This window comes from Mastigoproctus giganteus, chromosome 6 (genome assembly GCF_048544385.1).
Source record: "Mastigoproctus giganteus isolate SK-2022 chromosome 6, ASM4854438v1, whole genome shotgun sequence".
Taxonomy (NCBI): domain Eukaryota; kingdom Metazoa; phylum Arthropoda; class Arachnida; order Uropygi; family Thelyphonidae; genus Mastigoproctus; species Mastigoproctus giganteus.
This window is the reverse complement of record NC_143580.1, coordinates 203,028,075-203,172,253: the sequence shown is the minus strand read 5'-3', so window position 1 is coordinate 203,172,253 and position 144,179 is coordinate 203,028,075. Positions and strand designations below refer to the sequence as shown.

Here is a 144,179-nt window from a genome sequence, read left to right as displayed (position 1 = left end):
CAATTTGCAGACACAGTACTCATGGGTACTGTGTCTGCAAATAAAAAACTGCAAATGTAATAGTGTGGATTATATCAAGTTTGTCACTAAGCTTTAATGCTGTTCTTCTTTTCTTCTCTGTATGAGGTTTATTAACTTCAGGAGCCATAGTGAGGATTTTTAATTTAAAATAAATGTAAAACAGTGGCAGAATCCATGATATTAGTACAGAATTCACTTTCAAAATGGCGAATGTAAACAATACAATAATCATGTGACTTGCTATATGTAAACATCTGATATCAATATGCCATTATTTCAACAATCTACTGTATTTTGTGTGTGCTGGTACTTGATTAATCATTCTCAATAAGTAGTCCTATTGCCAACTGTTAACTATTGAATTTAACTAAGAAATATGTATCCAGTAAAATATTATTTTTTAATTTCTAATTGTAGCAACAAGTTATATATAGTAGTATGTTCATAACAATTAACCATTATAAGCAGTTTTTCCTGGCAAGAACATATTCAACATTGAGACAGGAGGATAGATTTCTTTTTTGTCTGGTAAATCAGTTTAGAGGGAATTTGAACAAAACTGTTGATGCTTTCAGATTAAATAAACAATAAAGAACAGCTTTCGCATTGCCAGAATAGTAATTGATTAGACAATTATATCAGTTTTGACTAAGATTATATTGAAAGTTCAGGAAAAATATATCAAAAAAGATCTGCATAAACTTAACAGAAATTATAAACTTAGAAAAGTGTCACAGCTAGTGCATGTTAAGTGAATCATGCTGCATATATTTTTGTGTGTGATCATGTATTATTATTTTTTTCTTTTGTCTTAAACCAGTGTTGCTATCAGTATAAATCAAAAAATTAAACATAAACATATAGCTAGTTGTTACTAATAATACTGTTAATTAACCTTTATAACTTTGCTTAATAAAGCAAATATGTTGCTTTTATCGTTTTCCAAGGTTGCACTTGTGTGGGAATTCAAATCAAGTAAAAAGAATATTAGCTTCTTGCAGATAAGAATTGTTTGAGGTGTACTTTCAAGATCTGCACTTGCTGAATTACTGATGTTTAGCGTGTCAAACTTAATAGTTTTGCAGTATTAAGGTTCAATTAATGTTCATTTCATAACAAAAGAAATCTCAATTTCATTGGATATGTGCTAATGGAAAGGAAAGATGTGAAATGCTAAAAGAAATTAGAAAGTGATGTTTAAGATAACTTTCCTCTTATAGTACAATGTTAATGTGTTTTTAACAAAATAAGATAACTTCATTCTGATCGAACAGAGTGTGTTTTGAATGAATATACTTTGATACAGATAAAAACTTATCACAGTAAGATGCTTCTAGATGTTTTTAAACTGCTCAATGAGTTCATTATTTGATAGAGACAGAAAATGATCAAACTAAGTTTCTTATAGTTATTTAGAATTTTGTAAAATAAAATATGTAAAGCTGATTGTTACATAGGATTTAATGAAAATATGCAGGTCTGCCATTCCAATAAGTAAAAAGTTAACAGTATGAAAATGTTATATTCTTATAAATATTAACTATCCACAGCATACCTTCCCTACTGCTGAATTAATTGTTTTATGTTTCCATTATAACTCTTAACTCCCAGAACCATTAAGCAGTTTTTCATTTTCATTGTTTCTCATTCAGATCACAACAGCTTTTGCAAGTGATTGATGTACAAAAGAGCCATTATTATATTTCTAAACTGGTGCACTTCAGAAACAAAATTTTCATAATCCAGCCACCAGATTGGCATTCTATGGATATCCAGTATGTGTAAGTACCATACAATGCCAAAACACTTTTATTTTTAACTTTTACTATTTTTTGCATATTTACTACTTTTCTACTACTACTTCTCCTACTTTTATTTTTCTACTTTTTTTTCTATTTTTTGTATAATTCATTCTTCATAAAAAATAAGTTATTTTTAAATAGAGTAATTTTAACATATGGCATGTCATAAAAAGGTTTTTTTTTATATATACGTAATCTCAACATACCTCTCTCTCTCTCTATATATATGTATATATATATATATATATATAATATATATCTGATAATTAAAATAAATATGATATTTAAAATAAAAACATCAGCCAGTTTTGCCTAACTTTTACCTCACATAATATATATAATATATATATATATATATATACACACACACACACACACTGTGCTGCCACTTTATTAGGTATACCCCTGCTGTGCACACAAATGGTCTGTCCCACAATGTTGCAAGTCACATGACCACAGTTGTGGATATAACTGCAACAGAACAACCTTTCTGGTATCAGTTAAGCGTACAAACCGTAGCAAGAATGGGGAAAAGGAGTGATTTAATGGACTTCGAACATGGCATGGTAGTACGTGCAAGACATGCTAGACAAAGCATTTCTGAAATGGCAGTTCTCCTGAACTTTTCACGCACCACAGTTTTAAGGGTGTATCGAGAATGGTGCACCGAACAGAAAACATCCTCTCAACGGCACTCTTGTGCAAGAAAATTGCTTATTGATGAAAGGGGTCAGAGGAGGATGGCTAGAATTGTGTAAGCAAACAAACGGGCCACAATGTCGCACATCATGTCAGAATACAACCTTGGTGCGCAAAACAAAATATCGCAACAGACCACTAGTCACACTTTGTCACAAATGGGCTACAACAGCCAATGACCACATTGCATACCTTTGTTATCAATGAAGAACAAGAAAGCACACCTCCTGTGGGCACAGCAACACCAGCACTGGACTATCAAGGATTGGAAAACAGTTGCTTGGTCTGACGAGTCAAAGTTCCTGGTGCATCATGTTGATGGAAGGCTCAGAATTTGGTAAAAACAACATGAATCCCTGGACCTGTCATGTCTGATGACTACTATACAAGGTGGTGGGGGGCAGTGTTTTCTTGGCACACATTGGGTTCATTGATACCCATAGATTCACATCTGAATGCCACATTGTACCTAAACATCGTTGCTGACCAAGTGCATCCGTTCATGTTGACAGTTTATCCTCAGCTAGATGGTTACTTCCAGCAGGATAATGTGCCGGTGCACAAAGCCCAAATCACTATGGAATGGTTCCACGAACATGACAATGACTTTTCTTTGCTGCAGTGGCCCACTCAGTCCATGGATCTCAATCCTATTAAACATCTTTGGGATGAGCTGGAAAAGACTGTTCGCTGCAGCCTACACCTCAATCAAATCTCAAGGAACTGCGTGACACACTCATGTCTGCATGGTACCCCATTCCTGCACAATGTTTTCAGCATCTTGTTCAATCCATGCCTAGACGAATTCAGGCTATTTTGAAGGCTCAACACGCTACTAGGTAGGTGTACCTAATAAAGTGGCAGCACAGTGTATATTTATATATATATATAAATATAATTAATTAATGAACAATAGTTAATAAAGGAATAATTAATGAAAGAAAATAATAAAATGATAAAGCAAACATCAGAGCCAACAAAATTGCATATTCCTCTATATGATGCTTGTTGTATAAAACTGAAGTGAAACTAAATACTAATAAAATGAAAATTAAGCCAGTAGTATGGCAAACCAGAAGATCAAAAATAGGCGAAATTAAACATAAAAAATCAAACCAGAGGGAGGGGAAGAAAGGTAAGAAGACTAAAAAAATTGTAGAAGCAATGCTCCAAAATAACGCTTGCCGCCATTGTTATACGATACAACATTATATCCCGAACTAGATAGCGTTAGCTTAGTATAGTATATAATATTAAAAATTAATCAGTAAAATTTATTAATCTTGTTAAACTTCATTGTCAATTAAATTGTACTTTTTAACTAAATACATATAACAACTTAGATTTTACAAACAAAACATTATTAATTAATAACTTGATACGGAAGTTATATAACGAAACTCGAAGATAATACTCGATACGGAAAAAAAATATATATATAGATTATAGTGTTATAACTGCATTGGGATACAAGTTTAGGGTTATAATTTTGTACTGAAATTGAAATTTTATTGAAATTGAATCGAAATCATGACTCAGACTAGAGCAGGAAAGCAAAAGGCTAAAGCTAATGGAAGTGCTGTGGCTCAGGGGAGAACTGAGGGGGGCAGTTGCTCTCTGAATCACAGCCTTTTAAAATGCACTGCTTGCTTGATGTTTGTGGAGTAATAGGGTACGGGACATGATATTGCCAAGGGGAATGTCTTTGTGTGTGCATGATGTAAGGAGTGTGAGGAAATCAGGTGACAACTCAGTATTATGTGCCTATATAAGAGCTTGAAGGACAGGGTGGATGCCCTCGAAGGATCTAAATTAAGGGGCCCATCAAGCTCTCAGCTGCCCACATCAACACCAGAGCTTGCACTTGATCATCACGCAACACAATAGCAACCTCCAAGGTAGAATGCGCTGGTTCCACAGGAACTAGTAGTTGTTGGTGACTCTATTGTCAGGAAAACAGGGAACATGGTATTTAAAAGGATAGGTGGAACAGGACCAGGGTATGTCTGCCAGGGGCAAAGGTTGATGACGTTGTAGAGCGGATATCTTTTAAGGGCACAAAAGGTGATATTGTTGTACCCATTGGCACTAATGATATTAAGAGTAGGAAACCAGTGGAATTACTTAACAAGTACAGGTCACTGTTGAAAAAAAGCAGTGAATTAGGGTTGAATTTGGAAGTGTCTGCAATTCTGCCCAGACGTGATAGGAGGGAGTATATGATGAGTGCCTTGTCGATCAATTCGGCCCTGAAAATATTGTGCAGGGCTCAAGGGGTAGAATTTTTTTAGCCTGGTGTGTACTTGTTAACAGGAGAGACTGCTTCTACAGGGATGAGATACACTTAAATAGAAAGAGTGCAAGAATATTTGCTGATGCTATCGAGGCAGTGTTAGGTGAGTCAGAAAACTGCTAGCTTGGGGGGGGATACAAGGACTAACAGTGAATCACTTTCACCTCTGCCAGCGGCTAGAGGTGAAAGTGATTCCCTGTAACAGTAGACGCTGGCAGAGGTGAAAGTAATTCTTGCACTGCTTCTATTGGAATGAGCAGCAGCCTGGAAAACAAGATGCAGGATATTTCAGAGACTGCCGGGAGTCATTGTGGTACAAGTAAACACATGGGTTGTGTTAGGGTAGCTAAGAATAGGAACAGGCGCATGTATACTTGCATATACACCAATGCTAGGAGTTTGGTAAATAAATTTGATAAATTTGAGGTATTGCTCAGAACATCAAAGGCAGATATTGTTGGGATATCAGAGACGTGGTGTCACAAAGATATAAGGAATGCAGAATTTGGTGAGTACAATGTGTACAGGAAGGATAGACAGGATAGGAAGGGAGGAGGGGTTATGCTATTAGTTAAAAAACACATAAAATCCAAGTAAGTGAAGCCAGTCGACATCGCTGGACAGAGCAGTGTCAAGTCAATTTGGTGTGACATAAGCATTTGGAGATCAAAATTGAGAGTAGGAGTGTGTTATAGGCTTAATGACTCTGATGAGTATAATAAGAAACTGTACAGAGAAATAGTGGGCCAGAAAATCAGAGTCTTATATTGGGGATTTTAATTTCCCAGATATTGAATGGAATTTGTGGGTTTGTACTCACACACTAGCAAGGCTTTTGTGGATTTATTGGACGATTGTTTTCTACATCAGCATGTTTGGGAGGTAACTAGAGGGAGTAATACTCTTGATCTGATTATCAGTAGTAATTCTTCATGCATTAAGAATCTACAGAAGTACTGAAGTGGGATTTACTCAGAGGTAACTACCATCAGGGGTAAAGGGAAGGGTTTTTGCTTTTGTAAAGGTGACTACGGTAGTCTGAGACAGTATTTAAATTCTGTACAGTGGGACCAACTGATGATGTTACCAACAGCAAATTCAAAATAGGAAGCATTCAAAGAACTTATCTTGGAAGCTACTAGGCTTTACATACCAACTAAGAAATATTGTTCAAGGTTTAGGATGTCAGATGAACTAATGAGACATATGGCAGAGAAGAAAAATGCATGGGATACATATAAATTAATGGGTGACATGGACGCCTATGATAGATGTAAGCTGGTCTGTAAACAAGTCACAAAGGAGATTAGGCAGGCAAAGGCAGATTATGGGAAATCTTTGGCAAAGGATGCAAAGAAAAACAGCAAAGAGTTCTTTATCTATGTAAACTCTAGAAGAAAAGGGATGAATAAGTTTGGTTCACTGGATATTACTGGTTCAGCTGTTGATGATCCTGCTCATTTGGCTAAGAAACTAAATGAGTATTTTGAATCTACATTCACACATGAGTAGTTATTCAGGGAGGGAAATGCCAGAGGTGAATTAAACTCTGGCAGTGAGCTAGATGATTTTGTGATAACTGAGAAGAAAGTGGAGGAGACATTGTTGAAGATAAACATAAAAAGGCACCTGGGGTGGATGGTATCTATCCAATTATATTAAAGGAGGCAGCAAAGGAAGTTAGGAAACCCTTAGCCATAATTATGAGAGCTTCTTTGGACTCAGGAGAGGTATGCATGGACTGGAAATGTGCAAATGTGACCCCAATTAACAAAGGAGGATCAAAGGGCGACACAAGTAATTATAGACCTGTTAGTTTAACTTCTGTTCCAGGAAAATTAATGGAGATACTGGTTAAAGAAGCACTGCAGGACCATGCAGACAGGACTTCAGTTATAGCTCGGACACAGCATGGTTTTGTTAAGGAAAAGTCTTGCCTGACCAATTTGATTGGATATTATGATGTGGTCACAAAGGAACTGAATGCAGGGAATAACTTTGATATCATATCATATATTTGGATCTTAGAAAGGCTTTTGATACTGTTGCACATGGAAAATTACTGAACAAATTGGAGCAGTGTGGCATTGGAGGCAAATTGCTGCTATGGATGAAGGGATGGTTAAGTGGGAGAAGACAGAGTGGTAATCAATGGACACTGCTCGTCGTGGACTGATGTTATTAGTGGAGTCCCTCAAGGTTCAGTGTTGGGTCTTGTTGTTTTCTGTATTTATAAATAATATTGATGATGGTATATCAAGCTTAATGTCCAAGTTTGCAGATGATACAAAGGTTGGCAGGGTTGTTAAGGACACTACTGACGCTATGCTGCTGCAACAGGATCTAGAAAAGTTGAGCAGATGGGAGGTGACAATTGAAGTTTAACATTGACAAATGTAAAGTAATACATATGGGAAGCAGAGTAACGTCTCAATCGTGTGGGACTACACTGACAGTGGTAGAGAATGAAAAGGACCTGGGGGTAATTGTGCAGGCAGTGCAGACGGTCTGCAAGAGTAGCTCATGGTGTCTTGTCAATGATATAGAGAAAATGTTCTAGCAGGGATAAGGAGGTGATTATCCCCTTGTATAAGGCAGTGGTCAGGCCACACCTTGAGTACTGTATACAGGTCTGGAAGCCTCATTTTAGGAAGGATGTAGAGCTGCTGGAACGAGTACAGAGAAGGGCAACAAGATTAGTGAATGGAACAAAGGGTTGCTCTTACAAAGAAAGGCTTAAGTTTTGCAAATTACAGTGTCTGGAGACTAGGCACCTGCGAGGTGATCTGATTGAGGTGCATAAAGCCTTGAATGGTTTAAGCATGCTTAATGCTGATGGGATTCTTCCTCTTGTTCAGAATAATCACCTAAGAGGGCATAAATTCAAATTGAGGAAAGACAGTTGTAGGATAGATGTGCAGATGTTTGCCTTTAGCAAACAGGTAGTTTGTGGAACAGATTTCCATCCTTTGTTGTGGAAGTTGATAGCCTGAATAAATTCAAGGCTGAGTATTTGGAATGAACGGAGGGGTGAAATGGGAGCGGTTTTTTTTTTTTTTTTTTTTTTTGGCTGATGCTACATAAGCTTGCTTTCTTGCATCATGTTCTTCTACTAGTACTAATGCTAATAATTTAGAAAATCTAAATGAATAATAAGTTTGAATAACCAATTAAATGCTGAAAGCCAATTACATAAAAATTTAATGGCGCCCTCCTTGATGGGTACCAAGTCTAAATTGTGTCAAATATCTCAAATAATAGAGACAGAAGCTAACTACAATAAAAGTAAAACAAAATAAACAAAAATAGACTGACCATTATGTGTTGGGGCATAATGGTCAGTCTATTTTTTTGTTTTATTTTTATTGTAGTTAGCTTCTGTTTCTATTATTCATGATATTTTACGCAATTCAGTCTTGGTATCCATCAAGAAGAGCATTGTTAAATTCTTATGTAATTGGCTTTCAAAATTTAATTGGTTATTCAAACTTATTATTCATTTAGATTTTCTAAATTATTTTGGAGCATTGGTTATACAATATCTTTAGTCTTGTTACCTTTCTTCCCCTCCCTCTTGTTTGATTTTTTATGCATAATTTTGCCTATTTTCGCTCTTTTGCAAATTAATGACTATATGTGGAGGTATACCTGTATTATATCATTATTATATTTATATTGTATTATTATATGTTAGCTTTTCTTAGCCTGAAAAGTTACATAATGTTTAATATAAGTTTTGTAATTTTTTTTTTTTTTTTTCATTGTAACAGTGAGGTCATGTCACAGGAGGAAACAATGGAATTCATCTAAAGGAATTTTATGTGTATCAATTAAAAATAAAAATATTTAAATATGTATGTACGAATATTGCATACAAAATAACTGATCCATGTGTTTCTGTTAGCAACAGTAACTGTCCGGTACTGAAATGTAATTTTCATTCATTTTCCTAGTACTTAAATATTATTAATATCTAGATTTAGATTTGGTGTAATTGTGCATATATGTATTAAGGTATTTTGGGTGTATTATTGTATTCTTTTTCTCTGAATTCTCACAAAGCCCACACAACCTAAGTTTGTCTTTTAATCATAACAGGAATTAAACTATCATATCTATATATTATATAATCTTATAAAATTGTTATTGTAATATATATGTGTATTCTGTTATTCCTATCAAATCTTTAGCTTTAGCCAGAACAAGTCCTCTTTCTTGCTTGAAACCATCAATCTGTCTTCCTCAGGATGTGTCTCTGGACCTGTTACTATTTATTTTTCCTTCAGATATCTGTTTAGCTAGTCTCCTTCTCCCATCCTTTCTATATGCCAGTACCATCTTAAATTTGCATCTTCAGTTAATAATATCTACTCTTGGATTGGATATAGAGAATGAAAAAACCTGTGGTCCGGATGTGCAGCCAGGACAGCCCATGGGATTTTGTCAGTGATATACAGGAGTTAGGGTCTAACAGCACCAGGGGTTTCCCCCATCTCCACATAGTATACATTGTTGTGTATTACAGTATGTAAAGGCCAGAGATTTAAAAGTGTATGAATATTGTTAAGTGTAGTGTCATGTACCTTTGTTTTTCTGACCTTTTAGCCTTTGGGCCCCTATTGGGACCCACCGTTGCCCACACTTAGCTCCGTGGAGGCAAGTCAGGTACACCAGTATTTTTAAATAGTACTATGGCAGGTCCTGCTACCTAGTTTCCTGAGATTTCAGTGGTTAGGACCTAAAAAGGGGGGGGGGGCACTAGAGGTTGGGTCAAGCCAAAGGAGTTTTAAGTTAGTGTAGAATTAAGAATTTTGAGTGTAGAGCTAGGATAATTTTGACAAGGGTTGAATGCTAGTTGGAACGCTAGAGGGGAAAGAAGAGACTGAAGGCTGGGGAGGAGGTGAGAGACAGAAGTATAGAGTCGATAGAGTAGATAACCTCAAAATCAGTGAGGCAGGCCCATGCCCCACCAGGCGAAGAATGAGGGTGGCAGGGGTAGGCAGCAGACTGTCTCCTCCCTCCCCTTGGCAGGGGGTTAAAAGTGGGCAGGGCTAGAGTGCCCTGCTCAGATTGCCAGTATGGCGTTTGGCAGCAGGCTGCACATTAACAAATCTGGTGGTTGCAGTCCAGACCCGGGAAGATCGGATCCAGACACGATATCAGTGAAAACACAGCAGGATGCTGAGGAGCTACAGATCTCATTGAGTATTGTCCAATTGGTCAGGTCAGTCCAGAATTTCCATACATGGGACAGGATCCCATCCAGGGTATTCTTACTCAATGGGTGGTGTCAAGGTCAGCGGTGCAGTATTAAGTGGGACACTGGTCCCATCCAGGTTCAGTTTAACAGCTTCAAGCTTGATGACACAGACACACAAGAAGTGCAGGTTCTGTCCTAGGAAGGAGTCTAGTTCCAATGGCATCATCAGATGCCATTACTGAGTTCCAGAAGAATTTTCAGTTTAGTAGTTGCATGGGCTTCAGAGTTTGGCAATGTTATCCAGTTTGAATTATAGTCAGCATATTCTAGGATTGCTTGGGTCTCTGTCTGTTCATGTTGATGGGGTTGCCACTCGTAGGGCTAGGTTGAGGAAGAGTTCTTTACCAGGTGAAAAGTTCCTGGGCGAAGTGGAGAAGGCATTGTAATGCTCTTCATTCTCTAATAGGTGTCTTTCTTGCTCTTGCAGGAGATAATGGATCTGGGTAATTAAGATGTCTAAGGTCCTCTTAAGTGTGGGCACTGGTACATCAAATGATCCCATGTTTCTTGAGACCCATAATTGCAGAGTGGGTTATCCGTTATGTGAAAGGCAGCCAGTTTTGTTCTAATGGAGCCATGTCCCATCAGGAGAAATGTGGTTTGAAGGCCCGGAGAGAACCAGGTCGAGCATTTAGGATACTCTGTTTGGACATTCTGGATAAATTTGCATGTTATGGCACCCTTTGTGAACTCAGCCCATCTGTGTTGCCAAATTTCAGTTAGATGAATGATTAATCTCTTTTCCTCAGCCTTCCTGTTGTTAAGTGGATTCAGCGTGAGGTCTAGGATGGTGTCCATTTTTCCCTTGGAGAGTTGGTGGAGAAGGCCAGTACATACGATTTCCAAGTCTAAAGGATGCACACCAGCCAGGACCTGCAGGGCATGAGTTAAGACTGTACAGCATGCTCTGGTTATTGTTAGAAGGATAGAGCGCTGTATGGTTTCAATTTTATGCCTGTTAACAGCCATCTGCATTTTGGAGAACCATGCCCCAGAGGCATAGATGATGGCAGGGATGAAGACTGCCTTATAGAAGAGCACCATGGTATGCTTCTTGGGGCCCAGTCCCACCGGTCACCCTGGCCACAAGGGCAGTGCAGTTAGTAATCTTATGAATATAGATCAGATGTGGTAGGAAGGATAGACTTTTATCTAGGACTACTCCTAGGTATTTCAGTTGTGGCTGCAGTTTGATGGTAGTACCCTGTACCTTTATTTGTGATGGTCTCCTTTCTTGTAGCTTGCCTTTCAGCAGCACAGAACAGGTCTTGGCAGGTGAGATGCCTAGCTGTTGTCGGAGGCTCAATCCTGCAATTTTGCCAGACCATGGTTTGCATGGGTCTCCAGGAGTACCCTAGAGTCTGCCCCGAGCATAAGGATCAAATCGTCTGCATAAGCCTGCGACCGAACCTTGCTGAGGTCAATATTTAAGAAGTCATCCAACACGTGGCGCCTCCATAGCCAGGTGGGAAGGAGCAGCAGTGCGTAGCACACGATTTTTGATTAGACCGGGGTTCGAGCCCGTCACCACCAAATACGGAGGATGCGGAAAGGTCAGGGACTGACCACCGCATATCTCGGAGCAATATGGCCTTAGTTGCTAATGCTCCCAAAAAAACCAAACAACAACAACAACAACAACAACATCCAACACGTAATTCCACAGCAGGGGGCCTTAATACCAAGCCCTGCAGACATTCTCGGTGCAGTTGCCTTGTCACTTGACTGTATGAGGTTTTGACTATGATATACATGTTTGCTAGATAAGATTTGATACAGTTGTAGAGATTCTCCGGGATCTTTGCATGTCAGAGACGACCCAAAACACTCAGCCACCATAACGCATCGAATGCTCCGGCAAAGGCCACAGAGATGACCAGGAAATATTTAGATTTGCAGGTTCTGGCTGCTGTAATAATATTCTGCAGTGCATCAGCAGTGGATTTGCCTGTCTTAAAGCCATACTGTTTCGATGCCGCAAGCCCTGCGGACTCATAGTACACCTCCAGTCTTGATCGAAGGAGTTGTTGCGGCACATTACTGAGGACAGACAGTAGGGCAATAGGTCTGTATGACTCTGGGAGCTCCTGTGGTTTGCATGGATTTTTTAATATTAGGCGAACTCTTGCCATTTTCCAGTCCGTAGTATGGACTGGAATCCAGGCAGTGGTTGTATAAGTCCAGTATTAGTTTAGGTTCATATTCAATCTTTTTTGATGATTTCTGGTTCGAGAAGGTCATTTCCATGTGTCTTCTTGTTTCGTATCCTGCAAGCAGCAGCAGCAGCAAGCTCTTGTGCAGTGAAAAGCGGTTCTTTGTCCATGGTACTGTAATATGCATTTTCTATTTCCAGTTGTTGCTGCTCAGGGGTATGCCCCAGGTCCAGTCTCCTGAAGGTAGTTTCCAAGATGTTGCTTATAGAGTCCTGCCAAGTCATTGTCATCTGACCCTGCAGTGTTCTTGTAGAAGGGATGACCTCTCCCTGGGAAAGCTTGTTCTTGGTCACCCTATAGACCACTCTCCATGGTTCAGAGCTGCTGACAGTGGACACAGGGTGCTCCCAGGACAGCTTTTTACGCTGCCTGATCATCACAGTGTAAGCATCCTTGTCTCTCTGTATTGGTTCCTTAGGTATTCAAATTCATCTTTGGGCCAGGACCGCCCTGCTCTCTGAAAGCTGCACCTTCTCTGGTTGACCTCATTTCTTAGGACCTGCAATTCTTGGGACCACCAGGGCACAGCGCCCGGTATAGGATTTTTTCGCTTGATGGCAGTATTGGCAGCAGTGGCAACAGTGCCCGTGACTTTACATTGGTGGGAATCCAAGTTGATGTTGGCTATGGTGTCAGTTCGGAGAGCAGCAGCTGCTCTCAGCCAGAGTCCCCGAACAGTGGCCAGTTCACCTTTTATATGGAGAAATGTTGTAGCTGTGGTCTTAGTACAGTTGTGTGATTTAGAGTTTTATTCATCTCAAAGGTGATGGCCAGGTGGTCGGACGTGGTCCATCCTTCTCGAACCATCCAATTTGTGATGTCTCCTGCAAAGGCCCTAGTTGTAAAGGTGATATCAATCATTGCTTCCCAAAGCGTACTAGAAAAGGTAGGAAGATTATTGGGCATATTGAGGACTGCTATTAGCTAGAAATTCCTCCAGTCTATGTCCATTTCTAGCATCTCCACATTCTGGAGTTTTGTTGTGCCAGATGGGGGAGTGACAGTTGGCATCAGCACTGATCAGTATTTTTTCTCTTTGGAGGTGGAAGCAGAGATTTTGAAGGTATTGGATGGCTGGGGTAATATCTTCACCCAGCCAGCAGTAGAGGGATACAACATAAAATTTTCCCATACTTGATTATATCGGTACAGACCGCCCAGGCTGAGCAAAAGTGAGAAATTTTTGTTACTGTGAGGTTGAGATGCCTCACCACAACAGCAGCCCAGGGGGTTTCTCCGGAGATCTGCACAATTTTGTAATTCAGAGGGTAGCCCCACACCTCATTTGCGATGGCGTATGGTCCTTGGACGAGTAGGATGTTAAGGCTATCTTCATCCATTTTCTTTCTGATCTGTTTGGGAACAGCTTTGGCTCTTTGCACGTTTATCTATAAGAATTTAATTTTGTTGTAATTATACTGTTTGGCTTGTCTATCCATAGTTGATTCTTAGTTAATATATACTTCTGGCTTTCAGGTATGTTGGCATTTGCTGTCCTGTATTGAATGCACGTGCTCCATCCGCTGGCTTTTACAGTTTGCGCATTTGGGTTCGGCTGTTTTGTTGTGGCATGCACTGAAGCTGTATCCTTTCTCAGAGACGGGTCTTAGGAGATCTGATTGAGGTGTTTAGGGCTTTGAATGGACTGAGTAAGCTCAATGCTGATGGAACCTTTCCTCTTGCTCGGACTACACATACGAGGAAGCATAAATTTAAATTGAGAAAGGGTTGTTCTTATTAGGTTTTTAGGAGCATTAGCAACTAAGGCCATATTGCTCTGGGATATGCAGTGGTCATTTCCTGACCTTTCCATGTCCGGTAGTCACAGGCTCGAACCCTGGTCTAATCAAGAAGCGTGTGCTACGCACTGCTGCTCCTGCCCAACTGGCTACGGAGGCACTTGAGGAAGGGTAGTTCAGGGTAGATGTTGCAATAATGTAGATGTTCATTTTACAAGATGGTATTGGGTATGATATAGGATTTTTCTGGCACATTAGCAACAATAGCTATTATGCACCAAGGCAAGGCCATTTTGCAAGAAATTCAATACTAGTTCATAAGTAGTGCATAATAGTACAGTAGTATGTATTTAATTTTTAAGCCAATTTAATCGCTGAAATCACATCCCACAATTTATACCTTATATTAAAGATTAACATTTTGGTTTAATGTGGGCAACTATCAATCTGTGGAGATTATAGGGATCAGAGTTACTGCATGATCTAATAAAAATAAATTACTCCCGAATACTTAGGCTATATAAATAAAGTTAAAAAAAAAACAGAAATTTCAAAATCTGGTATGTGCTGCTGGGTTCACAGAATGCTGGTTTTATGAGGTTCTACCATACTTAGAAATCTGATTTTTTTGTTAAAAAAATACGGCATTAAGGAGAATAAAAAGATTATAGAAAAGTGGCAAATCTGTAGTGAGCATTAAAGGAAGCCCCGGAAAATTAATTTATGGTTAAACTTGGAGTAAGGTATGGCTACACATTATTTCCACTTCTTTATATAATTTTATGGAACATTTAATAAAACAATGCAAACTGCTGATAGAGTTTAGTGTGGGAGATGTAAAAACCTAGATCATTATTATATATGGATAATACTGTGCTATTAAATAGGAGTTTCAAGATCTTGAAGGATTTCTGAATAAATCAGATAAAAGTTGTAGACAATTTGACATGAAAATTAGCTATGCAAAAACAAAGCGTTATGAAAGTTAGGGTAACTTGGAAAATTTAGAATGCAGAATAAATAATCAAAAATTGGAACAAGTTAGTTCTTTTGTATAACTAGAAACAGTCTTGAGTGAAGACGGTAAATTAGACAAGGAGGTTAGAAACTAAAGCAATGAGTGTGGGAAGCCCATTAAACAAATTCATTTGGAGCAAAAGAGAAATTAGCCAGACAACAAAATTTGGTGATTTTAAACCTATGGAGTTGAGTAAGAAATAGAAGGACTGATAGAAGAAAGAGAAGGAATGAGTGAAATCTTCAGAAACTGAATTAACAGATGGAGGCAATGGCGAGACCAGATTACAAATGAGAAAATAAGAAAAAAATATTGGGGTAAATGATATTAGTATTAGTAGTGACAAACAATGAAAGAAAACAAGCTTATACAGCATCACAAAAAAAAAAAAAAAAAAACCCTTCCCATATTACCTCTCCATCTCCTCTAATAGTTTGTCTAGTTTTTTCTTGAATTTATTCAACCTACTCACTTCTACATCAAATGGAAGTTTGTTCCAACAATCACCTATCCACTGGCTGAAGGCAAACACATCTACCCTGTATCTTCAAACAGGCCTATGGGGCTGGGAAATTCCATACTGCAATAAACACACTCAAACACCAGCCAAGTGATTAAAAATTTTACTATAAAATAAAATAAAATACAAAAATATAAAATATAATAAAATACTATGATACAATATCGGGAGACTAAACTATTACAATAAAATAAAATAAATTACGATAAAACAATTAAAAACAATACTAAAATCGTTAAAATTTGCTAAAATACCGAAGCTTTCGGAGACTGCTGTCTCCTTCTTCAACAATGTACTATTACTGCAGTGACACATCCTTAAGTAGCAGGCCCATGGTACTCAAACACGTGATTCACCAGGCACATGGTCGGCATTCCCCACATGTGCATCGGAAACAGAAGTGGCTCGGGAGTGTGTCAAACGGAACTGGTCATCCCATCTGAGGACAACCGCCTCAAACAGGATGTGTAAACGCATACCCCTGTCCCTGTTAATAGTATTATGACTGGATGAACCGATTCGCAAGCTCTCGAGCCACTTGCATTCCATGGGCACGGTCAGTAATGACTGCATCCTCAGGGGAGATCCGATGTTGTTTCTCCCAGAAATGCTCTGCCACAGCAGACCTCGCATAGTTTGCAGTCTTAATAGCGGTCATGTGCTCCCCCAGATGGTCTTTTAAACACCGCCCCGTCACCCCCACATAACACTCCTCACAATCTGGGCACTTGATCTCATAGACCACACTACTAGTAAAATCTTGGGCTACGGGATCTTTGACTTGAGACACCACTGTGTGCAACCTCCGTCCCGGAAGTTGCACACAGTGGGTCTGACACTCCCGCAATGCCTGTACGACACGTTCTGAAAGGCCCGGATAGTAAGGAATGTATGCGGTAGCCACAGGGGCAGGCGACTCCCTACAATTGGACTCTACCCTATTAATATATTTGTCTAAGACCCTCTGGGGGTACTCACACTTGCTGAGGTCTGCCGTGACTCTACAAATTTCCATTTCTTTATCCTTGGGGGTACTACAGTGGGTCCACACCCTATTCAACAACGCCCTGGCTACACTATTCTTATGTTGATAAGCCTGTGCCGAGCTGTAATGAGCATACTGGCTACAGCACATTGGCTTTCTATAGATTGTTGTCTTTATTCTAGGCCCATCTCTGCTAACCAGGACATCCAGAAATGGGAGGGACCCAGCTGTTTCCACCTCTGAGGTAAATTGTATAAATGGGGAGAAGCTATTAAGTAAATTGAGCACTTCATCTTCCTTCCCCTTTTTTTATCATGGTGAATGTATCGTCCACATATCTCCTCCACTTGTGCATGGGGAAATCCAACTGATGGAACACCCTGGTTTCTGGTTCCTCCATGGCCAAATTGGCCACAATGGCACTGATAGGGGGGGAACCCATGGCCATGCCATGGACCTGCTTATACATAACATTTTGAAAAATCATGGTGCTAGCGAGGGAGAACTCTACGCCTTTACAGATATCATCGATACTTAATAAACATCTAGCACTTAAGGTATCATCCTGTTCCAAGGCCAATTTTACACAATGCACCCCCATGTCTAATGGGGATACACGTGAACAAAGATACCACATCAAAAGAGATCATAAGTTCATCTTCACCTATAAACTGGTTTCTTATAAAATTTACAAATTCCTTGCTATCTTTAACTACCAAACTGGAGCGTCCCAATATAGGAGAAATAATTCTAGCTAAAAATCCCGATAAGGCATAAGTGGGACTACCCACAAACGATACTATTAGTCTCAATGGAACACCCACCTTGTGCGTCTTTGGGAGGCCATAGAACCGGGGTATTCGAAATCCTGAGGCATGTAGAGTCCAATAAACTTCTTTAGATATTTTGCCTGCTTTATGCCAGCCCTGTATAATGCTATTAACTTGTCTCTCCAAACCAGCTAACGGATTTCAATGGGTAACTTTATATACGTTGGTATCCTGTAAAAGATCTAGAGCTTTTGCACAATAATCTTCTTTGTTCAGTATAACTGTAGATCTGCCTTTGTCAGCAGGTAACATTATAATATATCCTCATCCTGTCTAAGCTGTCTTAATGCTCTTTCATGGATTTTGGGAATGCAAGTGGCTCGAGAGCTTGCGAATCGGTTCATCCAGTCATAATACTATTAACAGGGACGGGGGTCTGCGTTTACACACCCTGTTTGAGGCGGTTGTCCTCAGATGGTATTATTACAAGTACATAGTAATAATGACATTCAGTCTAGGAAATATGCATGCAGCACAGAAAGAAATTGATGTTTGGAAATTATCATGGAAATATTGCATAAATTTGGTACCTGTTATGCTTTTTTTTTTTTTTTTTTTTTATGTCTGGCAAGCTTATTTTCCCTCTGCTGTTGTACAATCAAATACTCTTGGAAAAATATTCAAAAAAATTTGGATTTTTGAGGTTCATGTGCTTTTTTTCAAGATCAGTAACTCCTAACTACAGCCATGACTTGCTGATAATTTATCTTAGTGAGCCCTATAATTTCCACAGAATCATTTTGTTTTACATATTGCAAATGGATGGGTAAAATAAGGGTTTTTTTTTTTTTTTTTGGCTGATGCTATATAAGCTTGCTTTCTTGCATCATGTGCCTTTGCTAATGCTAATGTTAATTTAATTCTAGAATCCCCTGTTTAGCCTGTTCTTTTATACTTCTTCTCCAGGCTGCTTAGTTATATTTTATCTGGTACATTGACCCAGCAGCAGTGACACCAGGTCTGACAGCATCTTCAGCAAAATATCTATTGCATTATTACTAGTTCAAGAGTAGTAGTTGAAACTTTATATACCATCCTAATTATGAATGGAAAGTTTATTTGAGCAGTTTTGGTAGTAACATGTTATTATTTTCTTGTTTATACATGGAAAGGGTCTAATGGATCAGGCACCACCACCATCTGTTTTATAGGCATCAGCATATTTTTTTTCTTCAGCTTTGTGAAAAAAAAAAAAAAAAAAAAAAAAAAATGGTGAAATATCTAGTGAGCATTAGTCATTGTTTCAAGAATAATGGCCATAATACTGATTTTAGTTACTGAACTTGAGTTAGTAAGTTAGTAATCTTTAAAGTTCTCAGAAGCTTTGCATTATTGTGCTCTTGGAATTCGTGTGCAAATGTCAGACAACAGGCCATATTATTACTGTGCTTCTTAGATTTTCTTCAGTTATCTCCAGTACAATTTACTTTATATCTGTGGTTTAGTATTAGTAGTGGCAAGTGATGCAAGAAAGCAAGCTTATATTATATGCATTTAATTACTATTAATTTTATATTTGAATTATTATATAAAATAGTTTATTTAATTAATTACCTATTTATTAAAAAAAAAAAAAATTACAATAACATTTCCAGCCATGTATTCCAGTAACATTTCCAGCCATAGGCACAATATTGGAGAAAAGTAAGAAATAGGAAATGCATAATACATATTAAGATCGAAACAGGTATATAGCAATAATAATTATATAAATTATGGACTAGGACCACTGCAATTGTAGTTAAATCTGCAATTAAATCTTAATTATTAATAAGCATTGTTCTTAGAATTCTGCTTGATGCACTCCAAGCAGAAATCAAAGCCGTGAGAGGAAATGATATATATATATATATGCATAGTACTAAATTTTTGTGTACCTAATGTCTTTATAAACTTCAAAGGAAGAGACTAATAATCTCATGTGTATATTTTATGTATGTATTGTTTTTTTTTTTTTGTTTTTCAGCTGAATTAATGTAAGTTTGGCTTTACTGAAAATAACTTTACTGAAAGAATGTTAATAATTTAACAGTCTTAAATTTTTCAAATTTTTCTTGAGAAGCAGTCAGAGATACGTTCAATAAGCAATGCAATCCACTAGTCAAGAATTACTATACTCCAAGCGGAATTTAAAAATATAAAAAAATATATATATATATATATATATTTAGAAACTTTTTTCTTTCTTTTTTTTTTTTTTTTCACAAATAAAGAAGAAAATTTGGGATCTGTCAGAATAGGTGCCACCATTTTTATAACAAGTGATAGTGCCACTGCTGCCAGATTCAGAAATAAATTCCTTTGTAATTTCAACATTGAGCTTTATTTCCTTTTTTATATATTGATACAGTTAATGCCTTGCTCCAATTTTCTGGAACTTATCTTTCAGAAAATGATCTCTTACCACCATAACACTATTTTTCCTCCAACTTTCAGCATTTCAAGTCTGATTTTATTTGTCTGCTACATTTCTATACTTGATATTTTTTGACTTACTACTTTAATAATAAAGAGAGTAACCAAATTTCTTGGATTCCAATCTTTCTTCTTCTTCAGTAATATCTTCAGCTGTAGTTTACCAACTTAGTACAGTTGATAAAATAATAATAATAATAATAATAATAATCTCAATTTAGAAGTATGTGCGGTAAATACTGCACATGCTTATAAATTTTCTCAAACTGTGCTCTAAATTTTCTAAACTTTGCTCTTATCATTTTGATTACCTTACATATTTGATTATCCCCTCCCTCTCTCTCCTGTTCCTTGTGTCTACCTTTATTTATTTATTTTTAAATACGTGGTAAGGGAGTTGACTTTTGCATGTGGGATTTAAGCACTGCTACCTCAATCCGGGTTTCATCTGTGGTCATCAATTAGCTCAATCTGACAATCTTTAAAAATCATCTGTTGTTGACACGATCACAGGTCCTCCAGACCTGAGTTCATATTTGGTTGCTCTGTGGTTCCATTTTAATTTGGCAACCCCATTCTTGATGATACTGTATGATGGACAATCATGTAACATCTTAATCATATTCTCATGGATTTTCTTCTCAGACAATCTTTTCAAAAAAATATGTCATTACTGCACAGCTCTGTTCTTTGTTGAAATTATTGGTCTCAGTGAACAAAACATTTTTAAACCTAAAAAAAAGAAATAAATAAAAAAATAATAGTAATCTAAAAATTGGGTTATGTGCATATAAGTATTTGTAGTTTCATATTATCATGTTTATTTTATTTTCAAATAATGAAATATTTCATAGATCTGTATATTATTGTAAACTTTCAAATACCCCTCACATCTATATATATATGTGTGCAGTGCTTTTTTTGGGACGGTATGCAATGGTACGGCGTACTGGCACTTTTATTAACAGTGACATTTGGATGCAATGCACTTCGAAATTTGTAATATTCTGTAAATTTTTTTCACATGTTAACCCACTGTTCAAATAAGCTTAAAATGATTTAACTAAATTTGCATTTTTTACTGTCTATTGTTAAGGTTTTTTCTATATAAAACTGTATAACCATTTTTATAATTCTAAATTACTCAGTCGGACCTCTGTTTAATTATTTTGAATTCCCCTTGGAAGTTACATTTAAAATAGTTTCCGTTGAGTGAAGAAAATTTTCATATAGCGAATGGATTAGGAGAGAATTAACTTGGTACGCCCTGTTTGCTTTTCTGGCCTTCAGGCAATTTGTGCTGCTGCGCGAATTAAGAGAGCTAAAGGGATTAGCATTCTACAACTTAGTGGCACCTGGTAAAATCTATCCGACCACCTGTCCCACATACAGAGAAGTCACGCTGGCCAAGAGTGAGGAGATCAAGGTGTATTCCCAATGGGCTCTGGCCCACCTTCTACTGCAGTGGTGTCCAACCTTTCCCCGTACAGGGGCCATATTCAAAAAAATTCAAAGTCAGATTTCTTTAGTCTGTTACATTTTCGATATCTTGTTGCATGTAAAAGTAAAATTGAAAATATTCAAAATTTTATTAAGTACAATACACAATTACATTTACTGAAGAAAACATTTCATTAGAAAATGTTTTTGATAATTATCAAAATTTAAAATGCTGTTTTAGTTCACTTTCCTCGCAGGTCTTAGGTTGTACACTGCTGTACAGCTGTAAGCACCCCGTTTGAGAATTAGAAAAGTGATTATCTTTTACCGCGACAAATAATCATCTGTTATTTCACGAGAGTGCATTATCCACATTTTTTCCCGTAAATTTTCCTTATCTCTGTTTACATGGTCACAGCACCTGAATATCCGAATGACACCATATTTTGGACAGTTTCAAAAAAAAAAAAAAAGAAACAAACAAAAGAAAATAATTCTAATTTAAGAACTAGTGACAATACCGATGACAAGAAAAGGACAACGAGAACAACGAAGGTATCAATCCTTCTAAATATGAATTGTTGGCATTTGGTGAAAACGAAGTTAGAAAATTGTCAATTACAGTTAAATGCACAATTCGTGGATACCTAATTGGTAAGAAGAGGTTTTGGAAGAATTGAAGCATTTGATGAATGCTCTGAGTACAATACCAATTTCACCGAGTGGATGTGAGCTAGGATTTTCACAAATGAATCTGATCCTGATTGCCAGCCCAACTAGCGCTTTGTTGTTGACAAAAACAGTTTCTTCACTACTGTTTCTTAAAACTATAGGCCCACCGCTGACCCGCTTTGATCCAGCAAAATATGTTGATTCGTGGCTGCTTCAGAAACATCATTCAGCAACCGACACACGAAGAGGCGGAAAAGAAGTCGGATGACAACTTAATAAAAATTTGGAACGTTCTACAAAAAACTTTATTATGAAATTATTTTTACTTATTTTACTCACAGTTTACTTATTTTTTTTTATACTTGAATAATAAATTTATGCTTAATAAACTGTGTTAATATACTTAATTTGTTGTTCTTATTCTAAAAACATTACTACTAAAGTAACAATATCAGGGGGAAAAAAAATTTAGAGTACTTTTCACATCTTTTAAATTTTCAATTTTTCCTGATAGCAAAGAATCAGTACCAGCACTTAATTTTTTTACAAAAAAAGCACTGTATATATGTATATATTCGGTCAAAGTCCTGATTGATTTTTGTTTTGTAAGTGGTAGAGAAAATTTTTATTATTTTGAGCAGGAGGCATTACTGGTAATTAAGGCCTAATTAACTGGCTAGCCATCATTGTTCTAGCAGTTGTTGATTTGCCTATAGTTCTATGTTAACAATTAACATGAACTCAAGTTAAGAAATATATAATTGTAAAGTTTGAAAAGATTAGAGGTTTAAAGTTAGAGGAGAAAGGATATAAGGGAATTATTAATGATTGACTTAATCTTTAATAATTTCCTTTCTCCTCTAACTTTAAACCTCTAATCTTTTCAAACTTTACAATGATATACTTCTGAACTTGAGTTCATGTTCGCCTATAGAACTATAGGCGAATCAACAACTGCTAGAACAATGATGGCTAGCCAGTTAGTTAGGCCTTAATTACCGGTAATGCCTCCCGCCCAAAATAATAAAAATCTTTACTACCACTCGCAAAACAAAAATCTATCAGGACTTTGACCTAATATATCAATGCATGTATAATTGTTTAATCCTACAATAGCATTAACACTGCATAACTGCAGCATTATCACAACTGAAAATTTAATAAAAATAGAACATAGCCTTAAAAGTAGCGTTCAAGAATATATATGCATATATATATTAATCAGTATATGTGTATGTGTGTGTGTATATACAAGTTTTGATCAAAACATTTGGAGAATGTTGCAAAAAATTTATTTTATTCAGTGATAAATGTTTACATTGTTAATAGTCTTAAATATAATCTCCTTCTGCAACGGCACAATTGTTCCATTATGTTTGCCACCGATCAAAATATTTTTGGATGTCTTCTTTTGCAAATGCGTTTAGATGACCCATTGTATTTAATCGAATTTCTGAACGACTGGCATTTTTTTCATTTCCTGTCCTCTTTTAATTTTTCTTTTCTTTTCTTTCCTGTCCTCTTTTAATTTTTCTTTTCTTTTCTTTCCTGTACTCTTTTAATTTTTCTTTTCTTTTCTTTCCTGTCCTCTTAATTTTTGCAATAACCAATTTGGGTGAATAAGATGGGTACAGCACAATAGGAATGTTTTTGTCATTCAAAAGTTGCTGGATGATGAGTAACATGTTACACAATGCATTGTCATGGAAGGAGCCAACCACATTGCCATTTTTGGGCCATTTATGGTGGATTTCATACCTGAAAATTTAATAAAACCATTTTAAAACTTCATGGCAGACTGCATTAATGGCAACACTTCAGAAAACAAATTCTGATAAAACCATTCCCCCCATCAAAAAAAATGCAATCAGCATGATCATCATATCTGGTTTTGACCAGTTGAACCTTTAAAACCATTTTAAAACTTTTTTTACCTTCATTGCATCATTTTCATAAGCTGTAGTTAACATTTCCTGTACTTTCATAGCTGACTTTCCAAGTTTACAACAATATATATGATTAAAGAGGCCTGTGCACTCTGCATTCATTATTAATGTGGATTATTGTGTGACACAGAGTGAAACGGAAGACAGAATAAATAATGACAGGTTTAATAGTAATTGTAAAACACACCACATAGATTAAATATATACAGTACAAAAGCTTTCGGTTATTATGGTAACCTTCATCAGTCAAACTGACAGTTAAGAGTGTGGAACATGAGGGCATGTACTGCCAGTCATGTATATGAAACTGCATGATGCAATAGTTAATTGTTTGATGTTTGAAGCCTGTGGCTGTGACATATGTGAACGTTGCCAACGTTTGTGATTCATCAAAATGGTTGCTTCAATAATAGGGTGGACACGACATCCACTGCTTCTGTTGACTGAGGTATTAGAGCATGTGATGTTCAATGACTCCAACCAGGCGTATCGCCAGTAGTGGCAGAACCTATCTACAAAAATGTGTTTTCAAAGTTTTTTTCTAACCAAAATACCACATGGGCATGAATGCAGCACTTTTATGTGAAAAAACAGAAGGGTAGATGATAATCGTCTCTAATCATCATAATATGGATGATTTGTTCATAAGTAAATCATGATCAAGCACAATATGGCCCAGGAGGCATTAGTGCCAAAAACCCTCAAATTCAACAACTTGTATTATTATCTGGTTGGCACTACTTTTTCAACCCTTATAGAAAGACACAGTAGCCCTCAGTTTACTGAATTTATTTCAAAGGCTAATAACCTTTGCTATGTTAAATATTGGAAATTCTCTTCTTTACATACTTGGCATCTTACACACATCTCTCATTATTCACTAAGTTTCCACAGATATATTGGTTGAGACCACCTGCTATCTAATGAGAGATTAGTTAGTCTCAAATAAAAACAGGCTGTCATAGCAGAGTATCATATTTTTAACTAGATAGCTGATTACTCTTTCATGGATGCTATTTATTTAAAAGAAGTACATCCTGGAGCAAATTTATGGTTGCACAAAGTTTTACATGGTATCTTTACATGGTAATATATATCTTTACATGGTAATAGTTCATACTTGTGATATTGGTTTTGTCACACTTCCAAAAATTTATCTGACCAATAAGCAGAACTGACTCAAAAGGGATGTGATATTGTTAGCCAACTTTTCTTTGGCACTCATGCCCGTGTCCCATCATATAAGTTAAAAAGGTTTTTCAGTTCAAAAATAGAATATAAATTTTTTGTTAATTTTATTGTTTATTTAATTCAGTTCATTTTATTAAAATTTTAAAATAAAAAATATAATTTGTTAATTTAACATGTAGCATTAATTATTACATACTTGTTAAATTTTCTAGTTCAAAGATTAACTTTTTGGGTCTTAATGGCTACACATCTCTAGATAATTTCATCCAGATCTAAATTTGGCAATGGCACATTCAATTAATAAGGTTGCTGCTCCATCCAACTGACACTGTGTCATCATGGAACACAAGTAGGTTTTAACTTCACCTTCAAAAAAAGCTCCCTTCAGGACTGGCCACTGATACTGGCAACATTACAAGAATTCTCAACACAAAGAAAAATTTGCTAGTGATGCCATCAAATAGTTTGAACAACATGGATTGTGAGATTTTCAGCCTTTGAAATGGTTTTACAAATATTTTAATTCTTCATATAAATTGATAAGGGAAATGATTTTCTGATCACAGTCTGTATTCAAAATATCTAACTGCACATTACAATTAATTTTTATGCTTTATGATCAGCTTAAACCTGTCTTTCAATTATTGGATTACACAGTCTTAAAAGGTAAAATAAAAAAAAAAGAAAAAAAAGTAGATGGCAACATTTTCCTTCTCAGTCATTCCAACTTCATCTTTATGTTCATTTGTCAAACATTCTTTTTTGGCTGTAAATTCTTATTATCAAATTCAGATTGAATTTTCAATTCAATTGCCAACTTTTTTACATCGTCTATAAGTCATTTAAATTTATCATTTGTTCTGCATTTTTTAAGGTGTTTTATTGATTGTTGAAAGTGCCAATAAGGTCAAAAATTTGCTTATTGCCTATATAGAATTCCTTTTCTAAACTGTTTGTTTCTTGTTGATTGCGAGTGATATTCTTTTTCTGTCACCCTTTCAAATTTTAGCATCTTTCCTAAACTTTAGCATCCTAAGTCAATGCTACTTTGGCCCATCCCTTAAGCCTGACCTGCCAGTAAGGAATGTCATGATTTTTGAGATAACTTGCCATTTTTTTATAATATTCAGATAGATTTTATTATTCAAAATTTTATTTATGCCATTGGTAGAAACAGTTTATTTTACTTGGACTTTGTAACTTTGTTGTGCAAAAGAATTACATTCTGCATCTTTTGCCATTGCTGTTTCAAGGTTTAAAAATTAAATTTGGGTATATCTCAGTTTTTTTTGAAGTTGAAAATAGTTTTACTGCTTTAGTTGATAAAGCTTGCCTCTGAACAGAAAGTGATGCTTGTCTTGAAAAAATTAATTTTAATCAGTAATAATTTTCTAATTAATTTTAATCATGATCACTTTTAATGATGCACCAACTCTTTAAATATTAGGTCAGAAGGTAGCAACTATTAGCACTGGATTTAAAGAACTGAATTATATTGTATATATTTATATATATATATTTATATATATATATATATATATATATATATATATACACACACATACAAAATAAGTAGAAATTTATTAGTTCTGGTGCATGAAGTAAAATTAAAATCTATTACATATAATATTTATGAAAGCGTACAGGGACAAACAGATTTTAAGTCATATATATTTTGTTAATTTATTTATTGATCATTATAATGAACTAGTAGTGCAGGTTGAAGCAAAATTTAAAAGGGAATTGTTGATCATTGATAAATATTTGAATTTAATTTAAGCCTAATTTAATTTTGTTACTAATTCAATATTTTAAACCCACACACTACATTTTTCAAAAATGATAGAACCAAATATAATCCTCTAAAGGGTAGTAGTTTTGGAGAATTGTGACATTGTTTCACCCACAAAAATGTTTTATGTTGTGAGAAGAGCAGATCTGCTTATAACCATTCAATAATAGTACTGCATTCCAGAGGACCTTTGTATAGAACCTACAAAAGTTGTCCAGGTGGTTCAGAGTTTGGTCTAAAATGCAAGTTACTTATAGACAGCACTACAGCCAGATGAGGTTTTATTTTAACAGTGTCAAATGGGAGAAGGTAGGTAGGTGGTGGTTGACAGGGTCTTTAACTTTCCAAAGAAGTCCCACAGAGCAAAAAAAAAAAAAAGTTTAAGAAATACTGCTGAACTGGGAATGAGAAAGCATTCAGCTGCATCTCCCTCACTCCACCTAACTTTTCCTTTTTGTTGGAATATCTTTATAATAAAAAAAAACTCCCCAACAGGTTAGCTATGTTGGCCCCACTTTCCATGCTTCCAGGGAAATATTTTGTTGAACCTAGTGGAAATTTCCAATTATAGAAAAAAAATTAATTCCTTCAATTATAAAAATCTTCACTATTACTGACATGAACATTTGTCAGTGTAACAACAGTCTAAGAGGACTATAACCTATTTTATTTTATTATTTAAATTTATTACTGAGACAGGTAAGTGATATAAAATGTGGAGCTGGATGAAATGTTACTCTTAAATGAATCTGAAAGGGCCATAATTAATTTCATAAATTTTCTACTTAGAAATAATATGAAAAGTAGTGGCATATATATAGTCATGGACAAAACAACACTTAACAAAACTTAGAAAATGTTTAAAAGTCTTTACACCAGTAGTATAGCTAATATAGTATTTGGATGTCAGAAAATCAATAACACATTATAACATATTTTTTAAAAAATACATTATAACATTTTAATAAATATTTATTATTTATTTTTCTAAATTAATGCACTTGTTAAAGCTCTGTTCATTGAGTTAATTTCAAACTGAGATATTAACCTAAGTGATATTAAAAGTGCACATACATTTTAGAACAGAATATTAACATTAAAAGTGAACAGAAATTTTAGAGTATACAAATAGTAATAACATTGTATTCTGTTTTGCAATAAAAACATGCAATAGTACTTGATATGACCATATATTGAGGCCACAGTGTCTGTATGTCAGGTAAGTTGCATAAAACTGCACTCTAAAGATGCGCTGTTAGTTTTGTGGTTTTTATATATTCTGTATCAACTGCCTTCACATAAAGGTACATACATGTTCTTTCCTGAAAACCAGGATGCTATTCAGCTTGCTATTTGCTAGTTTTTCTGTCCAGGATTATTGAGGCTTACAGAACCATAGGAGTTCATATTTTTTATGCAGAAACTATCTACATATAAACATATTATTTACATAACTATTATCTACATATTAAAACTTAATTAATTAGGTAGCACACTGTATACTACTTAAGTTTTATGTTTATTGTGTTTTGTACATGTATGTAACCTTTGAAATTATACTAGGTAAATAAGAAAAGTAATAGACCCTTGGATGGCTTAACTGTAACTGTCTATTAACAGTGACTTACATTTCCATATACAAGCATTTCCCTGAGCAAAATGACTGTTAAAATATATGTAGGAATATCTGCTTTTGTGTTAGAAACTGATATAAATGTGAAGCTGCATTTACTTAAAATACCCACTGTTCTTTCCTGAGCTGCACTGTCTGAAAATTTAGCCATTTGCCTTGAGTATTATCCAGATCAAGAAAAGGATTCCTTACCTTCAGCAGTGACCAGTCTTCTAACTATTGCTAATAGAGTGCATCTAGGTTTACTTTACTTATTAATAATGTCCATTGAGATGTGATATGATATGGACAGTTTCTTCAGTCATGTTGCAATGCAACAAGAGTGAAACCCAGGCTCTTGCAAAGAATCACTGATAAAAGCAGTTCTTTATGATACCATAGACTGCATAAGATTCACTCAAACAGAAATTAGCTTATATATCTGGTTGAGTGAAATTTATTAATAATTAATTGATTTTAGTATATCCCTTCCTCATACTAAAATCATAAATAATGAGTTGTGATCAAAAAGTTTGTGGACTAAGGTTGCAAATAGCAGATGAAGGGTGCTTACAGGCTATTGCAGATTATCCCCTTCATAGTAGACCCTTGTACCTCAAATAGAAATTCAAGCAAATTTTCCATTTGTGGAAGCATTCCTGAAAGTCATCTTTTTTCATAGTCTGCAGAACGTTCAGCAAATTTTTTTTTTTTTTTATCATTTTGGTGCTAATTTATTTTTTCCATATGAACAGCAATCTAATTTTTGGAAATAAATAGAAATCACAAGGAAACATATTTGGAAAATAAAGGAAGCATGGGGACCTGACATTCAGCTAAAAATTTAGTCATAGACTGCTCATAGTTGACCAATGCATTATCTTTATGTAGAGTCCATCTCTTATCATGCCAAAATTCAGGCTATTTCCTCCTCACTTTTTCTTATAGTTTCTCCAGTACACATTTACAAAATTGCTGATTTACTGTCTGACCCAGAGGGGGTGAATTTATAGTAAATGATGCCTGATGATAAACAAAGTGATCAGAATTGCCAAATGAAAACAAGGATTTTTTTTTTTTTTGTACTAATAACTGGTACTTTTATTTTTCAAAAAGATTGCCATAGTTTAGGCACTTAATCCATCTATACACCAGATATTTTATATCCTGCTTTAAAATATTTTGGTTGCTGTTGCACAGTTGTTTTGATGGTTTCATTCACTCCATCATCCATGTGGAATCTGTGTTCTGTCGGATCATTTTTCAGAGTTTCAAAAAATGAAAATTGAAAAGCCACACACATAGATTGTAAAGAACCTCAGTTGCTCCCCAATGCAGTTTCTAGATGGCGATTGTGCATTATTATGTAACATAATGACACTGTCAGTGAAACATCTGGGTCTCTCATTTGGATGCAATGTTGCAGATTAACTTTCGAAGACTTGTATATAATTTTATGAGTTGGCTTTTTAATCCCTATACAAGAAATAGCACAGCAGCAATCCCTGCAAGTTGATAAACATAATCTCCCTGGTGCTTATGAAAGGTTTGAATTTCTTTGTCCATGGTAGTGATGACTGATGTTTTCACTACATGCTTACATTGTTTGCTCTCTCTCTCTCTGATTCAAAGTACTTGTACCACGTCCACAGTCACTGTTATCCAAGAAGTGAATTTTGGGTGGATAGATGCTCTCTGCTGCAAGAAACTGAATAACATTGTATTGCAGTAGTTTGAATATACCTATCAGTGTGGATTTCATATTGTCTTTGCTGCTGCATATAATGCTTCATGCATACAGGACAGCACCAGGCCCTATTTTTCAATAGAAGCAAATACCAATCCCTAATTTTCCATCCATGGTGGCGTTTAATTTAAATTTAGGTAATTGAACTTCTATTTTCATTTGGCATGCATTTCTAGCAACTCTCTCAAATTGAACATCACCATCTGGGAGCCACAAGTTGGACAGTGCTGTTCTGCTGTATTTTTATATGGTATTTTGTAAAACTGTTTTGTTGCATAGATAATCTGCAATTTTATAACCCCAATGTACCCCATGTTATAACAAGGTTAGTATGAAATGTATTTTTAATATATCTTCCCTCAATTTTGGTGTAATTGTGCAAAAACAAATTTCAAAAATTATCAAAAATGTTAGTCCAGTGTAGCATTGAGATCAACATATCTTTGTGAAATTGTTTTTAATATTGTCAGAATTATAGAAAAGCTTACATCAAATGCCATTTGACAATCACTTCATCTTTTATCTTTTTTTTTTAATTTACTTAACCAATGCCAAAATATTTTTATTAATTTTTTGTATGCTCTCTATTTGTATCCTTCAAAAGGGGCTCTTAATTCTATAAATAAAAATATCTGGTCTGCATAGATTTAAGTGGCTAGCCCTGAAATTAGTTACTGAAGCCTGTTTTCAAACTAGTCAATAGCATGAGACCAAAACTCCTTGCAAAAATGATTTTGCAGGTGTCTTTGTTAGTTTGTATTCATATGTTATAAAATAGAGGTTAACCCCCCCCCCACCTCAATTAAGGGTTCTTCATTTGTGGTTTCCACATCATGCAGCTTTTCGGTAGTTGCAATTCTCATTGAATCCATAAAGATAATGTCACCCATGGAAGCAATTACATGGCAGCATTCCATTTCGTTGTTTATATTGAAATTGTCCTGAAAGCTGTTCTGTCTGCTGATCTTGTTTGGTCTTTGTGAGTTTGATTTATCTGACAATATTTTTGTCATCATGGCCACTAAAAGTTAATATATTTGCATTTTATGTAAAGTTTTATTGTGAATTTTAAGTTGCTTTTAATTTTAATCTTCTTTAACTTAGTTATATTCTTATGAGGATAGTTCAAATGAAAACAGCCAATATTAAATCTATGTTAAGGAACTTCATTATTTTTTGACTACTTGCCAAACTGCTTTTACATAAGAGTTCTGTATTGCTGGCTTGGTATGAATTCGAAGGGAATGATTTCTTAGCTCATACAGTGTATCAATTGAGTGCAGTACTTTCTGCCTGAAAGTAAGAAAGTATAAAGTAATGGCATTTCTTTGCATTTGGTAAAGAAATTCCAAGCCTTGCCATCTACAAGGTAGGTGATGCTAACCACACTTTAAACTAAATTAGGGTTATTTGGAGAGCTACACAAAGAGTGTGGACAAACTTTTAGCAGCACTTCATACTTTGATGTATTTTTCTCCTAAAGCCAGCAATCTAAACCAAATCAAAAGTTGATCCCAAATGTGTTTACAGCATGGTAATGGAGTGTGTTTATACCATGGTATTGCCTGCATTACTGTTGACACCATTCAAGATCTGAATTTTGAAGTGCTGCTACACTCTCCTCCTTTCTCTGGCTTGGCTCTAAGTGATTATTATCATATTTTTGGCCACTTAAAAACTGTCAGAAGGAATGCCCCTTCACATGAAAAGTCATAAAAAGCAGCTCAAATGGTTCAACAAATGAATTCTTCTCCAGTGGTATTCAGACATTAGTTTCAGCATGGAAGACTATTATTGCAAGCAGGACTATGTTGAAAAATAATGTGATTCTTATTATCAAATTTGAATAAAGAATTGTTTATTTAACTTTATCTGTTTTCATTTGAGCCATCCTCATTGCTTTTTCCCCTCATTTTTTCATTTGCATTGTTTAGATCTATGTTAATTTAATTTATGGTTTTTCGGATTCTCTGAAAAGTGAGATGGCATTCCATTCTACTTTCAACAGTGAGCCTAGAGGGAGGATTTTATAAGTATGATGAACTGGATGTAGGTCTTTTGATATAGGTTTCTTTATTAAAAAATTAAAAATATGTAATTTTTATGTGTTCCTGTTATAGTGTGTTTAAAGTATAATAAGACACAACTCCCACATCTGCACTTCACTTTAATATAAATAAACCCTTTGTTTATATAAATATATAAATAAACCCACCTTTGTTTTATTACTGAAATAAGTGCCAGATAAAAATTGTCTCCCCTCTAATAAAGAATGCCCCAAATGCTGATTCTTTATTTTTTCCACTGAACATAACTTCAGTGACTAGGATTTTTTTTTTTTTTTTTAAAGGCCATATTGCTCCGGTCCGGGATATGCGGTGATCATTCCCTGACCTTTCCACATCCTCCGTATTTGATGGTCACGGGCTCGAACCCCGGTCTAATCAAGAAGCGTGTGCTACGCACTGCTGCTCCTTCCCACCTGGCTATGGAGGCGCCTCAGTGACTAGGAAGGACAACCTATATTTTAATTAGTGTTATTTGTAACTCAGGAGTTACTTTATGCATATGTCTTGTGGATATGATTGTTATTATTGTAAATTCATCTCTGCTTAATAAAGTACAGAACAATCAAATTGCTGAAAGTAGTAAGAAATGGATCAAACTATACTGGAAGTTTTGACAAGATGAAATATTTAATGAGTGGTTTAATTAAATCAGATAGCTCTGTATAAATTTTCATCGTGATTATAAAATGTTATCGTATAAATCAACATGATTATAAAATGGTAAATTATATTTATATTTAAATAATATCTATTTATTAACTTAATAACTTGATTCAAAGGATAATAGTAGAAATAAGTTTCTGGAGACTTATGCAACAGATATTTACAATGTGTTTATTATCAGTAACATATCTGGTTGGAGTGCCTATAATTCTAAGCCCTTACAGCCAATAGTGCAACTGGGGGTTTTGCTTTACAAGAAAGGTGGAATTCCCCTGCCATCTCCCATGAAATCTCCTATAATCCTTGTAATCTATATTTATCAATATAGATTACAAGGGAATACAATAATTTCCTTCTGCATGTGGACTTGTAAAATTCATGAGTCATGTATTGTATTATACTGATTTAATTATATTTAATCAGTATTATATTATACTGATTTAAAATATTTACTGTTTCAAACATATGATTACACATAATCAATTTAGAGAACTTGAAAATTTGATGCTTTTTATTAATTTCAATTGTTCATTGTGATTGGTAATAATCTGAAATATTAAGAAAATAAATGCATATCTATATGCATTATGATGTGCTCTTAGCTCATGTACTCATAAGCTAGTAGAGTAAATTCCTAACTTTAAAAAGAAAAATGAATCAGTTTCTTTACATTTATGACCTGCTGATCACCATTTACCTGCTGATCACCATTTAATCACCATTTATGACCTGCTGATCACCATTCCCACCTGGTATTTCCAAAATAAAATCTAGTTAGTATATTTTAACCTACAAGCATCATTGCAATGAGCCAGCTAGCAATCATTTTTAAGGGAAATTTCAAATTACTGACTTTTATATCCTGAATGTATTTATTCACTTGAAGCAGTATTGTAGGCTATGAAAAGTATTGTGAATATATTTGCAGCTGATTTGAAGGTTGCATTGTACAGATGTGCATTTAGATATATATATATATATAAATATATATGAAAAATTGTCTAATATATTGGTACCAAGTAAATATATTTTTCCACAACTTATTTTTTAGATTTCATTTTTACCCAAAAAGTTGACTGTTGACAAAAATGAAGATAGATATTCATATACAGTTGTTAAATTTATATTATATACTTTACTTACCTTTCTTTCTTCCTTGCTCCTCCAGCTAATTATTTAGCCAATAAAATTTTGATATTTGCAATCTGTCTTGTTTCAGTGAATTTCAAATGGCTTTTCATATCCACCAGATATTGGTTTTGCACAATGAAAAATTATGTTTTTGATAAAAATAATTTAATACAACTGACCATAATGCAAATATAACTCTTTATGATTATAAATGCAGTACTGTGTTATATAGATTATAAAGAATTACTATTATCAATAATGTATTAGTTTGAGCTTAAAAAAAAAAAAAAAAAAAAAAAAAAAAAAGACAGTACAGGAAGTCCTCATTGTTCATCTTCCTGTTTTTCATTGTTTCATTAATTTGTCATCACTTGTCTATCATGCACACTACAGTCTGAAGTGTGGAGTGAGGTTTCCCATTGTAGTACCATCTTCAAGCTTTCAAAGGTTAGAAAGTTTATGACATTTGATACTGTCATAAACTTCTTTAATTTGCCTTCAGACTTAGAAATGCAGTCTTATTACCATCATCTAAGGACTCTCGGGGAGTAGTTAATTTGAGAGAGAGAGCATGCATCAGAAACTGCCTGGCTAAAACTTGCAACTTTATCAATCTTATGGCCTTTATGAGATTCATATTAATAGAGTTCAGATAGTTATGTAGGATTTTCCTTAGTATCACCCTGCTATGCATGTTAGATATCAACAGTGTGTCATCTGAACCTTCAGAGAGGGTATTTAAGAGATCTTCAGATTTAGCTTAGCTTTAGTCAGTTACCACTATGCAACATGGCAAAATTTAAAGCTCTTCTACCATAGACAACTGGTAAATGCAGTAAAAGGTATTACAACCTTTTTAATGTTTTATTTCATAGTACAGTATCTTAAATAACATTCTAGTAACTTTTGCAATCACATGCATTTCTTTTTGAGTTTAATGGACAATCAGCATTATCAAACAGACCTTCTCCCTATGTCTTCTGTAAAATCAAGGTTTTAGAAGCAAATTGTTATAATCTTAGTAATTAATTGATAAGGAAATAACTATATTTACTTTTCACTAATCACAAAAAAAAAAAAAAAATCAAAAACAACAAGTTAGCTAATGTATGCAGTGCATACATTAGCTAACTTGTTCCAGTAAAAGAAAACTTCCTATAATATGGTCTAAACCTCTCTCCCCATAATTTGAATTTATGGCCCTAAGTTCTGGTACCATTTATAACTTTGAAAATTTCAGTTTCACCTAAGGTGCCTGATTGCCAAGCTCTGTAGCCCACATATTCAAAGGTTTTCCTCATATGGATGGTCTTTTGCAAATCTCACTAAGCAAGCTAAGTGGGTTGTTCATCTTTGGACCCTGTCAAAAAGCTCAATGTATTGTCTTTCTTTAAGTGTGGCCTCCATACTTTTTTTTTTATGAAAACCCCAAACACGAAAGGTATCAAAACCTATAGTACTTAGTACTGTGCATGGGTTGAAGGAGAAGTATGGGGCAAGGGGGATGCCGGAAACTTTGCTCTAGAGACTAAACATGGGTTTCACCACTTCAAGCCTCCAATAAGCAAATTGGTGGTATTTCACCGGTTGATGAAAGTCATCTACCACCACTTGGATATGGTATTCCAAGTGCAGTCTTGCAATTGCCTTATACAGTGGGATTATGACTTCCTTATCACTACAAGTAAATGTCTGATAAATCAACAGGCCACCATGGGCTTTCCTTGCCACCTGTCTACTTGGAGAACTTCATATCATTACAACCTGTATTACAACTCCTAAATCTCTTTCTGCCTCTGTTATTTTCAATTCAGCCACACTACATGTATAATTTATTTTGGGGCTGTTGTTCACAAAGAGTAAGACCTTGCATTTTGCCACTTTTCTGACTATCCTTGAAGCCTATCCAAGTCATCCTGAAGGAGGGCCTCAGGATGACTTGGATAGGCACTAAGCACTCTCCCAATCTTAACACCATGTTAAAATTTTAAATCACACCCTCTATCACTTTGTTGATTGTCATTTGTAAAAATCAGAAACAATAGTGATCCAGTACCGATATTTGGAGGACCCCACTTCTAACATCAGGCCAATCTAAAGTGTAATCATTAATCATAACCCTCAACCTCTTACCCTTCAGCTACTCTGATCCAACCTAGAATCTTGTGATCTCAATACGTTCCAACCTATACAGAAACTTCTCATGAAGAATGATCTCAGACAAGATTGCCCCCTTAACAAGTCCATGCTGTAAGCACAGTATGACTTCATCCTTATCTAGATTTTCCTGCATTACTTCTTTAACCAACGACTCAATTATTTAAATAAAATGTTGTGCTAAAATCCAAACAATGTCAAAATTATTTCATACATCCAGCTTGTGTAATTGTGCCAAAATAGTGAATCAGGTTAGTTAAACAGGATTTCCCCTAACAAAACCATATTGTGTATGTCTGTGAAAAATAAAGAGCTTTTGTGTCAAAAGAAAGGTACTGTCATAATAAAGAGCTGCTGCTTAATTCTGAAGCTTTAATTTATTAATTCAAATGATGAAGCATAATTTCATGTCTTCAGTGTAGGTTCCAGACTGGTAACCAGTTATTCATCCTTACTGTGATCACTGAAATATGGGGAGAAAAATCAGCCCTGCAGCATTTGGGCTCTTGGAGCACTTATGGACTAAGTGTCTTATTTCTTGAAGCTAACCTTGTTTTTCCATTCTAGAAAGAAAAAAAAAGGTAAAAAACCACATTAGTTATCATACTGAAACAAGAAAAAAATATCAGGTTGGTCCAGAGGTGATCTGGACTTTATTTTCAAAAATAATCACATGTATACCACAAAAGACCATGTAATTACCACACTATTACTCATTTCCAAGGTATTCTGCCTGACATATTTATTTTCATCATAACATAGCACTGTAGAAAGATGAAGACCAATCACATAGTACTTCAACAACTATCTTCCTTCTACTCAACCTTTAATCCATGCACAATATTAAGTACTATAGGTTCTAATACCTTTTATGCTTGTGATTTACTGCACTTTAGTTCTTCATCCATTTGAAATTTCAAACATTCCCAGTTCTGTTTCAGACTCTGAGAGAGTTTGATATATTGTGTTTAGTATTAATGTTAGTAATAATAAATGATGCAAGAAAGCAAGCTTATACAGCCTCAGCAAAAAAAAAAAAAAGAGTGAACGCTTCCTGTATCACCTGTCCATAATTCTAATAGTTTGTCTTGTTTTTCCTTGAATTTATTCAAACTACCACCTTTGCAATACCAGTTAGTTTATTCCAACAATTGGTCATCCACTGGCTGAAGGCAAATTTCCACACATCTACCCTGCAACCATCTTTCCTCATTTGAATTTATGCTCCCTCACATGTGTAGTCTGAGCAAGAGGAAATATTCCATCAGCATTGAGCTTATTCAGTCCATTCAAAGTTTTGAACAGTTCAATCAGATCTCCTCACAGGTGTAAAGTCTCTGGGCCAGCATTTCTTAAGCTGTGTTCTGCAGAACACTAGTTTTCCGTGAGATGTGAACAAGTGTTCTGCAAAAAATAGTAATTAATAATTAAAAAAAAATAAAATAAAATTTGCATATTTGTAGTGTGCACCACAAATTTTTTTTTGTTATTAATATACTGGCATAGACTAATAATCAAATAGACTGCAGAGCACTTTATTTTAGCGGGCTTTGCATAGAGAAGTATATGTAGAGGTAATGACACCTACAAAAAAGTAGAAATGTGGTGATCTAGTATGCGATTTAGCCTAGAGTACACTGGCTGAAGGAGAGGAGGAAGTGAACCGATATCATAACTAAACTCACTTCTTTGTATAAATTTATTTTTTTGATAATTATTAGTATTTCAAAATATTATTATTAAAATATGTAATCATGGATTGGTGGTTGAAAAAAAGGAACTTTAAAACTAGAAGTAAAGTACTTCTAGTAGTGCAACTGTGGTCGACGAAAACAAACACAATATTGTCACACATCAAAGTGAGGTTGAACAATCACAGCCTTTTGTTCCCCAAAAATCCGAAGTGAAAAAACAGGAACCAACTAATAAAAGACCAAAATGAAAGTATGATGACAGTTATTTGAATTTTGGCTTTACAAGTATTGGAAATAAAGATGCTCCTGATGCACAGTGCGGCATATGTAATAAAATATTAGCAACAGTTCTTTGGCTCCCGCTAAACTTGTGTTTTGTAAGTGTTCCGTGAATATGTTGTGAGATGAAAAGTGTTCCATGACTAAAAAAGTTTGGAAAATGCTGCTCTACGCAATGCAGTTTGCAAAGTTGAAGACTTTCCTGGTAAGAGCACTTTACTGTTCCACTCACTATGCTCATTGCACTTCTCTGGACCAATTCCAATGTCTCTACATCCTTCCTAAAATGAGGCCTCCAAATCTGTATGTAATACTCAAGATATGGCCTAACCATTGCCTTATAGAAATGGGATAATCACCTCCTTATTCACTGGGAAAGGAAAAATTCCTATATATCATTGACAAAACCCTATGAGCTCTCTGGCAGCCTGTCTACACTACTACAGAATATCATATCTGAATACAAAATTACCCCTGAGTGCACGAAGAGCAGTGTTCATTGATAACTACTCTTTGTCTTTCCCAACCATCCCTTTATCCATAGCAGTAACCTGCCCTTAATGCCACACTGCTCCAATTTGTATAGCAGTCTTTTATGTGCAACACCAAAAGCTTTTCTGAAATCTAAGTATATGATGTCAGATTATTTTTTTGGATCCAGTTCCTTTTTCACTGTGTCATAGTGTCCAATTACATTAGTCAGATAAGATTGCCCCTTAACAAATACATGCTGTGACCACCATATGACAGTGTTCCTGTCATATGTCTAGATTGTTCTGCATTACCTCTTTAATCAGTGATTCCATTAGTTTCTCTAGAATAGAAGTCAGGCTAACACGTCTATGATTACTAATATCACCCTTTAATCTACCATTGTGAACTGGTGATACATTCACACATCTCTTGTCCATAGGGACTTCCCCTGACTCCAAGGATGCTCTCCTAATCATGGTTAAAGGTTTGCCTACAGCTTTTACTGCCTCTTTTAATATAATTGGATATATCCCATCCACCCCAGGTGCCCTTTTATGCAACAATCTCTTTCATTTTCCTTTCAGTTATCACAATCATTCAGCTCCCTATTAGAGTTTGATAATTTCTGGCATCCCCCCCCTCCCTAAACTTCACTGACCTTTCACTGGATATTTGCTTCCCCTATATTATTTATTATTTCCTCATTTACATTATGGTCTTGCCATTGCTTCCATCTGTTACATTTATTTTTCTTGAAACTCATTACTGAAGATTCTAATTTTTGATCAATTCTTTTATTTCTTATCCAGCTCTCAGTTCCACTGATTGAAAGAGGCTTAAAATTGTGTTATGAATAGTAGATATTATTTTTGACTAATTTATTTTTTGCTTAAAACGAATTCCTTCTTTATTTATTATTTTGGTTATTTCCATTTCAGTCTTACATCGTCATTAAAGACTCCTTCTGGATATCAAAGGAGAGACCACTTGTCTCTCCAACTTTCATTACTTGTTTTCCTGTAACTAATTTTCATTCTGATTGTCTATAACCATTATATAATTTACTCTGTGATCTCTGAAGACCGTGAAAGCTACTATTTAACAGCATATCATCTGCATACAGTAATGATCCAATTTTTAACATCTCTTACACTTAACTTTGTCAGGTGAAATAATATTTTATTATTTTTAATGACAATTATTAATCATAAACCATTTTCCAGTGCTTCCTTCAATCCTCACTGTAGATTTTCCATTTTCATACAATTTTTTTTATTCTTCTTAAAAGAATATACTTGATGCCATATTTTTTCTAAGATTTTAAATGGCAGATATCCTAGAAATTTTGCTGTTTCCTCTTTTTTCAAGGTCAACAAATCCTAAATGTAGGTTCTTGTTATGTTCTTATATTTTCTATAACTTTTCTTAGTTCAAATATTTGAGATGCTTATCATGCCTATCAATGATTTAGGCCAATCATTCTATTGACAGGGTTTAGAGGCTATTACATCCTCCTTTGTGTTTTTTCATTCATCAAGGCCTTGTGGTTCCTAATGAGACAAGGCCCAACAGAGAATTATTGATGTAATTTATATGATTTCTATCATGTTATTTTGTTTCTTTAGTATTTTATTTCACAAAATTCACACCCTTTGAAAGTGTTAGCTGCAAAGGACACAAGAATGGCTCAGCAAGAAATATATACTTACATATGCACTTTCCAAATATTCTTTCCTCTATTTCAATGCAATGTAGTGTAAAACACATAAAATTATTTAATTTAACTGATATAATCTTTCAAGAATAATTGCATATTCCCATCATCAGAGGATTGTATCAAAAAGAATGAACAAAATATGCAATTATTCTTGATATATCACTTATAATAAGTATTTTTAACTCTGAATTTATGTATACATGTGATTAAAATTATTATAAAATGAGAAACAAATTTGTATTTTTTACCTTAAGTTTTATAGTTTGTGGAACATCTGATTGGTCCAGAGCTTCATTTACTTGGTGTAGGTGATAAGGAACACTTCTGGCCTGTTCTGGTTTATCATTCCTTTGGAAGTCTTCCTATAAAATATCATTTCTTTATTTGGCTACTCAGTATATGACTAAATATATCAACAAAAGGATATCTCTGAAGAGATTTAACTCAATAATTTGAATATAGGGGAAATTCTAATATTTTACTCTGTTTATACATTGTTTCAGTTTACCAAGAATTGATAGTCTGTAGTTTTAAACTGAATTAACTATTCCTAAGAATATTATGTGGAGTGATGAATCATGTTACAAAGGCCAGGCATCAAATGGACACACCCGAGTGTAGACTGTGCCTAAAGAATGGTTGTACCCAGATTTTGTTGAAGTGGCATTCAGTGACAGTTGTTACATGATGATATCAGCTTTGTTTAAGATTGGTAATAATCCAGAACTTCAGCAAAAATATAAGAAATGCTTCCCACATTACTTCTACATCCACTCTAGTTGTCTAGTTTTTTTCTTAAATTTAGTCAAACAACCCACTTCCCCAACACCAGATGGTAGTTGGTCTGACACTACTCACTGGCTGAAAGCAAATTTCCAGACATCTATCCTGCAACCATTCCTTCTCAATTTAAATTTATGCCTCTTTAAAATTTTTAAATTTACAGATTTTAGAGAAGTATATCTAGTAATTTTGGAGAAGCACATTATGAATATTAAGCACTAATAACAGAACTTATTTACATCTTTAAAGATTTATAATGACTAAAGGATAGTGCTAGTAGTAACAAATGTAAATAACAATTCAATTTGTTAAATGCAAACAGATGACAACAAATGAAGCCATATACTGTAATGTCAGTATGAAATATATGCCTAGTACAGTATTAGAGAGCATATCAACAAATATGCTTTGGAGAAAAAATACTCTTGTGTAGAAGATAAAAAAATAATTTAACTATTCTTCTCATGAAATAATTATAATGAGCTATGTGCAATTTATGAATTTATATGGTATTTTGATTTTAATAATGAATTGTGAAGAAATTCTCAATTTCTTGTATGTAATAACAAAGATCGCTACTTTTCATTTTTGCCACCATTATAACTTGTCACGCTATGACTAATCATGATGATGGCAAAATCTTGGTTGTGTGCAAAAAATTTAATATAATTCAAATTTAATATGAGGACAAACATATAGAAGTATTTCTAAATAACAGACAAAATTATAGGACTAGTTCTACCATAGATATGCAGGAATTTGCTTTTAGCCAGAAGATAGTTAATTGTTGGAACACTCCATCTGGTGTTGTGGAAGTGAGTAGTTTGAGTAAATTTAAGAAGAATTAGACAAAGCATTAGAGGAAATGGACAAATGATGTGGTTAGGTTTTTTCTTTGTTTTCACTGATGCTGTATAAACTTGCTTCCTTGATCATTTGCCAATAATAATACTAAAATCTGGAAATGTTTATTTTTTGAATTACAGTCCTTCTTTGTGTGTTGTTAAAGTGATGAGCGAAAACACATTTTAAAAATCTTTAAATCATGATCACACCTTGCCAGAAACCTATTATTGTGCATCAGTAAGTTGCTGTTTGTGGAAGAGATTAACCACATATTTAATAAAGAATACATTTTTCTAGCTGTAACCACACTGGGCATTTTCTATTTCTCTCTTCACTTTCAGCTGTTCTAAAGTAATGCCAAACTGGTCACCAGTCACATGGCTGTAATTTGCAAGAGCAATGAATAAGTGATAACACTAAATCAGAGAAACGTTATGTTCTTAAAGACAGGTGTGATCACTGATATGAGTGCCAGATTGTTTATTAATAAATTCAGATTGAAAAATACTGTGGGGTTTTTTTTGCATGAAATATTCCAGCTTTTAAAGAATTCGAGATTGTGCTGTATTTTCCAGAGCAAACTGCTAACAAATTTAATATGAGGATGATTATATATATGTGTTTTTAACTTAAAAATAAATTATAGAGAATAGTTCTACATACAGTAAATCCTCACCAATCTGAATTAATTGGGGGGGGGGTCATCTGGATTACATGATAATCGTGATTAGTGAAGCAAAGGATAGCCTTAAAAGAACAAAAACGTAGAACACAAATAAATGGAAAATTTACTAAATAAAATATAGGTTAGTGCTGATGAAAATAAATAAAAAAAAAATCACTGTAGAGCCTTTATTTAAAAAAGATAATACATTTATCCATTGATAGATGGATAAATGTATTGTCTTTTAATACATTTATCATGTGGTGCTGGTATTGCATGCCAACAGCACTTGGTCGTTGCTGTGAATACCACTGAAATACAGCTTCTTCCAGCAGCACTTCTCTTGGCTTTTTTAATGTCTGTCTAGCATTAGCATTAGCATTAGTAGAGGCATTTGATGCAAGAAAGCAAGCTTATGCAGCATCAGCCAAAAAAAAAAAAAAAAAAAAAAAAAAACCACTTCCACTTCACCCCTCTGTTCGTTCAAAATACCTGTCCAGCTGAGCCTTAAACTTATTTAGGCTATCAACCTCCACCACAAGGGATGGCAGTCTGTTCCACCAACCAACCCGCTGGCTAAAGGCAAATTTCCGCACGTCTATCCTACATCTGTCTTTCCTCAATTTGAATTTATGCCCTCTCAGGTGATTTTTCTGAGCTAGAGGAAGAATCCCATCAGCATTGAGCATGCTTAAACCATTCAAGGCTTTATACACCTCTATCAGATCACCTCGCTGGTGCCTAGTCTCCAGACACTGTAATTTGCAAAACTTAAGCCTTTCTTCGTAAGAGCACCCCTTTGTTCCATTCACTAATCTTGTTGCCCTTCTCTGTACTCGTTCCAGCAGCTCTACATCCTTCTTGAAATGAGGCCTCCAGACCTGTATACAGTACTCTAGGTGTGGCCTGACCATCGCCTTATACAATGGAATAATCACCTCCTTATCCCTGCTGGAAAAATTCCTGTATATCATTGACAATACTCCATGAGCTACTCTTGCAGCCCGTCTGCACTGCTCAGAGAACTTCATATCTGCCTGCACAACCACCCCCAAGTCCCTTTCATTCTCTACCACTGTCAGTGTTGTACCATAGAGTTGATACGTTGCTCTGGGGTTGCTGTTTCCCATGTGTAGTACTTTACATTTGTCAATGTTAAACTTCATTTGCCACCTCTCAGCCCATCTGCTCAACCTTTCCAGATCCTGTTGCAGAAGCATAGTGTCAGTAGTGCCCTTGACAACCCTGCCAACTTTTGTATCGTCTGCAAACTTGGACATTAATCCCGATATACCATCATCAATATCATTTATAAATACAGAAAACAATAATGGACCCAACACTGAGCCCTGAGGGACTCCACTAATAACATCAGTCCACGATGAGCAGTGTCCATTGATTACCACTCTCTGTCTTCTCCCCCTCAACCACCCCTTTATCCATAGCAGCAGTTTGCCTCCAATGTCACACTGCTCCAATTTGTGTAGCAGTCTTGCATGTGCAACAGTATCAAAAGCCTTTCTAAGATCCAAGTATATAATATCAAAGTTATTCCCTGCATCCAGTTCTTTTGTGACTGCATCATAGTATCCAATCAAGTTGGTCAGGCAAGACTTCCCCTTAACAAAACCATGCTGTGTCTGAGCTATAACTGAAGTCTTGTCTAAATGATCCTGCAGTGCGTCTTTAACCAGTGCCTCCATTAATTTTCCTGGAACAGAAGTCAAGCTCACAGGTCTATAATTACTTGTGTCAGCCTTTGATCCTCCTTTGTGAATTGGGGTCACATTTGCACATTTCCAGTCTATGGGTACCTCCCCTGAGTCCAAGGAAGCTCTCATAATTATGGCTAAGGGTTTGCTTACTTCCTTTGCTGCCTCCTTTAATATAACTGGATAGATCCCATCCACCCCGGGTGCCTTTCTTGTGTTTATCTTCAACAGTTTCTCCTCCACTTTACTCCCAGTTATTTCAAGATTCTGTAACTTACTGCTAGAGTTGAATACACCTCTGGCATTCCCCTCGCTGAATAACTCCTCATGTGTGAATGTCGATGCAAAATATTCATTTAGTTTGTTAGCCACCTGAGCAGGATCATCAACACTTGACCCATCAATATCAAGTGGACCAATCTGATTCATCCCTTTCCTTCTAGAGTTTACATAAGTAAAGAACTCTTTGCTGTTTTTCTCTGCATCCCTTGCCAAGGATTTCTCGTAATCTGCCTTCGCCTGCCTAACCTCCTTTGTAACTTGGTTGCATATCAACTTGTATCTATCATAGGCTTCTGTGTCATGTGTTAATTTGTAAGTATCCCATGCATTTTTCTTCTCTGCCATATGCCTCATTAGTTCATCTGACATCCATTTTGGCCTAAACCTTGAACAATATTTCTTAGTTGGTATGTAAAGCCTAGTAGCTTCCAAGATAAGTTCTTTGAATGCTTCCCATTTTGAATTTGCTGTTGGTAACATCATCAGTTGGTCCCACTGTATAGAATTTAAATACTGTCTCAGTCCATCGTAGTCGCCTTTACGGAAGCAATAACCCTTCCCTTTACCCCTAATGGTAGTTACCTCTTTGAGTAAATCCCACTTCAGCACACTGTGATCACTGCCACCTAGTGGTTCATTTATCTGCAGATTCTTAATGCATGAAGAATCACTGCTGATAATCAAATCAAGAGTATTACTCCCTCTAGTTGCTTCCCGAACATGCTGATGTAGAAAACAATCATCCAATAAATCCACAAAAGCCCTGCTAGTGTGTGAGTATCCACCCCCCAAATTCCAGTCAATATCTGGGAAATTAAAATCTCCCATTATAAGACACTCTGATTTACTGGCCCACTCTATTTCCCTGTACAGTTCCTTATTATACTCATCAGAGTCATTAGGCCTATAGCACACTCCTACTCTCAATTTTGATCTCCCAATGTTTATGTCACACCAAACTGACTCCACACTGCACTGTCCAGCGATGTCGACTGGCTTCACTTCCTTGGTTTTTATGTGTTTCTTAACTAATAGCATAACACCTCCCCCCTTCCTATCCTGTCTATCCTTTCTGTAGACATTGTACTCCCCAAATTGCAGTTCCGCATCCCTTATATCTGTGTGACACCACGTCTCTGATATCCCAACAATATCTGCCTTCGATGTTTTGAGCAATACCTCAAATTCATCAAATTTATTTACTAAACTCCTAGCATTGGTGTACACGCAAGTATACCTGCACCTGTTTCTATTCTTAGCTACCCTAACACAACCCATGTGTTTACTTGTACCACAATGGCTCCCAGCAGTCTCTGAAATACCATGCATCTTGTTTTTCAGGCTTCTGCTCATTCTAATAGAAGCAGTGCAAGAATCTCTTTCACCTCTGCCAGTGGCTACTGTCAATCTATTGGTCTTTGTCTCCCCCCAAGCTAGCAGTTTTCCGACCCACCTAACACTGCCTCGATAGCATCAGCAAATATTCTTGCACCCTTTCTATTTAAGTGTATCCCATCCCTGTAGAAGCAATCTCTCCTGTTAACAAGTACAGTCCAGGCTGAAAAAAATTCTACCCCTTGAGCCTTGCACAATCTTTCCAGGGCCGAATTGATCGACAAGGCTCTCATCATATACTCCCTCCTATCGTGTCTGGGCAGAATAGCAGACACTTTCAAATTCAACCCTAATTCTCGGCTTTTGTTCAACAGTGACCTGTACTTGTTAAGTAATTCTGCCGGTCTCCTACTCTTAATATTATTAGTGCCAACGTGTACAACTATATCACCTTTTGTGCCCTTAAAAGATGATATTCGCTCTACAACGTCATCAACCTTTGCCCCTGGCAGACATACCCTGGTCCTGTTCCACCTATCAAGGTGGAACAGGAGTCTACTTGATACACTGCTTTTATAACTTTAATCACATTGAATTTTAAAGCAAATTCTTTATAGATTCGTTTTGGTTTTTAATATCTGATACAGTCTGTTGGCCAATACCAAATTCTTCAGCAATTTTTTTTTTTATACAAGCAATAACATCCATCTGACAATACTGAACAACAAGCAAAACAATGTAATGTATGTTCCGTCTCTCTCTCTCTCTCCACATAGTCAGAGTGACTTATCTGTCTTCCTAAATCCCATGTGTCTTTCAAAGTACTCAACTGTGAACAGAATTTTTCATATTTCGATCTGGATTAACTGTAAATGGATTAGCATGGATTTACTGTACTAAAATAAGTAAAAATTCATATAAACATGTCTGGAAATGTTTTCTCTCTGAATTATGTGTGTTCCAAAAGTGATGTGTCTCCCTTTTTGTGTGTTCCAAAAGTGATGGGTGAAAACATCAAAACTCTTAAATTGCAACAGAACACCCTGCCTGAATTACAAGATGTTCTTTCCAGTATCTGCTTGAATGGGTGCCCCACCTATCTCACTATGGTAGCACTTAAGCATCTGACTGAAATGTACTTGGAGAAATGGGTTGGTAATAGTGGTCTTGTGCCATGGTCGGTATGGTCTCTTGATCTGAAGAGACCTTATAACCATGGTGTACAAAAAAAAAAAAAAAGAAAAAAAAAAAAAAAACAACCCTTTGAAACATGGAACATCTCTCAGTTGGATTAAGTATTTAAATTAAGCAAATAATTTGAATAATTGAAAAGTTACTGTTGGTTGAAGAAACAGTTGTTTCATGCCAAAATAGCAGTTTCTTCCTGGTTCTTTCAGAAAGATTCAGTGTGAAATATGAAACATTCATTTGTATTTACTAGAAAATGTGCAGGAACAGAAAAAATGGATTCCACAGAAACTCCAAAGTACTATATCAATTTGTTTTTGTATCATAATAATGAGCCATTTTTTGGACCCAGTCGTTGACGTTTGAAAAAATGGCTTAGGTACAACACCAAATCATCACATCATTGGATATCATCCTGTGAACCTGTGCTGCATACATCAAAGCCCTTACTTAACAAGATTTATCTGGTGGAATAGAACTGATAACCATTCATTATGAGCTATTATCCTCTGACCAGTTAATCATAGGGGATGATAATTTTTGTTTTTTTAATATATGTTTAAATGTTAGCCTAAAAATCTGCATGAACATTTTTAGCCACCAGCCAATAGGATAATGTATATTGTAATTTTTATGAAGACTAAATCTGGTGAGAATACTATGACTCAAAATGGCATGACTATTCAATGAATTGCTGCAGGTGATTTCCTGTGAGTCCTTTTTGTTGTACTGACTGGCATGCGGTTTAAGCTATCTAGGAGTTCACAGTAGTAGCATGTGATACCTTGGTATGCCCTAGGTGCAGAGAGAGAACAAGAAAATTAAGCATGAACTTAGTGTTTCGTTAGAGGAAATTGAATTCCCGAAGAAGAGGTTTAATGCCTTACAAAAAATTAACTCAGGAGACCTGTCACGTATTCTGGTGTCCAATTCATTCAGTTCTTGATGGTAAATCTTTTGGTTACCTTTCAACAATCTAGGAAATTATTTTACTGATGCTTGGCATATGCCAAGATTTTATGGTCAAAATTGTCTGGCATGATCCAAAGAAGATTCCCAGTTCCTCAACTGATTAACTGCTGATCAGAACTGTTTTTTTCATGCACACACACACACACACACACACACAGGGTAACTAGGGAATTTTTTTTTGGCTGTTGCAGCATAAGCCTCAGGCTGCCTTGCACCATACAGCTAATAATAATAATAACCAATGCTTGAAGGTTGGCCTGAATATTGTTCATCGTCATCTTTCACAGACACTTGACCATTTTGAAAATATTTCAAAACATTTTCAAAATGGTTTCAGACACCATTACCAACTGCAGTTGGAGGATTTCTCAGTTTTTTCCTTTCACATAATGTGCACATTCCATTTCTGCATGCATTAAAAAGAATTGCAACAAGCTTATGACATCTGAACTTTACAGGTGCTCATGATTTTGGAACAGGAAGTAGATGGAACCAGTAATATAGTAACTCCCCCCCCCAGTTCTTGCACATTATCTTGGCCCTAGACTTTCATGGCTAATGGCTTATATAATGAAAATTAAAAGTTGGGAAGGGAATCCATCTCCTATGGATTTCATAGTTTGATTGCAGTAAATTTCCCATTTCTATTTATTACTGATAAATTAGGAAGGGGACTTTCCATAAGATAGGTAATAAATAAATGTATTAAAACACTGATTATTGTGTACAATGAAGCAATGTAATTTGAAATATACAGAATTGTCATTTTAAATGAAAATGTGAATTACTTTGAGTAAAAAAGGCTAGAAACATGAAAAATTTACAAGTAACATTCTTCTCTGACATTAACATTTTATAAAAAGTGCTGCAAATGATTACCATTATGATCACAATATAACAGCATGATGAAACATGTTTGCAACATGTTGGGAGCAATACTGTAAATGCGTTTCAGGGTGCATGGATTATTGATGCAGGCATTGTCTTTGATATATCTCCACAGAATAGAAGTAAAGGTAAAAAATCTGGCAAATGTGAAGGCTATATTCCTTTTGAAATTAGGTTCTCATCCATAATATAACTAGAAAAAGTGGGCCCCAATGCAAAGTTTAATGTAGGCCCCCTGAAAAATAGGTGCAATAGTAATACGATACTCAATAATAATAATAATGACCCTCAATAAATGGACCCCTATTTGACTTTGGCTCCCACAGTCACAAAGCCTTAAAAATTGCCCTGGAAGCAGCAGCAGCTATGCTAATACCATTTCACCTCTATTCACTGCAGTTTCGCTTGTGCTGTGCAGCTAGCTAACAATAAACATGCTTCGTGTGAAAAAAATTATTGTTCATAGACATAGTGAATTTTATCATGAACTACTAAAAAACTTAACATTTTTACTCAGTTAAATTTTTTTTCTGTTTCTGGCAGGGGGGGCAGTGGTTCCCCTTACGGTTGTGGGCCCCCAATGCACTGCATTGACATAGTTACTCCACCGATTCTCATCTTCAACAGTATAGTACTTTGTTCAATAAGTTATTCAAATTGGTTTTAATTTGCATTAAATTTGCAATCTTCAGAAAACAGTAAATATGATATCCCTTTGGTATTCAAAGAGAAGAGAATAGTCACAAAAGAGATGTTTGATTATGAAGGTATTGACGAGCCTATAAGATTAATTTTATTAATCGTTTCAGAGTTGAATAAATATTCAACTCTGAAACGATTAATAAAATTAAACATTTTGATTAATGTACGTAACGATTAATAAAATTAAAATTTTTAAATGAGATTAGAATCACTAAATGGATTTTCTGATAAATCTGGTTTTCATTTTGAATATCAAACCTGGTTAAAAAAAAAAAAAAAAAAAAAAAACATCAATAGAAAAGCTTTTAAAACATTACCAAGATTTAACAAATGTCATCTTTTGGCAGTGATTGTGACAAATTGTGGAGATTGATTGTTACAGGCTGATGAATTACAAGTATTTAGTACATTTTCATAAAATATTTCCAACATAGAAGATGGTTCAATTTATTGTTCAACAAAACTTCAGAAAAGTTTTGAAGTAAATCCAAATATTTTTATTCTATTAAAAATAATTATGACTATTCCTATCACTACTGCACCCTACTGAAAGGAACTTTCAAGAATAAACCTAATTAGGACCTATCTCCAAATGGCATAGTAATGCCTAGCAGGATAGACTGTTATTTCCATAGAGAAAAGCTGCTTCAGACTGACAGCTGCCCAACTCAATGCCAGATCTCACTCCTGTGCATCAGGCAACACAGTGGCAATCTCCAAGGCAGAATGCACTGGTCCCACAAGAACTAGTTATTGTTGGTGACTTGTCAGGGTGACGGGAAATATATTATGCTTAAAAGATAGGTAGAACAGGACCGGATTAGGTCTGCCAGGAACAAAGGTTGATGACATTGTAGAGCAGATATCTTTTAACAGCACAAAAGGTGATAATGTTGTACACGTTTGCACTAATGACCTTAAGAGTAAGAGATCTGCAGATTTAATCAGCAAGTGCAGGTCAACTTTGAATAAAAGTTGAAAAAAAATTCTGAGCTAGGGTTGAATTTGAAAGTGTCTGCAATTCTGCCCAGAAACGATAGGATGGAGTATCTGATGGCAGCCTTGTCAATCAATTCGACCATGGAGAGATTTTGCAAGGCTCACGGGGTAGAATTTTTTTCAGAGTGGTCTGTGCTTGCTAACAGGAGAGACTGCTTCTACAGGGATGGGATACACTTACATAGAAAGGGTGCAAGGATATTTGCTGATGCTATCGAGGCAGTGTTAGGTGGGTTGGAAAACTGCTAGCTTGGGGTGATTCACAAACTAAAAGATTAACAGTAGCTACAGGCAGAGGTGAAAGTGATTCTTGCACTGCTTCTATTGTAATGAGCAGCAGCCTAGAGACCAAGTTTCTGGGGATTTCAAGAGCTGCTGGGATTCATCATGGAACATGGGCTGTGTTAGGGTAACTAAGAACAGCTGCATGTACACCAATGATAGAAGTACAGTAAATAAATTTGATGAATTTGAAGTTCTGATCAAGGCATCAAAGGCAGATATTGTTGGGATATCAGAAACATGGTGTCACACATAAGCAGTGCTGAAATGGAATTTGGGGATTTCAAGAGCTGCTGGGATTCATCATGGAACATGGGCTGTGTTAGGGTAACTAAGAACAGCTGCATGTACACCAATGATAGAAGTACAGTAAATAAATTTGATGAATTTGAAGTGCTGATCAAGGCATCAAAGGCAGATATTGTTGGGATATCAGAAACATGGTGTCACGCATAAGCAGTGCTGAAATGGAATTTGGGGATTACAATGTGTACAGAAGGGATAGACAGGGTAGGAAGGGAGAAGAAATTATGCTGTTAGTTAAGAAACAAAATCTAAGGAAGTGCAACCAGTTGACATGGGTGGACAGTACAACGTTGAGTCAGTTTGGTGTGACAAAACACTGGAAAATGAAAGTAGGAGTGTGTTATAGGCCTAATGAATCTGAGTACAACAAACAATTGTGCAGAGAAATAGAGTGGGCCAGTAAATCAGAATGTCTTTAATGGGGTATTTTAACTTTCCAGATATTGACTGGAACTTGTGGTTTGGTCACTCGCACATTAGCAAGGCTTTTGTGGATTTATTGGAGGATTGTTTTCTACAGCAACATGTTCGAGGGGCAACCAGAGGGAGTAATACTCTTGATCTGATTATCAGCAGTGATGATTCACACTTTAGGAATTTGAATGACATTGATCACAGTCTACTGATGTGGGATTTACTTACGGATGTAACTAGCATCAAGGGTAAAAGGAAGGATTTCTGTGGTCTTAGGCAGTTTTTAAATTCTTTACAGTGCGATCAACTGATGATGTTAAAAACAGTGAATTCTAAATGGGAAGCCTTCAAGGAATTAATCTTGGAAGCTATTAGGGGCGAAGGTAAAGAAAGCCTGCACGAGAACGACGAGAAACGTCGGATAACTTACGCGGAAAATTAGTTTGCCGATACGGCACTCTAGCGCTGCTCACTCGGTAAACAGACGGTAGGTGTTAACGGTCTGGAGCAAAGTCGAGGACGATATACTGATTGACAGGTAGGCGTGGCAAACGACGTGCTGATTGGTGCGCGAACACAACACACGATAACATCGGTTTAGTATCACTGTAGCAGCACTAATGGTAACTTGTCCTAATCGTACATGCCCTAACATTTACTGTAACGGTGAAAAAAGATCAGGTTACCTCGACTTGAATCCCATGGGAGCTTGAACCCCTCCCGAAATGGAGGGGGGGTAACCTAACCTTTTTTCTTTAGAATCAGTCATATTTAGAAATACATTCATAAAAAAATAAATTTTTTTATGACCGTATTTTTATTTTCTTGTTCAATAATATGCCCTAATGGTGAAAATAGGTCAGGTTACCTCCACTTGAATCCCATGGGAGCTTGAACCTCTCCCGAAATGGAGGGGGTAACCTAACCTTTTTTCTTTAGAATCATGAGTGGACTAGCACATAAATTGTTTATTAATAAAATATTAATTTTTTTATTAATGTACTTTTATTTTTAAAGACACTCATGCGGATACACACGTATCATAACGTCAATCAGCACCTTAATAGCTATTCAGTATACTGTATATATAAAGAATCTTTCTTTCTTTTTCTATTATTTCCCAACCTAACGTTTAAGTTTAGGTCGCGAAATACAAGGAAACCTTCTCTTTTATTTCCTAACCTACCATTTAAGCTCAGGTTATGAAATACAACGAAAAACAAAGAAACCTTTTCCTTTTTTCGTAACCAAACCTAAATCAATAATACAGTAAAAGCACTCATCAACTCCAAAAATCTGCTTTTAATATGAGAAAAAAAAAAAAAAAAAACACAATGAAGAACATAAAATGAACGGAACGAGACTTTCTCAGAAAAAAAATTCATGAGTACAAATCATACAGTTGGACCTGAATAGCTATTCGCAATTTGAGTAACAATATTGTGAAAAGTATCTTCATGATTTTTCCCATAAATTTGACGCCACATATATTCATTAATGTGACCCATCAACATTTACCCAGCTGCCATTTACTCCTTTAGTTACACTTTTTAGTTTCTTCCACTGGGCTTCGATATTATTCGTATGTGCTCCTGTATGTGGATCTACAAAATGTTCCTTGTGTTTCACCGTTAAATGTTTGTACTTCTTTTTTTCTAAGGCCGTAATACGGCTATATGCACGCCATTCATCTGTTATGATGGTAGTATTTTTCTTCACTACTTTTCTAATAATGCGCAAAAGAGTTTTTGCTTTCCGATTTTTTATCAATTTCATGAAGACGAATTTAGATTCTCTTTCGAACACACCAAACACCCATTTCTTCTTAGCAGTTAAATTTCGTCCTCTGTGATGTTTTGGTTTTACCAGTACAGTTTCGTCTGCTTCTACAATTTTCCCCGATCCACCCAACTTAATGGGTTTTTTTATTAACTGCAATCCGCAAATATCTCTTAGTTTCTTATAAAACTTAATTGCTGTCACTTTCGAAATTTCCAGATGGAATGCTGTCTTAGTTACTGGCGTGCACGTTGACCAAAAGTATATAATGTACATTATCTTTTTCAATGAAACTTTTGTATTTTCCATAAAACTATGTTTCAATAAAGAAACTCGTGAAGAACATTTTTTGCAAAACCACAACTTTCCACATGACTCTGTTCGTGATTCAATTAGTTTAAAATAATCATTGCACTTAAAACAGTACAATTTCGGTCTTATCAATTTAGTTTTCATCAAAAAATCAAGCAACGTTTCATTTTCCTTACAAATTTCTTCCATCTTTAAAAGATTCATCGCTACTATTACCTGTTCACCGTTTATTACAAAACTATTATGCACCGTTCTTTACTGGTAAATACACATCATAATGCCAACCAATGACTACACAGTAACTTGTCGTCTGTCGCGCCCACCACCAATCATTTCATTGTTTGCCACGCCTACCTGTCAATCAGTATATCGTTCTCGACTTTGCTCCAGTCCGATAACACCTACCATCTGTTTACCGAGTGAGCAGCGCTAGAGTGCCGTATCGGCAAACTAATTTACCGCGTAAGTTATCCGACGTTTGTCGTCGTTCTCGTGCAGGCTTTCTTTACCCAAGCCCTATTAGACTTTTCATATCAACTAAGAAATACTGTTCAAGATGACCTAAATGGATGTCAGATGAACTAATTAGGCTCGTGGCAGAGAATAAAAATGCGTAGGATGCATATAAATTATCAGATGAGACAGAAGCCTATGGCAGATATAAGCTAGTCTGTAATCATCAAAAAGGAGGTTAGGCAAGCAAAGGCTGATTATGAGAAATCCTTGGAAAAGGATGCAAAGAAAAACAACAAAGACTTCTTTACTTATGTAAACTCTAAAAAAGGGGATGAATCAGATTGGTCCACTTGATGTCAGTAGTTCGACTGTTGATCCTGCTCAGCTAGCTGACAAACTGAATGATTATTTTGAATCTACATTCCCACATGAGGAATTCTTTAAGGAAGAGGAGACAGAACTTTACTAAACTCTAACAGGGAGCTAAATGATTTTGTAATAATGGAGAGCAAAGTGGAGGAGAAATTGTTGAAGTTACACATAAAAAAAGGCACCTGGAACAGATGGAATCTATCCAGTTATATTGAAGGAGGCAGCGAGGGAAGTAAGCAAACCATTAGCCATAATTATGAGAGTATCCTTAGAGTCAGGGGAGGTCCCCATGGACTGGAGATGTGAAAATGTAGCCCCAATTCACAAAGCGGCAAAGGGGGTTCAAAGGGTAATGCAAATAATTATGGACCTCTTAGTTTAACTTCTGTTCCAGGTAAAATAATGAAGTCACTGGTTAAAGAAGTGATGTAGAATCACCTAGAAGACTGCAGTAATAGTTCTGACACAGCATGGGTTTGCTATTCTTTGCATCCAGTTCCTTTGTGACTATGATGTAGTCACAAAGGAACTGGATGCAAAGAATAACTTCGATATCATATACTTGGATCTCAGAAAAGTGTTTGATACTGTTGCACGTGGAAGACTGCTGCACAAATTGGGGCAGTGTGGCATTGGAGGCAAATTTCTGCTATGGATAAAGGGATGGTTGAGTGAGGGAAGACAGAGAGTGGTAATCAATGGACACTGCTCTTCGTGGACTAATGTTATTAGTGGAGTCCCTCAGGGTTCCGTGTTGGGTCCATTGTTGTTTTCTGTATTTATAAATTATATTGATGATGGTATATCGGACTTAATGTCCAAGTTTGCAGACGAGACGAAGGTTGGCAGGGTTGTTAATGACACTAATGACAGTACACTGCTGCAATAGGATCTAGAAAAGTTGAGCAGATGGGCTGAGAGGTGGCAAATGAAGTTTAACATCGACAAATGTCAAGTACTACATATGGGAAGCAGTAATCCTAGAGTAACATATCAACTATGGTACCACACTGACAGTGGTAGAGAATGTAAAGGACCTGGGGGTAATTGTGCAGGAAGATATGAAGTTTTCTTAGCAGTGCAGACGGTGTGCAAGAGTAGCTCATGATGTCTTGTCAATGATATACAGGTATTTTTCTAGCAGGGATAAGGAGGTGATTATCCCCTTGTATAAGGCAATGGTTAGACCATACCTTGAGTACTACTGTATACAGGTCTGGAGGCCTCATTTTAAGAAGGATGTAGAGCTGTTGGAACAAGTACAGAGAAGGGCAACAAGATTAGTGAATGGAACAAAGGGTTGCGTTTACGAAGAAAGGCTTAAGTTTTGCAAATTACAGTGTCTGGAGACTAGGCACCTGCGAGGTGATCTAATTGAGGTGTATAAAACCTTGAATGGTTTGGGCATGCTCAATGCTGATGGTATTCTTCCTCTTGCTCAGAATAATCACCTGAGAGGGCATAAATTCAAATTGAGGAAAGGCGGTTGTAGGATAGATGTGTGGAAGTTTGCCTTTAGCCAGCAGGTGGTTGATTGCTGGAACAAACTTCCATCTGTGGTAGAAGTTGATAGCTTAAACAGCTTCAAGACAGAACTTGACAAACATTTGGAGCGAGTGGATGGGTGAAATAAGGGATTTTTTTTTTTGGCTGATGCTATATAAGCTTGCTTTCCTGCATCATGTTCCTTTGCTAATGCTAAAAGGGGAAGTCTCGTCTGACAAATTTGATTGGATCCTACAATGTGATCATAAAGGAACTGGATGCAAAAAATAATTTTGATATCATATACTTGAACTTCAGGAAAGCTTTTGATACTGTTGCACATGGAAGACTGCTGTACAAATTGGAGCGGTATGGCATTATTATCATTATTAGCCATATGGTGTTGCTGCAATGGATAAAGGGATGGTTGAGTGAGAGACAGCAGAGAGTGGTAATAAATGGACACTGCTCTATGTGGACTAACACTATTAGTGGAGTTCCCCATGAATTGGTGCTGGGCCCATTGTTGTTTTTTATATTTATTAATGAAATCGATGAGGGTATATCAGGCTTAATGTCCAAGTTTGCAGATATCCCAGGTATCACTTCTGGTGAGTATGGGCTTGGCACACCCAGGGTCCTGAGCTTGATATCATCATCATCATTCTCTTTCTTGGTGAATCCCTTCTGATTCTTGTTCTCTCTCTCTCTCTCTCAGAATTTTTTTTTTAGCTGGTGCAGCTTAAGCCTCAGGCTTCCTTGCACCATATGCTAATAATAATATATATTAGATAGTATGAATCAGAGCTGTAATACTCAATACGTTCTACGTTGATATTAATATTTGTAAAATAATAAGAGGAGTTTACCTCAGTATAGTACATAGAACACTTCCGTAACACAAATTAATGATCTGGTATACAACATTTCTTGCGGTGATTGCGACTCATCTTACCAAGGTTCGGCGCAATTTTCTCTTAATATTCGTGTAAATCAACATGAAGCCTAGTTCGTGCTTCTTGTTCAGCAGCGTCAGAATTAACCTTTCGTGCCATTAACGAAAAACATACTTTTTTATTTAACGAGGCCAAAATAATTAATGTTCAACGTAATTATACGCGACTATTAATTGCAGAAACTGTAGAAATTAAATTACACGAGAATTCTGTTAATGTTCGGTGGCCATATTTGATCTCCGATGCAGGGATCTTTACGTGTATGTGCGAAGACAAATAATCACTATTTAAGTTTCACGTTCAACCCTATTCAGTAATTTTCATTCCTGTGATCACGACATATGGTCGAAAAGCATTGTCAGCTTCAGGACGCAAAATCGTTCTGAATATTTTCGTTAGATTCTTTTTAATTGTTTTAAATTGATTTTTAATTGTTTTAAATTGATTTTTAATTATTAATTATTTATATTTTACTCTAATGTACCGGTAAATTTCGATTTTTTCGTTTTAATTTCTGGAGAGTATCATACGGAAGTTTTCTACGTACTATATTGAGGTAAACTCCTCTTATTATTTTACAAATGCTAATAATAATAATAATAATACAAAGGTTGGCAGGGTTGTTAATGATACTAAAGACAGTATGCTAATGCAACAGGATCTAGGAAAGTTAGGCAGATGGGCTGAGAAGTGGCAACAGAAGTTTAACATTGACAAATGGAAAGTACTGCATATGAGGTACCAATAACCCAAGAGAAATGTACCAACTGTGTGCTACTACACTCAGGGTGGTGGAGAATGAAAAAGACCTGGGGGTAATTGTGCAGTCAGATATGAAGTTCTCTGAGCAGTGCAGATGGGCTGCCAGAGCATGTAATGGAGTTTTGTCATTGATATATAGGAATTTCGCTAGCAGACACAAGGACGTGATTATACCTTTGTATAAGGCAATGGTCAAGCCACACCCTTGAGTACTGCATACAGGTCTGGAGGCCTCATTTTAGGGAGGATGTAGAGTTGTTAGAATGAGTACAGAGAAGGGCAACAAGATTGGTGAGAGGAACAAAGGGGTGCGCTTACCAAGAGGCTTAAGTTCTGCTAGTTGCAGCATCTGGAGACTAGGCACCTGCAAGGTGATCTGATTGAGATGTATAAGGCCTTCAATGGTTTAAGCAAGCTCAATGCTGATGGGATACTTCCACTTGCTCAGATTAAGAACCTGAGGGGGCATAGATTCAAATTGAGGAAAGACAGTTGTAGACTAGATGTATAGAGATTTTCTTTTAGCTAGCAGGTAGTTGGTTGCTGGAACAGACTTCCATCTGTTGTTGTTGTTGTGGAAGTTGATAGCTTAAATAAATTTAAGGCTGAACTAGACAAACATTTGAAGTGACCGGATGGGTGAAATGAGAAGGGTTTTTTTTTTTTTTTTTTTTTGGTTTATGCTCTATCAACTTGTTGTCTTGCCTCATATGCCTCAACTAATGCTAATGCTAATGTGCAAACTGTAGTAACTTCAATTTTAGGAAAAGGAGAGAAGCATTTTTAGGGAGAGGGAAAATTTTATTCCTGCTTCCTATTAGTACAGTAAAAGACCAATAATCTGGCATCCACAGGATCATGGCAGTGCCACATTATTGAACATTTATTTAAAAATACTTAAGTCTTAAAGTAACCCCAATTTTTTTTTGTATACCATTTTACTTTTTTTCTAATACTTATTATTATTATTAGCCATATGGCGCAAGGAAGCCTGAGGCCAAAAAAAAAAAAAAAAACATTCCCCTATTACCCTGAGAGAGAGAGAAAGAGAAGTAGAAAGGAATCACCAAGAAAAGAAGAATGATGATATCCAACTCAGGAACCTGAGTGTGCCAAGCCCATACTCACCAGATGTGAGCCCCTGAGGGTAAATTTTTTTATTTTTCTGGTGTTAGTTTGTTTTTCTCTCGATAGATGGCATTAGTTGTAATTTCAGAATTTAATATTACTTTTATTTTTCAGCGCACAATCTGCGATCGTTATGGGTGGTGAGCAGAGACATTGCCTTGCGACTGTGCAGGTTATTTTATATAAAATAAAAACAAAAGTTTCTGTCCTGCACCATGTGAAAAAGAACTTTCACATGGTGAAAATCTGATAAGACGAGCACCTGTCTCAAAAAGGAACTTTTTTGAGACAGGATTGGAACAGGACAGAACTTTTTTTAACAACGTGGCTGAGTTAGTTGGACTCAGACAAGAGTTGCATGTTTTATTTTCCTGAAGCATGGTTTTGCCTAGCATGCAGACAAGTCAACAGTATCAGCTGCGAAATCAGGTTTAAACTATATAAGTTGTAAATTTAAATCAACTTCCAGTTTAGTTTCATAATATTTTATATCAGTATCCTCAGCATTACAAACCTCTTCCAACAAGAATATTTTTTATGCCAAACTTTCCTTGCATATTGAGTATTTTTATGGAAAGCATTCAAGAAGCCTGTTTTAGAAGAAATTGACACTAAACTTAGAATTAGTAATTAGTGAAATCGATAGCTGTCTGTTTTTCTGAGGTGGTTACCTGGCAGTGCACTCCCAAGGGGAGCCCTGGCTGATTAAAGTTCCTTCTCCCCCAGGGCTTTCGATTTGCTGTGCTGCCATTGATGCTACTTAAAATCAGTTGCAATTACATGTAATATGACAGAATTTTAGATGCATCAGTGACTTAGACCATATTGCGCTGTATTGTTGTATATATTATGTCTAAATTGCATGTTCTGTGGTCAATTTGCTTGTTTCTGGGACATAAAACCTGACTGGGGGGAACTCACACTGAGATCAACTAATTCAACCACCTTTGTTATTGTTGTTTTTGTAGCAGGGCTTTAGGCATATTAACAACTTATTGCACTGTATATAACATGTCTGTATATCACTTGTCTTCTGTGGTTGATTTTCTGTTTGCTGGACGAAAAACAGGAGGTTCTGGAAGAAAAAACACTTGTGAACACCCTTTGGAAAAAGGCCCATAAAAATTCCTTGTGTGCATTGATGCAATTCAAACTGACTGGATTTGGGTTTTCTTTTTTTTTTTTTACCTGCTATGGGGAGAACGGTGATTATATTAACTGTGCTACACTTTCATATACAGAAGGTAGACAAAATAATGCAAACACCTGATGTGAAAGTAGTAGTTTTTGTAATGGCTATATGACATATTTATGAGCACGCAATAGTGATATATTTTTTTCCTGCACGTAGTATTGTGAAGGAATGATGACAAAAGCTGATGTTTATTTAGACATGATATAAAAAAGTACATGAAAAAAAAATAACCAGCACACCAGAATTCCAAAGAGTACAAATTGTTGGTGCACGTTTAGTAGGGGAATCGACTAAAACTGCTGATTTGTTTAATGTACCTTGCAACCGTATCGAAAGTGATGTCTACATTCACCAAGCATGGGAAAAAAAATCTGATAAGATGGATTATGGCAGACAAAACTGACCAAAATAGACTTCTAGTCACTGAAAAGGATTGTAGCTTAAAAACAAAACCGCTGCGTCAAAAGTAACTACTAAACTTAACGTGAGTCTTAGAAAAACAGTTCAGCAAGAACTTCACAAAGCTGAAATCTGTGGCAGAGTCGCTATTGCCAAGCCATTATTTACTGATGGTAATGCTAGAGAGGCTGCAATGGTGTAAGGAGCACCAAAACTGAACGCGATAATTGGAAACGTCACATTTTCAGAAGAGTCATCACACTTTTTCAAACATCAGGGAGAATTTACATATGGTGAACAGCAAAGGAAGTGCATCCTGTTTTGTACCAATAATCAAACGTGGAGAAAGATCAACAGTGAATTGTACAGCAATATCTTGGTATTCTTTAGGTCCTATCATCAAGATAATCAGTAGTAGTAATTCGCCCGTTCAGGGCAAATTACTACTACTGATTATCTTGATATTCTGAGTGACTAGGTTGATCCCATGGTGCAAACATTCCTTCTCACAAACTGCCATATTTCAAGGTGATACAGCTCTAATACACGTGTCCATCTTGGTTTGAAGAGCATGAAACTAAGCATCTCCCATAGCCAGCACATTGAGCCACTGTCGGCATATTTGGATAGGAGAGTGGGAGGCAATTTCCTCTACCTTCATTACTCAAGGAGCTTTCACGAAGGATGGTCCAATATTCTTCTTGAGACAAGTCAAGATTTATTTGAATCTGTTCCACATAAAATACAAGCCGTTTTAGAAGCAAAGGGTGGCCCAACGCCATATTAGTGGATGCCTATAACTCTTTTCACTGGTGTTTCCATTATTTTGTTCACCCGCTCAAATTCATATAACAGCTTTTGCTAATTTTTATAATAAGTTACATTCACCTTTCGATGATTCAAAATAAATGTCCATTTTAACTAAGGTTAACATTTGTGATAACAACAATGGTAGAAAAAATTAGGGAAGATGCTTACTATTTGCCAGGAATCGACCATCTTGTTTCGACGATTTTCATCACTTTGAATTTTTTTCTCCAAGTCTTTCACTCTGTTCAGTTGGCGATTAACAACTCTTGCTCTGGCCTCTTTAAGTCCACATCCAGTTAAGGATTTCATGGTATGTTCATACGCACAAGAACTGTCCATTAACTTTTTAGCAACTTGGCATTCAGGAAAATATGTTGAGGACTGGATGCTAATGCTCTGGAAAGAAGGAGAAAAACCATCTCTCTCTTTTTCAACCTGGATTTTCTGGAGTGATGATCGACGTTCGGGAATTTTACTAACGATCTTGCCGTAGCGTAAAACCTAATCAAGAAATATTTATAAACAAGGGTTGAGTGGAAACATTTAAGTTATGTTTTGTGTTCCTTTAAAGGTTAGTGCTCAGGCAACTAAAGACATGAAATGTATGTCGTGTAGTAGCAGTAATATCAACCAATGCGAGAAAGCAAGCTTATATAGTATCAACTAAAAAAAAAAAACCAGTTCATCCATCCGTACCCTCCAAGAATTTGTCTAGTTCTCACTTTAATTTATTCAACCCACCCACTTCCACAACAAAGCGTGTCCCAACAACCAACCACCCGTTGGCTGAAGGCAAACTTCTGCACATCTATCCTGTGCAACCATCCTTCCTCAACTTAATTTATGCCTCCTCATATCTGTAGTCTCAGCAAGAGGAAGAATGCCATTAACATTCAGCTTATTCAATCCATTCAAGGCATTCAACACCTTAATCAGGTTTCCCCACAGTTGCCTAGTCTACAGAAGCTGCAAATTACAGAACTGAAGCCTATCTAGATAAGAGCACCCTTTTGTTCCCTTCACCAATCTGGTTGCCATTCGCTATGCCCATTTCAACAAGCCCACATCCTTCCTGAAATGAGGCCTCCTGGTCTGTATACAATACTCAAGGTGCAGCCTAACCATGGCCCTGTACAAAGGGATAATCACCTCCTTGTCTCTCTAGCAAAGTTTACGCTTACTTTGTAACGATTTTTGCTTGCAGGGTAAAGCGGTCTGCGATTGAAATCACGTCGATTACCTTTTTCTTGCGTTTTCCCAGACTCATAAGAACATGTAGGAGGAGCTGAGCTGCTCCTACATGTTCTTATGTAGGAGCAGCTCAGCTGGGCAAAGCTGCTTTCAGCTTTGCCCAGCTGAAAGTTTATTTAATGCACTAGTGGTAATTTCACAGGGTTAATATCATTAATTAACCATATTTAGTGGCCACGTGTATTTGAACCATGGTACACTCAAATGTATACTCTCGTGAGTAACATAGTTGGTAGAATCGCCGTCCTCCCCACATCGAGTGGAAAAGACCTGAATTCGAGTCAGGGCAATGATGTGAGGAATATTAATAGGCGTGTTTCACAACATGGCTGAGTTTGTCGGTCTCAGGCGACGGTAGCATGGTTTTTTCTTCCGGAAACTCGGTTTTTTCGTCCAGAAAACTGATCATAAATCACACACAAAAATTTATACACAGTATACACAGCAATATGGCCTTAGTCATATTGCTCCGTAGGTTTAAGAGCTGATGCTCCTAAAGGGTTTGTGAGGGGTTTGTAGTAGTAGGGTTTAGGAGCTGTAGGTGTTGTAGTAGTAGTAGGGTTTAGGAGCTGATGCTCCTAAACCCTACAACAACAACAACTGAAATGCGTGTATTACTATAATTTTGCTTTACCACTCAGCTAATTGAGACAATTGATATCCTACTATAAAATGTCACTATTTTTAAATCCCATTTGCTTCAAAATGAAAAACGTTTAGCAAATTCTAATATGCGTCTTCTAGAACAGTAGTATACCAGAGAACCATATTCTAAGCATGAACAGATTAGAAACTTGTCAAGGTGTACCAATCAGCTGCCCATGATATGGATGAGGATTGCCAAAGCATAGTTCAGCTGTTTCAGACAGTTTGTAGATGAGTGATGCGCTTGGAAATTTAGTTTGCTATACAATATCAGACCCAGAAATCTTATGGCATTATACAGTGATATCGGACTACTGTTTAACAGTAGTTCAGGATCAGGGTGGAGAGCATATCACTTGCAAGTGACTTCATAGTAAATGGTGGCAGATTTTTGTTTTGCTAGTGTATATCCATTGTGTGAAGTCTAGGATTCAATTTTAGTTATTATATGTTGGAGTTGACATTCGACAGTGCTCATGCTTTGCAACAGGCAAAAAATGGTGTGGTCATTCCACATACATATATGCTTCAATGGTTTTGGGGATGTCTTGTGTCATGTTGTTGACAAATTGCAAATAAGGTTGAAACTTTTCTGAATATGAAATATTCAGAAAAGAACATGTTTTGATAGCAGCATGTTTTGATAGCAGCCTTAATAAAAGAGTGCAGGTGTAAGAAATTCTGAATTATCTCAAGAGATCACTCCTTATCTCTAGATGGTAAAGGTCCGTAATAATACAATATTGTCAGGTACCATCAAATGACTTTTTGATATCTAAGTTGACTAAGGCTAGACATTGTTTTCACGATGAAGGCATTGAGAATATAGGATTCAGCTTTGATGACTATATCCAAAGTGGATATTTTCTTACAAAAACCATACTGATGAGCTGATAAAATATTCTCTTCAGATTCCAGGATTCATGCAAGCCTCTTATAAACCATTTCTTGAAAATTTTTCCCATGCAGCTTGTAACAGATCCCCAGGGACTCACATCTGTTTAGTATGGGCTTGGCACACCCAAGTGACACACCCTTGGTCCTGAGCTAGATATCATAATTCTTCTATTTCTTGGTGATTTTCTTCACTTTTGACTCTCTCTCTCTCTCTCTCTCTCTCTCTCTCTCTCTCTCTCTCTCTCTCTCTCTCTCTGTCTCTCTCTCTCTCAGGGTAACTCGTGAATTTTTTTTTTTTTTTTTTTCTTTTTTGGCTGGTGCAGCATAAGCTTCAGGCTTCCTTGCACCAGGTATCTAATAATAATAATACTAAAAGGATTATATGACGTTTATTCAATAAAGTTTACTTTTTTTTTACAAAATGGAAAAGCTTTAAAATACAAAGTTAAAGTTCGGCGTATGCTCCAGTATTATCCGCACACTTCAGTAACTCTACCGGCATTTTCAAGAGATCTTCTGATGAAGTCAGGTGATTTTTTACCAAAATGTGACATTACCAAGAATATCATGAAATACAGTCCCCTAGTTTTGATTTATACATTTCTTTGGCCCAGCCCAACAGGAAAAAAAGTCGCATAGTGTTAAATATGGACTTCGAACAGACCATTCAGTTGAACCTCGACGCTATAGCCACCGTATGCAGCAGAGTAGAGGTATTTCCGGTATAGTATGAACAGCGTAACGTGATAAGTCTTCACTCCCCTCCCCCTTTGGTCGCATGTCGTATTGATTTTTGGACTTCGCTCGGTCACAGTTTCTACTTTCTACTGAACGGGACAGTTTCCCATTTCGCTCGAATTCTTTTATCGAATCCGTTGTCATTAATTTAATGTAACAATTTTTTATGGTTTTTGGATTAAGTGCTGCATTTATAGCATGAATGGCTCTCAACCATTAAAAAATATGCATTAATTTGTATTTATTACAACTTTGTAATAAAGCAAAAACTTTTCAAGGAATAAACTCATTTCAGTTATAGAAATTGTCTGTGTTCCTTTTAAGTTTAGGGATACAACTGTATTACAGAATTTAAAAAAAGGGAGAGAGGGGACGTTTCAGACCTCCCGTGTATCATACATACTACTACATACACGTATATTACTCGGCGAACATTTTCAAGTGAACATTTTCCTACAGGCAAAATATTTGGTTTGTTTCCCCAATTCTCTCCCATCTTCCAGACGTTAAGTTGGTGATATATTAAAATAATCATAACGTAAATAATACTAACATATAAAAAAAAAATAATAATAATAAAACATTTATTCTGCAATGTTAGAGTATTATTTGAATATCAATAATAATAAAAAAAAGTATAAAATTCTCAATCGCTTTTATCCAGATACCAAAATAACTATTCACAGCCTTTACTGTAGCAATACCCCAGAGGCTCACATCTGGTGAGTGTGGGCTAGGCACACCCAGGGTCCTGAGCTGGATATCATCATCCTTTCTCTTTCTTTGCGATTTCCTTCTACATCTCTCTCTCTCTCTTTCTCTCTCTCTCTCTCTCTCTCTCTCTCTCTCTCTCTCTCTCTCTCTCTCTCTCTCTCTGGTCACGGGGTAAATCAAATTTTTTAGGCTGATGCAGCATAAGCCTTGGGCTTTCTTGCACCATACGGCTAATAATAATAATAATAATAATAATAATAATGACAGAAGGAGAGACCTACAAATACCTAGGGATGATGCAGGCTCAGCAGTTAGAGCACAAGGAAATCAAGAAGTGCCTGACCGAAAAATTTCATCAGAGACTCAGAAGCCTGCTGAAAGCAAAATTGAACGGAGGGAACACAGTTAAAGCCATAAACACCTATGCAGCTCCAGTACTAACATACACCTTCGGGGTCATAGATTGGACTAACACCGAGCTAGAAGATATCATGCGAAAGACAAGGACAATGATGACCAATAGCCTCCAACACCACCCGAAGTCAGCAGTGGGTTGACTAACAATAGCTCGGAAAGGAAGGGGCTTGATTGAGCAACAGAAAACAGCGATAGTTAACTTGAAGGATTACTTCGAGAGCAACAAAGCACCACTCCACCAGGCCATAAGGAAGGTAGATAAGTGGTATACTTCACTCAACCTAAGCGAGGAACCCCCACCCACGCAGACGGCACAAGAAACGAAGTTAGAAAGATGGGCAAAGAAGACCCTCCAGGGCAGACACTACAATGACCTCCATCAAGATCATATCGTTTCCAATGCATGGTTCACAAGCGGGACGCTCTTCCCCGAGACTGAAGGATTCATTCTTGCCATCCAAGACCAGGTAATCAACACGAGAAACTATAGAAAATACATCACAAAGGAGACCGGAATGTCAGATGACACATGTCGACGATGCCACCTGGCCTCAGAAACGACCCAACACATCCCCGCGGATTGCAAGATGATCACCCAGACTGAGTACACTCATAGACACGACTAGGTAACCAGGACGATACATCAGAAGCTAGCGACGAAATACCAGTTGACCTAAGAAAGTGTACCACACTACAAGTACGAACCCCAAGCAGTACTAGAGACCTGAACCCACAAGCTGTACTGGGACCGCGCCATAATAACGGATAAGACCATCCAGCTCAACAGACCGGACATAACCCTTGTGGACAAGATGGAAAAGGCTACCTACCTGATTGACATAGCGGTGCCCAACACTAGCAATGTCCAGAAAAGTCATGAGGAAAAAATTAGGAAGTACACAAACCTGAGACATGAAGTCAAGGAGATGTGGCATATGCAAGAAGTATCGACCATCCCGATCATCATGTCAACCACCCGTAAGGTGCCAAAGACTCTACATAGCAGCCTAACAGCAATAGGTCTCCCAGAGAACACCTACAAGGAATTCCAGAAAGTCGCAATCCTGAACACTTGCAGGATAGTCAGAGATTTCTACCTACCTAATATGATGCTCGTCCTCCATGTGCAAATACAAAAAAATACAAATTATTATATTAGGGCCACCCGTTATTTCTTACATATATCCATTTATATATTATATCTGTAAATTGCGTATGTTCTCTGGTCGATTTGCTGTTTTGCTGGACGAAAAAACACGTTTCTGGGAAAAAAAAAAAAAAAAAAAAAAAAAACCTTGCTATCTACGCCTGAGACCGAATAATTCAGTCACGGAGTGAAAAAAGCCCGTCATCGACGGGATTCGGACCCGGGCCTTTTTCACCGGGTGTAGGGAGGACGGTGACGATACCACTGTGCTAAACGTGCAGACCCTCCACATGCAGCGAAAACAGCTCGTACCCGGCAAGGCATGGACGCTGTTATTATTATTTTGGTTTTTAGAGCATTGACAACTAAGGCCATATTTCTCCGGGGATATGCGGTGGTCCCTGACCTTTCCGCATTCTCCGTATTTTGTGGGCACGGGCTCGAACCCCGGTCTAATCAAGAAGCGTGTGCTACGCACTGCTGCTCCTGCCCACCTGGCTACGGAGGCGCCAAGGCATGAACGCTAGAAGATTTCTAAATGTGTCTTGTGGATCTAGTACCAGCATGTAACCAGCAGATCCTTTAATTCCTGTAAGATCTGTGGTTGACACGCTGCAGATCGTAGTTGCTGTTCCAACACAAACCTCAGATGCTCGATGGGATTGATGTCTTGGGAATTTTGAGGCCAGGGCAAAATCTGGAAATCTTCCTCATGTTCCGCAAACAAGTCTCGAACAATCCGGTGTGGCATGGCGCATTATCCTGCTGAAAGACAGCACCGCCAGAAGGGAAGACCGTTGCCATGAAAGGTCATACCTGGTCAGCAATGATGTTTAGGGAAAAAACCAAACTATTCTATTTAGGCCACGCGAATAATTAAATTCATCTGCCGTGCTGTGTCTTATGTCTGTTAATTGCGTGTGTTCTATGGTCGATTTGTCAGTTTGCTGGACGAAAAACCCCAGTTTCTGGAGAAAAACCTTGCTCCAGGGACTCACCAGTTGTGAGTATGGGCTTGGCACACCCAGGGTCCTTAGCTGGATATTATCATTCTTCTTTTTCTTGGTGATTCCCTTCTATTTCTCTCTCTCTCTCTCTCTGGGTAATTCAAAAAAAAAATTTTTTTGGCTGGTCCAGCATAAGCCTCAGCCTTCCTTGCACCATATGGCTAATAATAATAATAGTAATCTACGCCTGAGACCGACTAACTCAGCCACGGAGTGAAAAATGCCCATTAAAGTTCTTCGCGTCATCGACGGGATTCGAACCCGGGCCTTTTTCACCCGGTGTGGGGAGGACGGTGACTAAGCCACTGTTCATCTGCAGTTGCTTCGATTTGCATAACGACTCGCTGGTCATAATGTTTTGGCTCATCGGTGTACAGTATTTCATAATTTCTTTAACGCCCAAAGAATCGGCAATGCCAAATTCAAAAGAAATCAATAATAAAGACAAGGGAGTAAACTTCGAATTGCTTTCCGCAGGCGAGATATTTGAACGAGTTTCTTTGCTCTATAACAGCCATACTATACTTAACCGTCGCCTCTCCCCCCCCCCCCACAATAGCGGTCCTGGCGGTATGTAAATTTGCCACCGGCAAAACGTTTGAATCTGGACGAAGTGTTGTTAATTTGCAAAAATCGAAGTCGTTTAGTAATCGCATTTAATGTAGTCGTGTGCTTGCACAGTGTAATAGTTACACATTTAACACTATAAGGTCATACTTTCAGGACAGATTTATTACTGTGCGTGCACGTCATCTATCACATAGTGCCGGTGTCTCGAGAGGTTGTCCTCAAGGTTCGGTTTTGGGACCTCTCTTTTGGAATGCAGTTTTAGATCAGTGGCTTGTTAAGGAGAGTACAGAGTTTGTTAAGAGAGCCTATGCTGATGACATTGTGATTGGAGTTTCTGGGCGCTCCACACTTATATCGGAAGGAAAAATACAGTCCGTTTTAGATGATTTAATGCAGTGGGCCGAAAAGAACAAATTGAAGATCTCTGCAAGTAAGACCTGTTTTATGGTTTTTAGGAAACAATTGATTACGGCTGACTTACAAGAGTTTTTTTAGGTGAAGTTCAGATTCCTTATGTTGCTAAAACTAAGTATTTGGAATTAATCATAGATACCAAACTTTCCTTTTTACCACGTTTCATACCTAAATGTAAAAGTAAAACACTTTACAGGCTCCATTGCTAGGATTTCTCGTAAGGAGTGGGGATTGAATAAGAGGGTGTTGTCATTGTATTATAAGACTATTTTTCTCCAGATAGTGGCATATGCGGCTGTTGCTTGGTTTTCTATGGTAACTAAAACTAGGATTCGATCCAAACTTTTATCACTTCAGCGCTCTATGTTGTTAACTTTATTGAAAGTACCTATAACAGCGCTACAAACGCCCTACCATGTCATTGGATTTATATATTGTCTACAGAGGATTTTTGTACAAATTGAAAAAGGGTATGTTGTTAACATTTTTGGATATTACAATCGATTTGGGGAATAATATTAAAGATGAAGAACAATAATATGGAATAAATTAATGGATTTAGCATTAGTAGAGGCATATGATGCAAGAAAGCAAGCTTATGCAGCATCAGCCGCGAAAAAAAAAAAAAAAAAAAAAACACTTTCACTTCACCCCTCCGTTCGTTCGAAATACCTGTCCAGCTCAGCCTTAAATTTATTTAGGCTATCAACTTCCACGACGAGGGATGGAAGTCTGTTCCACCAACCACCCACCCGCTGGCTAAAGGCAAATTTCCTCACGTCTATCCTACATCTGTCTTTCCTCAATTTGAATTTATGCCCTCTCAGGTGATCTTTCTGAGCTAGAGGAAGAATCCCATCAGCATTGAGCATGCTCAAACCATTCAAGGCTTTATACACCTCTATCAGATCACCGCGCCGGTGCCTAGTCTCAAGACACTGTAATTTGCAAAACTTAAGCCTTTCTTCGTGAGAGCAACCCTTTGTTCCATTCACTAATCTTGTTGCCCTTCTCTGTACTCGTTCCAACAGCTCTACATCCTTCTTGAAATGAGGCCTCCAGACCTGTATACAGTACTCTAGGTGTGGCTTGACCATTGCCTTATACAAGGGAATAATCAGCTCCTTATCCCTGCTAGAAAAATTCCTTTATATCATTGACAAGACACCATGAGCTACTCTTGCAGCCTGTCTGCACTGCTCAGAAAACTTCATATCTGCCTGCACAATTACCCCCAGGTCCAGGTCCTTTTCATTCTCTACCACTATCAGTGTAGTACCACAGAGTTGATACGTTGCTCTGGGGTTGCTGTTTCCCATATGTAGTACTTTACATTTGTCAATGTTAAACTTCATTTGCCACCTGTCAGCCCATCTGCTCAACCTTTCCAGATCCTGTTGCAGCAGCATAGCGTCAGTAGTGTCCAATGGCGGATTAAGGATAGTTGAGGCCCCTAAGCAAATTATATTTGGGGGCCCCCAAAAAATAATAATTAAAAAAAAAAGAATAAAAAAAAAATAAAAGTTAGGTACCAAATAAATGAAATTTTGTACTTTTGAATTTTTTGCTTAAATTTTCGCTTAAATTAATCAAGATTTTTATGATGTTTACTGAAAACATTAATCTATTTTAGAATACTACAGGAAAATGTCTTGGTTTGGGGCCCCCAAAGCCTGGGGCTCCTAGGAAGGTGTCTCATTGCCTTAATGGGTAATCCGGCACTCGTAGTGTCCTTAACAATTATGCCAACCTTTGTATCGTCTGCAAACTTGGACATTAAGCTTGATATACCATCATTAATATCATTTATAAATAGGAAAAACAATAAGGGACCCAACACTGAACACTGAGGGACTCCACTAATAACATTAGTCCACGATGAGCAGTGTCCATTGATTACCACTCTCTGTCTTCTCCCCCTCAACCACCCCTTTATCCATAGCAGCAATTTGCCTCCAATGTCACACTGCTCCAATTTGTGTTACAGTCTTCCATGTGCAACAGTATCAAAACCCTTTCTGAAATCCAAGTATATAATATCAAAGTTATTCCCTGCATCCAGTTCCTTTGTGACTGCATCATAGTATCCAATCTGTTTGGTCAGGCAAGACTTTCTCTTAAAAAAACTATGCTGTGTCTGAACTATAACTGAAGTCTTGTGTAGATGATCCCTCCAACAATTTTTCTGGAACAGAAGTTAAACTCACAGGTCTATAATTCCTTGTGTCAGCCTTTGATCCTCCTTTGTGAATTGGGGTCATATTTGCACATCTCCAGTCTATGGGTACCTCCCCTGAGTCCAAGAAAGCTCTCATAATTATCGCTAAGGGTTTGCTTACTTCCTTTGCTACCTCCTTTAATATAACTGGATAGATCCCATCCACCCCCCCTCCAGGTGCCTTTCTTGTGTTTATCTTCAACAATTTCTCCTCCACTTTACTCTCAGTTATTACAAGATTCTCTAGCTTACTGCCAGAGTTGAATACACCTCTGGCATTCCCCTCGCTCAATAACTCCTCATGTGTGAATGTCGATGCAAAATATTCATTTAGTTTGTTAGCTACCTGAGCAGGATCATCAACAGGTGACCCATCGATATCCAGTGGACCAATCTGATTCATTCCCTTCCTTCTAGAGTTTACATAAGTAAAGAACTCTTTGCTGTTTTTCTTCGCATCCCTTGCCAAGGATTTCTCGTAATCTGCCTTCGCCTGCCTAACCTCCTTTGTAACTTGGTTACAGATCAACTTGTATCTATCATAGACTTCTGTGTCACGTGTTAATTTGTATGTATCCCATGCATTTTTCTTCTCTGCCATAGTTAATTCTGATTAGTTGATCTGACATCCATTTAGGTCTAAACCTTGAACAATATTTCTTAGTTGGTATGTAAAGCCTAGTAGCTTCCAAGATAAGTTCTTTGAATGCTTCCCATTTTGAATTTGCTGTTGGTAACATCATCAATTGGTCCCACTGTATAGAATTTAAATACTGTCTCAGTCCATCGTAGTCGCCCTTACGAAAGCAAAAACCTTTCCCTTTACTCCTGATGGTAGTTACCTCTTTGAGTAAATCTCACTTCAGCACAATGTGATCACTGCCACCTAGTAGTTCCTTTATCTGCAGATTCTTAGTGCACGAAGAATAACTACTGATAATCAAATTAAGAGTATTACTCCCCTCTAGTTGCCTCCCGAACATGCTGATGTAGAAAACAATCATCCAATAAATCCAGAAACGCCTTGCTAGTGTGTAAGTGACCGACACACAATTTCCAGTCAATATCTGGGAAATTAAAATCCCCCATTATAAGACTCTCTGATTTACTGGCCCACTCTATTTCCCTGTACAGTTTCTTATTATACTCATCAGAGTCATTAGGCCTATAGCACACTCCTACCCTTAATATTGATCTCCCATTGCTTAGGTCACACAAAACTGACTCGACACTGCACTGTCCAGCGATATCGACGGGCTTCACTTCCTTGGATTTTATGTGTTTCTTAACTAACAGCATAACCCCTCCTCCTTTCCTATCCTATCTATCCTTTCTGCACACATTGTTCTCCCGAAATTCCAGTTCTGCATTCCTTATATCTGTGTGACACCACATCTCTGATATCCCAACAATATCTGCCTTTGATGTTTTGAGCAATACCTGAAATTCATTAAATTTATTTACCAAACTCCTAGCATTGGTGTACACGCAAGTATACATGCACCTGTTCCTATTCTTAGCTACCCTAACACAACCCATGTGTTTACTTGTACCGTATTGACTCCCGGCAGTCTCTACCAGATGGGAAAGTGGTGATGTTGGAGCTGTGACGAGGAAATATATTTCCCGAGTGAACTATGCATTGTCAAAATCCGTGGCATCTTGGTTTAAGCCTTCTATGTACACTTCTTTTTTGTTAACAGGACACGGCTCAATTAGTGCCAAATTATATGAGAGAGGATTGGAGACAGATTCTTTCTGTACATGTGGGGAACAGGAAACTTGGATGCATGTAATTTTTTTTATGTCGGGAGTATGAAGACAAATGCCAGATTCTGATGGCACATATTCCTGACTTATCATTTGATACAGTGCATTTACTTATTGCAAATCGTGCCTGTTTTAATTAATTTCAGGATTTTTCAGCTGCTGTTTTTGCAAGAAGAACTGTCCTCAGAGCCTTTATTTGAGAGGCAAACCTGGTGAGTGGATTGTCTTCATGGAGTTTGACTATTTGTTTCTACCTCTGCATAGCAGCTGGAGTGCTGGACCTGATTCATGTGGGTCTGGTGCTCTGGTCAGTTGTCTTTTGTGCTGCGATCATGAATACTCCTTTCTGGATTCTGGGGTGCTCGATCTGATTCATTGCATCGGTTCTGGTGCTCTGAAGGTTCTATTATCCATGGCGTATAGTTGGAGATTTGCTGGATATAACCTTTATTGGTTTTGGAGGTTGCAGTGCAGGTGGAACAGCAACTGAGAAAATATTTAGCTAAACTGTGATTTTTGAAGTTTATAGTTTGGCCATCCAGACTATTGAATATTATTATTGTTTTATTTTATATATATATATATTATTTTTTTTTCCTGCTGGCTCCCTGGTATGGGCAATCCAGGGAGCGGGATTGCTGGCACTCACTGGTACTGCACTACTTCCAGTGGGTGCGGGATTTCAAACTCCACAGTTAAGTAAACAGTTATTTTTAATTTTGAGAACAGAGAGACATTATAAGAACTAGTTTGTAAATCCCTGGTACTTATATTAATAATTTGTACTAAGCTCACTAGTTGCACCCACGGATGGGATAAATCCAAATCCAGCTTCCCAAAGAACACTTAAAATTACACAAGGTGTGTTTGAAAAGTCTCGTCAAACTTTGGGAGCATGTGCCAATGAGCACACTGATGGGAAAAAAAAGTTCATATTGGGGGGAATTTGTGTTAAAGAGCGCTGTTCCTGCTAGTTTTCTAGTTGAGCATTGGCTGAAAAGGCAACTTTTAATCTTTTAAGTCCTAAATGTTTAGAAAATTATCTTACATCTGTTCCTTTCAAGCATGTAGCTCTCTTCAGTTTCTGCCTGGCAGGTAGTGGCCTTTCACGATATCTTCCCATTCTGCTTAAACTTCTCTTTTTTCCCTCCTCACCATCTAGTATCCCCATGCATAAATAATAGAAGTAAGCTCCTAAAAAAAAACAATGATTATTCTATATCCTTTCTTTGATATAAACATAAATAAAAATGTACTATAATAGCGTTTCTAGTTGTGTGATACAAATTACATAATGTATCCTTAGGTATCATTACGGACAAAAACTAGTTTCATGAGCGTTCCTTGACTTTACATGATTACTACACAAACGCACCTGCTCGACATGTGCTCATACACTAATCTGCATGTTGTGCGGGTGAAGGGAGCAGGCTCCCCCTCAATAATTTATGCGCGAAAGCCTACTCCGTCCACCTAATATCAGCGACAGTCCCTATTGAAGAGACATAAAGAATTCTTCCAGTCACAAAGGGAATCAACCTACACCTCTCAAACGAGTGGCAGGCGGCTATATATATATATATATATATCATGTCAACCAAACAGCCACGTGAGGAATGAGAGATCCTTACACTCTCTATTGCAGAATAGAGGAGCGTAAGATTTCAGAATATGTGGGCTCACCAAAGCAATGCACTACTTCGACTTAAGGGCATAGTTAGAACGGATGCAGGGAGATCATACAATAGGTTCCACTGATAAACTTAAATTTTATAAAAATAAGTAGAGTGTCATATTAGGGTCACCCGAAAATATATGTATTATTAAGTAAATTGCGTGTGATCTCTAGTCGATTTGCACGATCTGCTGGACGAAAAAACCCGAGTTTATAAGTGTGTTTGTGGGGGGAGGGGATCTTGCTATCCACGCCTCAGACCGGCTGACTTAACCATGGCATTAAAAGTCCCTAGCGTCATTTAGAGATTCGCACCCCAGCCTTTTCAACCAGGTGTAAGTAAAAACAAAACAAAAAAAAAAAAAAAAAACTATTATTTTTATGCCACCCGAATAATTAAATTCATCTGCGGTGCTCTGTGTCTTATGTCTGTTAATTGCGTGCGTTCTACGGTCGATTTGTCTGTTTTGCTGGAAGAAAAACCTTACTATCTACTTGCTGAGTTAGTCGGTCCCTGAGACCGACTAACTCAGCCAAAAAGTGAAAAACGTTCCTCGCATCGTCAACGGGATTCAAACGCGGGCATTTTCCACCCGGTGTGGGGAGGATTGTGACGATACCATGCTACACGCGCAGACACCGGATGTAGGTAGGAAGATGGTTATAATCACTGTGCTACCAGCGCTGTAATTTACATTTTGTAGGCTGTCGTGGCTAACACAGTTGGGTAGAATCGCCGTCGTTCCAACACCGGGTGAAAAAGACCCAAGTTCGAGTCTCAATGACGTGAGGAATTTCTATATGCCTTTTTCACAACATGGCTGAGTTAGTCAGTCTCAGGAGAGGGTAGTATGGTTTTTCGTCCAGCAAACAGAAAATCGACCACAGAATACACGCAATTTACAGACAATACACACGGAGCAATATATAGCCTTAGTCGCTGATGCTCCTAAACCTTTATAACAACATTATGAAATCGTATCATTCTGTCATCGCTTGTATGTCATTGTTTTTCTTTCGTTCTTGCGTTATCCAGGGGCTCGACTATTAAGTCTTATTTTACTACCCCAAAACCCCTCGAATGTCTTCTGCTGGGTGGTTCTTTACCTTCCTTTCTCTCTCTTGTCCGATATGCAGAAGGCTGTTTGGTTTTCGTGGAAGTTCTGGGTTTTTGTTTTTTTCTGGGTACTCTCTCTGTATCTCCGTAGCATGATTTTCTTTTCTCCCAGGAACTCAGGTTTTTTACTCCGGAAAAAAGAAAATCGACCACAGAACGCCAGAAATTTACAGCCATATTATATACATCGCAATATCGCCTAAGTTATTGATGTACCTAAAATCTACAACCAGGGCCGTGCAAAGGTACTTGAGGGCTCGGATACAAAAGGGGTTAAGGGGTCTCGTTTATATATGTTGAGACTATGATGTCTCCCTCGATTGGGGCCCGTTAGATCGCAGGCCCTGGTGCGGCGCATCCAATGCACCCCCACATGCATAACCCTGTCTGCAACAAGTCTTTTGCGTAGTGCGAGAAGGTTCTGCTTCTGAGTGTCTAAATATCCCCCTATTCTCTGATTTTTTGGTCTCGTGTGGATGTTGCCTTTTTTGGGAATGCTGTTGAAGATGCATCACATTATTATTATTATTATTATTTGTGTATTTGAATTAGGCACATTACAGATGTAGCGCCGTTTAACGATGTGTCACAAAACAGAAACGGTTCAAATCATAATCCATAATGTTAAAATTCATTACCTGTACAAGCCACCATATATTATTAAAGAAATAAAATAAGATAGATAGTAAATTTAGATAAGAATAGTATATATAGAAATAATGACTGATCAAATAAAATAGAATTTAAAAAATAAAATCGTTAACTCGGAAAATTGTACTCAGACAAGATCACACCAAGTTTCTTGAATCAGTAAAGTATTATTATAATTACATTAGAATTATTATATCATTATTAAATTTAATATTTTCGTGCGGTGTTAATATGAATTATCAGTATTACTGTATCAGTAATGAATCATGGACTTGGAGCCCTGAAAAATGGAGTACAGTTCTATTCTCTGATGAATTCCCATTTTAGCCTACAAACAAGATTCTAGACACGTCTTTATAAAGGTTTCGGATCTATCTATATTGCTGTCTCAATTCCTCCTGGGGTCACGTTCTTCGTGCCTTTTGATACTGCTTTCTTTTATCCTGTACTTGTCTTCTCATTCTTTGCCGCTCCGGGGTCCACCATGGCATGGCTCCCATTTTCCTTTTCATGGCCGTTTCCACTGCATTGGTGATTATATCTTGTGCGACTGGTTAGGGTCTATCCTTTCGCCTTCGAGCTCCCGTCTGTCCAAATCCTCCATGTACCGTCTCCCTTGGGTGGATAAGAAATTGCAGTAGGCGTCCCAATTTGCTTTCCCGATTGCGAATCTGTTTGACAGGTATTTTGTGGCGACTGTTCTAGCCTGATTCCTTTGTATGCTCTTAGTGATGGTTCGGTGGTCAGACGTAGTCCATGCGTTTTGTACAGTTCAGTGGGTGACGTTTGTCTCTATATTTCTGGATGTTAAAGTTATGTCGATCGTTTCTTCCCATAGCATGTTAACAATACGTTGGGAGGCAGAATGGGCGGGTTTTTGACTGTAAATATTGAATTTTCTAGGAAGTCTTCTAGTTTCCGTCCGTTTGAGGTTCCCCTGCAGTCCGGTGTGGCACTGTGCCAAACAGGTGATCGGCAGTTAACATCCACTCCAATCAAGATTTTATGCCCTGCCAGGGTTGTCTGTACAGATTGTAGATACGTTGTGGCAAAGTCGATTTCTATTCCAGGCCTACAGTAGAGCGCTATTATGTAGTGGCTGCCTATGGAGCATATAATATGGGCACAGGCTGCCCAGGGTATGCAAAGTTGTGGTATCTTTGTAACCGTTATCTCTGGATTTCTTACTAGTACTGTTGCCCAGGGGGTGTCTTCGTTGCTTCGCACAATTTTATAATTGGGCGGGTAGCCCCTTACTTGTTTCTGATTGGTATACGGTTCTAGGATTATGATAATGTCGGCATTATCCTCATCTGCTTGGAGCCATACCTGCTGAACAACCGCTCGAGCTCGTTGGGCGTTTATTTGGCGTATCTTTAGTACGCCGTAATTGTATTTTGTTTGCCCCATAATCGATTCTTTGTTGGTAGGTGCCTTTTACCCACTCCATATGACTGCCGTAAGTGGGGCAGTTTGCATCTCAGATGGTGTGGTTGTGTTCCATTCTGAGGCTTTTGCAATTGGTGCAGATGGGTTCCTTAGTTTTGTTGGAGCAGTTCTTAAAATCATGTCCCCTCTATGAGCAGTGGCTGCAGACGCAGGTGTGAGTGGTGTGGCCATATTTGCAACATCTAAAGCACGTCGGTATGACCACATACTCTCTAAAACGGAGCCAGCTCCAATCGATAAAAATCCTGCTTTGGTTTTTTAGGACCTGCCAGGCGGGCGGAGTCAGCTCAACTGTCCAGTTATATCCTCCATTTGTTTTGGACTGGGTTCTGTATTTTGGGGTCAGCAGTGCCGCCCCTTCTTGATTCGTTATGTGACTTTTTAGGTTTCTTCCGTGAGTTGGTGTGGTTGTAGATTTTGGTCCACATTGAAAATACCCATTGTGTGATTTTCTTTTTTGGGGTTGTTGCCGCTGTGAATCCCAGGGCATTTAGCTTGGGGTTTGTTATTATCCCCTTGGCTTCTTCCTTGCATTTTTCGTCTCAATTACGATACCAGGACTTCTTGTTTTCCGGATACTTTATCCTAGTGTCTTCGAAGTCCTCTTTGAGATTGTTTATGACTTTTTTTTTGCTTTATTTGTTCACTGGAGGGCCTCTCTTCTCCGGTGGGTCTCAGTATGGCGACGTTTGGGTTTTTCAATAATGCTTTCTTTTGTTGGATTTCCACTTTGTTTTCTCTGCCTCGTTTGGTATATTCCTTGGCGCTTGGGCATATGTGGGGGCGCGCTGTGGCATTTTGTTTGCCCCACATTCCATATAGGTTTGTAGCCGTGTGGCTATTCTTTCACTTTCTAAGTATGTATCATGGAGAATTGCCTCCATTTTGTGAAATATTGTCAAAATTTGAGATCTCAGTCCGGAGGAGACCTTGTTAGGGTTCTTTTTGAATATATTTTCAAGGGCCGTTTTTAAAATGAGTGTTTTCTCATAGACTGAGCCCTCTGGAAGAGTGTGGTTCCTGTTATTTGTCGTCGTCGTTTGTTTCCCTTTAAGATGCTGGGGGTCGGGCTGCTCTCTATACCCGGTTTGGGAGCGGGTCCTTCGCTTGCAATTTTTTCGCTTTGCTTGGGAGGATCCTGGTCGGGTATCCTCTGTCTCTTCTGTCTCGCCAATAAAGTCGAGGTCGTCACTTTGTGACTGCATCAAGGGTTCCATATTTTTTTCCGTTTTCCCTTCCATTTCGCGAATTCCGGATAACAGGGACAATTCGGTTTATCGGATGTATGTTGGGATGATCTGGAAGGGCACTGAAAATGCTGTCGGACGATGCCCTCCACAAATCCGTGGTTGAATTTGGGGGCACACAGATGGTTATTGAAGTTTTGGACTATCCCCCCCTCAGTCACTTGGGGGGGGGGGGGCAGCCGAGTGTGAAAATCCTCCAAGAAAAGCAAGATCACTTCCCAGAGGGGCTTCCGGGGGTGCTGTAGACGATGGTGTCATTAGTAATTCCGTAGGATACATAGGTAAGGAGTTCACAGTCAGCCAGGAAAAGTTTATGGCAAGGGGGGGGGGAAGTCACTGAATTCATTGCTTCTGGTTTAAGATACACATAATTCAATACAGATTCAGCAGTTATCAGCACAGTTTGGTAGAGCAGACTAGCGGACTTCCTGCACTGTTTTAACACGGTTTGGGAACCTCCACAGTCAAGTGTAAACCACCGACGTGGCCACTGCTTTATATCAGTGCCCCTCTATGGCCCTGCCGCCAGCCACATGGTGACCATTGTAGGTCTGGCAACAAAGCACACAGATAAAAACGTTTGTAGTTTACTAAATTCCCAATAGAATATAAAAATAGTATCACCTAGAGAATCCTCCAATTAAGTTCTTTCAGCTTGAACACTTTTTTGAACTGTATACACATTTTAAACTACTAAATGAGCGTGGGAGCTGACCTCAGTCAGCTCCCACGCTCACAGCTAACTATAACAGACTAGCGCTCAGTGACCGCTATCTCCACAGGGAGATGCTCCCCACAATCCTTTCAATTGACAGCGACCTCTGTAGGTTTGTGAAGGATCGGAGGTACCGAAGACAGATCCTGACCTTGGCCAGGCAAAGTGCACATTGATAAGGGCATCATAATAATGCCCAATATATTGTAAATAATGTTCAAAGCACGATGTCTTTATGAATGTATTGTAAATAAAGTCAATAATATCATTATGAATATAAATATTAATATAACATAATGTAAATATGAATATCTTTATTATTTCATTGTAAATAAAGTCAAAAGCATATACATTTGTATCCTAAATAATCTGACACTGATTCTATTTTATTGTTGGCTCTGGGGGAAGAGCCCGAACTTCGATGTGGGCCCCATCTCCCCAAGGCTACTGTCCACCAGCCAATGTAAAACCCCTGGCATTGCTGCTGTGAAGGGTCTATTGTATATACCACGTTTGTATACAATAAAGATTATACAGTGTATATATATATATATATATATATAAATTCCACTAACAATCAGGAGCATGATTGTTGTTGTTTTTGGTTTTTAGGAGCATTAGCAACTAAGGCCATATTGCTCCGGGAATATGCGGTGGTCATTCCTTGACTTTCCGTATCCTCCGTATTTGGTGGTCACGGGCTCGAACCCCGGTCTAATCAACAAGCGTGTGCTACGCACTGCCGCTCCTGCCCACCTGGCTATGGAGGCGCATCAGGAGCATGATCACTAAGGCTGCCATATTGGATCTTCTGCTGGTAGAAGAACGGGATTTGTTGCCACAGACTCTTACAGACACCCTCATATATTGAGCATGGGTCACCGCTGTTTAGCCGTTGGTGGGATCATACGCCGTACTGATGTCATGTGATCACATTTTCGAGCATCTTGTTTCGACTTCTGTAATGTCACCTTTTTTTGTAATTCTTATACAACACCCATAAATGTCCCTTATACCCGTCCGAAGTTTCTCGCTGTCTCCTCATTTCATTGTTATTTTGTCCCGCTTCATCGCACGCTGCACGAGCTACTACACTAAAAAAAAAACAAAAAAGCTACGTCTTTCAATCTTGAACTAGGAACATTTCTTTTCTGTGCACCCGCCATATTGCACATTTACGTTGCAATCGGCAAAGGGTAAGAAGAATAATACGTAGTGCTTCAGCTACAATGTACGTTTATGCATAGACGGATTCAGAATTTTTTTCTGGAGGGAGAGCACAAGTTCTCATGTCAATTATAATGGTCTAGCTTGTCTAGGTACACACCTCCAATTCATGTCCGCATGGACTGGAGGTGTGCAAATGTATCACTAATTCATAAAGGGGTTTAAAAAGGTGACAAAAGTAACTACAGACCAGTTAGTTTAACTTGTGTTCCGGGGAAAATAATGGAATCACTGGTTAAAGAAGCATTGCAGGATCATCTAGACAAGACTGCAGTAAAAGTTACGACACAGCAGGAGTTTATTAAAGAGAGGTCTTGTCTGATCAATTTGATGGGACACTATGATGTGGTCACAAAGGAACTGAATGCCAAAAATAATTTTGAGATCATATATTTGGATTTCAGCAAAGCTTTTGATACTGTTGCACATGGAAGACTGCTGTACAAATTGGAGAGGTATGGCAACAAGGGTAAGCTGCTACAATGGATAAAGGGATGGTTGAGTGGGAGACGACAGAGCCTGGTAATCAATGGACAGTGCTCTTCGTGGACAAATGTTACTGGTGGAGATCCCCAGGGTTCGGTGTTGAGCCCATTGTTGTTTTCTATATTTATCAATGATATTGATGAAGGTATATCACGTATGATGTCCAAGTTTGCAGATGATACAAAGGTTGGAAGGGTGTTAATGACAGTAAAGACAGTATGCTACTTCAACTGGATCTAGACAAGTTGCGAAAACGGGCTGAGAAGTGGCAACCGAAGTTTAACATGCATATGCAGTACTTTGCAGTAATGCAAAGTACTGCATATGGGTAGCGATAACCGAAGAGAAATGTACCAAATGTGTGGTACTTAGGGAAGTGGAAAGTGAAAAAGACCTGGGGGTAATTGTGCAGTCAAATATGAAGTTCGCCGAGCAGTACAGATGGGCTGCAAGGGCAGATCATGGAGTCTTGTCAATGATATATAGGAATTTTGTTAGCAGGGACAGGGAGGTGATTATCCCGTTATACAAGGCAATGGTGAGGCAACACCTAGAGTACTGTGTACAGGTCTGGAAGCCTCATTTTAGGAAGGATGTAGAGTTGCTAGAATGACTACAAAGAAGGGCAACAAGATTGGTGAGGGGGAACAAAGGGGTGCTCTTACCAAGAAGGGCTTCAGTTCTGCAAATTGCAGCGCTTGGAGTAGGCACTTGCGAGGTGACCTGATTGAAGTGTATAAGGCCTTGAATGGATTGAGCAAGCTCAATGCTGATGGGATTCTTCCTCTTGCTCAGACTAAGAACCTGAGGGGGCATAGTTTCAAACTGAGGAAAGAAAGTTGTAGAATAGATGTGCGGAAATTTGCCTTTAGCCAGCGGGTAGTTGATTGGTGGAACAGACTTCCATCTTTTGTTGTGGAAGTTAGCCTAAATAAATTTAAGGCTGAGCTGGACAGCCATTCGGAACGAATGGAGGGGTGAAATGGGAGCGATTTTTTTTTGGCCGATGCTGCATAAGCTTGCTTTCTTGCATCGTATGCCTTTACTAATGCTAATACAGTATACTATATATATAATTTCCCGATTTTTACTGGTCCAATTTTAATGAAATTTGGAATTGGAGACAAACCATCCTAAAACAGCCAAATATAAAATTTAACGAAAATCCATCCAGTGGCAATCGACTTGTTACACGCGGACGGCCAGTCAGAACAATTTATTGCTACATTTCAATTGGTCGATTGTAATGAAATATTGGATGGCTCGATCAACATTTCTAAAAGAATCAGATGTAAAATTTTAGGAAAATCCATCGATTAGGAGTCAATTATTACTTGCGAATGGAAGAAAAAAGTGCGGACGGCCGGATAGACTAGCGAGATGGTGAAATCAATAGTCCTGTACGTATATACACTGAGTGATCACTGAATTATGACCACCCCCTATGAAAACTGAATGCGACCCGTTGATCACGTGAAGTACGTGAGTGCGGAGTTAGTCGACCTACGTAGCACAGATAAGGTGTCAGTGGTTCAGTAGATAGTAATATTACGAGTGTGATAGGTAAAAGGAAGAATTTATTGGACTTTGATAAAGGACATATTTTGGGTGCTGGACGAGCTGGTGCCTCGATTTTGCAAACGGCTGAATTGGTGGAGTGTTCGATAGCCTCCGTAGTTAAAGTGTGCAAGGCCTGGCGTCAAAATGATCAAACAACGACCCGACGGCAAAACTGAAAAGGTCAGCGAAAGGTTGATGTTAGAAGTGAGCGCCGGGTTCGACGACTCGTACAGGCGAACAGGCGCAGCACTTTTGAAGAGTTGACTACCAATACATGGGCTAACCCGGAACAATATCTGGCATGACCAAGCGTCGCACGCTCGCACGTATGGGCTATACCAGCAGATGACCCCTATGGCGTCCTCTTCTAACCAAGGTTCATCGCGGTAAAAGACTCGCCTGGTGCAAAGAGCATGCAAGTTGGACGTTAGAAAACTGGAAGAAGGTGTGCTGGTCGGATGAGTCACGTTACTTACTCCACACCGTGAATGGTCGTGTACGGATTTGGCGTCAACAACATGGGCCTTTTCATCCATCATGCATGGGTTTCAAAAGTGCAGGCCAGTGGAGGCGGTTGTATGGTGTGACACAGTCAGCAAGCAACTGCTTGCTGACTGTGTACACCCCGATATGTTACACTTTTTTCCGAATGGCGATGGTGTCTTCCAAGATGACAATGCGCCGAGCTATCGGGTATCCATGAAGATATCCATCATGCATGGGTTTCAAAAGTGCAGGCCAGTGGAGGCGGTTGTATGGTGTGACACAGTCAGCAAGCAACTGCTTGCTGACTGTGTACACCCCGATATGTTACACTTTTTTCCGAATGGCGATGGTGTCTTCCAAGATGACAATGCGCCGAGCTATCGGGTACTTGTTGTGCAAGAATGGTTTGAGGAACACAGTTCTGACTTCCAGCATATCGATTGGCCTCCGAACTCTCGCGATATCAATCCCATAGAGCACTTGTGGGACACTATGGAAGGGCATATCAGGCGTCTGGATACACCAATACCTGCACTGCTGACCGCACTACACATAGCGTGGTTGGCCATACCTCCTGAACGCTTCCGACATCTTATTGAATCAATGCCACGTCGCATAGCTGCTGTATTGAGGGCAAAAGGAGGACCTACGAAGTATTAGGTAGGTGGTCATAATTCAGTGATCACTCAGTGTATGCTAATACACTCAACTAGAACTTTTTCATGTAGTGGTGTGTGTGTGTGTGTGTGTGTGGTAAGCACCAAAGCAACTAGGTCTATGAGGTGTCAATATATTGTGTCTGTGAACTGCATACTCTGTGGTCGATTTACCTGCTTTTCTGGACAAAAAAAAAAAAAAACATTCGGAAGCAGGCCTTTTCCACCAGGTGTAGGGATGATGGTCTGTATATCTCCATTACCCGTAAGGACATCGTGCAGTGGGAATGGGCAACATTTTATTGTATCCGGAAGTTTAAAAGTTTGGCTGAAATTTAATATTTAATTGGGGTGTACCCTCCAGACTGCCTCCGTTTTAGGGTGTTTATCCCCCCCCCCTTCCCGCTGTTTTAAAATAGGAAAACGAGTTCTCGATTTTAAAACAGCGAAAAGATGGGATAAACACCCTAACACTAACCAAGGTGGGTTAGGCATGTCGATCACTGCCTTCTTCCTCTTCTCCTTTCCGCCATCTTGGAAGGGTGCACTCTAAGTAAATTTTTGCCAAAAGCTTTGAAGAAATAGTAGAACACGGCCCTTGATATATAATCAATGTTATCAAATCAGAATTCTCGACATTATTAATTAAATATTCCAGCTTACCTGAATAGAGCAACTATTTAATTAAAACTTGCAATGAAATGTATAAATTAAAATACTATCACCGTCGCCTGCTAATCCTGATTACTGATGATACTTTACAACTACGCGTTTAAGATTATTAGTATCTATTAAATCAAGAAATCAGGAAGATATCCAAACTGTTCCTCTGTAAAATCATAATACAAAACTACGCGAAGCGTGAATTCCCTGCTCGTTATTATTGTTGCACGAGACAACATATTCAATGACTGATCGTCTAATACTGATGCCAATAAATATGGAAAAACGTTACATTTTTCTTTCTAGTATTACGACATTTTAACTTTTAACACCCTCTTGTGTTTAATAATTGTATAAAAAATATATGAAATTAATATATATATATGTATATATAAAAGTGTAAAACTGTAAATTACAAAGAAGCGTAAAAATAAACAAATAAAGAGATGACCGCTTGAAATATATACGAGAGGGTATCAAAAAGTTTGTACCCTTACCTAGAAATAATTGCCCTAGAAAGGTGAAACTTCACAGGAACTTTAATCCTTTTCTATGTACTCTCCATATATAGTAATATATTTCTCCCATCAATGAATCAGTTATTTAATGCCTTGATCATAGAAGTCTGCACTTTTTGCCTGCAACCACGATTCCACTTCATTGATGACTTCCTGAGACGAATCAAAGCCACTGCTTTGGCATGTTTTCAGTCTTCGGATCATACTGGCACACCCAGCATACGTCATTTGTCACCAACTGATCAAAAAAGTTCTCAACATCGGCACTATACAAATCCAACAGTTGGCGAGAACATTGCATTCTACATTGCCTCTGCAAAGGTGTCAGCAATCTTGGAACCCATCGTACGGAGACCATAGACATGTGCAGATGGTCATCTAAAATGCCTCTGCGTGGGTAGTACAGTGGTATCGTCACCGTCCTCCCACATCGGAAAGATCCGGGTTCGAATCCCGTTGACGACGCGAGGAACTTTAGTGGGCTCTTTTCACTCTGTGGCTGAGTTAGTCGGTCTCAGTAGATAACAAGGTTTTTTTCCCCCAAAAACTGGAATTTTTTCGTCCAGCAAACAGGCAAATCGACCGGGGAACACATGCAATTTACAGATAAAATAAATATATGGGTAGATTTAACCATTTATGGGGGACCCTAATATCATAATTTGGTCGTGTAAAATGCTGTTGGCAGACCCGTTACTAATTTCCACTGCATTTGCGATGAAATAAATTGTCACACGTCTGTGACAATTTAATGAATAATTAATGAATTGTCACACGTCTGTGACAATTCTGTAACTTAGCACCAGCTGCTCAACCTTTGCAACCGTCTCACTGTCTATGGATGTGATGTTGATGGAATTCCTTCTCTTGGCTCGTCAAAGACACTTGTACGACCGCACTGGAACTCCCGTTTCCACTTTTTTACAGTGTCATAGGAGTTATTTGGTTTTTTTTTTTAGGAGCATTAGCAACTAAGGCCATATTGCTCCGGGATGTGCGGTGGTCATTCCCTGACCTTTCCGCATCCTCCGTATTTGGTGGTGACGGGCTCGAACCCCGGTCTAATCAAGAAGCGTGTGCTACGCACTGCTGCTCCTTCCCACCTGGCTACGGAGGCGCCTAGTGTCATAGGATGGATAATTCTGCCCAACACAGCTTTCATTTCTTCTTCAATTTCCTGAGCTTTCTTGCCCTGAAAATGCAGGAACTTGATCACTGCTTGATACTCCACTTTGTCAACCATAGTGTCCTTCCTCAGATTGCGGACTGCACCTCTGGTGTACGATCACCTATAGGAATGAAATTTCACATGTTAGTTATTGAATATATACACAACTTATATTAAAAATGGCATCGTCCTACTGAAGGCGCAATATGGCCTAAGTAGCTCTTGCGCCAGAAAACACCACCACCACAACAACAACATCTTACTGATGTTTTATTTAGGTCAGAATACAAAACTTTTTGATAACTCCTCGTATAGCACTAACTTATTTTTTAAATGAACGATATTCTTCAGAGTTTTATATGATATAATGCAACTTCATTATGCTTGTTTTATTGAGAGCTGAAATATCAGCGTCCAATTGATATTATTATTTTCTATATTTTATTTATTTATTGTAGTGGTGTAAGAATTTTATCGCTTAACATGGTATCAGTAACCAGGCGCTACCACAAGACTACGGTAAACAACTTTATATTATAATTATTATGTTATTTTATGTGATCTTTCCCTTGATTATTCTTCTGTTGCAAATTCTTCACAGAATAAAGTTTAGACATTCGGCATTATTTACAAATTACCATACGCTATTTTTTAAACTTTGGACCCCCCCTTTCGAAACTCTTTATTACAACAGTTTTTACCCTTCTCCATTATTATTGAACTAAATGCTCCAAGCCACATTATTTAATTACTTTTTATGACAGCACTCCTTACTACATAACATTCGTGCGAACCTCCACTCCCTCCCTCCCGCAACTAACAAATTTCAAATTCAAATTATTATATTAGGGCCACTGTAATCTCTTATATATACCCATATATGTATTATAATTGTAAATTTCATATATTCTCTGATCGATTTGCCTGTTTTGCTGGACGGAAAAACACCAGTTTCTGGGGGGGAAACCTTGCTGTCTACACCTGAGACCGACTAACGCAGACACGGAGTGAAAAGATTCCACTAAACTTCTTCGCGTCATCGACGGAATTCGAACCCGGGCATTCTCCCCCCTCCTCCGGTGTGGGAAGGACGGTGACGATACCACTGTGTTACCCGCGCAGACTCTCACAACTAACAGTGTTCAGTGTTCAGTGTGTTGAGGGTCAAATGGTACCAGGGGTTTCTCCCATCACCGCGAGTTTACATTGTCGTGTGATACAGTACACTGTAAATGCCAGAGATTTAAAAGTGTATGGATATTGTACAGTGTAATGCTGTGTACCGTTGTTCATCTGGTCATTTAGCCGCTGCGCCCCTAATTGGACCCAACGTTGCCCACACTTCGCCCCATGGAGGCAGACCAGGTACACCAGCACATAATTTGAACTCTGGCAGGCCGTTTTAAGTAACACCAGTAATGAGGCATAGCATACTGTTCAAATCGTGTGTGTACTAATAGTATTTTTGCCCACCTGTAGCCATAAACACTATGTGCGCCATAAAAGACTTTCTAATAATTTCTTGTAGAAAGACTGGAACAATGTTTATCCTGTGGATTTGATAAATGTTTGAAAGAAGGGAGGAGCACTACTAATGAAGAGATTTGTCTTAGCCTTGTTTTAAATTATTCCAATTTATTCCTTAACCCATTATTACCAATGAAAACTTGCGGTTACATCATTTATTGCTTTTATGGACAACTTATTTAGTTACATTCTCACTTCCTAGCAGGTAGGACAGTGAATATAATCACCGTCCTCCCCTACCAAGTGGGAACGATCTGAGTTTGAAACTCATCAATGAAGCGAGTTGCATTCTCCTAGGCTACTAGAAGAAAGCAACCGATGAAGAAAGTTGACTTAGAGAAGTCAAAAAATCTAGAGACGTATCAGACGAATCTTAATGAAGACATGCCTTAACGAAAGAACGCAACACATCTGGGCAGGAAGAGAGGGGAGTGGAAGATCTTTGGAAGAGTTTTAAATCTGTTCTGACTGAAACGAGCTCAGAAGTTCTATGTTATGAAAAATGTCGGAAGAAGGTGGACTGGATGACAAATGAAATTTTCACACTCGTGGAGATGCACAGATCATTTAAAAACTGCAATGCGGTGACTAAAAACTAAGCTACAAAGCGGTGACTACACTGATTAAGAACAAAATTAAAGGAGCTAAAGAGAGAGCTGAATCATAGAAAAATGCAGAGAAATAGAAGCTCTCCAAGAAAAACATGATGATTTCAATCTTCACAAAAAGATTAAAGAGATTTCAGAAATTAATAGAAGGAAACAACCAACTTCAATCCGAAATGACAAACGTGAGATTAGCACGGAAGAATCAGAAAAACTCGACATGTAGACTAAATACATAATAAACCTCTTCGCTGACAGTGAACATGAGATGACAACAATGATGCAGTGGTAGGACCATCCATCCTAAGATCCGAGGCGGAGAGAGTGATTAAATCAATGAAGAAGGGAAAATCCAAAGGACCTGATGAAATCACAGCGGAAATAGTCAAACTGCTCGACTACAAAAACATCGTCATTCTTGTTGAATTATTTAACAGAATCTATGACACAAGCGACATTCCTCGGGGACTGGCTGGCATCAACGTTCATCACTCTTCCCAAAAAACTAAACACCAGGACTTGAAGAGGTTTCATACTAATCAGCTTGATGAGCCAAATCCTCAAAATGTTCTTTAAAATAATTCAAAATCGGATTTTCAGGAAATGCGAGAAGCCGATGGATGATGCGCAGTTTGGACTTTGGGAAGGACTGGGGACAGGAGAAGCAATATTTTGTGCGCAGGTGGTGATGCAAAGGTGCAGAGAAGAACAGATTGATGCCCATCTTTGTTTTATTGACTTTGAAAAGGCCTTTGATAGAGTCCAACACACCGAGCTCATCAAGATCCTTGAGGATTCCGGCCTTGATGAAAAGGTCATCCAAATAATCAACTACCTCTACAGGAACTAAACGGCATCTGTTGTAATTGATGGTAAAAAGGCATTAGATGGAAGTTAGAATTAGATGGCATTAGGGACAGCATTAGATGGAAGAAATGGAGGAATATCTGTCAATGGTAGAATGATTAACAACCTTCGCTATGTAGATGACACTGTATTTTTGTACAACTAATACGCAGGACTTACAGATACTTCTCATTCGTGTGAGTGAAGAGAGTAAAAGAATGGGCCTCCGAATTAATATCAACAAGACTAAGCTCGTGGTCCTTAATGGTGCAACGCAAGCACTTCCCCTCATGTTAAACGGAAGGCTGATAGAGTGTAGAGTGTAAAGTGTATTTAGTGTCAAACGGCACTAGGGGTTTTCCCCCCATCTCCGCGTAGTATACATTGTGGGTGTGAAACAGAACACTGTCAATGCCAGAGGTTTAAAAGTGTATGCATTTTGTATATGTGTAGTGTCGTGTACCATTGTTCCTCTGGTCATTTAGCCGCTGGGCCCCCTAATGGGTTCCAACGTTCGCCACACACTGCCCCATGGAGGCAGACCAGGTACACCAGTATTATAGTTATTTACTCTGGCAGGTCCTGCCACCTAATTTCCTGAGATTTCAGTGGCTAGGACCTAAAAAAAAAAAAAAAAAAGCTACAGATAGGAGTCAGCCAAAAGGATTACTGGTTATGTGATTTGATGTTGTTATTAAGTTTTTGGGTGTAGGGCTCAGGCAATTTAGAGATGGTTCAGACACTGGTTATAAGTTAGAGAAGGGGGAGGGAGACTGAAGGCTGGGGAGGAAAGACAGAGATAAGGGATCCATAGAGAGGATGACCCCCAAAACAGTGGAGCAGGCCCATGCTCCACCAGAGGGATGGCGAGGGGGCGGGCGACCAGGGGTAACCTCCCCCCACCTGGGTGGTGGAGGAAAAGAACCACGCAAGGGAGCGTGGCAAGGAAAGCTTAAGGGCAGCAGCTGAGCTGTGCTTTTGAGTGTCATACCTGGGACGAAGGTCCCGACCCATCTTGTCTTCTTTTTCAGAGTCTGGCGAGGCTGTCACACTTAGGACTGTACGTAATGTGTCCCGCCCGATGTATACTTGTCACTACGAGTTCGGAGCTTTCAGGTCTCGTCGTCAAGTGTGTGGTTATCACTGGACTGTGTCACTAGTACGAGTCTCTCCTCGGATTTTTCCCGTTTTTTAAGTCAAAATTAGAGATGTATGATCACTGCAGTCTGACTTGGGGACGTTTTCAGGGCTTCCATCCATTTGGTCACTTGAGTGTCATACTTGGGAAGAAGGTCCCGTCCCATTTTGTCTTCTTTTTCAGAGTCTGGCTAGGCTGTCACACTTGGGACTGTACGTAATGTGTCCCGCTCGATTATTTTATTATTTTATTTTTTTATTTTACTGTTTTATTAGTATTATTTTTATTTTTTATTTTATTTTATTTTACTATTTTATTAGTATTATTTTTATTTTACTATTTTATTAGTATTATTTTTATTTTTATTTTATTTTATTATTTTTTTAAATTTTATTTTATTTTATTATTATTTTTTATTTTATTTATCATTTTATTTAATTTATTATTTTTTTTATTTTATTTAATTTGTTTTATTTATTTTTATTTTTTTTTTTATTTTATTATTATTTTTTATTTTATTTATTATTTTATTTTATTTATTTTTTATTTTATTTAATTTGTTTTATTTATTTTTATTTATTATTTTTTATTTTATTTTACTTATTATTTATTATTTTTATTTTATTTATTATTTTTTTCTATTTTATTCAATTTATTATTTTTTCTATTTTATTCAATTTATTTTTTTCTATTTTATTTTATTTATTTTTTTAATTTAATTAAAAATATTTTTTAGGCCATTGCCCCTGAAATTTTCGGAAATTAGGAGGCAGGGCTGCCAGAGAACTTAAGCGATCCCTATACTGCCTGACCTGCCTCCTTGGGACTAAGTGTGGGCAGAAGAACAACATAACATGACACTGCACAATGCTAACACACAAATTCCACTTTTAAACCTTTGGCCTTCACAGAGTTCTGTGATACATAAACAGAGTACACAACGCGGTGATGGGGGGAAAACCCTGGGGCCATTAGACATCGAACACTTTACACTTTACTTAAACATCATTACTGACCAGGTACACCTTTTGTTTCAATGGTCTTCCTCTCTGCCGTTGCCGTCTTTCAGCAGGATAATGAGCCATGCCACGCCACCCGGATTGTTCAAGACTGTTTCGCAGAACATGAGGAAGACTTTCAGGTATTGCCCTGGCCCCCCAAATTCTTCAGATATCAATCCCATCGAGCATCTGTGGTTCGTGTTGAAACAGCAACTCCGATCTGCGGTGTTTCAACCATGGACCTTACAGGAGATAAAGCATCTGCTGGTTACATGTTGGTACCGGCAGATCAAGGCACATTTAGAAAACTTGTAGCGTCCATGCCTCGCCGGATACAAGCTGTTTTGGCTGCACGTGGAGGACCAACATCATTTAGCAGAGGTGTATTGCTAAAAAAAAAAACAAGTTCCGGAACGTTCGTCATATAAAAAATATCTTCTGAAGAACACTATACTTCAGAAGACTATATGATAACGCCACAGCGACTGTACAGTAACTGAATCAGACTTCATGCTCACGGTTCATAGAACAATCAGTTCTAGCGTTCAGCTCATGGCGAATCAAAATGTAGCGTTCGCACGCATCACAGTACAGGCTGACCTCAATTAACGCGATTAATTCGTCCCGCGAACGCATCGCGCAAAATGGAAACGCGTTAATAGAATATAATAATCAATAGGAAAAATTATAATTGGTCCTTGACCTTCAGGAATGTCCATAAAGAATTTTAAAAATACCTTTTAAATGACTTTTTAACTGTATACCATATAAAAGATAATGAAAATAATTATTGAATTAAATGTTTATTGCATAAAACAGCGGTTCCCAAACTGTGCGCCGTGGAATATTTTAAATTTTCGAGGGAAACACAGCGATACTCGACGTCAGTCTGTCCCCGCTCGAATTATTAGCTCGAGGTAGACATGTAGACACGAGGTAGTTCACAGTTGCAACATTTCTTATTAAGTTGTTTGGACCTAACTACGGACTAAACGGAACTGTTAGGAACTTTTGGTCTAGGTGCGCCGTGAAAAAATTACTGAGACACTAAGGGCGCCGTGAACCGAGAAAGTTTGAGAACCTCTGACATAAAATACACAGTGAAGAAACAATTTGTTACGGAAATATTTGAACAGTGTTGACTTTCTCTTTTCATCAATCAATTTCCGATAGCCGACAACAATCTTTTAAATTGCATTTAAAAATTAGAATTTTTAAATGGAAGTCTGCATTGACTTTATTAGCGGGAGACAAACAAGTAACACGTCTTTTTCCAATGGTTGATGGAACGCACCTTTATCTAACACATTGTACTTTAGTAAGAAAAGTTCAAGTTTCATTGCAAAATTTATATATTTTTTTAAATAAATTTTTAAAGAAGTCTATTAATAAACTTCTTTAAAAATTTATATTTTTAGTAGCAATGGGTAAAATAGATATTTCTCCCTCCCCTTTGATTATGCCATTGTTTCATATTATTAGGTGTATAAATTTAATGATTTTCTATTATGAAATTTAGAAAAGGTGCGTTCCGGCCCGAATACACCACTGCATATTAGGTAGGTGGTCATAATGTTTTGGCTCATTGGTGTATCTCTCATATACACTTTCATTCTCACCTTGTACAACCATAATTATTGGGTTTTTTTTTTTTTTTTGTTTCTTTTTGTCCCCAAATGAATCTACTAATCATTGGGAGAGCTCTGCCCTTCCAATCAGTCCAACATATTGTAGTTATACTGTTTACTCACAAAAAATTATCGTTGATGTTTTGTTATAATTTATTTTGTTGTGAAAGATCTCTTTCAGGTCTGTACCTAGGAAAATTCTTTTGTATGTAACCAAAATAACAAAATGTGAAGGTTATTCAAAACCAAATAGATAACTCCTGGGAGTGGGGGAATAAACAGTTTTCAGTCTTTGTTTTGTGAACGGCACCAACCAAAGCAGCATGCGAAATTTGGCATTATCAGTGAAATGGGAAAAGAGATAAGGAGAACAGCTGTATTTATGTACGGTCTCTTTCAGAGAGATGCGTTTTTGTGTGGCGCGCGTAGTGATGTAGAAACTTTTAGGTATTTGGATTCCGTTTGTATCTTTAATGTAATATCAAAATATTTATATGATTTGTGTGGGTATCCTAAAAATATTTCTTGTGTACGAAATTTTAGTAATAGTAATGAATGTTGTCTTTGAAATTTGGAATTTTTGTCTGATTAAAGATTGAAAGATCTTAAAATTTTCTGGACCTACTAAATAATGATATGTATTCATTTTATTATCGATAATAGTAAGGGTGTAATATGAAATTTAGAATTACGCTAAAAAAAAAATTAGAAGTGTTTGCTACCGTACATAAAAGCGTGCGATTTCTGCATCTAGAGCAGTGGTTCCCAGTTTTAAAATAGGAATTTTTGGACGTTTCTCGCAAGCTCCCTGAAGCATCCCCACGGATCCCAGAAATCCGCGAAACACAGCTTGAGAAACACTGATCTAGACAGAAACTTACATAAAAAATTATGCGATTTAGAGCAGAGGTTCATTAGAATTTACACAATGAACCAATTTCTCCAAATTATTTAATATGCATTAAATTTTCATTACACATATGTTATAACAAATGATTTTATATTTGATTTATGGAAATATTTTGTTTAAATGGTGATTGAGCATTCTGGTCTCTTGCTAAAGCTTTATTATTATTAGCTGTATAGTGCAAGGAAGCCTGAGGCTTATGCTGAACCAGCCAAAAAAAAAAAAAAATTCCCGAGTTACCCTAAAGGAGAGAGAGAGAGAGAGAGTGAGAGTCAAAAGTAGAAGAGAATCACCAAGAAAGAGAAGAATGATGATATCCAGCTCAGGACCCTGGGTGTGACAAGCCCATACTCACCAGATGTGAGTCACTGGAGCTATGACTGCAACTTCCATGTTGTATACTCCCATCTCTCTTTCTCTCTCTAAACTTGATTGTTCTATTGCTTCCTGATCTAAAGATAAAGCTGGCATCCTACTTTTCTTCTAACTTGCATATTGACAATCTTGGTAAACCGCCTCTTACCATTCTCAGTACACTCCACTCCACTCAATACCTTCTGAGGTCTTCTGTCAAAAACAATGTCAGAAGAATTTTTAACAATTTTGATGCCAAGAATGCTCCAGATCCTGATGGTGTTTTTCCACTTATTCTTAAAACCTGTTCATTGTCACTTTTTTACACTTTATTATTCCAATGGTGTTTTTCTTTCTGTTTGGAAATTTGCCCATATCCAGTCAGTTCTTAAAAAAAAGAATGACAAACCTCTCCCATCCAGCTATTGCCCCATTGCACTTACTCTACCCTTTTCAGAGTAATGGAGAAATCTATAAACGCCAACTCCTAAATTTTCTCAAAACCTTCCATCGGATCAACAATCGCCAATATGGATTTTGTAAAGTGTCAATCCAACTGGTGATATGTTATCTTATGTTACTCAGCTGTGACAAATTTAGTGGAAAAGTTTAGTGAATCTCAAGCAGAAGATTCACCAAATGACATCTCTGTGGCTTTTGAACATGTTTGGCACAAAGGTCTTCTTCCATCTTATGGATTGCCAACTGTTTTTTTCAATTTTGTATCCAGTTTTCTCTTTGACCACTCTGCTGCTAATTGCTGACGGCTCTCTGCCTTCTAACTTCTCTACTAATTCTTGTCTCCTAAGGTTCAGTTCTTTCTTCCACGCTTTTCTTCTTGTTTATTATGACCTTCTTTCACCGAGTGGAAATCCTATCCATAGTTTTTCGAATGCAGTGTGCCTTTAATAGCACACTGCATTCCACCTTTTTGTTCTGCACAAATAGCTTCAACTTCTTGAATGTCTACCACCAATTCCTTAAATGCTGATTCCCAAGTAATCCTCTAGTGGGGAAATGATAACTTAGTTCATTTCAATCCTTCTAAAACTTAGTCCTGTCTTATGTCTTGCAAAAACGAGTCTATGCTTCTATACTTATCTTCAGTGACACTCAGATTTCTAGGGTCAGGATCAATATCTTTATTATGGATTACTCTGACTTCTAATCTTGCTTGGCATAAGCACATCACAAATATTGCTTCTTTTTCATCTAAAACACTTGGTTTTTTTTTTTTTTTTCTCTCTGCATTACTTTTCTTCTAAACAGCTAACAGCTATTCGCTCTGTACAAATCTCAAATTTGCCCTACCATAGAATATTGTCACAACATCTCTCTTAGGCTTTTTAGACTCCTTTCAAAAGAGTGCAGTCATTTTAATTAGTGATCCATCTCTTACAAAGCTCCTCTGCCCTCTGTCTCATAGATGTTCTGTTGCATGCCTTTTCTATTGATATTTTCTTGGGCACTGTTTTTCTGAATTGGCATCGCTAATTCCCCCAAATCAGTCAGCATCCATTTACTGTTCACACACATACACAGTATTAAAAACAAGTGGAAAGTATAAAGTTGGAGCAGGAAATTAGGGGATTTACAGGCTGCAGTTGCTAAATTTTAGTATACAGGACATCGAATGAAATCTTCTTCCTCCACCCTCATAAAGAAACGTGATTAAAATTAAAAAGCCATTTATTTTTTCTTGGTCAGAATGATAGCTGTAATCCTGATATATTTCACTGACAGAGTAATGTTATCTTCTTCCTACCTGGTTCTTGACATATTTTGAACATTCTTCCAGTGATGATATCTGAGGCCACCACATGGGAGTCAAAAAAAATAGCAACCCTGGATATATCCTTCATGTGTAGGATTCAGGATTTCTATGCTTAGTATGTTGGAGGCTATCACCCAGTCATGAACTGTTGTGAGCAAAGGTCAAAGTATTGTCTGCACCATGCAGAAATGACTGGGCTTCTGTAACAAGTCAAGACCATCTTCCTCCATTGGAAGCTCCTAGCACTCATCCCTTCTTCACACTATTTTGTAATTAATATATACAATTTTGTTTGTAAAGAATTGTACTGTATTTACATGTAAGCATTTTTTTTTTATTTCCAACAGAATGTTATTATTTCTAATAATAGTAATAGACATTAAAACTTGTCTGTACAGGGTACACATAAAGGATCTGATTTATTTCATTTAGGGGTGCACTTGGGGAGACCAAGGGGTCTGCATCCCCTACCAGACAAACAAGGAATATCACATTTTTCTGTAATAGTAGCTCAAAAAGTTCTATCATGAATCCCTTAGAGAAAATTGTTGGATTCCTCTATTCTTTAGGGGGGGGCATTACAGCTAGGGTGGGACCCTGAGCAATGCATTTGGTAAGACCATGCAGAAAGATAGCACTGTAGGCAATACTGGGTGGCAGATACTCTCATCACTGAGTGCAGTATTTTGTTTAATTAAAGAGTCAGAGAGAGAGAGAGAGAGCTTGGACATTTCTTTGTGCAAAGACTTAAACCTCTTTACTTCCAAAATTGTTTCACAAATATACAGGCGCCTCCGTATCCAGGTGGGCAGTAGCAGCAGTGTGTAGCACATGCTTCTTGATTAGATTGGGGTTCGAGCCCGTGACCACCAAATACGGAGGATGCAGAAAGGTCAGGGAATGACCACCACATATCCCTGGAGCAATATGGCCTTAGTTGCTAATGCTCCTAAAAAACCAAATAACAACAACAACAACAAATATACATGATTTCAGCTCTGATCTCATTGATAACCATTTCCATATACACACTGCTAAGGCTCTATTTACTTTTTCTGATAGAATAAAGAGGGATCGAAGGGTGACATGAGCAATTACAGACCAGTTAGTTTAACTTCTGTTCCGGGTAAAATAATGGAGTCTGGTTAAAGATGCATTGCAGGATCATCTAGACAAGACTGCAGCAATATTTCAGACACAGCATGGGTTTGTTAAGGGAAAGTCGTGTCTGACAAATTTGATTGGATACTATGATGTGGTTACAAAGGAACTGGATGCAAAAAATAATTTTGATATCATATACTTGGATTTCAGGAAAGCTTTTGACACTGTTGTGCATGGAAGACTACTGTGAAAATTGGCGCAGAATGGTATTAAGGATAAGTTGCTATGCATAAAAGGATGATTGAGTGGGAGAAGACAGAGGGTGGTAATCAATGGATGCTGCTCTTCGTGGACTAATGTTATTAGTGGAGTCCCACAGGGTTCGGTGTTGGGCCCACTGTTATTTTGTATATTTATAAATGATATTGATGAAGGTATATCAGGCTTAGTATTGAAGTTTGCAGATAATACAAAGGGTGGCAGGGTTATTAATGACAGTAATGGCAGTGTGCCAATTCAACAGGATCTAGAAAATTTGGGCAGATGGGCTGAGAAGTGGCAACTGAAGTTTAACATTGACAAATGCAAAGTACTGCATATGGGTAGAAGTAACCACAGAGGAATGTACCAACTGTGTGGTACTTAGGGTGGTAGAAAATGAAAAAGGCCTGGGAGTAATTGTGCAGTCAGATATGAAGTTTTCTGAGCAATACAGACAGGCTGCAAGAGCAGGTCATGGAGTTTTGTCAATGATATACAGGAATTTTGCTAGTAGGGAAAAGGAGGTGATATTATCCCTTTGTATAAGGCAGTGGTCAGGCCATGCCTTGAGTACTGCATACAGATCTGGAGGCCTCATTTTCAGAAGGATGTAGAGTTGCTAGAATGAGTACAAAGAAGGGCAACAAGATTGGTGAGGGGAACAAAGGGATACTCTTACCAAGAAAGGCTTAAGTTCTGCAAATTGCAGTGCCTGGAGAGTAGGCACCTGCGAGGTGATCTGATTGAGGTGTATAAGGCCTTGAATGGGTTGAGCATGCTGAATTCTGATGGGATTCTTCCACTTGCTCAGATTGCTAACCTAGGGGACATAAATTCAAATTGAGGAAAGACAGTTGCAGAATAGATGTTCAGAAATTTGCCTTTAGCCAGCGGGTAGTTAATTGCTGGAACAAACTTCCATCTGTCATTGTGGAAGTTGATAGCTTGAATAAATTCAAGGAGGAACTGGACAAACTTTTAGAGGGAATGGTTGTGAATTTTTTTTTTTTTTGGCTAATGCTACATAAGCTCCTACACTTGCTTTCTTGCGTCACATACCTCTATTACTTATCATTTGGTCCAACCATCACTCATCTTGTTTGTCGAAATATTCATTCTGTGATTCCTTCTGCCTTAAAGGTGGTACTTTCACACATGTCCATTCCGATGTTATTTGTCAGAGATCTCTCACTCTGGAATCTTCTCTTTTAATCTACTTTGTTTCAAAATCTCTTTTTCTGGATCTGTCAAATTCATTTGTTCTGTCTATGATTTTCCCAACTCAACAATTCACTCAGAACTTTTAGACTTTCTTTCTTTGAAATATTCCTTCTCCGGTCTTCAGCTCCCCTAAAAGTAATGTAATTTTTCTTGTTTATTTTAATACTTACAATCCCAGTTGGCTTCAATCTTCTAACTATACAGGACAAGCTTCTTTTGCTATTACTATGACCTTCTAAAACTTGTTCATTTACTTACAAGAATACTAGACAATCCTAATACACATCTCACATGTTTGACCTTTTCCCTGCCAACAACCCTTCAAAATAAACAGTTAATCCTAGTTTTCCTCTTGCCTCAGATCACAACTTGACAATGGGTTATTCTCCAATGGCACCTCTGCCCAGTCTTGGTCTTGTTGTTTGGCATTACAAGAATGCAAATGGATGATATGCAGTACTTAATTCCTCTTCTACTTAGTAAGGAGAGGAGAAATTGAAATGCCGACCGGGCTAGCCGAGTGGGTAAAGTACCTGCCCGGCAACCCAAAGGTCGCGGGTTCGATTCCTGCCTCGGGCTTGGATCAAAGTACTGCAAAAACCTTGGGAGGTGCAATATGGCCACAGAAGCCGATGCGCCAACAACTACCAAATCAAAAAAAAAAAAAAAGAAAAAAAAGAAAAAAGAAATTGAAATAATGCATATCAAAGAGTGAAGTTTTGTAGCTGGTGTTGTGCCATCCATGTGTCACCATCTTGATCTGTTAATTTGAAAAGAAGTAACATTCCTGAAGTTCATCTTTTAACATTCCCGAAGTGCATCTTTTAGTGTCCAAAAAAGGTGATAATCATGTGGAGCTTAAAGCTTGGTGAATATGGAGAATGTAGTAATACCTCTCCTGTATATGATTCACTCTGGAGCGTGCAGTGTTAGCATAGGCATTATTATGTTACAGTCACACATACCCGAGGACAGCAAACGATGATGCTTATTTTGAATTTGCTGGCTTTGTTTGGTTCCGAAGCACATCACACTATTTGTTTCTCATCGCTGTTCCTCCTCTCTTCACATAATATTCCAGAATCACTCCTTTATATTCCCAGAATACAGTGAGTAACACTTTCCTAGCTGATACTTGAGTAGGGCTCACAATACTGGTTAAAATCTTAAATACCGGTATTTCAGTATTTTTAATTTATGAAACCAAGATACCGGTATTCCAAAAAAAAAAAAAAAACATTTTTTGCAATAAAGTAAGGAAAACCAAATTCAAGTAACAAGGAATTACTTGAATTCAAGTTTTAAATCAAACTTTTATTATAATAATAAATATTCTAGCAAAAATTATTAAACATACAGTTATTTTAAAAATAAAAAAATAAGCATCCACACTACCTGTCCGAATAAAGTGAGCCCTTAAGAAACTCAATACTGTTATCGTTTAAACTGGATCTAAATTTTGGTACATATTTAATTAGTGGCAGAAAACATCCTTTTGGATTCTGTACTGGTTGGTGTTTTGTACTAAGATAGTCGAAGACAAGTTGCAGTTTAACGTCCTCCCCTTATTCCCTCATCTTCAAAAAATCTTATTTCCTTTATATTAAAAATAAAAAATATTTCCTTTTTGACTTTTTATGGCACTATATCCGTATTAATGAAAGAAAGGATCTGACGGTTAACCTTGGTGAGGAAACCAAATCTAAGTTGTGGGGGGGTTATTTATTTATTTATTAATTAATTTCCCTGTACCTTAGTATCGCCATCAGTGGCCATTGTTATGATTTTCATACAGCAGCTCCCCTCAAGCACTAAGCTACCAGACTGCATTAAAAAATGAGCCTTTCCAAGAGCTGAGGGATATCCCCCCCCCCACACGCACACGTATATATATATATATTATATATCGTATATATATTAGCTGTCAGTTTCTCAAGGGCAATGACACAAATATAAAACAAAAGTCATTTATCATATAAATCTACTTACAATACATAACTGGTGCTTATTTACATCTAATCTATTCATTTTTCTCATTTAATCTGTTAATATATGCTATCATTTCCATAAAATTTCTCTCAATTAACAATCTCAGCTCTCTCTCTACAGCTTCAAACTAAACTAATTCAATCTTAATCACTTCCTCATATTGCTCTTAATCACCAATATCAATTCTCTTCACAACAGCAATCCGTAAGTCGCTAACTTAATGTTAACAATTCCATGTAATCTCTCTTAATTTAGCAGTATCAATTTTCTTACAATTTCAACCAATAAACTAACTCGATACCAAACATTTCCTTATTTCTCGTATTTCTTCAACTTCAACCTTACTCTAAATAATCTCCCACTTTATCTAAGTACCAGTTCAGAGGACTTACTTTCCTTTTCTTTCACGGTGGGATTCCTTTGTTGTGCAGGTTATGGAGTGCGATGATCTCTCTCTCTCTCTCTCTCTCTCTCTCTCTCTCTCCATAGTTGATCTCTGCTGTGTAGCTCTTCCAATGCTGTCTTATTTTGGGATTTTGAGAACAGTTCTCTGTTAATACTGAAGGAAATTACCACAGCAGTAGTGGAAGCCAGGGCACTATCTGACTGGCTTTTTATTCAACTTCTGGATTAACTTCTAGCACAGGAACATGCCCGGCAGAACCCTTCACTTCTGGACCCGAACTGAACCCAGAACTACCACTGCAAGTCTGCAACCCCTCCAAACAACCACCAACCCTTATTTTGGTGCAAGCACCTTATTTATTTCCTTCTCATTTATTTATTTATTGAATTGGTTGCAAGTTAGAGTCATCCCCTTGTACTATTTTATATGCAGGCTTATGTACAAACCCCAGAGGGATTTTCACGTATTTACGTATCTAATTTAAACCTGACCCAATCATGGTGTTAGTCTTTAAACTCACTCTTCCTTTGGTGAGAAAAACAGAATATTTTTCCCAGACAATGAAACGCTTTCATCTTTTACCTCAAGATCACCTGTTCACAATATCTTTGAACTGCTCCATACCGACACCCTTTCCCACAACTCACTAAGTGTCGCATCCTCAAATAGCAGTGTAATAGAGGGATTAAACTATTGTTCAGAAGCTTTTAATTTTAATCCTTCCGCACCCGCCATACCATCGTTCACCATATTCCTTAATTGCGCTACCAGGCCTACTGCCACTAATGGAAATATTTCCGTAATGATGTTTTCATTATTCCTTAAGCGTTTTACTTCCACACACACACTATACTTACTAAGAGAAATATATTTGTAAGATTTAAGTCTTAGTTTCATGATGTTTTCAGGTTTCAATTGCATTTGTACTGTGTATAACAATCCCTCATTTGCAAATTCAGCAGTATTAATGATTTATTGTTGTCGATTTTAAAACCTTTATGTGAATAAATCATGGATAATTATTTTTTAAATTAGTACTGAAAAACCAGTATTTTTATATCAATAGTGGGATTTGAATACCGGAAAAAAATTACCGGGATCCTTGAATCTCAGTATTGTAAGCCCTACGCTTGAGTATATACTTTCTTTGGACAAGGTGAATCTGTATGGTGCCACTCTGAACTTATGTATTCCTTTTTGGTGTGGAATAGTGCACCCAGGGTTTACTTATGTAAACTCTAGAAGGAAGGGAATGAATAAGATTGTTTCACTTAATATAGATGGTTCAACTATTGATGATCCTGCTCAAGTAGCTGATAAACTGAATGAGTATTTTGCTCTACATTCACACATGAGGAGTTATTTGAGGATGGGAATGCCAGAAGTTTATCAAACTCGTACAGGGGGCTAAGTGATTTTGTAATACCTGAGAGCAAATTGGAGGAGAAACTGTTGAAGTTAAACATAAAAAAGGCACCTGGGGTAGATGGAATCTATCGTTATAATGGAGGAGGCAGCAAGGAAAGTAAGCAAACCCTTAGCCATAATTATGAGAGCATCCTTAAGAGTCAGGGGAGGTACCCATGGACTGGAGATGTGCAAATGTATCCCCAATTCACAAAGGGGGTCAAAAGGTGACACAAATAATTATAGACCTGTTAGTTTAACTTCTGTTCTGGGAAAAAATAATGGAGTCACTGGTTAAAGAGATGATACAGGATCACCTAGACAAGACAGCAGTAACAGCTCAGACACAGCATGGGGATGTCTGTTATTTGGTTTTTAGGAGCATTAGCAACTAAGGCCATATTGCTCCGGGATATGCGGTGGTCATTCCCTGACCTTTCCGCATCTTCCGTATTTGGTGGTGACGGGCTCGAACCCCGGTCTAATCAAGAAGCGTGTGCTACGCACTGATGCTCCTTCCCACCTGGCTACGGAGGCGCCTCCACAGCATGGGGAAGTCTTGTCTGACCATTAATTGGATACTACGATGTGGTCACAAAGGAACTGGATGCAAAAAATAATTTTGATATCATATACTTGGATTTCAGGAAAGATTTTGATACTGTTGCACATGGAAGACTGCTGTACAAATTGGAGTGGTATGGCATTAAGGGCAAGTTACTGCAATGGATAAAGGGATGGTTCAGTAGGAGATGGCAGAGAATGGTAATAAATGGATATCTCTCTACGTGGACTAATGTTATTAGTGGAGTCCCTCAGGGTTCGGTGCTGGACCCATTGTTGTTTTGTGTATTTATCAATGATATTGACGAAGGTATATCAGGCTTAATGTCCAAGTTTGCAGATGATACAAAGGTTGGCAGGGTTGTTAATGACAGTAAAGACAGTATGCTACTGCAACAGGATCTAGAAAAGTTGGGCTGAGAAGCGTCAACTGAAGTTTAACATTGACAAATACAAAGTACTCCATATGAGTAACAATAACCCAAGAGAAATGTACCAACTGTGTGGTACTACACTCAGGGAAGTGGGGAATGAAAAAGACTTGGGGGTAATTGTGCAGTCAGATATGAAGTTCTCTGAGCAGTGCAGATGGGCTGCCAGAGCAGGTCATGGAGTTTTATTAATGATATATAGGAATTTTGCTAGCAGAGAAAAGGAGGCGATTATCCCTTTGTATAAGGCAATGGTCAGGCCCCACCTTGAGTACTGTATGCAGGTTTGGAGGCCTCATTTTAGGAAGGATGTAGAGTTGCTAGAACGAGTACAGAGAAGGGCAACAAGATTGGTGAGAGGAACAAAGGAGTGCGCTTATGAAGAAAGGCTTAAGTTCTGCAATTTGCAGAAATGGAGACTAAGCACCTGCGAGGTGATCTGATCGAGGTGTATAAGGCCTTGAATGGTTTGAGCAGGCTCATTACTGACGGGATAATTTTGCTTGCTCAGATTAAGAACCTGTGGGGGCATAGATTCAAATTGAGGAAAGACAGTTGTAGAATAGATGTGCAGAAGTTTGTCTTTAGCTGGCGGGTAGTTGATTGCTGGAACAGAATTCCATCTGTTGTTGTGGAAGTTGATAGCTTAAATAAATTTATGGCTGAACTGACCAACATTTGGAGTGACCAGATGGGTGAAATAGGAAGGGTTTTTTTTTTTCCCTGGGCTGATGCTGTATAAACTTGCTTTCTTGCATCATATGCCTCAGCTAATGCTAATCTCTGCTCACTATGTATTCTTAGAAGGCATCTCTTCCTTTGCAGTCATTCTATCCAAAGAGGCATGGAATACACATTATCATCATTCCTTCAGTTTTGGTTTTAAATTCCAAGGAATCTATAAAGCATGCACTTTGAAAAGTGCAACTCTTTCGTGATGATATTGGGCACCAAACCAACAGTAATCTTGCATTCTGTGGCAATATCTTCAATAGTGATACAAGGAAACATTGCATATCTTCTTCCACTGCCTCTATAACTGCCTTCTTCCACTTCTTCCACTGCCTCTGGTGTCATGACACAATGTGTTTATCCCAGTTTTGAGTAGAATCCTCAATGCTTTCAATTCTGTTCTTAAGCTTCACTTCATAGACTTGTCATTGACCCCATGAGTTTTTCGTCAGCAAAAAACATGTATATATTAGTGAGGTCAGTGTGTTACTCATTCTGTAAGATAATTAATGAGAAGAGATCCAGTGAACTTATAGTATAGTAGTTAGAGCTGTTGGTATATAAAACTTGGGATATAACATTCTACAATAGACAAATGCATCTGTTCTTCCATGGTCTAGATATATGCTTCCCTCTGATGACTGTTTTCAGAAATAGGGAAAGCATTCTATATCAAATGAAAATTCTAGTTGATTTCCTGTAGCCTGCTCATTTGCTAATTGATAGTGTTAAACAGATGTCTTGAAGATAGAAGAGCAGCAATGACACTTCATTATTCTACCTCCCTTCCCTGGTTAAATGTAGTATTTATTCAGCTGGACTATATGCAGTCAAGTTAACCTTAGAAAATATTAATCTTGAATCTAACTTACCAGTTAATAATATATATACAGATTCCAAGAGCAGGCTACAGATCATGTGCCAAGGATTTTCTAAAGGGTGAGGTAGGGCTGAAGCAGTGTTCTAGGGAATCAGGATTTTCTAGGGAGGGGTGCTAAAGCAGTGTTCTGGGGGGAATCATTGAGCTGTAATTATCATATAGCAGTAAAAAACATCCACTTTATGTTGATTGTATGGGGGGGTTATAGCCCCTTCCTGGGACCACCACTGTACAAGTATGGTAACTGCATTATGAAGGAAGAAAGTTCCATCCCCTCATCCCATCTGACACACCATATCTATAAATGTTGATGCGCCAAAAAAATCTGAAAAGAAAAAAACTTCTCATCTCATCATGAATTAGATCAGAAGTAAGTTGATGCATTTCTGAAACTAATTGCTCACTTCATTTCTGTTGGATTCCAGGATATACTTCATACCCATGTTAGTTAGTCACCTCTTTCGCAGTATACCCGGAATATTTCCATTTGTGTAGTAGGAGGAATCACATCATAGCAAGATTTAAACTCGTGGTCTTGTGCACTACTGTATTGTTATTTGTTTGTTCTTTTTTTTTTTAGGAGCATTAGCAACTAAGACCATATTGCTCCGGGGATATGCGGTGGTCATTCCCTGACTTTTTCACATCCTCCATATTTGGTGGTCACAGGCTCGAACCCTGGTCTAATCAAGAAGCGTGTGCTATGCACTGCTGCTCCTGTCCACCTGGCTACAGAGGCGTCTCATTACTGTATGCATGTGGTTATATACTAGTGACCTTTGTTATAAAAATATACATTTGGATTGACCAGCATCTGTATCAAAAGAGAAAAAAAAGGAATCAAAATTTGTACATATACAAGACAATTATATTTAATGTTACTGAACATTTTAATAAAGACACTTTCAGTGATAAACTGAATATTCTGATATAAAGCAAGAAACAAACCATGCTTATGTGGCAATATGATGATTTTCTGAATTCATAAAAGACTATTCAAAGTGAAGCAAATCTCCAAGTTTCTTGTTGCCAAAGAAACAAAAAAAAAAATTATGTAGATTGTATTCTGGATCGATTTGAACATGATGTTATAAGGCAAATAATCCAGGATTTTTATATTTATGATAAAAAGTACCAACTATATCTAAATTAATCCCAGTATTAAAACAAAATAAATTTTAATTGGCAAAGGGAAACTTTAAGAACACTTGATGAGATGAGATTTTGTTAGAAGAAATCTCAAAACAGAAGAAAAGTTTTAACAGAAAGAAATGACATATGTTAGAGAGAAAAGTATTTATGGGAAATGAAACATAAGACTAAAATATTTTGAAATATTTTTTATTATGAAATAAGCATATGTTTTATAAAATTTATAAGTAAAACCAAATACAGTGAAACTTCCCTTTAACGGACAGCCATGGGGAACGAAAATGTGTCCGTTAGAGAGAAGTGTCCGCTAACAAGAAGTCTGAGGGAGAAAAAAAAAAAGAATGAAAGAAAAATCGTTAAACGTTTAATGTAAAATTAAATTAAATTATATACAGATTTTGCACAATATTTTTGTAAATAATATACATACAATTGTGCTATGCATATTATGACTTTATCTTAAGAAAAATACATACAGTAATCACTTATTTTCTTCTGCACCTTCTTCCGGCTGATAATTTTGTTTTCAACATTTGTTTGGAGTGAAGAAACCATCGAAAGTCCTTCAGTATCTTCTTCAGCAGCAAAAAACATTTTTAAACGATTGATTTGTATGAGCGCTTCTTCTATTTTCATCGGTGGTTCGTCATTAATATGTTCTTCGACAGAATGACCTCCTTCCATTTCTTCATCCTCATGAGGAACTTCTTGAAAAATATCGTTGATAATGTCGTTGATATCTAGAGCACCATCTTCTGTAGTGAGGTTTGAGTCTATATCTTTGTAGCCATGGTCACTTGCAGCGGAAGTATCGTACATTATCAATAGATGTTGAAGTTCTTGTTCTTCTTGGTGCTCCACATTGCTGTTCACAACTTCAATTTTTGCGTTTGAGAAGCCAGACTTTACAAAACAGTTCACGACAGTTTGTTTTCTAATTGCGTTTACTGAACAGGAAATCCACTGAATCGCATCTAGGATGCTGATTTTCTTTGCAAGGTCACTCGCACATGTTACATCGTTCATGTTTGCAATGAGATGTCTTAAAACACGTTTTCTGTAGTGAAGTTTAAAATTTTTTATTATCCCTTGATCCAAGGGCTGACACTCTGCAGATGTGTTTGGTGGCAGAAAAATGATTTGAATGTTGGACAATTCAATGTGCGGGTGAGATGCAGCATTATCCATGAAAAGAATAATTTCTCTGTTTTGACGAATCATGTTTTGGTTAAAGTGACTTATCCATTCGCTCATGATATCTCGTGTCATCCACGCTTTTTTATTAGACTTCCAGTAAACATTCAAAAGATTCAACTTTATGCCCTTGAAACAACGAGGATTTTGTGGTTTTCCTATAACAAGAGGTTGTTCAAAGTCTCCCAGCATATTTGTACACAATAGTACAGTCAAGCGTTCCTTAGAAATTTTTCCGCCCTGGCACTTTTCGTTTTTAAGACTCATTGTTTTTTCAGGAAGAGCTTTAAAAAAACAACCCTGTTTCGTCACAGTTGTAAATATCCTTAGCTTCAAAATCACGACATAAATCTTCCAATTTGACGGTCCACTCTGTTACAACCCCAGTATCAAACAGATTCACCTTCACTACTTACGGTTTTCCAAGAAATTTTATGCCGTTTTGAACTTGTCTAGCCATCCCACAGAAGCTTTGAACTCATTTACTCTCATAGATTTCGCAACCCCCAAAGCCTTTTCCCTAATAATAGGCCCATTAATGGGAATTTTTTTTTAGCATGTGCACGACAAATTTGAAGTCCAACAATTTTCGGAATGATTTTTGAACCTGATCATTTCCGTGTTGCCAAAATTGTTTGAGCAGTTCATTTTCTTTTTCTTTAGGATGTCGCTTACCTGCGTCTTCCCGATTTTGAATTTTGCAGCGAGAGTGCGAACACTATTTTTTTGCCGATCATACGCATTAATGAGTTCGACTTTATCTTTTAAAGTTAAATGTTTACGAGAAGACATTGTACACTTCACACGACACTGAACAAAACTGAAAACTGAAACTGAAAAGACGAAAGGCCGACCATATCCCCCCCCCTGCACACACCGAATTCATCAGAAGTTTTACACGTGCCTTAAAATTCTTGAAAAAGGGTTTAGACCCGCAACGTAAACCTTGATAAAATTCAGAGAATCGGAAATAGAAAATAAACACACGATTGAGGCAATACGTGGAAGGAAAGTTCCTAGAAAAAGGGCCGTGAGCTCGCCCGCTGTCCGTTATGAGGAGATCAAATTAAGTGCTAATCTAAACGAAACAGGTGCAGATTGCCTGTCCGCATCCGTTACAGAGAATGTCCGCTAGACAGAAGCTGAAAACATGTTAAAACCAATGGAGGTGAGTTGGGGAATTTGAAAATGTCCGTTGTAGAGAGATGTCCGTTAGGAGAAGTTTCACCGTATCTGTTTTTCCAGTTCCCAAAAAGTTTTATTTAGCATTAGCATTAGCATTAGTAGAGGCATATGATGCAAGAAAGCAAGCTTATTCAGCATCAGCCAAAAAAAAAAAAAATCCACTACTCCCATTTCACCCCTCCGTTTGTTCGAAATACCTGTCCAGCTGAGCCTTAAATTTGTTTAGGCTATCAACTTCAACAACAAGCGATGGGAGTCTATTCCACAAACCAACTGCCCGCTGGCTAAAGGCAAATTTCCGCACATCTATCCGACATCCGTCCTTCCTCAATTTGAATTTATGCCCTCTGAGGTGATTATTCTGAGCAAGATGAAGAATCCCATTGGCATTGAGCATGCTCAAACCATTCAAAGCCTTATACACCTCTATCAGATCACCTCGCCGGTGCCTAGTCTCCAGACTCTGTAATTTGCAAAACTTAAGCCTTTCTTCGTAAGAGCAACCTTTGTTCCATTCACTAATCTTGTTGCCCTTCTCTGTACCCGTTCCAGCAGTTCTACATCCTTCTTGAAATGAGGCCTCCAGACCTGTATACAGTACTCAAGATGTGGCCTAACCATTGCCTTATACAAGGGAATAATCACCTCCTTATCCCTGCTAGAAAAATTCCTGTATATCATTGACAAGACACCATGAGCTACTCTTGCAGCTCGTCTGCACTGCTCAGAGAACTTCATATCTGCCTGCACAATTACCCCCAGGTCCTTTTCATTCTCCACCACTGTCAGTGTAGTACCGCAGAGTTGATACGTTGCTCTGGGGTTGCTGTTTCCCATATGTAGTACTTTACATTTGTCAATGTTAAACTTCATTTGCCGCCTCTCAGCCCATCTGTTCAACCTTTCCAGATCCTGTTGCAGCAGCATAGCGTCAGTAGTGTCCTTAATGACCTGCCAACCTTTGTATCATCTGCAAACTTGGACATTAAACTTGATATCCCATCATCAATATCATTCATAAACACCGAAAACAACAACGGACCCAACACTGAACCTTGAGGAACTCCACTAATAACATTAGTCCACGTTGAGCAGTGTCCATTGATTACCACTATTTATTATCTTTAATTTCAAGTACAACCAACCATTGGTTTTTGCCATAGGGCCAACAAAAAAAAAAGAAAAAAAAGTGTTTTGCTTCTCCTCCCATGGGTATTCCCTTCCCATCCAGCCAAATAATAACTCACTGGCTAAAAGAATTAATGCATGTGCTGAATTTTCCATATCAGATAATAGGAACAGCTGATTTGGTCATAATAATACTCTGCACTCTTCAACAACCACACCAAAACCAACAATTATCCCCCCCCACACACACACACAGTGCAAGATGGGTGTGCATACCATTAGAAATTCATGCAGTGCTGGCACTAACATTTGTGGTGCTTGAGGCAAAATCTTGTAACAGTGCCTAATCCATATCATATCTTAACATGCATACATATGCAGTAGCGCATCTAGCAGTGCCTGTTTAGGTGGCACCTGTGGCAAGTGCTTCACTTGCGCATCCCATAGTGCCAACCCTGAGTTCATGTTACCTCCAATTAATATCTTTCTGTTTTATTGAACCAACTTCACCTTGCAATGCTTCATTTTTACCTGATGTCTGATGGATTCTTTCCATCGCACTCCAGGTAAAACATTCCCAAGATTTGGTATTAGTAGTGGCAAATGATGTTGTTGATATGGGGGTTTGATGGCGCATAAGCTGCTTTGGCTATAATGCGCCTGTGGCAAATGATGCAAGAACGCAAGCTTATAGAGCATCTCTGCCTTGGCTGCTTAATTCTCCAGATCTAAATCTAATTGAGACTGTTTGAGATGTATTGGAAAGAGCAATTTAGCTTCTCTACTTACTGACAAATATCATGATGAGAAAAATGGTCAAATCTGGAGCTTCTCACTAGATGTCAAGGAATCTGGAGCTAGATTTCTTGACACCTAGTGGAATCCATACCAATGATATGTAAAGGCTGTAATTCAAGCAAAAGATGGTCCTACTAGCTAATAGTAGTAGTAGTAGTAGTGGCACATGATGCAAGAAAGCAAGTGTAGGAGCTTATGCAGCATCAGCCAAAAAAAAAAAAAAAAAAAAATCACACCATTCCCTCCAAATGCCTGCCCAGTTCCTCCTTAAATTTATTTAACCTATCAACTTCCACAACGACAGATGGAAGTTTGTTCCAGCAATTAACCACCCGCTGGCTAAAGGCAAATTTCCGCACATCTATTCTACATCTGTCCTTTCTTAATTTGAACTTATGTCCCCGTAGGTTGGTAATTTGAACAAGTGGAAGGATCCCATTAGAATTCAGCGTGCTCAACCCATTCAAGGCCTTATAGACCTCAATCAGATCACCGCGCAGGTGCCTAGTCTCCAGCCACTGCAATTTGCAGAACTTAAGCCTCTCTTGGTAAGAGAATCCCTTCATTCCCCTCACCAATCGTGTTGCTCTTCTCTGTACACGCTCAAGCAAATCTACATCCTTCCTAAAATGAGGCCTCCAGACCTGTACGCAGTACTCAAGGCGTGGCCTGACCATTGCCTTATACAGAGGGACAATCACCTCCTTCTCCCTGCTAGCAAAATTCCTATATATCATTGACAAAACCCCATGACCCGCCCTAGCAGCCTGACTGCACTGCTCAGAAAACTTCATATCTGACTGCACAATTACTCCCAGGTCTTTTTCATTTTCTACCACCTTAAGTGTAGTACCACACAGTTGGTACGTTTCTCTGGGGTTACTTCTACCCATATGCAGTACTTTGCATTTGTCAAGGTTGAACTTCAGTTGCCACTTCTTAGCCCATCTGCCCAAATTATCTAGATCCTGTTGCAGTAGCACACTGCCATTACTGTCATTAACAACCCTGCCAACCTTTGTGTCATCTGCAAACTTCGACATTAAGCCTGATATACCTTCATCAATATCATTGATCAACCCAACACCGAACCCTAATGAATAAATAAAGGTTTCTAATTTTTTGGCCAGTGAGTATAGAAACTACTATAAACATGATTTAGGTAGAACATTTGTAGAAGTTACTTTAGTGGTAACTAAGAGAACAGAAATGATTCATATGGTATTTCAGTTTATTCCATGTGATTATCGGATACTGTATTGAAAAGGAAAGTAAGGCCAGTGTCCTCATTAGTTGTAAGTTAAATTTGCTTTATTGTTAGTCAAAATGTTTTAACTGATTGTAAATACCACAAAACTGAGGTTTTGTCAGGTCCTTTGTGGATAAATAGCTGGTTCAATGGATGCTGTCCATTATTTCCAGTGTCTGTTAAATGGACTATATTAACATTATTAAGTTTGTTTTAGTTGTATATTTTACAGTATCTTTTTACATATCTAGTTCTAGGATTAATTCTTATATGATGTGCATGAAATAAGTGCATTTGTATGCCTGGACAACCAGTCCATTAGCAGGAAAACATCTTTTCATAAGAATGTATGCAGAGAAAGGTGATTACCTGTGGCACCAGTAAATATCACAACATTGTTATTCATTTGCATGTTTTGGTCATTAAAATTGCAAAAGTTACTGTCCTATTCTTCATAAAAAAATATATTTCATAAAATAAATAATTTTTTTATTATTAGGTACACCAGTTAACAGTATATCTAATAAAATATTTTCTGTGATTCATTACATATGATTGAAGTGTGTGTCAGTAATGTACCCACACTTCTTTGCTGGAGAGGCCTTCATCCTGCAGTAGATTGAAAATGGCTGATGGTGATGATGGGGGATGTGTGTGTGTGTGAGAGAGAGAGAGAGAGAGAGATTGGAAATTATTTTTTATTACATTAGTTACTTCTATTATTATTTTTAAATATCCTCTTTGGAAACTTATATTTTATAAAAAATTTATAAGTGTTATATAAATGTTATTAAATTTTATTTTAAATGTTATAAAAAATGCTGCTAATTTGTTTCAAACTAAAATAGTGTTCAATCTGTGTTCAAACTAAAATAGTTGGATGTATACCATAGGATACTGCACACTGTGATCATTTTCTGTGTAGGGGAGGAGTATATTGTTCCAAAGACAGACAGCTTTTTATGTATATCATAATATTATATTCATCATTTCCCATATTTTATACTTCAGGTACTCATAAAAGCACATCTTAGTTTCTTTCTGGATTGTTGCTGTGGTGTAGTATACCCACCAGGGATCAGTCACAACATTCAGTAAACTAATTATTGGAATTTCATAATTCTAATTATTCCAAGTTATTATTATTATTATTAGCTATATGGTGCAAGGAAGCCTGAGGCTTATGCTGCACAGCCAAAAAAAAAAAAAAAAAAAAAAATTCTGAATTACCCTGAGAGGGGAAGGGGGGGGGGGAAATCACCAAGAAAAAGAAGAATGGTGATAATATCCAGCTCAGGACCCTGGGCATGCCAAGCCCATGCCAGATGTGTGCCCCTGGGGTTATGCAGTGCAATGTTTATTTACTGCAGATTTGTCATAGTATCACAGAAAATGCAATGCAGAGTCAATGGGGAACTCTAAAATACCTTTGGCTATGAACTGTTCTTCATACTAAGAGGAGACAGCAATCCAGATGTGTTAATATTTAAGACGGAAAGCTAGAAACACACTAAAATGACCGTATGAGCAAATTGTTTGTATGTAAATATGTAACAGCTCTTTACACATATAGCTGAACTATTAGGAATCCTCTCAATTTGATTCTTTTCTGGACAATCAGGAAAGAATTATGCAGGCAACTGTTGACCTAATGCAAAGCTTACATAGACAAATATAGTAAATATCAAACTGGAGTAGAATAATAATGGGATAGAAATGGAAATTATCTGACTGGAAAGATTTATCATTTGGTGGTTCAGGTATATAGTTGCCAATAAAGGATAAAAATACTTTTGTATTTTACAGTTTGGTTGCAGACATTAAATGTCTGTCAAGTAGTATCATATGAATGAGCCACAGGAAAGAGAATTACAGGCAGCCATGGGGGAGGGTATATGCTGTATACCCTCTGGATTTTTTTAGGTGAATAGCATATACCTTCTGGTTTTTGAAGGACTTGAAAAAACAAATCTTATTAAAATATTTAACATTATAACATTCATAGAATATACCTTCTGCTAATTTTATGACTACAGCACTGCAGGCAGCCCTAGTTATGTGTACAATTTTGTTGTAGACATGATATAGCTTGATGCTTAGAAAATTTAGCTTTTCATGTTAGTATAAACTGTGATGTATAAAATAATTTATAAACATTACATATACAGTATTTAGAAAATATATGGTAATTCATTTATTGCTTCTCACAGAACATGGGCTCACATCTGGTGAGTATGGGCTTGGCACACCCAGGGTCCTGAGCTGTATATCATCATACTCTTTCTTGGTGATTCTCTTCTAATTCTTGTTTTCTCTCTCTCTCTCAGGGTAATTCAGATTTTTTTTTTTTTTTTTTTTTTTGGCTGGTGCAGCATAAGCTTTAGGCTTCCTTGCACCATATGCTAATAATAATAATAATAAACATGAGATCAAAACTATACTGTGGATTTTAGTGTTTTGCACCAACCTTACGTAAGGTTGGTGCAAAACACTAAAATCCACAATATGAATATACCCAACCTCAGAGGCCTGTTTGAAGAATGAGATCAAAACTAATGGATTTGAGATTGTAGTGATGCAGGGAAATCCACAGTTAAGTTTGAGAAGTACAAGTGAATGTTGTTTGACCAGTCACTTTTCATGCCTTCAATTGATAACCATAATGGACAGTCACAATGACAAGAAGCAGTGATCCCCCTATATAGTCATAAGTAATTCATTGAGCAATTTCCCATTCTTATTCAGTGAAGTAAAAAGAAAAAAAAATCTGTTGTTCTTTAGGTGTTTCATTTGGTGTTTGAGAATTAATCATATGCATGGTTAATGTTTCACAAAAGAAGTTAACTGAATTTACTTTTTTTGAATCATCCTGTGTGTGTGTGTGTGTGTGTGTGTGTGTGTGTGTGTGTGTGTGTGTGTGTGTGTGTGTGTGTGTGTGTGTGTGTGTGTGTGAATTCTTTATTCACCTCAAGCTAAAGTAATTAAAAGAATACATAATGGTGACCCCAGAACAGAAGCTTCTACAGGAATTCATAAATACCATAAACATAAAAAATAATAATAAATATATTAATTTTTTTTATTAAAAAATAAAATCAGTAGTTGCAAGTGTATGTTTAAGAAAGAAAGAAATATTTAATTGAAAAAAGTCAGGCTAACATTTACCAATTTCTTACACATTTTCTCAGGCAAAAAAGTACTGAAAATCCAAGTTTCAAATTTCTGAAGTCTTCCAGAAATCTTATGAATACTACAGGCTCTTGATATGAGTTACATGACATATAAGATTCAGTCTCAGACTTTTGCATGTTTACATTAATTGATGCCAATGGCTTAGTGATTTGTTTCAGTTCAAGAATGTTGGTAGTGGCACAGATATTCCATTCTTTACTTAGCCCCTCACAAAGAAGCTAATTCTAGCAATCTGGGAAACCAAGAGTACCACGGGGCAGTCCTAGGTGGAGGATAAAGGACCTATATCCCCCCCCCCTTATAATAAGAATAGTGTGGATTTTTTTTTTTTTTTTACTGCCACATGATGATTATAGCTAATGACTCCCCAGAACACTGCTTTAGCCCTTTCTTCTTAGCTGTTAAGCATGTATAGTTAAATTTTCTCATTTATAATTTTTTTCCATAAAAAAAAGAAAGGGACAAAATTTTATGATATGAAATTGGTATGAAACATATTTATTTTTGAGTGGTCCCATTCATGTGTGATGACTTGGTGAAAGTTTTTATGGTTACATTCAGTTGTGGCAGTTGACTTTCCCACTCAAGTCAAAAGTGGTTTTGTCACAGAAAACAAACCATGCCACCATGCCATTCACTTCCAGTTTCTTTTGAAAGTTGCAGCTAAACTCATATTGCTTGTGTTTGCTGTTTGGTTTTAATGCATGCTCTAACTATAACTTATAAGCTTTCAGAATCAGATAATTCTGGAGAATACTCCAGGGACAGTAGTTTCGGATTTATTTAACTTGCATCTACACTACCTTCTAAAAAAAAAAAAAAAAGTGTCCAGATATCCTTCTTTTCATAGTCCATTGGGCCTTCTTGATAAACAAGTGACTCAGACCAGTATATATGTGGAAGGTATATGGGCCACACAAGTTATTGTTCTCATTGTAACACAGAGCCAAGCTGACTAATTTCAAGAAGAGGTGTTATTGTTGAGCCAGTGACAATCTAGAAATATTATGTCAGATATTGTATTATTGGTGGCTTGTTGAGTTGTGAAATCTCTAACAGCCTTTGGATATCACCATCCAAAGTCAGCTGTTGGTGGCATTATTATATAATGATAGAGTGACTGAACTGTACCACCACTGCCCAGCAGTGCTCTATTCAGTTATAGGCTTACAAAATTTTGAAGCTACTTTTGATTTTATTGTATTTTGGGTAACAAATTGGAAGCTCACTCCATGATCAAAGAATTAACCCCAGGGGCTCACATCTGGTGAGTATGGGCTTGGCAAACCCAGGGTCCTGAGCTGGATATCATCATTCTTCTCTTTCTTGGTGATTCCTTTCTACTTCTGACACTCTCTCTCTCTCTCTCTCTCTCTCTCTCTCTCTCTCTCTCAGGGTAACTTGAGAATTTTTTTTTTTTTTTGCCTGGTGCAACATAAGCCTCAGGCTTCCTTGCACCATATGGCTAATACTAATAATACATGAAGGGCAGTATGACATAGTCACATATCCCTGCAAAACATCAGTCAGGAGTTTGTGTCAGCAGCAGTTCAGTTCAATTTGGGTTAGTTCAGCGGTGTCTGAACTAACCCAAATTGGCAGACTTGTCTCAAATAGTGCAAGAGCTGTAATTGTTCAATAGAGCAGTAGAAATCATCAGTTCTGTGGAATGATGAATCTCATTGCACCCTATTCCAATTAGATGGGTGAGTGTAGAAGATGCCTCGAGAATATCAGCTGCCAGAATATGCTTTGTGCCAATAATGACTTTTGGAGAAGTGGGAGTTATAATGTGGAGATGTTTTTCATGGTAGATGAGAAACAGTTCTCACACAATTATCTATCTTTGGTGATTGTGTGGGAACTATGAATGCTAATGCCTACCTTAGCATTTTGGACAAATCCTTGCTTCCTATTATGCGGCTCTCTTTGGTACAGACCCATGTTTGTTTTAACAGGATAATGTCCTATGCCGTGCTTCTGGTACTGTTCAAGAATGGTTCATGGACATGAATGTATAAAATTTGGAATGTTTTGCTCAAAGTCCTGATTTGAACCTTATGGAACACTTATGAGATGAACTGGAATGTCGGATGAGGGCCAGATTAACACATCTCATACCGATAGCCCAACTGATCACCTGCTGCAGGAGGAAGTTTCCTGTTTTATGAAAATCCAAGTTCCTAGCAAGAAATATGTACAGCCTTTGCCTGTGACAGACTATGTTACTATGTAAAAAATGCTGAACCAAAAAAGTTCCTCCTGTCTAGACAGGAGGAACTTTTGCAGTGATTGTAATCACAGTGCTAGCTGGAAGGGCTCTGTAAGAGGGCACCATTATCTTTTGACAGATGTCATAAAAGTAATTTTTTTTTTCTCTTACAGATGTTTAAATGAACCCATTTGAACATGTCATGGTTTTGTTACTTCAGTCTGTGTAAGTTGGACACACTTAGCTTGAGAATAATATAAAGGCTACAATTCAAATTAAAAATAAACTTTAAAAAAAAAAAGGATAAAATGGCTTTGTGTACATGCATATACTGCATGATGGGAAAACTCAGTGTCTGAACAGAGAAATGTAAGCCAGGTTCCTTGCAGAGCCAGTTCTTTTTATGTGAAATTTCTAAAATTATTTATGCAGTTCTTAAATGTTTTTATATATAGTATTCAGAGTCCTTAAAAAGGACTAGTAGTGAGTCTATCACAGACCTGTGTAAACCCAAGGTGTTGCACATGCACAAAAACACATATATTGAACTTAAGCCAATGGATATTTGTACCCGTGCCTAGTGATGGAATTTACCATAAAGAAACAGGGACCATAACCCTTCATGTGATTGAAAGTGTAAAAAAAACTACCTTAACACTCTCCTGCACAAGTTCTAATAAGTATGCAATTTCCCACTTTACCAGATTCTAATGCCTGTTTATTCACTAGCCCATTCAAATGAAAACTACACTCCTTGCTGAAGATATGATTTATGGAAACTGTTTTCCACCTGCACCAAAATACTAATGCAGAAATAGTGATGCTTACTTTTTTCCATCTGTGATGGCATGTAGCATTTATGGTTTGTCTGCAAATGTGGCAAATGAAGTTGGCCCAATTGATTTTATGCTCAGTATAATGAAATTCTTCACATGGTAGGACAAGGCATTGAGTTGTTGACCACCTTGATAGGTTGAGTTTAGAGAACTTTAAAAATCCGTGTGTGTGTGTGTGTGTTTAAATGAACCCTCCAAACACACATGAAAGGTATCAAAACCAAACCTAGAGTACTTGGTGTCATGCATGGGTTGAAGATGGTGGTGGGGGGGGGGATGCTGGAAACTTTGCTCTGGAGACTTCCACATGTTTCAACGTGTACATGTGGCTCCGTATGTGTGTGCACGCGCACCAGCTGCTAGTAAAACTTGTAATTACTAGTTGACGGTAAAACTTAACTAACCAAGACCTTCATTCAGTGTTTTGTATGCTTTATTATTATTGTTATAATTAGCCATATGGCACAAGGAAGCCTGAGACTTTTGCTGCACCATCCAAAAAAAAAAATTCTGAGTTAACCTGAGAGAGAGAGAGAGAGAGAGAGAGAGAGAGAGAACAAGAGTTAGAAGTAGAAGGGAATCACCAAGAAAGAGAAGAATGATGATTTCCAGCTCAGGACGCTAGGTGTGCCATGCCCATACTCACCAGATGTGAGCCCCTGGGGTTAAAGTTGTAGGCTTACAAAATTGTGAGGCTGCATTTTATTATCATGTATTTTGGATAATGAATGAAAAATGAATTATTATAAAAATTAATTATTTTTTAACATTGTTTAAATGTTTTCTTCTCCCCTAATTTATTCCATTTCTCTTTCTTAGGAACACGGATGACTTGAGCCGTAGGAGATAAAAAACAGTCATGTAATCCTGTTAGGTTTGTAAGTTTGGTTTGTAGCGATGGAAGTATTGTTGCTGGTAATTTTTAGTTTGTGTTTTCTTTTATTCACCAAAGCAGACATGGATGTTTTACGTAACGAAAAATATTTACCAGACTACCATCACTATCATAATCTCTCAAAAATTTATTCACATATTGCTGACATTGTAGAAAAAAATCCCTCATATATGCACTTAGACAATTCATACAAGTCCAAAAAAGGTTTGCCCCAGTTGGTACTTCGTATTGCCAACTTTTCCGATAGTAGAAATCCAATGGATTCTAGTCATCCATATTGGAATTCACCAAAGGTCCGTGTTCTTCTGTCTTATGGTGAGCATGCAAGGGAATTTTTTCCTGTGGAAAGCCTATTTTACTTACTCCATAATTTAACCCAAGGACTTTTATCTCAAAAAGATAGCTCAGAAGAAAGTTTTAGCCGTCTAATCCTTACAAAGATGGATATTTTTGTCGTAGTGATGATGAATCCTGATGGTCGCCAACATATAGAAAATACTCAAAATTACTGTTGGAGGGGAACAAGCACAGGAGTAGACCTCAATCGAAATTTTGACTGGAACTATGGTGGAGCAGGAAGTTCAACTAAAGAAGGCACTGAAGAATTAAGAGGTGCCAATGCATTTTCAGGTGAGTGTATTTTCACTTTCTTTTGGTTTTAGCACTATTTTACTGAAGATAGCTGTATGTTTGACCGTAAGGAATCCATATCCTCTGCATTCATTAGTGTCAAAAGAAATTTACTGAAGATAAATTCATAAACTGTACATAAAATTTGGAATAACTTTAATCAAAGCTAGATATTCTTTTAGCTCTTTCTCATTGACAAAAATTACTAAGTTACTAATTTTAAAACATTAAAATTGAAAAATGCATAGCTTGGATGTAAAAAAAAAAAACAGGTTAATGTAGCTTGGCCTCCTACCTAGGTAATTGCTAACTAAGAAATGACTATTAAAACGTAGCCTTGCACTTATGGTGCAAGGCTACGTTTTAATATAAATAATATAATATTAATCTGTTATGTAGTTGATATGTATATCACTTGATAGCAGAAGTCTTATGCACTTCTTTCTTATAGAATGTCAGTATTGGCTCTTTCTTTTCAGAATAAGAAGATTTTTCAAACTTTTTCATTATGCACTTTCAGAGTTATAGCTAACTTTTTTGTATGTAAAAATTAATTGTTTTTATTGGCATTGTGTTTTTACTGAGAAATGTGATTATAGGTATTAACTTTTTTTGTGCCGACCGGGCTAGCCGAGTGGGTAAAGTACCTGCCCGGCAACCCAAAGGTCGCGGGTTCGATTCCCGCCTTGGGCTTGGATCAAAGTACTGCAAAAACCTTGGGAGGTGCAATATGGCCACAGAAGCCGATGCGCCAACAACTACCAAATCAAATCAAACTTTTTTTGTTAATTTTTTTATATTGGATGCTTATATATTTTTATAACCAGCTTTTTTTTTTTTTATTTTAGAACCAGAATGCTGGGTTTTAGTTGATCTTACAAAAAAATACAAGTTTGATGCATTTGTTTCATTCCATTCTGGTATCAGAGAAATTTACTTACCCTTTGCAGGTAATTTATTTATCAGATTTATTTTTAATGTGTATTTTTAAGTTTGATTTTGTGATGGACTGATACATGTATCTTTTCAAAATAGGATGCCATAGGAATGGCAAGATGGTTGCACCATCTAAAATAAGAATGTTCAGAGATACCAAAAAGATATATTTATGATCAGATTAGAGGGGGGGTCAACCATTTTAGTCATGGATAAAATCTTATTTGTATTTCAAAGGACATAATTATATGTAAGAAAAATAATAAAAGTTGAACACTGCATTGCTTAAAGTGAGCAAAATTAACTTTACTTGTTAATTAGATAAAACTCTACAAACTTAATTCAAACCAGATATTACAACTCTCATTGGAGGAATTCTTCATTGGATAGTGATATAAAAAAATTAATGTATTCAAATTACATACTGTAAAATAAAATATATATATATATATATCTGATAATTAAAAAAAATATATATATATATAGAATATCATTAGAAAAAGTAAATCAATCCAATAATAAGAATACCATCAAGGACTTAAGAAAACGCAAAAAAAAAAAAAAAAAAAAAAATTATTATTATTATCGCTTTTTACCGACAATCTAGATGACTTCAACTGGGGCCAACCACCCAGAATGAAGGCAAAAAACGACAAGAAGTTCTCTGTTTCTGTGATGATCAATATATGCTAAGTAATTTAAATCTAAACCAAATATAAACCAGTATAGGCCGAACATAAATCGTATATAAATAAATCGAATGAAGATAATTAATTAAGAAAAATTTTGAAATATTAGAATCAAAGGTAAGAAATATAAGTAAAATATAAATGTAAGCATATATTAATCATCGTTGACCCGACAGAGAACGTAATTTAAGGATTAAAACAAGATTAAATATATAATACATACTACATTTGACCGTATCTAGGACATAATGTAATAGTCGTCAAAATAAAATGTGGTGCCCCCTATGTGATGGATACGGTAAAAATAAATAATTAATTAAATTAAATTAAATTAAATTAAATTAACGCAAAGAGAAACATGCAGATAGTAAGAAGAAAAACTAAAGGAGTAGGAAAAATAGAACCTGAACTCCACAAAGGCGAAAAATAGTGGTATAGATAAGAAATAGTTTCTCCTACGTCCTCGGATTGCCCTAATAATTTCGGAGAAATAAAAATAAAGAGTGTAGGACAGCTTAAAGGCATTACATGTAATGATATTCTGTAGACATTGTGGGTGTATTGCATGATTGCTTGCAACTGCATTAACCCATAAATATTAGTTATTGTCTTTTAACTTTCTTGCTTTGCTTTATTTCTTGCTTTCCTTTTATCACTAATATAACTATTAATATATATATATATATATACAGGATTGTTAAAATTAAAGTATCCCTATATAGAGAGCTCTGGAGTGAGTTCTAAGGCTCGTACTAAAGAAAAATTTGGGCAACAGGTGCAATAAAGAATGCGCTCGCCATTTATTGGGAAAAAAATTAATTACAAAATTTGTCTCTATATGGCGCTGTGGCAATACAAATCACTTGAACAGTGCTACAATTGTTCAGTGTATCCTCCATTTTGGTCAACAACAGTTTCCATTCTTGATGAACAGCATTTTCTATAGCAGAATGTAACATGTCAACTGGAATAGCCAGCACATGACAAATAATGCTGTCCTACAGATCTGCCAGAGGCGCCTCCATAGCCAGGGGGGGGGCAGGAGCAGCAGTGCGTAGCACACGCTTTATTGATTAGACCGGGGTTCGAGCCTGTGACCACCAAATACAGAGGATTCGGAAAGGTCAGGGAATAACCACTGCATATCTCCAGAGCAATATGGCCTTAGTTGCTAATTCTCCTAAAAACCAAATAACAAACAACAAATCTGCCAGAGTTTGACATCCTTCCCGATACACCTGGTTCTTCTAAAAACCACACAACCAGAAGTCACAATGGGGTGAGGTCCAGTGATTGGGGTGGCCAAGATGTCTGGAAACAATGGCTGATCACCTGTTCATCTGTAAAGTGTTGCCTTAGCAATCTTTGGACACAACAGTGGATGTGGGGTGGCACCCATGTTGTTGCAGCTCTGGTATTGCGAAATTTGCCAACATTTCATAATATCGCTGTCCAGTGACGGAACAGGTGTGGGGGTCCAGTCGGTGTTACCTGTTCAAAAAAATATGGCCCAATCATGAATTTGGCTGTAAATCAACACCACACTGTCACTTTTGGAGAATGCAACGGGACCTCTTCGATAACTTGAGGGTTTTCTGTTGCCCAAATGTGACAGTTTTGCGTATTCACTTGTCCATTTAAGCAGAAGTGGGCTTCATCACTCCAAAGGATGTTCCATGGCAAAGTGATATCCACTGTCATTCTTGCCAGAATCTGAAGTGCGTATGTGAAACGAATATCTGCATCACCATGCTTTAGCTGCTGTAGCATGTGCATCTTGTAAGGATAGTACTGCAACACCTGACGCTGTACTAGCCTTACAGTGAAATACGGCATGTCCACTTTATGAGAAACAGCGGGCACACTTGCGCTACCACATGGAGATTGACTTGATAAATCCACGACAGCCATAGCCACATCTTCAACACAAGAGGAGTCCACTCGTTTTCGACCTCTACCTGGTTGAACACCAAGATATCCTGTCACTTCAAATTTCGCAATCATTTTGCGGACAGCACAAACAGTCATAGGTCCACGCCTTATGCGCTTCTGACGCCAGAATTCTCTGATAGCCGCAGCTGCATTGTTGCTGTTCTGATAGTACAGCTTCACTAATAGTGCCTTTTCTTGAAACGTTGGCATTGCTACTGTAGTGCAGTCAAACATCTACTGTGTGATTTTTGAGGAGACTGCTTTGCTTTTATACGGTACAGTAGAGCTGAGTAGTGGCGCTGTGGAAATAACTTACGATTATGCAAATAACGTAAGTTATTTGCATGATCATAACTAAGATAGTTACATGCCATACAGTGACAAATTTTGTAACTAATTTTTTTTTTTCCAATAAATGGCGAGCGCATTCTTTATTGTACCTGTTGTCCAAATTTCTCTTCAGTACAAGACTTAGAACTCGCTCCAGAGCTCTCTGTATAGGGATACTTTAATTTTAACAACCCTGTATTAAAATAATGAATCCTAATATCTATTATGTGATTATCACATAATCACCATTATGTGATTCCCTGATCATTATTGGTCTTGTTGTCCTCTGTCAAGATGGGGCATAATGGTCAGTCTATTTTATTTATTTATTTACTTTCATTTTTGTTGGTCCAGTGTTGTAGTTAGCTTTCTTCTCTGTTTTTAGTGATATTTCACATAATTAGGACCTGGTGCTATCTTTAAGGGTGCCACTAAATTTTGATTAATTGGCATATTCTAAAAAAATATTATTTGGTATAGTATATTTTGGCTTTTCTAAATTATTTTAGGAGCATTGCTTCTGCTATACCCTTATCTTGATATCCCTCCCCTTTTTTGTTTTATTATGTATGGGTTTATTTTTATTTTCAGTCTACTGATTTGCCATGCTACTTACATTTGTTTTATTTATTTTAATTTTAATTAATATATATATATACTCAATACACTGATCAGATACATTTGTGTATATATATCTGTTCACAAGAAACAGCATTCATTGTCTTACATAACAATACATACGAATTTTGCATTGACTGTCTAAAGCTAACAATGCTGCATTAAAACATGGTCCTTGAGGTTGTCACAGACATTCTCTCAGATATGTCAGACAAGCTGTACTTGCTACCTGGGAGTCTAAAATTCTGATGGAACTGATATTCGGGTGACATTCAAGTCAAGTGGATCCAATTTCAGTGAAGTCCGGAAGGTCTGTAACAGCCAAATCCTCTGCTTGCACCTTCACGATGGTGGGACTGTTAGTAATCCTGGGTATAACCTCCATGCACAAGGACACTGTGGGTGACACCCAGGTGTGAACCAATGTAAGCAGGGGTTGAATGTGTGGGTGCCACATGGAGGAATGCCGCCCCTCTGTGTTACCAGACAATACTAAGTGGTAGATGACTCATCAACTGGTGCAATACCACCACTTTGCTTATTGGAGCCTTGAAGTGGTGGAACCCATGTTTAGTCTCCAGAGCTAAGTTCCAGTCAACCCTTCCCCATCACTTCCATCATGCAGTATGACTGATGACTTTTAAGGTTATGGTGAACATCATGGTGAGATCCAATCTTCCTTACATTTCGAGGGTACAGCTCTAAAACAGTGTTTGCAGGCTGGCCACTAGTTAGTACACCAGACTGAACCTCTTGGTAACTCTTTAGGAGACTTCTGGATCAGCTAGTGTATAATCTTGCTACCTCTACTCTGTCAGATAGTGACTGGAGAAGTCAGAGTAGTGAGTATGTAGGGGGCATTGTCGAGGCCACGTTATCAAAGAGCTGAGTATATTCTTACCATGTGTATGCTATATCCAAAAATTTCATTACTTCATACAGCATGTCCCCTTTCCCTCACTTTTTCTTACTATTGAATACACCATGAATTGTCAAACTAATAGAGCAAGCTTATCTGCAAAAAGATCTAAACCTTCCAAACACTTCCTAGTTCATTTCTCAATTCTAATCTCAACGATGTCCATTTCCACTTGCAGTCTGCCAAACCCCATGTACTTTTTCTGACAGAATCTCAGTTATCGGTTGATTCAACTACTGCTCATCTCAGTTGCCAAAATTATTCGCTGTATGATTCCTTTCACCTCAAAGGTGGTACATATGTCCATTCCGATATTCTCTGTCACAGATTTGGTAATTTGGAATCTCCTCTTTTCGATCTCCTCTGGCTTAAAATCTCTCTACCTTATTGTGTCAAATTCATCTGTTGTCTCTACCGTTCTTCCAACTCCACTAATCACTTGGAGCTCTTTGACTTCCTCTCTTTGCAACTTGACTTTCTCCAGTCCAACTTTTTTAACAGTGAGGTAAATTTCCTTAGTGATTTTAATATTCACAACTCCAGCTGGCTTCTGTTTTCTAATCACACCGACCCAGCTGGTTGAGATGCTGAGGCTTTTGCAATTATTAATGACCTTGCACAGATTGTTCATTTACCTACAAGAATACCGGACAATCCTAACCATACAGCCAGCATGCTTGATCTTTTTCTCACAAACAACCCTTCTAAGTACACGGTCAAAGTGAGTGGTCCTTTAGGCATCTCAGATCATGACTTGGTGATTGTCTCTTCTCCAATGGAGCCTTTATCTCATGGCTATTCCCAACCTAATATTGTTTGGCATTACTAGAATGCAAAATGGGATGACCTGCGAGATTTCTTTTCCTTGGTCAGATTACTGTTTCAAAACTTCTGATGTCAATGTTTGCTCGGATCATGTCAGTGCAATTATTCTTGTAAGAATGAAATCCTTTATTCCACACTCCACTTTAAAATCTCGTCCGTTATCTAAATCTTGGTTTTCCAATAAATGTGCCAAGGCTGTTCAAGAGAAGAACGTTACATATTGTAATTGTAATTGGCTTGTTTTCAATTCTTCAGTTTCATTTTCTGCCTACACCAAAGCTCGCAACAATTGTAAAGCAGTTATTAATCAGTCCAAACTAGATTTTGAACAGGCTAAGAGTAGAAAACTTGCTTCTTGCCCTAATGATAGTCGAGCATTCTAGTCTCTTGCCAAAGCAAGAGGCCACAACATTTTCCCATCTCTGCTACCACCTCTGTCAAAACCAGATGGTTCTGTTGTCACCTCAGCCAAAGATAAAGCTGACCTGCTAGCATCCCATTTTTTTTCCAACTCATGTATTAATGATCCTGGTAAAACACCTCCCACCATTCCCAACACACTCCATTCAATGCCTCCTGTGTTCTTCCGTCAAAAGAATTTTGACGAATCTTGATGCTAAGAAAGCTCCAGGGTCCTAATGGTATTTCTCCCCTTGTTCTCAAAATCTGTGCTCCTGAACTTACTCCTGTTCTTTCCCGCCTTTTTTCACTTTCTTATTCCAAAGGTGTTTCTCCTTCTGCTTGGAAATTTGCTCATATCTAGCCAGTTCCTAAAAAGAGTGAGAAATTCCTCCCATCCAATTATTGTCCCATTACAATTATCTCTACTCTCTACTCTTTCTAAAGTAATGGAGAAATCAGTTAACTGCCAACTCTTAAACTACCTAAAATCCTTCCGTCTGATCAATGATCGCACCTTCACGATGGTGAGTCTGTTAGTAATCCTGGGTATAACCTCCATGCACAAGGACACTGTGGGTGACCACCCAGGCGTGAACCAACGTAAGCAGGGGTTGAATGTGTGGATGCCACATTCCTCCATGTGGCACCCATACCACATGGAGGAATGCCGCCCCTCTGTGTTACCAGACAATACTAGGTGGTAGATGACTCATTAACTGGTGCAATACCACCATTCCGTCAGTGTTGATCCACTGGTGATATTCTGGCTTATGTTGCCCATTTATGGACAAATTCAATGTAAAAGTTTGGTGAAACATAAGCAGTTGCTCTTGACATCTCAAAGGCTTTCGATCGTGTTTGGCATAAAGTTCTTCTAAACAAGCTTCCATCTTATGGTTTGCCAACTGTTTTTTGTAATTGGTTTTCCATTTTTCTCTCTGATTGCTCACTGAGGGTGATGGTAGATGGCTCTCTGTCTTCTAACTTCTCCATTAATGGTGGTGTCCCCCAAGGTTCAATTCTTTCCCCCACTCTTTTCCTCTTTTATATTAATGACCTTCTTCCATTGACTGGAAATCCTATCCATAGTTTTGCCAATGATAGCATATTGCATTCCACTTTCCATTTTGAGAAACCTTGCCCTGCTCAATCAGCTTCAACTTCTCGAATATCTGCTACCAATTCCTTAAATGCCAATCTCCAGGTAATTCTCCAGGGGAGCAAAGAAAACTTAGTTGATTTCAATCCTTCTAAAACTCAGTCTTGTCTTATATCTCGCAAAAAGGATTCTTCTGCTCCTATGCTTATCTTTAGTGACACTCCGATTTCTAGGCAAAATGATATATCTCTTTTGGGGATTACCCTGACTTCTAATCTCTGTTGGCAAAAGCACATTACAAATATTGCTTCTTCTGCATCAAAAAACTTGGGTTGCTCTTTCACACTTGGCATTAGTTTTCTTCCAAACAGCTATTCACTCTGTACAAATCACAAATCCGCCCTACCATGGAATATTGTTCCCACATCTGGGGCAGTGCCCCCAAAACCTCTCTTAGGCTTCTAGATTCCATTCAGAAGAGGGCAGTTAGGTTAATTAATGACTCCTCTGACAGAGTCTCTCCACTCGCTGTGGCGGCTCCATAGCCAGGTGGGCAGGAGCAGCAGTGCATAGCACACGCTTCTTGATTAGACTGGGGTTTGAGCCCGTGACTACCAAATATGGAGGATGTGGAAAGGTCAGGGAATGACCACCGCATATCCCCGGAGCAATATGGCCTTAGTTCCTAATGCTCCTAAAAACCAAATAACAAACAAACAACAATCCACTCGCTGTCTCATAGACATACTGTTTCTGCATGACTTTTCTACAGATACTTCCATGGGTACTGTTCTTCTGAATTGGCTTCTATAATTCCCGCTCTCTCTTTCAAAATAGTCCGAACATGTGCCGCCACCAGCCAATATCCATTTACTGTCCAACTTCAAACTCACAGAACCAACTTTTCATCTTCCTCGTTTATTCATTCAGCTGCCGTTTTCTGGAACAACCTTCCTTCGTACGTATTTCCTGAAAATTGCAGTCTACAAGAGTTCACTTGTAGACTGTTTCCACAATTTCAACAAGTCTAATGTCAACAAATATCTTCTTTCGTCTTCTCAACCTGCAACCTAAGCATGGTACTAAGTACATTAGGTTCTAATACCTCTCATGTTTGGGGTTTTCATAAAAAAAAACCAACAACATTTAATAATCTACAAATTTATTTTTTTCCATACAAATTGTGTGGAAAAAAGAAATTGTCAAATTTCTGTTTGTCCAGTTTTGATGAAATTTGGGTTGGTGCGACAAATTAACCCCAGGGGCTCACATCTTGTGAGTATGGGCTTGGCACCCCCAGGATCCTGAGCTGGATATCATCATTCTTCTCTTTCTTGGTGATTCCCTTTTACTTCTCTCTCTCTCTCTCTCTCTCTCTCTCTCTCTCTCTCTCTCTCTCTCTCTCTCTCTCTCTCTCAGGGTAGTTCAGAATTTTTTTTTTTTTTTTTTTTTTTTTTGCCTGGTGCAGCATAAGCCTCAGGAGGCTTCCTTGTATCATAAGGTAATAATAATAAATCTTTCTATATGAATCAAAATGTAAAATTTCATGAAAATCCTTCCACTGGGAGTTCCTCTGTTACGTGCAGACAGGCAGACGATGGATGGACATGGTGAAAACAATTACCACTTATGCATATATGCTAATGTGCCTAATAAAGATTTAACTTTCAATATTTTAATTTCATGCTTGTTTTTTTTGGCAATAGCATTAACAACCTAGATGCACTTTAGTGCACCATTGTTGTTGCTACTTATTAGATAATTTGTTCCATTTTGTGTATTGCCATTAACCTGGCTGTAGTTATGTGGGATCTATCAGGTGACTTGCACAAAAGGCATGCGGAAACTCAAGTGGTGCACCCATTTTTTTGATACATTGAACGATTGCCATCTAGTTCCTCCATTTCTGAAAAGTGGAATTATAGTTTGGTCCATTTTCTATAAGTAACAATAAATAAAACTATTAAAAAAAGAAAAGTAGTTTCCATGCCATTCTAGTTTAAGGAAATTCACCAGTTATATTTTCTAACTTTCTAAATAAAGCATAGGCGTAGACTTAGTAGGGAATATTTTAGGATATTCCCAGAATAATTAGCTGAAAACAAGGGTTTAGAAAAATGCATGAGAACTCTCTAAAGGGCTGTTTCTTCCGCACAACACTCTTCTGATTGCTATCTTGAAAAGCTGTGGATTCAAATAAATTAGTCCTCCCATTTTTCAGTGGTTTTTTTTTTTTTTTTTTTTTATGTGTAAAACTGCTGAATCTTTTTGTGTGGCAAGTTAGAGTAATTGTTTTATATGTACATACGTAATATATAATCAGAAATATATATGCACATGTGCAATTTTGAAATTTTGTGGACTTAACAAGTTTATCAATTAAAAAAGAAAATTCCCTAATAGTTTCATGTTTGTATTTTATGACTAACTTTTTTCCAGCACAATCAATAAAAGTTTGCATATTTTTGTATATATGTAATATATATGCAGAAATATAGGTGCATGCACAATTTTGAAATTTTGCCCTTTTAACTGTTTTCTGCCCTAGAAAATGTAAATGACTGTTTAATTTCATGTTTATATTTTATGGCTAACTTTTTTTTTTTTAAACAGAATTAATTTTTTTGTTTATTTGTAAAAATAACATGCAAAAAAGCACAGCATATTTTAAATATTTTAATTTTTTATTAAAAAACAAAATGTTTGATTCAGTAAGTACAGAATTCTATTAAGAAAAAAATGATATGTTGGTATACTGCAAACAGAATTCAAAGTGTCTAAAAATTTTTTTCCATAAATAACAAATTTGGTCACCTGTAAGATTCCATCAACCCCCATTTCAACAAACTGGGGCACAGCTAGTGCCGACTTATTAGTATTAGTAATGGCCACATGGTGCAAGGAAGCCTATGGCTTATGCTGCACCAGCCAAAAAAAAAATAATAAAATAATAATAAGAAGGAATTTGTCTTATAAGATGGTTAAGGTTAGTTTTAATACAAGTGTTTTCTTTTAAGGGATCAGATTACTTTAAATTTGTTAAGCAATGTGATGCACATTTTGCATTAAACTTGCACAAGTTGGCATGATGCACTATAATCAACTTTAACTAGGTTGCTTGACGGCACATTATAGCCTTAGATGCTAATGTGCCATAAAATCCTAAAACAACCAACCAACCTAAATGGGTTGCTGTATGTCAAAATTTTGGAATTGTCAGTACTGGTGTAATTGAACAGAACAAACAAATAAATAAAGCAATGCAAAGAAATTTAAAATGCAGTTAATTGCATTTCATGATAGCATGAAATGCATTTGCAGCATATGACATGCATTAATTAATTATTTGCCATTAATTTTAAAGAAAAGCCTGGGAACGCTATTCAGAGAGTTCCAGAGCAAACCAGCTAAAGCCAGATCTTTATTAAAAACCTCTTTTTAGATTTCTGAAAGTTTGCAGGTATACATGCAATGAATGATCATAGAGGAAACTTTTTACACAGTTAAAAAAATCAAAGGCAGACCATAAAATAGAAAGTTGCCAAGAGCTTTGTTATCGATTTTCATGAATGGTCATTAAGTCTTGAAAATGGTTGTCATAAATAAATAGCTTTTTCACCTTTTTAGGTGATGTTATTTATATTAAAGCAATATTAATGTCATGGATAATGACATTATCTTTGTAAAAAGTCCAATTCTTAAAAGCTGAAAATTTGGTTTCACTCATGGAAGGAACCAACCATAACATTTTCTACACCTAGCAAGTATCATATCAATCTATCTAAAGAAAAGAACAAAGTTATATTGACTTTGGAGCTAGCTTTAAGTAATTCTTTGCCATATCACTGAAGTTTGGGATTTTTTCACATTATAAGACTTAAAAACTTAATAGGATAAAATTTTTAACATGTGTTTATACAAAAAATAAATTCTAATGCAAATTAATTTTTGTGAATGTAGAATAGTTTAGGGCTAAAGCTTCAGCTTATGTAGGGAGTTAACTGACTTACAAGTTAGTAAAATTGCATCATTTCTGTATGTAGCCAACTACTTAAGTAGTTATAAATTGGCATCATTAAGTATATCTCATATTGTGAATACCTTCACAACGAATTACCATGATATTACACTACCTCGAATATGTAACGCTTCACCATAGGAGAAGACTATTATCCGCTGAGAATAAGTAACAATAAGTCTTCTCCTGTGGTGAAGCATTACTTATTTGATGTTTAAAATTACTGTTGGATCAAATTTTTTGAATTAAATTTGATGTTCTTTTAATAATAAGCAATATTTCATAAGGTAACAATTCCCCTTTTAAATTTTTAATTACAGTTGTGAGTAGGGTGACCAACCATCCCGAATTTTGTGGGACATTCTGATTTTCGGCTCTATAGAGGCATCCCAAAAGAACCCTAGGCGGGATGCCATTTGTCCCAATTTATCACATAAAATAAATAATATAAATTTATAAAATAAATTTTAATATAAAAAATTAAATATAATATTTAATATAAAAATATTAAAATAAAAATTTAGTTTATTTTAATAAATTTCATAAATTTAAATTTCAGTCAAATTGAATTTGATTTTATTTTAAGAATTTTATCAGTCTACTTTTAGGCTAATGATTATTTATATTAAAAAATAATAGAAGGCTATGTTCTGTTGATTGCTTGATGTTGACCTAATAATGAATAAACATTTTACTTACCTACCTACGTGTATCTAATTTATTCAACCTACCTATTTTAAAAATTAATATGTCAAGATATATCTATATATGTATAATAACCAAGAAGGTTATTATACATATATAGGTATATATATGTATAATAACCTCTCATGCTTTAATGTACATGTACATGCTTCGATATTACAAGGTATTTTGTAATCTGATGTACCAATGGAAAAATCCCGATTTTTTAAGGTCGATATCCCGAAATTGGCTGATCAAGAGTTGGTTACCCTAGTTGTGAGAGACATTCCATTCATGCAAAAAAATTAATTACTGCTATCCAAATAATCATAATTAGTTAAACTAGCAGAGTACTGTATTGCTTTTTCAGTTTATCTTAGCATATAGTAACTTGAGCTGTATGGATATTATTTTGATGGAGTTTTTTGTTGTCCTGATATTATAATAAGTTAATACCACTAAAAATTGTCAGTAATTTGTTATATAACTGATTTAACAGATTCCAAATCAAGAAAACTTAACCGGAAACCTGCAAATTTCCAAACAATGATGGAACTAGCAAAATTGATGTCTGAAGTTGCAACACCTCCTTATATATATGGTCAGGCCTTTAGGGTTATTCGTTATCCTGCAGATGGAACCATATTTGACTATATGGCAGGGGAAAGAAAGGTAAAATTTTTGTTATAGTTGAATGGATTTGTTAAGTTTAGTGTTATTTTAAATTTGATATTTTACATCTGGGTTTTTTTTTTTTTTTTTTTTTTGTGTGTGTAGATTCATTTTTCCTATGCTGTAGAGTTATGGGGTGATGGAGACTTCCCTGGGCTACACTGTTTTGATCTCTTCAATCCACCCAATGAGCAACTAATGGTAAGATATTTTTCAGCTTAGCAATTTTATTTTTGCAGTATATATTAAAAACTTCTATGAACAGAAATATAATGCTTTTTATTGAGAGATGGAAAAAATAAAATAATCATTAGATGCGTTTTTAAGAATTTTTTAAGAATTCTCTAATTCCTGAGTTCCAGTTTAAGTTTAACTCATTTTATTTTAATTCAAATGAAAAGTTCACTTATATTGTTTAAGCTATTTTATGCTTTTTATTTATACAGCAAAAATTTGAAAAAGTTAAAAGAATAGAAACATTTGCAGTAACTAGTTAAAATGCAATGTCACCTTTTCATCTAACAAGCATGTGATGCAATGTCAATATTCATGTGTTACCGCATTAAATTTAATGGTGAAAGAAACCATTGTAAAGTAATACCCAGATATACAAAAAACAAAAGTTAATTTTGTTTTTAAATCAGAAAAGTTGTATGCACCTAGTTAGTTGGCTATGAGGAATTGTGTTTTTGTTTTAATGCTTGATTTGTTAAAAAAAAACTGCATTTTTTACTTCTGTAAAGCAGATGAAACAGAGCATTACCTAGTCAGAGGACTGAGTTGCAAATAAAAAAGTATAAAAAAGGTTGACTCTAACAATTTATTTCCTAAAGTGTGTTATTAAAGACAGAAAGCTGAAATGTATAGTTAAAAACATTTCAGTATACAAACATTATACAGGATATTCCATAAGATAATAGCCAAATTTGGAGATTGTTAATTAGGCAATTTTAAGTCAAAGGTTATATGAAAATATATCACATCCTCAGGAATTATTAATTTCTGAACATTTAAAGCTACTCACATTGGTGTTGTTGAAAAGAGTTACAGGAATTCATAAACATTTTTGACTTTGTTTAATAGCTTACAGTAGGACAATAAGAGTGATTGTTACACATCATAATGGAGTAACTGTTTTAGATAAAGTGCCAAGATATCACCTTTTGCTTGTTAGATACTGTTCAAAATGGATAACATTGTTCATAGCTTTATTTGTTGTCAAATGAACTTCATTGTTTTTAAAATGTCTTCAACGTTTTCTGTATCCATGGTTTGATACAAAAATTTTTCCACTGTCTAACGGCATCGTAGTAGTAGCAGTGGCACGTGATGCAAGAAAGCAAGTGTATGAGCTTATGCAGCATCAGCCAAAAAAAAAAAAAAAAAAAAAAATCACACCATTCCCTCCAAATGCCTGTCCAGTTCCTCCTTAAATTTATTCAACCTATCAACTTCCACAACGAAAGATGGAAGTTTGTTCCAGCAATTAACCACCCGCTGGCTAAAGGCAAATTTCCGCACATGTATTCTACATCTGTCTTTTCTTAATTTGAATTTATGCCCCCTTAGGTTTGTAATCTGAACAAGTGGAAGGATCCCATCAGAATTCAGCGTGCTCAACCCATTCAAGGCCTTATATACCTCAATCAGATCACCGCGCAGGTGCCTAGTCTCCAGCCACTGCAATTTGCAGAACTTAAGCCTCTCTTGGTAAGAGGATCCCTTCATTCCCCTCACCAATCTTGTTTTAAGTTATATCTCATATTGCTGAATTCTTGTAATTTCTTTTTCTTTAACCTACTTTCTAGCATAATCATGTACCTAAATTGAGAATGCCACAATTTTTGTCCAAGTCTTCATTTTTATTTCATGTGTTATGTTGAGAATGGAACACACAATTTTGAAATGTAGTTTTGGACAGTTCCAACTTTCAGTCTTCCTTTAAAGTCATTCAAATCGTTCACTTTCGCAATACCTGGTTGAAGTTTATTCCTACAATCAGTTAACCTCTGGCAAAGGCAAATTTCTGTACAATATATCCTACAACCATCCTTTTCTGGCTTAAATTTATGCAGCATCATAAATGTAGTCTATGAAAGAGTTAGGATATTAATAGCATTTAGTTTACTCAGTGCATTTATAGTCTTAAACACTTTAGTCAGGTTTCCTTGCAGATGCTTGGTTTCCAGATTTTATAATTGATAGAACCCATCTTTCTTGGTAAGAGTAAATTTTTGTAGCTCTGACCTATCTTATTGCTCTTCTCTGCACCTTTTCTAACAGATCTGTATCCTTCCTAAAATGAGGCTTCCAAATGTGTATGCAGTATTTAAGATGGCCCATGTTCCTGCTAAAATATTCCTGTATATCATTGACAAAATGCCCATCAGCTGTCCCAGTAGCCTGTCTGGACTGTTCTAAGAACTTCATGTCAGACTATCCTAAGTCTTTTGCATTGTCAACTACTTTTAGTGTGATACTACCCAAATGGTATGCTATTCTGAAATTACTGCTACTCAGATGTAGTATTGCATTTATCAATATTAAACCTCAGTTTCCATTTTTTAGTCCATCTGCTTAATTTATCTAAATCTTGTTAAATAACATACTCTGATTACCATCATTAACCACACTGTCCATCTTTGTATTGTCAGTAAACTTTGACATTAAATTTGATAGATCAGTAACATTAATAATATTAAAAAAATAAGGGGCCCAACACCGAACCCTGAAATGGATCCTCATAACATTAGTACCTGATGAGCAGTGGCCATTAATAACCACTCTGTGTCCAGTAAGCCATCCCGTTATCCATAAACTTTCCCCAGTGCTGTAATGCTCCAATTTGTATAGCAGTCATTCATGTGGAACAGCATCACATGGTTTACTGAAATATAAGTATATGAATATAAAAATTATTTTTGCATCCAGTTCCTTTGTGATTACCTCACAGTAACTAATCAGATTGATCAGACAAATTCTCCCCTTCACAAATCCTTGTGACTGTTATGTAACTGCATTGTTATCAAGGTGATGTTTCATTACTTCTTTAGTTATTTTTCATCATTATATTCGCTGTCACAGAAATCAAACTTATAGAGCTGTAATTGCTCACTTTGACTTTTGAACCCTCTTTATGAATAGGAAAACATTTGCATATGTCCATTTTGTAGAGACATCTCCTGAATCCAAGGCTGCTCCCATGATTATGGCTAAAGATTTGTTTACCTCTTGTGCCCCTACTTTTAATAGATTCCATCAACCACTTCTTTTCAGTTATCATAAAATTAACTTCCAGTTAGTATTAGGTACAGTTCTGGTATCCCCATCCCTAAACTTCACTTGTGGAAATAGGTACATTTATTCATTTTGTGAAAACTTGTACAGGATCATGATGTAATTTCGTACTTTGTGCTCCTTACACACAATAAGTCCATTTTGGTTATATCATACATTTTGCAGATTATGAAACATTCTTGGCAAAGAATGCAAAGAAAAACAGAAAAGAGTTCTTTACCTACGTAAACTCTAGAAGGAAAAGGATGACTCAGATTGGTCCACTGGATATTAATGGTTCAACTGTTGATGATCCTGCTCAGGTGGCTAACGAAATAAATGAGTATTTTGCATCTACATTCAAACATGAGGAGTTATTCAGGAAGGGGAATGCCAGAGGTGAAGTAAACTCTGGTAGTGAGTAGATGATTTTGTAATAACTGAGAGGAAAGTGGAGGAGAATTGTTGAGGTTAAACATAAAAAAGGCACCCGGGGTGGATGGGATATATCCAGTTATATTAAAGGAGGCAGAAAAGGAAGTAAGCAAACCCTTAGCATTAATTATGAGAGCTTCTTTGGACTCAGGGGAGGTACCCATAGACTGTAGATGTGCAAATGTGACCCCAATTCACGAAGGAGGATCACCAGTAATTATAGACCTGTGAGTTTAACTTCTGTTCCAGGAAAATTAATGGAGGCACTGGTTAAAGAAGCACTGCAGGATCATCTAGACAAGACTTCAGTTATAGCTCGGACACAGCATGGTTTTGTTAGGGGAAAGTCTTGCCTAACCAATTTGATCGGATACTATGATGCAGTCAGAAAAGAACTGGATGCAGGGAATAACTTTGATATCATATATTTGGATCTTGGAAAGGCTTTTGATACTGTTGCACATGGAAGATTGCTGCACAAATTGGAGCAGTGTGGCATTCGAGGCAAATTGGTGCTATGGATAAAGGGATGGTTGAGGGGGAGAAGACAGAGAGTGGTAATCAATGGGCACTGCTCATCGTGGACTAATGTTATTAGTGGAATCCCTCAGTGTTCAGTGTTGGGTCCATTGTTGTTTTCTGTATTTATAAATAATATTGATGATGGTATATCAAGCTTAATGTCCAAGTTTACAGACGATAAAAAGGTTGGCAGGGTTGTTAAGGACACGACTGACAGTATGCTGCTGCAACAGGATCTGGAAAGGTTGAGCAGATGGGCTGAGAAGTGGCAAATAAAGTTTAACACTGACAAATGTAAAGTACTATATATGGGAAACAGTAACCCCAGAGTAACGTATCAACTCTGTGGTACTACACTCACAATAGTAGAGAATGAAAAGGACCTGGGGGTAATTGTGCAGGCAGATATGAAGTTTTCTGAGCGGTGCAGACAGGCTACAAGAGTAGCTCATGGTGTCTTGTCAATGATATACAGGAATTTTTCTAGCAGGGATAAGGAGGTGATTATTCCCTTGTATAAGGCAATGGTCAGGCCACACCTTGAGTACTGTATACAGGTGTGGAGGCCTTATTTCAAGAAGGATGTAGAGCTGCTGGAACGAGTACAGAGAAGGGCAACAAGATTAGTGAATGGAACAAAGGGTTGCTCTGACGAAGAAAGGCTTAAGTTTTGCAAATTACAGTGTCTGGAGACTAGGCACCGGCGAGGTGATCTGATAGAGGTGTATAAAGCCTTGAATGGTTTGAGCATGCTCAATGCTGATGGAATTTTTTCTTTTGCTCAAAATAATCACCTGAGAGGGCATAAATTCAAATTGAGGAAAGACAGATGTAGGATAGATGTGTGGAAGTTTGCCTTTAGCCAGCGGGTAGTTGGTTGGTGGAACAGACTTCCATCCCTTGTTGTGGAAGTTGATAGCCTAAATAAATTTAAGGCTCAGCTGGACAGGTATTTCGAACGAACGGAGGGGTGAAATGGGAGAGGTTTTTTTTTTTTTTTTTGGCTGATGCTGCATAAGCTTGCTTTCTTGCATCATATGCCTCTACTAATGCTAATAAGTCCATTTTGGTTATATCATACATTTTGCCATCTTGATGTTGGATTAGTTTATACTTGCTCTTTATTTATTTAATGCACTGAAGGTTTCCAGTGTTTTGTCTGGAAGCATCATGTAATAAATGTCATATAACATTTTTGACTTAATCATATAACTAATAACCTTTTGATGTGAGACTATTATTTCACATACTGCTCTCTATATATTTCAGAATTATATGTAAAAATTACAATTCTTTCGTATTAATTAAATCTTAGTAATCATTCATTAATCTTATTTCTTATTTTAGGAGACTCTCCAAGCAGTTCATCCAATATATGAAAAATTTTTCTTTTATCTTATTGAATGGAAAGAGAAACAGATTATGTCAGCATTTAGTATAGAGGTAAGAAATATGAAATAGAAGTATCGCTAGTGTCTGGTTTTAAGTTTCGACTCTAGTTGGTCCCTGAGGTTTGTCACACATTTTTCCAGGAATAAGAGGCTTGAGCTCACTACTTTGGGAGTCTAAAACACTCATGGAACTGATATTTGGGTCCCATATGTGTGAGTAAAGTGGACCAAATTTTGGTGAAGTCTGGCCATTGTGCAAAAACTAAATTCTCTGCTTGTACCTTCATGATGGTGGGATTGTTAGTAACCCTGGGTTTATTCTTCATGTCTAAGGTCTGAAACATTGCACCTAATGTACTGAGGATGACCACCTGAGTGTGAACCAGTGCACATTCTACCTTGCAGTATGACTGATGTCTTTTAAGGTTATGATGACATCATAATGAGATCCAGTTTTCCTTTCATTTCAAGGTTATAGCTATAAAACTGTTTTTTCAGACCAGCTGCTAGATAGTACACTGGGCCGAACCTGTTGGTAACTCTCTAGGAGGCATTCAGATCAGCTAATGTATAATCTCACAGCCAGATTACTCTGTCAGCTAGTGACTGGAAGAAGTCCGAGTGGTGTGTGTGTGTGGGGGGGGGGGCATTGCCAAGGCCATGTAATGTAAAGGAGCTGGATACATTCTTTCTGTGTACGCAGATATCTAAAAGACACACCACATCCAAAAATTTAATTCATACATGACCCCCCCACACTTTTTCTTTATCTAATTATACTACTTTAACCTTGGGAGGCCCTCCCTGATTTATTTCTTTATTTATTTTGCCTTGTCTCCATTCTCATTTCTATTCACCATTTGCTAATATGTACTATAAAAAATCAAAATCTTTTCCAGTGATTTTTCATATTCAGTGTTTACTTATTATTATTACTAGCTATATGGTGCAAGGAAGCCTGAGGCTTATGCTGCACCAGCCAAACAAAAATTCCCAAGTTACCCTGAGAGAGAGAGAGAGAGAGAGAGAGAGAGAGAGAGAGAGAGAGAGAGAGAGAGAGAGAGTCAAAAGGGAATCACCAAGAAAGAGAAGAATGATGATATCCAGTCAGGACCCTGGGTGTGCCAAGTCCATACTCACCAGATGTCAGCCCCTGGGCTTATTTCACCTTATCTTTGGTTTTGTTACATATGAATCAGTATTGTGTGACTAAAGACATTTTTTTTTTTTTGCTTAATTAATCCCATCATCTGTTCTTTCATCTGTTTCAGTATTCTTGTGCTGTACTTCTCCACTGGAAAAAAATGCCTTAATGGCATCTAGGATTCTTGTATCCAAAAACCTAGTCACCTCAGTTAACAGAACCCCCAAAAATACCATAATCCTTTGAATTTACATTGGAAATTCAAAGCTGTACTTCATGATTATTGAATATTTATACTTAGTAGGATAAAAACATGACTATCTGTTAATAGCTACTAACTGATCCTTTGGCATCTTTGCTAAATATCAGAAAGCCTTACTTGAGGCAGCTTCTTCAGTGACCAGAATAAGCAAAATAAAGAAAACAGAACAGCAAAACAAGCTTAAAAATACTCATTCTGTTAGAGTAAGCAGCTGCACGTACTGACTTTATCCCTTGTTGTAGAACATATTTGTGTTTTCATAAATAATCCCTTTAGCCTCCATACTTAGTGTAATTCAGTTCATTATAATCTTTTAGACTTACAGGGTAGGCCATATGTCAGATTATCAAGAAATAATTTATAGAGTTTAATTCTTGAAGTCAGTTTTGGCCCATTTTACTTTATTAATGTTATTTATGAAGTTTAAACAAATCGCTCAAATTGTTTTTGGTGAGTTACTTCTTGAGAAATTACAGCTCTTCCCAGTAAACTAATATAAACCACCCTGTATATTTGAATTTATGCTGTTTGAATTTATTTGGAATATTTTAGATTATTTTAAAAAGAAAAGCTGAACTTTAACTCATTATAATGAGAAATAATGAATTTTTTGAAGAGAATTAATTTAACTTAGTATGAGTATGAAATATCTGATTATAATGTTCAGGGTGACTTGGAAGTTGTACCTTTTAGTGTTTTTGATTAATAAAGAAAAAATCATAATAAATATTCAAATCATTGGCCATTAATTTTGCAGGATTCATATTTGATGATTGCATGAACCCTTAAAACACCTCACAACATTGATATAGATTTTAGAACATTCAGTTTTTATTTTCACATTTTATTCCATCCATAAATACCAACTATACTCAATCAGTCTGATTCAATCTGATATGAAATTTTTCATGCAGTGCAAACAAGCAGCTTGGAAGGTACATGGTCTCCTGTCTGTGATTTATAGGGCCTTTGCTAATAGGGAGAAGGACAATATTATCCCTCCTTACATGGCATTAGACTGCATTTGGAATATTGTGTTTAGGTCTGGAGACTGCACCTAAAACAGATATAGAGAGTTTCTGGAGAGGTTTCAGAGAAGGACAACCATTGGTGATGAGTACGAAGTGACGCGCATAGAAAGAACAACTTAGAAGGCATGGACTGCAAAGTTTGGCTGTTAAAGATCTAAGGGGAGATCTGATTAAGTTGTGTAAGGCAGTGAAGAGATTGAACAAAGTGAATGAGGACAGTGCGTTCTCCCTTGTAATTGAGACACAAACCAGGGAACACAAATGTTAAATGTTAGGAAATAACAGAATATTGGATTTCATGAAGTTCACCTATAGGCAATGGTTATTGAACATTAGAATAAATTGCCTCCCAGCATGGTAGAGGAAGTTCAAAGCAGAATTAGGTGGGAATAGTATGACTAGTCTGTTTCATTTTTATTATTGTGATTATTTTGTTTATTTTTGGTTAATGCTGAAAAAGTTTCCTTTTGTGCTCTGTATAAAGATTGAATATTTTGCTCCTAGCTTGTGAAATGCAAAAAGAATAAAGGATAAAATACATGATCACTGCATATCATTCCTTCTCCCCACTCCTTGACTTCATCCTTCGTAGACACCTAGAATGCTTTCTGAGTTGAATCATATTAACCTACATACATAAATATGAAATAATGTCTGTGAGTAATCTGTGATATCTCTGTCTTGCTCGATATTCCAGTAAAGGTTTACATTATTAATAAAAATACATTACTCAATATATTAATATACTTAAAATTGTCCCACCTAGAATGAATGTACAGGTCTACTTAAAAATTTGCATTTATAACTTAATGTAAACAATTAACATATCAAGCTAACTACAGTAGAACATTCAGTAATGTGTCTGTTACTACCCTGATGTAAGAATCTGAAGTGCTATAAAAATGTGTGAATATCATCAGGCAAACAAAAGGACGAACAAATAATAATCTAAAAGCATGGCAGTGCATTTAACACACATAAAGCAATGTTATGTATAGCTGATAGACTTTGGAATGGGTCAGATCATTGGGTTGTCAGAAGCTAGATGGTTAATACACAATGGGTACAGGAAGGTATTTGAATACATATGGTGGCATCAAGCTGTTTGGAAACAAAGATGGTATTGTGTCATTTTTGGTGATGAATCACATTTCTTTTTGTAATCTAGTTATGTATGCATGTCTGGATGTGTGCACGCACGCACGCACACACACACACACACACACACACACACACACACACACACAATCACACCAGGGATAGAGGTAATCAGCCTGCATCAGGGAGTGGTATGCTGTGCTAAGATCTGGAGTCATGGTGTGGAGAATCATCAATAACAGTAGCCATTTGCCTCTGTTCATTATTGGTTGCACATTGATTTCTGGCAAGACATTTTGTTGAAATCATTCTAAGTTCAGTGCTTTTGTCCTTTCTACACTCTATTCCAAATGATATTTTCCTTGGCCTGCATGTTCAACAGATCTCTCACCAACTGAATATGTCTGAAATACAATGGGATACTTACTGACCTCTGCCTTTCACCTCCACCACTGTTTCCTGCTCAATTTATAACACAAGAAAGATCTGTTCTTCCTCAAAGGGAGAACAGACCTTCCTTTTCAACTCTCTGCTGTAATATTTGGCCATGGCTGCTCAAGGAGGCCATACCTCATCGATGTGCACTGCATTTTTGTATGTAAATACTCTAAATTGATACACAAACTTAATTTCTTGTCTATGTTGATATGTGTCAATCTGCTTATTTAAACTCAAAGCATGCACTCCTTTTACATGTAGCAATTTCAATGATGAGCAGTATATATGTTTATTTTAATCTTTTATTTTATTTTCTTCCTTTGGGTTTAGAAAACAAATACTTATATTCATTTGAAAATTGTATGTTTTGCAGACAGATGGCCCTTCCTTGACAGTTTGTTTCATCATGTTGGGACTGGTTGTTACAGTAACAATAATGGCAGCCTGCAGCAATAAGCTTCCGGAATGGATGAGATTACATCCACGAAGAAGAGTTATCAGTTTAAAATCTCTTAGCTCTACACTTCATGTCAGTTGACATTAGATGAATTAAAAGTGTTGTTGTTGGAACAATTGAGATAGCAGCATTTTTTATTAATGTTTATAACAAAAAAAAAAGTAAAGACTATATAAAAATGAAGTCGTTAATTTTGAAGGGCATTCCAAATCTGGGTATAATAGATTTTTATTAATATTATTGGAAACCTTAGACAGATATTCAAAAATGAAGTTATTAATTTTTGAAGCCATTCCAAATCTGGGTATAATAGATTTTTATTAAGATTATGAGAAACCTTGGACAGATATTCTAATAAAGAGAGAGTTAGTGAAATACTTTAAAATAAAATCCAAAACTTTTATCAGAAATATACCTGTTGATCTTAAGCACGTAGTGAGTTGTCCATATATGTTTCATTTATATTATACATACAATATTAATAAAGAGAACTTTTTTATGAACTATTATTTTATTTCATAAACCATTACAAAACTTATAGAAATACAGAGAATGATCTTGATACTTTGATATTGTTTCTTTATGACGAAAGTGAGATAGATATTTTATATTAATGGGTTGCTCAATCTGTATAATGTTAAATCTTTGTTTACTATATTAGTTAAGTTTTATTTAATTTCTCTTGAATCTGTCAAAGATAGGATAGGCATTTCTCTAGTTTATCATTTATGAGTGGAATGAGAGCATGCAAAATGTTTTGCTTCCAGCCCAATGTATACAGTGGATGCCATTTATTGTGATCACTTCTGAACAAAGCTTAATTGATAACAATAACCTGTTGATAATAATAACCAATGAAACAAGAATTCAGCTGTTCAGTGCCCTTAATTGATGCAGTGCAGAAATGTTTACATAAAAAGGTGGAAGTGGACAAAAAGAACTT

At 37.0% G+C, this 144,179-nt stretch overlaps 1 protein-coding gene and 1 long non-coding RNA gene across 3 annotated transcripts; one reads left to right on the top strand and one right to left on the bottom strand.

Annotated features, from left to right (window-relative positions):
- Nucleotides 1-36,701: 36,701 nt before the first annotated feature.
- On the bottom strand, nucleotides 36,702-85,183 carry LOC150084889 (uncharacterized). Of its 2 annotated transcripts, XR_016547082.1 has the most exons (4): nucleotides 85,127-85,183; nucleotides 74,243-74,388; nucleotides 40,628-40,741; nucleotides 36,702-36,778 (listed from the first exon to the last, which is right to left on the bottom strand). It is a non-coding gene; the product is annotated as an uncharacterized LOC150084889 (long non-coding RNA). The 2 variants fall into 2 exon arrangements; XR_016547083.1 differs by lacking the exons at nucleotides 74,243-74,388; nucleotides 85,127-85,183 and adding an exon at nucleotides 61,575-61,663.
- Nucleotides 85,184-93,873: 8,690 nt separating this feature from the next.
- LOC150084888 (zinc carboxypeptidase A 1-like) lies at nucleotides 93,874-143,397 on the top strand. Its single transcript, XM_090375615.1, has 7 exons — nucleotides 93,874-94,004; nucleotides 119,353-120,058; nucleotides 120,907-121,008; nucleotides 133,010-133,182; nucleotides 133,288-133,383; nucleotides 138,763-138,858; nucleotides 143,153-143,397. Exons 2-7 carry the CDS (start codon nucleotides 119,431-119,433, stop codon nucleotides 143,315-143,317), a joined length of 1,260 nt encoding a protein of 419 aa, XP_090231741.1. The 5' UTR covers nucleotides 93,874-94,004; nucleotides 119,353-119,430; the 3' UTR covers nucleotides 143,318-143,397.
- Nucleotides 143,398-144,179: the final 782 nt, after the last annotated feature.

Excerpts from the sequence above, each read along its gene's own strand:
- LOC150084888 (XM_090375615.1), top strand. The coding sequence starts at position 119,431 with ATGGAAGTATTGTTGCTGGTAATTTTTAGTTTGTGTTTTCTTTTATTC. Across the intron at positions 121,009-133,009 it reads AATTTACTTACCCTTTGCAG|ATTCCAAATCAAGAAAACTT; the intron begins GTAATTTATTTA and ends CTGATTTAACAG. Across the intron at positions 133,384-138,762 it reads CACCCAATGAGCAACTAATG|GAGACTCTCCAAGCAGTTCA; the intron begins GTAAGATATTTT and ends TTCTTATTTTAG.